This window comes from Lycium barbarum, chromosome 5 (genome assembly GCF_019175385.1).
Source record: "Lycium barbarum isolate Lr01 chromosome 5, ASM1917538v2, whole genome shotgun sequence".
NCBI classification, from domain to species: domain Eukaryota; kingdom Viridiplantae; phylum Streptophyta; class Magnoliopsida; order Solanales; family Solanaceae; genus Lycium; species Lycium barbarum.
In genome coordinates this window covers 130,975,441-131,085,569 of record NC_083341.1, presented here as the reverse complement: position 1 = coordinate 131,085,569, position 110,129 = coordinate 130,975,441, and the positions used below count along the sequence as shown (strand labels likewise).

The 110,129-nt window shown below is 35.6% G+C and overlaps 1 protein-coding gene and 1 pseudogene across 2 annotated transcripts; both read left to right on the top strand.

The window, feature by feature from the left end:
* Positions 1-23,482: 23,482 nt before the first annotated feature.
* LOC132641584 (F-box protein CPR1-like) lies at positions 23,483-96,430 on the top strand (annotated as a pseudogene).
* On the top strand, positions 30,749-34,266 carry LOC132641586 (uncharacterized). Of its 2 annotated transcripts, XM_060358624.1 has the most exons (4): positions 30,749-31,052; positions 31,123-31,224; positions 31,612-31,965; positions 34,037-34,266. In XM_060358624.1, the coding sequence occupies exons 1-4, from the start codon at positions 31,050-31,052 to the stop codon at positions 34,118-34,120; spliced, it is 543 nt and encodes a 180-aa protein (XP_060214607.1). In that variant the 5' UTR covers positions 30,749-31,049; the 3' UTR covers positions 34,121-34,266. The 2 variants fall into 2 exon arrangements, with proteins under 2 accessions (XP_060214607.1, XP_060214608.1); XM_060358625.1 differs by having other exon boundaries at positions 31,007-31,224.
* Positions 96,431-110,129: the final 13,699 nt, after the last annotated feature.

Genomic DNA, 110,129 nt, shown 5'->3' with positions numbered 1-110,129 from the left:
TTTAATTAATCTCATTTTGAATGATTCTTAAGGGAGTAGCTAACCCTAAAACTTGCCCATTTATTTCGGTTTAAACTTGGAAGAGGCAAACTCGGAATTGGGAAAGATTAATTAACAAGAATTTGGGGCGTTAACCCTCATCTAATGGAAATCGACCTAGGGATAGGCGACACCACTTGTAGCCATATTCGGGGTGTTCTTAATGCTCCTAATTGCTTTAGGGATATTCAATTAGGTAGTCTAGTTAGTCTTCGGAAGAAGCTAATTTAGAGTCATTATCCGAGGCTAAGTAATATAAATTCACCATTATTTGTAAATCATGAAATACATTGGATCGTTACTTGAGCTTAGTTTCCCTTGTATCCATGCTTGTGGCCATTGATCATTTTACTTGTTTTCTAGGTTAGTTTACATTTTTGCATTAGTTATAATTGTCTCTCAAACAAAACCAAAATATTATCCATCGTTTGGCTTTAGCTATTATTGGTGAAAATTCCTACTTTTCCTAATCGCCTACATATTGTTCTCTGTGGGATTCGACCCCGACTCATAGTTGGGTAAATTATATTTGCATACGACCGTGCCCATTCTAATTAATAGGGTGGATTTGGACGTTATCAAAATGATAACGTCCAAATCCACCCTATTAATTAGAATGGGCACGGTCGTATGCAAATATAATTTACCCAACTATGAGTCGGGGTCGAATCCCACAGAGAACAATATGTAGGTGATTTAAGCAGATTAGGAATTATCACTAACAATAGCTATGCCCGAACGCATCAATGGTTGTTTTTGATAAGGTTTTTATAAAATATGGAAATATAAATTCTAATCTACAAAGCAAGTAAATTGATCAATGGCAACAAGAATGGAAGAAGGGAAACTACTTCTCAAGTAACGATCCAATCTATTTCACGAATTGTAAATAATAGCAAGTTTATGTTATTTAGCCTCGGATAATGACTCTAAATTAACTTCTTCCGAAGATTAACTAGACTACCCAATCGAAGATCCCTCAAGCAATTAGGAGCATTAAGAACACCCGAATATGGCTAAAAGTGGTATTGCCTATTCCTAGGTCAACTTCCATTAGATGAGGGTTAACGCCCCAAATTCATGTTAATTATTCTATCCCAACTCCGTTCTTCCTCTTCCGAGTTTCAAACAAAGTAAATGGGCGAGTTCAAAGGTTAGCTAATCCAATGAAAACATTCAAGAACAAGAATAATTAAAATAGCAAAAACTTACTTGATTAAGAACAATGCAAATGAATAAATAAGCACAACAAGAGTATCAATCTTAATTGTCACCAAGAGATTTCCATCAACAAGGATAAAAAAGAAGAGAGAACATTTTTGTAGGAACCCTAGCCTCCAACTTGTGGGAGCTGCCAAAGATGTCTCATGTTTTTCCCTAATTTTCTATTTATATGTACTGGAATGGAAGAAATCGTCAAAATCCGAGTTCTGGTCGAAATTGCCGAAAATCCTTCATCGCGATCGCGCCATGTGTCTGCGCGATCGCGTGGATGACGTCAGCTTCCACTGCTCCCTTCATCGCGATCGCGTGTCGATACTGTGCGATCGCGTGGAATTAACAACGCGCGTAGGCGCGATCGCGTTAAATTCCAGCGCGATCGCGTGGAGTACATTTCCCGCGTGGGCGCGATCGCGCAGAGTATTTTTCCACGATATTTTCCAGAACCTCCAGTAAATTCCAGTTTTGCAACTTTTTTGCTTGTTTTCCACACTTAGGCTCTAGGGACCTCGTATTACCTGAAAGATGACAAAAACTACGTAAAATGACATAGACTTGCTTAAAAACAAGTAAAACTTATAGTTAAAAAGCATCGATTGTGGCGTAAAATCACGCCACATCACCCGGTCCAATTCCCACCCCTTAAACCTAATCCCTCTTTTCTTTCTCTTTCTTTTTCTTTTCTTTCCGCCTCACCTCTCTCTCTCTCTCTACCCTCACCTCTCCCTCTGTCTCTTCCTCCTCTTTCCGCCACTACCCTCCATCCCACGCTCCTCGTCCCCACCTCGCCGACGACCCCACTCTCCACCCACAGCCGACACACGCTCCTCTCTTTCCCTTTTTCATCATCATCGCCTCCACTTCAGCCGCCTCCCTCCTTTCTACCCTACTCTTTCTCCCTTTCATCATCACCATCACCATCACCCGCTCCTCCACTCATCCTCTTCGACCGCTCCCTTTTCTCCTCAATTTTTCCCCATAAAAGGGGGGATTTTGGGGGAACAAAAAAAAAAGAAAAAATCGAAAAGGAAAAAGGCCAATCAACTTAGAAAATCAACAAGAAAAACAAATCGAAGGGGGGGATTTTTGGGGAATATCTTTAGAGATTTGAGGGAGATAACACTCAACACTTCCTATTTTTTTACTCTAATCTAAGTCTGTTTCAAATTCTTTTGTTAGAGTTCGTGGAGTTAAAAACGAAATCAATCCTACAAAAGTGGAACAAGAAGCCGTAACCGCAAAAATCCCTACCAAAAATACCGATTTTTGATCATAAAAGAGCCTTTACTCGAAAAAAAACAGCCAACACATCATTCTATTTTTTTATTTTTTATTTTTTTGGGTTTGAAGTTAAGTTATTTCAATCAATTTCGAGTTCGTTCGTGTTCGAGCGTAGATTCGCGACGTCGACACCCACTTCACTGCACCCACAAAAGGTCGGTATATCTTTATCTCGTTATTTTCCTCGTGTGTGTTGGTTCGCATCATAGTTACTGTTAGGTTGGTTTAGTATGTTCTGGTATTTGCTATTATCATCACTGATGTTTGGTTAACTGAAATCTACTTTAATTGACAATGCTATAGCTGCCTGTTTAAACGGATATGATTGATGTCGACTGATTAGCTTAAGATTTGTGTTGATCTACGATGTCACGGCTGTTCGTTTAAGTTGATAGGATTGATGTCTAAGGGCTAGTTCGAGACTAAGTTAGTTTACCATGTCAATGATGCATGAGTTAAGTCGAATTTGGTTAATCCTGGATGATAATTACTCGCCTGGTTAGGGGTATTATCTTCTAGTTTATATTGTCATGACTGTTTGTCAAAGTGAAATCTGATCAATATTAAAGGGTTGGTTTGTGGTTCACACTAGTTCATATTGTCATAGTTGACTCTCTTGGGTTGAACATGACTAGCATTGAACCAAAATCTTACAATTTTGCTAGCTTATATTGATAGAGTTGTCTGTTTAAGCCTGGATATGATTGATGCCATACGAACATATTAGATGCATACTTTCCCTCAGATATCTTGTTCGAGCTTAAGGCTTTGGTATTGGTTAGTATGCTAGTCGAAATCATTTCTCTTTGTTTATGATCTCTAAAATATGCTCTGTGTTCTAAATGAGACAATGTGGTCCAATCTTTTCCCTTTCATTTATTTCTCTTGCTTCAGTCATTGTCTGATTTTGTGATTGTGTATTGGTTTTGGACAGATCAATTCAGAACACGTAGTTTAATATCAAATGGTTTGGTCATTTTCAGAAAATGTTGACACTCTAAATTTCAGATTAATAAGGGACTAATTCAGACACTGTTGGGTAATTAATAATCCCATTACACTAAGCTGACATTCTCAGTTGAGTTTAAATGAGATGCAAACTGATCTGATCCTGACCCACTTTAACTGTTAACCAATGTGAAACTGCATAATTTGAATTATTCCTAATGTGTCATGGGAAACAACTCCAACCAGCATAGATGGTGAGCTAGTAAACCATGTCTGGATGTACTTCTTTTTCTTTATAAAAGTATGGCTCCTCTTCACATACATGTTTGTTCAAATGCCATGTTGTCTCAATGGAATCATTGCATACCTTATAAAACATGGCTCCCCTGTACTGTTGACTTCTTCTGTGCGATCACATGGTTTCCAAAGCATCTCTTCTTGCTTTAAGTCACCCCTGCATCTTTTTTCTTTTCCTGGGTGTGCTAAATCATGCCTGCAAAATATTGAATTACTCTCATGTGTGTACAGCATACTACATGTTTTGCAGTCAAATAAAACTGAGATTGTCGATTTGGTTTTACTGGTATAAAAGAAAGATCTCGCTGCCATGTCCAGTTTCGCTGTTGTTGATTTCTTTTCGTAATAATCCCATGCTTAGGGATATTTTTTCAGACCATGTATTTGGCTATTGGTTGCGTATCTGTGATGCCTACTTATATTTAAGATCATTCAGACCCTGTCACAGCATGTATTATAGAGTTTTAAAGTTTAAATATGTCGTCTAGTTTCGATCTACTGAAAGTACTCTGTAGATTAGTTGGTTGAGTCTCTTGAGGGATAACCTTTATGAGTCTGAGAGCCTAGTTTTATACTACTAAGTCTAGATATTGATTTGTCTGTCGAATGCTTTTCTTTTATCGCTGTTGGATTAAGGATCTGGTAATCTAAAACAGATGTGAAATATAACAGTGAATGTCCCTATCTTGCTCGTATATATTTTATCTATCTTCACAGTTAAATTGCTGGCACTCATTTTTTTTTTCTTTCTGTCTATTGTTACCTATCTTCCCCCCTCGATCATATCCCCCAAGTTTTACATTTTACATATCTGCTATAGTTATTTGTATTTGGTATCGAAATCTGTTTGAACATGTTGCTTAACCCTTGCTTGTATGCTTTGGGAAATTTTATTCTCCTTTCTCCCCTTCGCTATTATGCTTTTGCCACTCGAATATACACAGCATATACATCATATACACAGGCGATTGGTTTTGTTTTAGTTTACATCCTTTATATTCATCCTTGTTCATTGATAATACACTAATTATTTCCCTTTGTTCTTACGCATGAACATCGCATACGAGTCCAAGTGGCTCGTCGTCTTTTCTCCGCATTTGGCGTTGGGCTAAAAAGCCCAACAAAATCCCCTCCTGTGTCAGCCCAGCCTACAGCACCAATAGAAGAATGAAATTTGGGCTAAAGCCCACCAGCAAAACAGACTGTAGCAGCAGTCCATAAAAAATGGATTAATCCCATTTAATTTTATTTCGTGCTTTAGTTTTATTTTATGCTTAACTTGTATTGTTTTGACTAACACTTTATCTTACTCTTGTTTCTATTTAGCTTAGATGAATTATAAGAAAATTAGTATAGATAGTTTCGGGAATAACGGGTGGTTAATTCAAAGAATACCAATGGTTAATTCCTTAAGATTGCATCCTCTTTTTTGTTAGATTATTCATGATATCTACAATATCTACTTTATTAGAATAATAGATTTTTAAATAACATGACCACATATTTTAGTTAAGAAATTTAAAACATTACATATTTTGACACTAATGCTAACTCATTTGAGAAATAAAAAAGGCAAGCTAATTCAACAAAACAACCTTTTCATTTTTAAGTTCTTTTTTTTGCAACATTCAGAAATACATATTGAAATACATATTTATCTAGAACAACTTTTAAAATTTTACTAAATAACTCTTTAAATTTTAGTCATTTCCTCCACATATAAACATTACCTGTCCCGCTTTCTTTTAGTTTATTTTTAACTAAACTCTTTTACGCAATTGGTATTTTCTACAAATATTATTTTAAACAACGTTATTATACTTCTGTCTTAAAACTTTAACAACATTTATAAGTCGTATTTCAAAATAGCATTAAAAGCACTCTCTCATACGAATTATTATTACCTTTTATAAGTTTTATTTTAAATAGCATTCTTACATATTTATCTATAACTTTAGTCATACTTACAAAGTTATTTTCTTTTTTCTATAATACTATATTTACACTTAGCCTAATTAATTATAAGTCCGGTCGGTTAACCATTGTTAATGGGTCTTAAAGGGTGCCTAATACCTCCCTTTAGACTAATTGAACCCTTACCTAGAATCTTAAATTTCGCAGACCTTAAACAGAGCTAACTTTAAATATAACTTTAATAAACTTTAGGTGTCCTAGTTCACCATAAATAATTAGGTGGCGACTCCTTAACATAACACAAACAAAAAACAGGAATCTCCAATATGTCGTACTTCTAATTTTAACCTCCGGGTAAAAATGGGGTGTGACACTGAATGCTCTCAAGGGTACGATTGATGGACTTCAGCTGCAACTGAACTCCAGATTCAACCCTACAACATCGAATGCGACTGGTAGAGATCAGAATTTGCAGTCAGGACAAGATATATTGGGCCCTAATCCTTCTCATACTACCACTAACCGTAGTCATAACTTGTTGTTTCCTCTAATAGAGACAATTTGAAAACGTGGTTGTATCGAATCAAGCAGTATTTTTATGTTGATGAAACTCCTCTTAATCAGAGAGTGAGGCTTGTAGCTATGAACCTAGATGATGAGGCCTTGGTTTCACATCAATCATATTTGAAGTGTAGGGATTCGCATGTCTTTCTGGCATGCCGTGAATATTTAGCTTCTTTGACTGAGACATTTGGAGATAAATTGTCAGATCCAATGATGACATTGAAACAATTAAGGCAAACCGGTAGTGTGAAGGAATTTCAGTTTCTTTTGATAGACTCTTAGCTCAATGAAACTTGTCTACTCGTCAAGTTATGTCATGCTTCTTAGGTGGCCTTAAGGAGGAACTGTAAAATCCAATTATAATGCTTGATCCACAAACACTTTCTAAGGTTTACAGGTTGGCTAGATTAGTTGAAGCTACTTTAGCTGCTAATGCTAGAGCTTTATAGTAATCATCACAAGTCACAATGCTCCAGTTGTTTCTAATGTTAGGAGACCTGTTTCTGAACCAACACAGGTGAAGAATTCTGTGTATACTTCCGAACCTCCCCCTAGGTTGGCTTTACCCTTGACAGTTCTACTACTCAGAATACGAACATGAGAGTTATTTCGCCTGCAAATATTCAAGCAAGAAGGGCTCAAAGGTTGGATATTTTTGTGATGAAAAGTATAATTCTGGGCATAAGTGTGTGCTACCTAAGCAGCTGTCTGTAATCGAGTTAGAATTTCCTGTGGATGGACGACTAGAAGGAGAAACTACTTCTGAGCTAGCACGTGTGTTACCAGCTGTGACTGAAGAGTGGATCCAACTTGAGGACACTCTTGTAATATCCTTTTGTGCTCTCAGTGGGTTGGAGGGGGCTCAAACTATTCACGTCATTAGGTAGAATGGCAGGAAACCACTACACATATTGTTAGATAGAGGCAATACTCACAACTTCATAGATGTGGATTCTGTGACAAGGTTAGGGTTCAAGGTTCTCAGTATCAAGGTGGGGTATGTCAGCTTCGGTAATAATAGCTTGGAAGCTACTGCAGGAGTGGTTAAGGATTTCACATGGATGTTACAAGGTACCACTTACACTTCTGATATGATAGTATTTCCAGTGGGTAAATATGACTTGGTGTTGGGTGCTCTTTGGATGAAGACACTTGGTCCTATGACCATGGATTTTCCTGAACTAACCATGTCCTTCCAGTATCAAGGCAAACAACATTTGTTGAAGGGTGTTTATGAAGAATGTAAGTGGACTAGTCCTAAGGCTGTCAACAAATGATGATGAGTTTCACCTTTTCATGCTACATGTGTCTCAAGGCAACCAAGGAGAATAGTATAAAGGTCAGTTGGATAATTTTCACCTACCACAGGTTGAGCAAGTGCCCAAGGAGTTGGTGTTATACCCCATTTTAAACGGGTCAAAGCGGAGTACAACATATTGGTGATTCCCAAATTATTTAACTTAAGGAGTCGCCACCTAATTATTTTAATGGTGAATTAGGACACCTAAATACTAACTAAGGCAAAGCTAAACTAAACCTCCATTAATGGTCTGCTTAACTTAATGATTCTAGGTAAGAGTTCTAGATATCCTAATGGGAAGGTCTTAGGCATCCATTAAGATCCGTTAAACACGGTTACCATCCAAACTTAGGTTAATTAATTAAGGCTAAAGATGCAAATATAGCATTTTAAATATTTAAGAAAATAGCTTGTAAATGTTGCTAAGGTTATAAATGGAAATATAATAATGCTATTTAAAATAAGACATGTAGAAAAGATAATAATTTGCATAAAAGACTTTAGTTATAAGTAAACTAAAGAAAGCGCGGGATTGTGCAACGTTTTATAAATATTTGAAATAACTCAATGGTTAGGTATTAATTGATTTTAGCGGCTTAGGAGTATAGACAAGATAAATAAATAGCTAATGTAAATTTAAAAAAAGTAACTTTATAAGCAGGCTCTTTTCTTTGGTTAAATTAGGCACTTGGCGAAAATGAAGACTTCGAAACATTGAAAACTTATTTTTATTTAAAAAATATACTAAAATACTTTCATCGGAAATAACACCCATTTTTCTTTCGAAGATATACTAAAGTACTTCGTAAAATGAATTAAAAACATTTCCGTTATTATATCGGAATAGCATCCATCTTCCTTTCAAAGATATACTAAAATATTTCGTGAAATGAATTAAGATATTTCCAGTATTATACCGAAATAACATCCCAACTAGCCTATCCGATTAAAAGCTCTCCTAGAATCATAAAATGAGCCAAAAAACAGTTTGTTATTATACCGAAATAAAACCCAATTAACCCACTAAGTTAGATTTCTAAGTAGTCAAATAATCACACATAAGACACACAAAATTAACTAAGTAAAGCGTATGTTATGCTAAAAATGCAGCAGCCATTCTCGCCTTCTCCCCTCTTCTTATTGCTTCCGCCTGGGTTGTTTTTTTAGAGGGGAGAAGGAGAGACCCGAATAAGAAATTTCGTCTCAATCATCATTGGAATTTGTTTCGGCCAGGCTTAGTGAACTAGGAACACGGGTGGAGCAGAAATCATTTTGATCTAGCGGCGAAATTGAGTCTCATTTGAGACTCCACGCGACTCCGGATGTCATGCAAAAGAAGAAAAGAAAAAGAAGAATTAGAGCGGTGACATGATTCTATAATATACAAGATTTTACAATTGGCAACCTAGATAATAGAGCAGCTTCAAAATTCAAAACAAGCAAGTGACTTATGTATACGTTATGTATATTTGAGTATACTTCGTATATACACATTCATAAGGATAACTAGAAGGTTAATATTGGAAAGCTTTTTCCCCCGTCGTCCCGATGTTGCACAAGTTCCAAGGGATTTCCAGGAATCCCAGGCATGGCTAACACCGGGGACGGTTTAAGCTTAATCCATAATGACCCACTAATCTCCCCATAAATGTATTAGCTAAGGTATACTGGTCGTATACACACATATACATAATCAAACACAATATGCTTGCAATGCACAAACATATACGAATTTAAACAAGCACAAAATCATCACATCATTCATACAGATCTAAACTCTTTATTCATTCACTATTTTTTAATACGATTCAAGACACTAGCAGCAGCTAACAAATATACCAGCAGTGAATCAGCAAACTCAATAGCAAGATAATGACCTCTTTTTCTTATTTCAGCAGCTTATACACTTAAAGGAACATCACTATCACTGGGGAAAATTCCAGTTTTAAGAAAAAGCATCAGTTCAAATCAATTTCTAGTTTATTAGAAACCTATACTAAAGCTGACAGGACACAGAGTCATAGGCAGCGTACAAATGAGTAGAGTAGCGGACCTTGAAATCCCCTTTTGAACAAATGATACAGACATGCATTACACACAATTGATTAAAGACACTTTCCAGTAAAAGAACAGGCAGATTCACATAGGTGTCGCATGGTATATTTCTATCATATTTCAGCCAAAATAAGACCTCCAACATGTAAAGTTCAACAGGTTACCTAATGAGTTCATAGACACCATGTTTTGCATTTAAAAAAAAAAAACTCTAAAACCCTTTACATGCATTCTAAGACTTAGAATTCCAGACCAGTTAGCAGGATTCACAGTACATGTTGTACAGCTTAAACAGAGTCACATAGAAGTGTTAGTATCAAAATAGAAGTTATTCTATCTTCAAAGAAGCAATTCTTTTCTTTATACCTCAGAGATTCTATTTTTGTCACTTTGTATACTTAGCATCTGTGAGTACAATGCTGAATCTCAAATAAGTCATCGTAAAGGAAACAGTCATAGGCATTTTTCAGAGTTAAACTAGCATCAATAGGGTGCATGGATCAGACAGGGGCAAAGTTCAGAGAGCAGCTGAAGCTGATTCAAGTTACACTTAATCATGCAAAAGAGTAAGTCAATATGTAAGTAAGCTGCAGACCAACAAAGGGGGACCCCATGACCAAGGAACAAACATTCTAGGCAAGCATGAACAAAGTTTTGAAGTTTAAACAACTGTAGGCATACATTTACAGCTCATTCCATGCTCTAAGCAGAACAGAACAGGAGGAAGAAGGAAAAGGAACAACAACCAGAGGCAATGATGTACACATGATATGTAAATGATCAAATTCTCTCAAATTTCACACATATGTACAGTCAAGTCCCAGAGGAAATTAAAGCAGTCAGATTCTCTTGTTCAGGGGGTATACACTCAATCAACTAAGCATATTGGTAACCAACTTATAACTAAGCAAGAACCAAAACAGAATATGCAGGTTCAACTTCAAACAACAAATCAAATGTCATTTAACAGGACTAAGTGGCACATCAGACTCAAACATGGATGCTATGGACAAGATGACTAATAACATGAAACTACCACACTTACAGTTATATCTATCATACTTTCAGAATTAAACATCCATTTAAGCTTAGTATATAGTGATTCAATACAAACCAGGAGTGAACAACATTAATGCATAGGATCATGATCTCTAAACACCTGGGCTCATGACTAACTAACATATATGCAAGATTCATTAAACATGCCTGACTAGTTAAAACCAGAATTTAACAAAAATATGATGGATAGGATGTTAAGCCAAGGACAACACCAAAAAATGTAGCACACAAACACATACTTGCAGGATATCAACCAGAGATGGGCCCTTGGAATCTTTTTTCACTCAAACAGACTCATTTAAATCATAATGGGGCAAAACTAGAATCTAAACTACGTAAACACACTGAAGCTTAATGGCAAATCAGGATCTAGAAGTAGACAGTTGACGACTATATCCAAATATGGTCTAAACAAGCATGATAAAGGCTAACTACTAAGATATAGTTAACTCAGATTTTGAACTAATAGTATACTTAAACAAAGCTAGGATAGGCATAGTGTCATGTTAACTAACTACTTAACTCCTTAAATCAGGACTAGGCATGCTTTAGGCTAATAACAAACACATAGACAGGACAGAAATACTCTTCAAACATGATTAAGTTTATCCCAAGAAGGGGGCATGATGTAAAGAGGGTTAATGCATCCACTTAAATGATACTAACAACATCATGACTCTACTAATAACCTACTTAATCAAGCTAAAATAAAGTAATAAACCAATCATAAACTGAAACTTAATAACCTCTAATTATAAACTAAGCATATAATAAGAAGACAGACATAATCAACCAAAACTAAGCATGTAATTAGCAGATAACTAAAACTAAGCACATAATTAGCATATGAATGAATATTTAATACTAAAACAGGGAGGAAGATTACCTTTTTCGGGTGCAGTGAACAGGGGCTCGAATCTCAGGTCTACGCTTGAACGCGAATGATGCTCGGATCCTTTTCGAGTGCAACCCTCAACACTCAAACACAATGAAACAAAAGAGAATTTAAAACGAAGGGAAATCAAACCAGACTCGGTATCGATTCTACTGGAAACTGGATTTTAAAATAAAACAAGGCTAAATTTTAAAGCTTTTAATCGAAATTTCAGTATGCTCAACCCAAATTAAAAAAAAAAAAAAACCTCCTTTCGACATTGGGGGTGGGGTTCTTTATATAGAACCCCGTAAACCCTAGATCCATTTTTCGTTCTTGTTGAGAGGCGAACCGAAATGGAGGGAAAAATCCCTCCAATATTGACCGGCCAATCACGAGTAAGTATTCAAATTCACGTTTGGACAAATCCCATTAAGGGTTTTAGATCAGAAAGCAGAAAAGGGGAAGAGACTCACCTTTTCAACGGTTGAAGCCTGACGGGGGGAAGGACGAGCATTAATTTCCTTCCCCAAAATGACCATGCATGGTCTGTGAGAGGTGAAAGAAGCTCTGTGAATTTCCATTCGCGTCGAGGAGAGAGAGAGGGAAGGAAAAAAAAGGCGCGGCTGTATTCATTTAGGGTTTAGATGATGAACAAAATAAAAAAAATTGGGCCGGGTCGGGTAGGTTAAAACGGGTAGCGGACTAGTTATGATTTGGGCTGATAATTTTGGGCTGGGTATTATTTTAGGTGACAATGGGCTGGTCCGAAAAAAATTGTGGGTTGATTGGACTCGGATTTGGGCTAATATTGGCTGAATGAAAGAAAAAATTTGGGCTTCTAAATTTAAATAAAAGATCTTCTTCCATTAATTATATATCAACGTGTGCTAAAATATTACTTATTATAAAATATATTTATTACTAAATAAAATTATACGATGTTGTAATAGCCGTGCGATAATACTTTAAAGTTTAACAGTAAATAAATGCTATTGTTTAATTGCATAAAATAAATGCGATGCGTGCGTGCATAGACGGTAAATAAACATGTTAAAAGTGATCATAATGCAAATCATAATAATAATGGTAATAGTAATAATGATAATAATAATAATAATAATAATAATAATAATAATAATAATAATAATAATAATAATAATAATAATAATAATAATAATGATAATGGGCAATGACTATAATTGGATAATGAAAACGACGATATTAATAGAAAGCCAAAAATTGCAGTAAAGTATAAATGACTATTCTTAAGCTAACGAAATAAATATTTGGGGGCAAGGCGGAACAAAATTGGGTGTCAACAGTTGGAAAATTTACTAGTCCAGTACCAGCAGCTGTTTGAGGAACCAACTGCATTGCCCCCTTCCAGAGGAATTTTTGATTGTAGAATTCCCTTAGAACCAGGTTCTAGGCTTGTGAATATCATGCCTTACAGGTATCCAACCTTGAAAAAGGATAACATAGAAAAATTTGTGCAGGATATGCTACAGTATAGTAGCAGTCCATTTGCTTCACCAGTAGTATTAGTTGGTAAGATGGATGGCAATTGGAGACTTTGTGTAGACTATAGAGAACTGAACCAGTGCACTGTGAAGGAAAAATTTCCCATTCCTACCATTGATGATCTCCCTGAGGAACTAAGAGGTTCTATTATATTCTAAAAGGTGGATCTTAGGTCTGGTTATCACTAGATCATAATGGTATCCTCAGATATCCATAAGACTGCATTTAAAACTCATATGGGTCACTATGAGTATTTGGTTATGCATTGTGGCTTAACCAATGCTCTTTCCACATTCCAAGGTCTTATGAATCATTTTTTCCAGCCTCTTCTAAGGAAGTTTGTGTCGGTATTCTTTGATAACATTTTGATATACAACTTGAGTTTGTTGAAGCATATTGTGCATCTCCAATAGGTGTTTGAGATTATGTTGCAGGACCACCGGTTAGCCTAACAATCCAAGTGTGTATTTGTTGTCCCTAAGGTAGAATATTTGGGCCACTACATCTCTCCAGATGGTGTTTCCACTGATCCAAAGAAAATCTGTGTTGTGCAGCAGTGGCCTGTTCCAAGTACATTGAAGCAACTGAGGGGTTTTTAGGGCCTAGCTGGTTATTACAGAAAGTTCATAAGAGGGTATGGATATATCAGCAAGTCTTTGAATGACTTCTGCAAAAGGACAGTTATGAGTGGTCTGAAGTTACTGATCAAGCATTTGCTACTTTGAAAGAGGCTCTAACCTCAGCGTTTGTCCTGGCCTTACTTGATTATTCTCTACCTTTTGTGGTTGAGACTAATGCAAGTGGGAGTGGAAATTGTTGCAGTTCTCATGCAACAAGGTCATACCATTGTCTTCTTGAGGAAAGGGTTGGCACCAAGGCATGCTGCCTTGTCAGTTTATGAAAATGAGTTGTTGGTGTTCGTGTTTGTTGTCAGTAAGCTGTCTCATACTTGCTTGGAAATCATTTCATTGTGAAGACTGAACAAAAATCCTTGAAGTATCTCTTGGAGAAGAAGTTGTACACTGATTCACAAATCAGATGGTTGGCTAAATGACTTCCATTGATTTCGAAATCCAGTACAAAAAGGGCAAGCAAAATATGGCTGCAGATTCTTTATCTAGATTGGAAGGAGTTGAGTTGATGAGTTTCATGGTTTCCTTTGTTTAGTATGATTTATGGCAAGATATTGAAGCTAGTTGGGGTTCTGATCCTGAACTCCAAAACTTGATCACCTCACTGCAGACCAGCCTCACAAGCAGTTCACTTGGGTCAATAACCAATTGAGGAGAAAATGGAAGTTGGTGATTGGAAACAATGCATCTCTTAAACTTCAGATTATTACCTTATGGCACTCCACTCCTGCTGGTGGTCACTCTGGTGTCCACCACCACTAGGAAGATTTTAGCCTAGTGGAAGGGAATCAGGAAGGACATTCAGGGTTTCATTAAAAAATGTTCCACTTGCCAGAGGAACAAATATGATACTTCAGCTTCTCCTGGTTTATTACATCCCCTTCCCATACCTAGTGTGAGGACCCACAGCTGGGCGCTGACCATACTGTGAAACCCCTGGGTATCTGACCCCATGAACATGCGTACATGACATGACATACTCAGGTATTGTGCGTGAGAGGGTGCTTAGCCAGTTCGATATACGCTGCAGCGGTTGGGATCGAACCCGCGACCTTGCAGTCACCTTTACATTCCCCTGAGGGAATCGACTCTTACCAGTTGAGCTAAGCACCCCCTCACGCACAATACCTGAGTATGTCATGTCATGTCAGCATGCATGGGCCACAAGTGCCAGGGTCCCACCAGGGGTCCCCACACCTAGCACCCCTTGGATTGATATTAAATTGTATTTCATTGAGGGTTTACCAAAGTCTCAAAGGAAAACTGTCAAGAATACATAATCCAAACAAATAAACAACAAATTATTAAGTAATCTTTGAGATTTTGCGTTGTTGAAGATCCATTTTTTGAGACAAGAAGACCTCTTCCATTAACGTACAAATGCATGCCGATTAGTTGACCTCTTATCATCAACTAAAAATAGAACTAACTTAGGTTTATCAATCAGTACAAAACTTTCATTCCGGTGGACGAATCAATGTTCAAAATACTAGTCAAAGTAATTCTCCAAGTCGGGGAAAGGGTGCGACGGGAAATGTTCAGTTGTGCATCGATCCTAATTTAATTCTACCAACTCAAAATGTTTTTGAACCATTGTCCGATACTGATAAATTTCAGCTGGAGAATTGTGTCGAGAAAAATAATACTTTTGTGCAAGCTAATTTTACAAACAATTTGATTGTTTCAGAGGAAAAACCATGGAAACAAGCCCTCCTAGGTGGGTAGATCAATTGAGGAAGAGGAGCTTATCACTTCTCCTCCTAGGAGTAAGTTAAGTCTTCAAGCACCCGTATTTGTGCCTTCAAGTAAGGCAAATCCATCTATGAAAATGAGAGATACATTGAATGTAATTGATAACTCTAAAAAGAGCTTGTCCACTACCACCAAGGATATGGGAGTATTGGCAAAGGGCCCTGAGCTAGGAGCTGTAGTTTCAGGAATTAATCCAACTACAACTTATGATATTGACTTGGGCTATGACATGTTCGATGGGGATAATGAGGGTGATATGCTGGACATATGCTTTGATAAGGTGACTAAGGATGGGGATCTCTCACCTAGGCAACAAAGAAGTGGAAGCAACAAAAGCAAAAAAAAAGACACGTGGAAGGAGGCATAGTTGGGATGGTAAGGTGAACGAGGAATGTTCATGAGCTCTTGTCAGCTTCTTCCTTGCTTCCTCAAACTCTTCCATGTCTTTGTCCTGAAGTTTGATTAAATTTGCAACTTTCTCTGCCCTGACTCGATGAGGAAGCATTTGCAAAAGACTGTTTGAACATCTGACACTGTTACTGCTGTATCTTCTAAAATATTTCTTCCTCAACAGTCCTGGCATTGTAAATCATTTTGAAAAATTGCTCTTGATACTCCATTTCTTCCTTGTTCTGTTCATAGTGCACCTTTGTTCTCTTCAAGAGCTTTGGCTTGCTAGAACCATACGAGCTGTTGATTATCTCCGACATCTGATTCGCCGGATTCCAAACAATTTCATTATACGACTTCATCTCGAACTTCATTTCCCATGTGAATACGGTCTCTTTTCTCTACCATGTAACCATAAAGCTTACGTATCCCCACAGGATAATAGGGTGAAGATTTATTAATACTTTCTTCTTCTCCAGATGCCCATTATACATTTTTGCTGTTATATGTTATCCATCATAATTTTTTCTTATAGAAACAAATTTAAAACCTGATCTTTTTTAAATCAGATTCCGTTTATTCGGTCCCAAAAAGGGTGAAGATTCAGATTTATTACTGCCAATTTCTTCTTCTTCAGATGCCCATTATGCATTTTTTTGTTATCTGTTATTTTTTTATAGAAACAAATTTAACATCTGATCTTTTGTAACTCAAATTTCATTTTTGACATATGTTTCTTTTTCATTTGTGCCAACATGAAAGGATGTAACATTGAACTGAATATTTTACCTTTATAATGAAAGTATTAGTTTATAGTGACACAAATATTTATGATTTATTTTCGTCTCAGGTTTAAAAAATGTTTTTTGTTAGACTCTATACTGAGTCAAGCCCGTCTCATAGATAGGGACAGAGAAAGTAATATATCTGACCTATTACACAGTATAATTTGCCCGCAAAGAATTTTTAACCAACGGCCCTTGAGCCTATGTGGCTCTGCCACTACACTTACTAGTCATTACACAGTATAATTAATTAACTGATGGTGCTTGAGCCTATGCTGCTCTGCTGCTGCACTTGTTAGTCACGATATTTCTTACCTTGACAACTTCATCTATGTCAATTTCATAAAGCTATGCGAAATTCCGAAGCAGAGAAAGCGCACAAGATATACGTTTAATAGAAACCGTCAAGTAATAAAATTTCAGGCTTTGCAAGTTTAGTGCTTCATCAAGCCTATCTGGCACAGGAACCGTCCTAAGTTCTGAAAAAGCATTAAAAACATCTGGACTTTAGTTATTTATATTGCAAATTAAAATACTGCTAAATAAAAACAAACCAAGGTGTTGACATAATCTTCTTACTTTTAGGGAAAACCTATCCAAGCAGAGGTGTTATCCTTTCACATTAAAACACTCAAGTGTTACTGTATAGCTGCTAAGGATAGTCAACTTTCCAATCCATACATGGCGCGAATGTGTTGGTGTAGGTGGTCACTTTGCTGTGTTAAATTATTGGAACAGATATTTAGCATATGTACTGGTTTACTTTACCACCATGATGTAGACAGATAAGAAGAGATTGCCTAGCTTTTTTTCTTGACAATTTTGAACCTTGATTTCCCATAGTTTGTATCCCACTTAGTTAAATTTCCTCACTCCTTTGTTTGCATGTTGTAATTTGTAGTGCAGGTTTTAGTAGGGTTACTATATGTATCGGCTAAATTGTTGTTAATGGGTTATAGGATGTGCTTTCAGATGGGTGTGATGTGATGGGTCTACCTTGAAGTATTAAGAGTTCTGTTTTCAGTTTCTTTTTCTGATCTGGAAGACTTCTCTTTCTTTTATACTCTTTACAACGTCTTGGCAGAATTATTCATGATGTACTTCTTTTGTTTATCAAGCTAGCTTTTATCAAAAGGCATCCAGAGGATGATGATCTGTATTCATGATACACTTTTGACTTATACCACGAAAAAGAACAAATAAAAATGGAAATTGTGGTGAGTTAGTGTTGATACAACTAGAGTTGACTTGCCTTACTATGAAAATGCTCCAAATCTGATTACTACCAATGTGGAGCCTCATAGTTAATTGTGTGTGGTTTAGCTTTATAATTGCCTGCTGTTTAATTTTGTTGTTTATTTGCCTTTATTTTTTTCATAATAAATGCAGTGCTGCTTAGAATTAGAAGTGAGTTAAGGACTTGACTTATATCTGTTTGTTTTCATTGCTAACAAGTTTAGTAAAACATCCTTTGACATTTAGAAATGATTCGCTTGCATCTGTGCTAACATTGAGAAATGATCCGCTTGCGTCTGTGCTCTTGCTTTTGCTTAAATTAGGTGGCTATTTTTGTAGGTGGATAGAATGTGAAGAGAACCCGATAATGTTGAGTATTGGAATGAAACATGTCCAAATGAAGTAAATAGAAATCGAGAATTCATATTACCAATCTCGACTAACTTGTATATTCGATTCTTAGGAAATGAATAGAGGCGTCCTTGTGGTTTCTTCCCCTGATTTTCAGAGGGAAAGATTATTATTAGCTCTTTCAGAAAACTAAGCAATTCAGCATTGGGAAAAAACAAAAGATAATAAGTTCTTACATTCCGTACAAGCTCCAACTAGCATTTGTCCTAAACTACAGAAAATATAGTCAGATTCATCCGTGTATTCAGCAACTGCGAACAAGCTAATGAAGATGACTGAGAATTGTTAACCGGCTTTGTCCAGAGAATTAGGATGCCTCGGTCAAGAATTGCTTGTATTGTTCCAGAGATTAGTTAGTGAACTGATCTAACTATCTGCTTTTGTCTAGATAGTTGGGCTGAGTTGATTGTGACGGTGGTGAGTCATACCTTTGATGAATTATTCATGATATCCTTTTAACAAAATCATATTTGTATATATGGAAATTTCGGTGAGTTAAGAGTTGATACTGCTGGAGATGTAGGGATCTATTAGCTCAGTTGGTTGGCTACCTGAACTTCACCTTATTGATGAGGATTCAAATCCCCACGTTGTAATCTCCTCCCCATTTCCCCTTCTCCTACTCCCCTATGTAATAAAAAAACAATTTTTTTTTTTTAAAAAAAATACTGCTGGAGATTGCTTGCCTTACTATGAAAATGCTCCAGATCTAATAACTACCAGTGTGGAGCCTCATAATAAGTTTTGTGCCGTCTATTGCTGTATTTCATTTATTGGCTTTTAGTTTTTCCTTCATAATAACCCACTACAAGCACAACTGAAGTTTTGACCTCGTAATTTTTAGATGTCAGGACACGAGGTGAATGAATGTATTTGTTCATTTTCATTGCATCCAAGTTGACTGACATGCTGCTTCTATTTGCTCATTTTGCTTTTGCTTTCACTAGGTGGCTATTTTTGTAATGCTACACTGTTTTTGCTATTCATGTGAAAAATTGGTAAGATGCAATCTTAACTCGATCGTTTTGTGCTGTTGAATTTCGGGAAGTGGAAGCTAATATTAAACACCAACCCGTACTGGCTGACATCATGGATTTGAAACGATGAAGCCTTGGCATTTCTGTTTTTGATTTTTATTGTGAACGATACATCAATGATCTTTCATTTTATACTGAAGTTGAACAATGTTTTTCTCCATCATATCTGTATGTTTAGAGTCAGTCTCCATCATATCTGTATGTTTAGAATCAGACTGATATTTCCTTCTGCACACTAGATTTACAATCATCGTCTGCTATAAACCTGAATCCTCACTAGCATGTACCAACAGACGCGGAGCCAAGATTTGAAACTTGTGGTTTCGGGATGCTAATTCGTTTAAGTTACTGGGTTCGAAAGTAACAATTTATACCTATTCAATGAATTTTTTAAAACAAATACAAGATTTGAACCAAAGTTACTAGGTTCGGCCGAACCCGCAACCCGTATGCTGGCTCCGCCCTTGTGTACCAAATTTTCATCAGAGGCGGATCTAGCATGTTGTGTGCGGGTCACGAAACTCAGTAGCTTTTGCTAAAATCCAATATATGTACTAAAATATTAACTAAATATCTATAAATTTTTACTGTGAATTATCGTATATTATAGGATCCTATAAACTCCAACACCTGGACCCACCTCTGAAATTCATCTTTGTCCCAGTAGGGTCGAGTCATACTACTAGAATGGATAGTAACTTTCGATTGAGTATATTAGATTTGTAAGAAAATGTTCAAAGGTTTTCTTGTGGCTTCTTCCTCTGCTTTTACAATAAACTAAGATATCGAAAAAAATTAACTTGTCACGTTCAGTACAAGCTTCACCTAGCATTTGTCCTGAATTACACCTTTTCCTATCATTTTTATAATAATTATGTGTGGTACAAAATCCAGAAAATAATAAAAAAATGAAAAAGGTTGTTTTCGCTGAACATTTCCTTCCGAAAACATTGAATTCTTCGCCACATAGCTTGGAGAACTCAGCCACGGCTATCGGATATGACAAAACGAAAATCTATCAGCCGTTTCCCTTTGTCTATAAGTTATATTTTTTTCTATTACGAGAAACCATTTTCTCTGTAAGTTTCTATTTTCTGTTTACTTAATTTCAGTTTAACTGTGTTGATTGATAATTTAAGCTCTGTTTCAGCTACATTTTACTTGGTTTTATGATGTTGCAGTATTTCTTCTCTTCGATTTCTTTTTGTGGTGACGATTTTATTAAAAGAAACACTATGATATATGGCAATCCGAGGAAAGTTTGGTGTTTGGCCGTTTATATATATATATATATATATATATATATATATATATATATATATATAGATACATACATATATATCAATATCAATTCTTTAGAAGATCCATAGTGTATCATACTTGAATTTGTTGTGGCATGACATACATTTTTGTTACAAGCAAGTTTTATTTAAGGATAGTTTTCAGTTTGATATGCTCCCAACTACTCTTTAACGATTTAAGTTTTATGCTACGTGTGTGGAGCTAGGCACAACAGTGATTTTTTAGATATCAATACATATTCCGGATTGATTACTCTGTGAGAATTAGACATTGTGTTAAATAGCTAGATTAGTTCTGTCACGCCCCGAACCATGGCCTGGACGTAACACGACACTCGGTGCCTGACTGCATGTGACCGAGCGAACCACATGGCTTGCTGAATCATCATGATACATAACGTAAGCGGAATATAACATAAATGCATAATGAGCCTTTATAAAACATGGTAAGTCATAATACTTAATAAAATACTTGTTTAAACATGAGTGAGCCAAAATGGCTATGCGACTCCAAATGTCTGACATGACATAACTGACTTGTCTAGTCTATGAAACCTCTATCATGAGTCTGATTGGAAAACATACTTACTGGGACAAGGCCCCCAGCATACCTCAGATGCATAACTAATCATAAACAAAAGTTAACTAAACCCCGAATGAGATGAGGCTCACCAATAAGCTGGTACGTGCAGATTCTAATGAGCAGAGGCGTCGTCCCGTAAGTTCGTACCTGCATCGTGAAATGCAGGCCCCCGGGCAATAAAAGGGGACGTCAGCACATTGAATGTACTGGTATGTAAAGCAACTGAAAGAAATAATATGGGACATGGAATAACATGATAAGAACTGAAACTGAAAACCTGGACATGAACATGAGCATGAGTACATATGTATATATATAACCTCAGTAAAAACATGATAAGTAGGGAGAGCATTTCATAAACCGACACATGATATCACCACGTGGATACGTGGAGTCTGGTACCTCGCCGGACCAGCAGAGCCCCTATACCTTGCCAGGGTATAAGGTGGTAACGTACCTGATGGATCCATTCAGTGTAAAATTAAGGTATCGTCCTAACTGGACGGAGCGATCCTTGTCCTATGGTGGCTACATAGTTTCAGGCTATCTGAGCCTTCTCGGTAATTCGTGAAACTCCCAAAAACATGAACATAATATAGTTGGCTAAGAAGCCCATGACTTTCGTGAATTAACTTGTACTTGTCTTGTAATCATGATTTCACGAAATAACTTGTAAACATGATTTCATGAAATAGCTTGTAAACATGTTCTTGATTTATGAGTAATACAATAGTTCATAATCATATATTTGTAATTGATTTGAAAACATGCTTGTAACTTGCAAAGTAAAATCATACAGTTTCATATGAACGTAATGAGAACACATGAGAAAGAATTCATGATTCATGGATTAAGCTAGGATTCCTAATATCCGTAATGGAAGATTAGGAATACAATAACGAACATAGATACAAAATTCATGTACATACATACATAATTACGGGCTACCAATATGTTGGGTTCAACGCCCTAGGATTTGAACTTCATAGATTTTACGAAACGGATCATGGGGAAGAACGTAGAGATTCCCACATGTGGATGGAGGTTCTACATACCTTAACTTCCCGCTTTTGAGCGTATCACAATTTCCTTCAATCCCTTCAACTTCAATCTATAGCAATACATGTCATAGGGATTCTATATTAGCAACAATATTCATGCTTTGTTCATCTAAGCATTTTATCAAACACTTGGTGGGCATGAAGCTCCACAACCCTCATTAATGGTGTTTTCTTCACCAAATCCCCATGCTATTACTTCTAGATAATTCTACAATCTCAATTAGATGTAATTAACATCATTCTTCATCACCCATATGAATACAACAATCCCAAGTCAACAATCCAACAACTCTAGCATAGTTCATATAATTCTCTTCATCAAACCCTTTTATTTTTCTCCCAAGAATTCATCAATTCACAACTATAAATGATTAGGGAGTAGAAACATTACCTTTCATGAGTAGTCACCACGAAATCAACATCCCCAAGTTCGATTTTTAGCTTAGAATGACGGTAACAACTTGTACTACACTTTATCCTTCACGAGCCTCGGGATTCGGGGCCTTCAACTTGGTTGATTCTCTACTTTCTCTCTCTAATTCTCCTCTCTCTCCCTTTCTCTCTCTAAAATCTGAAAATATGGAGGAAATGGGGCTGCTAGGGTTAACATTTCCCTTAAATACCAAGGGGAAATGGGTTTGACCCAACTTGAAATCAGGTTGGGACCTTTCTGTCTTAAAACGACCATATCTCCCTATCCCGATGTCACCTGTGGGACCAAGACCTATGGTTGGAAAGGTATTTCAATTATCTACAACTTTCATTCTTTGAGTTTTCCCAAATTCCCAATTTATGATAGGGTTATGGCCTCCCGAAATCAGGTGACCTGAAACGTACTTACGGACCAAGTTACGGCCCGTAACACGAAGTACGGACCGTAACTTGGTACCGTACCTTAGTGAAAATTTCCAGTGAGGTTCTGGAAATGTTTGATGTGTTACGGACCACTGTTACGGCCCGTAACACGAAGTACGACCCGTAACGTCACCGTTACGCTGACAGAATTTCCAGCGAACGAGCTTCAGTAAAATGGGCATAACTCTTTGCACAGATGTCCGTTTGACCCCCATAATATACCGTTGGAAAGCTATTTCAAAGGGCTACAAATTTAATCAAGGAATTTTTCTCAAATTACCAACTGGTTTTCATGAAAATTGACTGGAAGACAGACGTATCGAAAACTTAGCCGATTCTATAGGATTTCAAGTGTCTTACTATTAGCCATATTGAGACGATCATATCTCCTTGCTCCAATTGGCTTGGTCCTTATATCGTTAGAAAGGTATTTCTACATACTACAACTTCATTGATAGTACCTTCCCAAATTCCAAACCGATCAAGGAGTTACCGCTGCCCGAAATAGGCTTATCAACCATTTTCGCAAAACGTTCAAACTTTCAATGTTTCCACTAGAACTCTAATAATATGAGCTTATACTCAGTTCCAAGATGCGGGGTGTTACAAGTTCCCTTTTGTTTAGCCGCGCTTTCTTCCTATGTTAGGTAAATTTCTCATTCCAACGAAATAGAATTTAAATATTCTTGCTTGTAAGCACCTAAAATAAGTCAATCCAAACAGGCACTAAGAAAATCTACCTTTTTAAAAAAAAAAAAAAAAGTTAGTAATACTTAAGACTTAACTTGATGCTTGGTCTTCCACGTGACCCTACTAGACTATTCATTCAGCGTCTGCTATCTTACAACATCTCAGAGACATCCCAATTGAACTCACTTCAGATATTCCTATGATGTTTTCGTTTGTTTGTTATGGAATTGGCTTCATCAGGCTATTAAGACCATCCTCTCCTACACACTCCTTTCACGGTATGAGAAGATTTTCAATCCAACTTCCTTTACTACAATGGGTGATTCGATAATCCCTGTTCTTCCCAGAGAAGTCATCATGGAGATCCTCTTAAAGCTGCCCCTGAAGTCCCTGTTGAAATTCATTTGTGTTTCAAAATTATGGCTTCAACTTATCTCCACTCCTGAGCTTGTAAAAATCCACTTGAAATTAACAGTTAATGACAAAGAATGCAGCCAATATAGGGTTATTTTTCAAGATAAATCCACAGGCAATTTCAAGTATGTAGTCTCCCTACCTTGTTTCACAAAGAAAAAACTGAGCTATTTAACATGGATTCTCCCATGGAAAACTCCACTATGTATACTTGGATTGCGGGTTCTGTCAATGGATTACTTTGTCTGTACAGTATGATAAAGGAGCCAGTTCCATGGAACCCCACAATTAGGAAGTCTAAAAAATTGCCTACGGTTGGAGCTAACTTGAGGAGGGATTGCTCTTACTATCTCAAATAGGGTTTTGGATATGATGAGTCACATGACGATTATAAAGTAGTAGTTGTTCAGTGTATTTCTGAGGATGGCGGTTCATATGATACTGTAGTCAACATTTACGGTTTGAGGACTGGTTCTTGGAGAACAATCAATAAGTTTCAGGGAAACTTTCTGATAAATTCTTCAGGTAAATTTGTTGATCGGAAACTTTATTCCTTCAAGCTTCAACAATTAGTTGAAGGCTAGAAAATAAAGAATCGCCCAAAAAATTAAGGCCAAACCCATTGACAGACACCTGTGGTCGTCCACTTCTTTCACTTGAGCACTTAAAGTGGCCCTTGTTCAATTTAGACACTTCAGGTGGGCCATTCCTATTCCACTTAGACACTTTTTGCACCGTTATCGGAGCAAAACCAACACCAGTCGTCTCCTACGTGGATTAAGTGGCAAATTAAATTGTGCTAGCTCATTTAAATTGTGCCAACTCAATTAAATTTTGCCAACTCATTTTAATTGTAAATTCACTAATTTGTAAATTCGTGGAGTTTTGACCATTAAAAATTGAGGCTTTTGGGCTGGTTGGATGTGCAATAAGGTGGCGCCCCCTTTGGTGTTGGTTTTGCTCCGATAACGGTGAAAAAAGTGTCTAAGTGGAATAGGAATGACCCACCTGAAGTGTCTAAATGGAACAAGGGTCACTTTAGGTGCTCAAGTGAAAGAAGTGGACGACCACAGGTGTCTGTCGATGGGTTTGGCCAAAAATTAATTAGGGGAGGAAAGAATACTTTCCTGAAAAAAGTAACAGTTATTACAGTAAAACCTGTGGAAGAACATACATTTAAAAGGAAGATAACGAAATAAAAGGAAAAACCATGAAAATCTTCCCTTGTCAGCATCAAAGTTCATGTTCGTTAGTATGAAACTCAAATGGTGATAACTTAAAATGAACGCATTGTTTCTGGACTAAAGCAAGTACCACGTTTTCCACCATGTCTCTATGAAGAGTTCAAGAAGTAATTAAGCTTAAAAGGAATTGAAAAGGTTGGAGCATTAAATCTATTTGGACTGTTATGTTTTATATAATAATCCATTCATTATATGTATTTAATAAAGCAAACAAAGAGTTCAAAACAGTTTTAACATTTATTTCCATCTGAACGTGTCTTCCACATTTTTATTCTTTTAGTGTTGTATGATTTTTATCTTTTTTTTTTTTAATGAGATTTTAATTTAATGTAGAGGCAAAATGATAATTCAACTTCGAATATAAGAGCTTCCCCTTTTAGTATTATAGGATAATAAACAAGGTGACATACCAAAAATGTCGCTAAACAATTTAATCATGAAATATTCAAAAAGCCTCGTCAAATATAAATATTTACTTTTAAAAAAAATATTCTAGAATTAATTAAGTGAAACAGATAGGAGTACCAAAAATTTGAGAAAAAGACCCAAATCCTTGTTGGACTTAAATTGAACTTGTCTTGATCAGTGTTTTAGGGAAACAAAGCCGCAATAATCACAAGAGAGAAACATACTTGGATTAGATCGTTGTTTGAAACAGTTCATCACTATAAATTAGAAAAACAATTATAAATTCCTATTATAATTTTGAACTAGATGCAGATACAGAGAAGGAAAATTTACCCTTTTACTATGCGAAAAGATTAATTTTACTTGCCGCTATACTTTTCACAAAAAATACCCATCAACGTTAGCCAAGCAGTTCAAATATACCCCTCATCCATTAGAAATATTCAATGTGGAACTTCAATCCTATCGGCATTTTGATGTGGTACACATCACATGACATGCCACCTCACCATTTCAACCCATTTTACCACTTTTCCTCCATTTCTTTGTCACGACCCAACTGGAGGGTCATGACGGGTACTCGGAGCTAACCTACCGAGCACCAAAAAACATATATGCATCTATTATCCATACCTGAGTGGGCCATAATGCTACCTCATAGATACCATAAGCTATATGGGACACAAGCCCAAAAGATAATATACATACGTCATCAAGCTAATCCCCAGTATACATGCCGACAAGGCTATCAAAACGAGAATATAATAAAACATAGACTGAGATGGTCATAGAACCTCTAACTATACATATCTGTCTACGAGCCTCTATCGGAGTGCATAACATAACAAGGAAGGGACAGGACCCCGCCATACCTATATGTATACAAAAGAGTCATAAAAACTGGACTGCAACTCCGGAATAAGTGGAGTGCTCTTGTACAATAGCTGAGAAGGCAGCCTATGAGTCTAAACCGTCTCCCTTTCTACCTGCGGGCATGAACGTATCGTCCACAAACAAAAGGACGTCAGTACGAATAATGTACCGAGTACGTAAGGCAGAAATATAACATAATGAACATATACTGTAAAGAAGATGGGTAAGAATAAACTTGGCACTTCTGACTTACCAATGAGAAACTAGCATGTATGTCTCTCTCTATTCTCATGTGCTTAACTACATTTATGTACAATACTGTGGCTCTGACCTACTTATCATCCTAGTGTTATCTGCCCAACTGATCAATGGTAACTGCCCGACTGGCCGTAGCATAGTGGTAACTGCCCATCTGATTATCGCCCGATGGTAGAGCGCTGCCCAACTGGTAGTAGCTTGGTGGTAATAATTGCCCAACCAGCCGTAGCATGATGGTAAATACATATCTTCCCGACCGGTCGTAGCTCGGTGGTATAACTGCCTAATCAGCCATATCATGGTGGTAAATAGTGATACATAATTTGCCTAACTGGTTGTAGACCAGTGGTAAATATAATCAACATCATAACCAGACCTCTATGGCTGATTTCTACGCACTTCTCATGATAATTACTTATCCGTTAATGACTACATGATTACATAAGTCTTATAAACATATTTCCAAGCCATTAAGGCTTCTCCCCGATTAACTAAACCTTAACCAAATCCCGAGATACATCATAAGCCTCTCTTCTAGCATTAAATACCTCATTAGGGATCTTCCACTAGAATACTATTCATGTCTTACAAAACATTCCTTAAGAACACATTTCTAAATTCATCGGAGTGACATAAGGTGGTTTTACCTCCGATTATCGTTATGGATCTTTCATCGTCGGTGTATCTCACCTTGAAGGAATCAATGACTATAAGATGAGATTAACAACAATAAACAAGATTAATTATGTCATAGGAACATCAAGATACATAAGCTCCTAACATTTCTAAGAGTGAAGTCATTATGGACATCATTTGTTAAAGTATGCGTCGATAAGATCATGCCATAAGAAAGAAAGGGACAACCTTACATACCTCAAGTCTCCCAAGCCATTCAACAATCGGGCTAATCACAACTAGCACGCCATTCCTATAACAAGGAATATATATATATATATATATATATATATATATAAACTTAGATGGTGTTAGTATATCACGTATCACTACAAAAAAATGCTTAAATTGCGGCGGTTTAATAGCGGGGGTCAGATACAACCCCCGCAAATTTCATTAAATAGCGGGGGTTTACATGTCTGATACAAATAAAAGAAACTAGCGGGGGTTTGGAACCTCCACCATCTGGAAAAAAAAAATAGCGCACAACTTTTCCCTCACTTTTTTTTTTGGCTCTTTTTTTTCTGAAAAATTTTACCCCTCTCAAAACCCTATGCCTCTCTCACTACTTTTTATTTCTGCAAATAAGATACAAAAGCAGTTTGGTTTTTATTTCGACTTTCTCAAGCAAATGCGTCCTAATCCGTTTGGTTGTATTCTTCCAACAATATGGTCTGTTGAGATCTCTTTTGTTTGAACAAAAAGGAAAACAAAGAAATTCTCAAAGTATCTTCTGATTTCTTGGGCATTCTTTCTAACTTTCTTTTTTTCTTTCAAAAATTAAGGAATTACTTTGAAATATCCTTTCTCAAACGTCAAATGAAATTGGTCCAAACATGGGTACGAAATTAGTTTAAAATAGAAGTTGGAGTTTTTGAACGAAATTGGTCCAAACATTGATCTCAAAGGTAAATTTTCTACTGCTACTACTTCTACTAATCTATCTATTATCTCAAGTATCTTTTGATTTTTGGTATTTCAGTATATGGGTTTTCCCTTTTCTTAATGTTTTCATGTGATTATATGTTCAAACACCTATGATTTTTTAAAGATTGACACTTCAATCGCTGATTAATGAATAATATGAGTTCACTAATTTTTTGGGTTTACCAGGTTCTTCTTCATATTTTGATTGTTTTGCTGCGTGTCTTCACTGCTCAGTTTAGGTGATCTACACAGTTATTAGGTGAGTTTTTTTTTCGATTTCCTCTTTATTTTTCCATCTTTTCTGATTATCAGTGCTGAGTTTTAAATTGAAGAATGTTTTTTTCTGTGTTTTGAGTCTTCCATGGAAGATTTAGCTTACTTTCACCTAAATTTTTTGGCTAATTGGTGATAAATCTCTACACCTCTGTTGTGCGTGTTCAGCTGCTTCGCTGTTTTCATGGTTTATTCTTTATTTTACTGTTTTAAGCTTTTCAAAGTGCAGTAAGAATGGAACCGCTATCAAACTTGCCTTGGAGGTGATTGACAAATTGCCTGAAAGAACTTACTTTTCGCTGTGTTAGGACCCTCTTAAATCCAGATTGTTTAACCAAAAATAGCTTTGAATAGGATGTTTCAGAAGAGAAAAAGGGACACGGAAAAGAGAAAACTTACATCTATAATCTTCATATTACTATATTCTCCCCCAAAAAACTGTGAGGACCCACAGCTGGGCGCTAACCATACTGTGAACCCCTGGGTACAGCTGGGCGCTAACCATACTGACCCCATGAACATGCGTACATACATACATACATGACATGCATACTCAGGTATTGTACGGGCAGGTGAGAGTCGTCTCCTTTGGGAGAACAAAAGGGGGGAGGTCACGGGTTCGATACCAGCCGCTGCAGCGTATATCGAATTGTCTGTTGGCACCTGCCCATACAATACCTGAGTATGCATGTCATGTATGTATGTATGTACGCATGTTCATGGGGTCAGTATGGTTAGCGCCCAGCTGTACCCAGGGGTTCACAGTATGGTTAGCGCCCAGCTGTGGGTCCTCACAAAAACCATGAATTGGAAGGGAAGAAAAAATATGCAAAAGAGGGAGGAAGGAAGAAAGAAATACAGAAAACATACCAAAAAACCATGTTAGATTATGTATGCTCTCTGTTAGAATTAATTATTTTTTCATTTTCTATTATGTTCACTTATGCTAATAGGAAACTCATTTTCTTTCTCATGAATTCTTATAGGTGATATTGTTGCACACTAATCTAATAAACTAATGGATAAATCTTGGATTGGAATGCCAAGGAACACACCAGAGTATGTGATTGGTTTGAATCAATTTCTTAATTTTGCATTTAACAATGCAGCTATAGGACCAACACATCCGACTCTTCAATCAACGCCATGCCTGCCAACACATCCGACCATGTCATTTCGGGCAACAACACATCTGGCCCCATCATTTCAGCCTACATCGCAGGCGACTCCAACATTTCAGCCGGCATCACAGCCGTCTCGATCAATTCACTCAATATCCCATCCAGCTCCGATGGATCAGGCCGCACCACAGCCGACTCCAGCAGTTCACCAAGCATCACAACCATCTCGATCAGTTCATTTGACATCAAATTTGGCTTCGACAGATCAGGACTCACCACAACCATCTCTGTCAGTTCACTCGACATCACATTTGGCTTCGACAGATCAGGACTCAACACAGCCAGCTCCAACAGTTCAGGCCGCATCCAAAAAGCGTTCTAGGTCGCATTGGATTGTAGACGCAATAGGTAAATACTTTTGACTATCAGTACATATTCAACAGTCCCTTCTAAGTTGCTGTTCATCTCTCTCGTGGCTTCAACTGATCTCTTTTCTTATTATAGATTCAGAAGAAAATATCAGGAAACTCAGAGTGAAAGTTAATGAAGTGATCAATTTAACGTGTGAAGAACGTATTGTGGTTGATTTTGATTACTTGGATGAACCATTTGGAGATGGACGCGGCCTTCTTTCACGCTTTTGTGGAATTTTGGCATGTGACTGCTCTTTATTTCCAATCAACTTTGAGAAATGGTTAAGTTTACCTATTTCATACTTCAACCGCGTCTTCGATCAAATTATAAAGGTATAAGCTCTATATTATTACAACTATATCACTGTCTCTTTTTTGGTGAGAAGCACAACTATATCAAATTATAAAGGTATAAGCTCTATATTATTACAACTATATCACTGTTTCTTTTTTGGTGAGAAGCACAACTATATCAAATTATAAAGGTATAAGCTAACCAATGTTTTATTCTTGAAGCCCAAGTTCTTCTTTAGGACAACCGAGTCAGTTGCAATGGGACATGTCTATAAATCTAAAGAAATAGACTATACCACACACAGGCGGCTCCAAAGCCAATGCTACGAGAAGGGCTGAAATGGTGAGTAAATTAACTTGCTATGTAATTATTTCTATGTAGTAAATAATTCTGATTTGATTTTTATTTATAGATGGCTCAGACTGGACAAAGGCCTGGACGAGCACAAATATACCTTGCTACTCATAAGAATCAAGATGGAGTATATGTTAATGAAGCAGCAAAAGAAATATGCGTAAGTTTCTGTGAATTCTCAGCTTATCTCAAGAAACAAATCATGAGGATTGGGGAGTAGGGCAGATAATTGAAGTGAGCTAATGCTGATTTTTGTATATGAAAAAATGATCGGTGGTCATCTGATTGACGTTTTTAATATAGCAATATGATCTGATTCTATGCTCTCTGTTTCATTGTTTGAAGTTATTTTTTTCAAATTTGTCCTTAGAATCCCATCTCTTTGCTTTGTATCCTAAGTTTAAGGAATCACGTTAAAGTTTTTCCATCTTATGGGTTAAAAATTAATGAAGCTTCATAGTTAAAAGCCATGTCTCTTAAGTTCTGTCTTCTTTAATTTCACGCGTTCCTATTGGTTTATTTGTGACAATGAGTTTTGTATGTGTAGGAAAAAATTGAGTTAGCTTTAAGCCAAAGCACCATAGACGAGTCTCAAATTTCGCGAAATGATGCCGTCGGCAAGGTGCTAGGAGAAGAGCACTCTGGGAGGGTGAGGTGCTTGGGATTAGGACCTGTCCCCAGTAAAGTTTTTAAACAAGCAAGACCTCGTTTCAGCGGTACAAGTGCTTCAAGAAGTGAAGGTTCATGTTCGTCCCAATGTCAACAGAACCATAAGAAAATGATAAATGCTCAGGAAAAAATGATGAATGCTTTCAAGGCATATATGATAATGAAAGAAGGGACGATTCCAGAACAGTTTGCGGGGTTCTTTGCTTCTTCTTCGGCAGTTTCTCCTACAACAGTAAGTAAAGTTCTTCATTTCTTTTTCATTTAATTGGTCTAAAATTTTTTGGATTTGATTTCTCTTTGACAAATGACGAGATTGCTGTGGCTGTTATTGTATGTTGGTTTATTTTGTGTCCGGAAAAACAGTATCGGCATTCAGATGATCCAATTGTAATATGATGGTCCTTTCCTAGGAAAAAAAACAGAGTAGAACAGAGAGTAATAAAGTCTGGTTTGTGTCAATGTGTCAATGAAGTCTGGTTTGTTGTGTAACAAATTGAAGCTGCATAAGAAACAAGCAAACAGAGAGTAAAAACAGAGTAGTACATTCTGGTTTGTTGTGTACTAAAATAATAGATAAGAGTTCCTAGTCCTGACTTAGCTAGGCATGAAAATTCTCAGCTCAAAGACGAATCTAGAGTATGAATGCATTGTGAATGAAGAACCTGCCTCATGACAGTGTCAATGTGAGTTAAAGCATCCAAAAGATCAGGATATCGAGAAGGACTCAAAGGCTATGTATCATAAATGTTGTTGCAATTCATATAGTAATAGGAATTTAATTAGGAGAAGAAAAACATTAGTTCTGAACTTGGGAGAGTTGCTAACCTCATAATGAGGTATAGTTTTCATAGGAAGGGACTAGTGTCTCGGCTACATTATATAGATACAGCTTGAATCGGTACAGTTGTTTTCATCTTTGATGTCTTCACACTATGCTACACAAATTTGGTCATTAGTCAGAAGAATACAATTTCGATTACCAGAGATCTCCAGAAGACCTCTCTGTTTTTCATAGTTACATGTAATCCTATAATCTTGCTGTAAATTCTCTGCCTATAAGCAAGTAATTTAATAACCTTATATAATCCCACCAAATCACTCTGTTAATTAATTTAAAGATCAAGCCTGAGAGCAAAATGATTAGTAGCCTCACAACTGTGTTTAACTGCATTCACATCATTAGTGCATTCAATTCCATATGAATGCAACATACTCAGTGGTATAGATTACGAATCTAAATTGAGTGACATGGATAGTGGGAATTCATACCATAACTAACTTGGAACTGAAGAGTACTCGTTGTTCTAGTAAAAAACAGGTAATATCTTCTGTTTTGTTATGATCTATTATAATATCTGAGAGCAGACTGTTTTAGTGCATAATAATGTAAGTGTACTCGTTGACCCTTTTTTTTTTTGGGTCAATAAGTGATTCCCATTGACTTGGGTTATGGCCTATGGGACAACTTGTCTGGACTGCTTGGACTTCCATTAACTTGGTTCTTCTGAAGCTTTACCTTTTTTTTTTTGTTTTTTGTTTTTTTGTGATTGTTATTTGAATACTTGAATAAACTAGAAATAAATCAAGAGATATGATGAACGTGTTTAGTCACACTATTTTGCTTTTTGTTTACAATCTTAATCTCCTCCACCTCTTTTAGTCACACCTTATTTTGAGACATTAATTTGCTTCTTCCTTTGTATTCAATAACTTAAAAATAAAAATAAAAAAATTGAAAGGGTTGGACCTACAATGTTTATACGACTCAACACAATCACTACTATTTTGGTAATTCGATATTCGGTAATAGTATTCGGTGCGGTATTCAGGTGTAAAATTTCAGAATTATGGTATTCGGTTTCGGGTTCGGTACGAGATATTAATACCGTTTGGTATTAATATCTTTGGTAAAAGAAATAGAAAACTTTGGAATTATGCGAAGTCTTATCTGGTCCATCATGCAGTAAACTTATCAAAATGGCTCCATAATTTCTTGAACGAATGAAATTTTGCATTCGTTCAAGCAAAATTTACATATTAATATAGACACCAAGTGGTCAAAGACCTGTTTGAATTTAATGCGTCATTTTGGCCAGCCTGGGTCCTATATGTGGCTGTATATGAAAGTCACCCATTTTATTAAGGTTTTCAGCTACCACTATTTGAGCGACAGATTCATAATTATCTACTATGTTTTATTTTCTACTGTATGAGCAGTTGGATTTCCAAATTAAACTTGAATAAAGAGTTGTGGTGTTATCAGGATAGTAGCTAACTCTATTTCTATGCTTTTGATTATGCAGCCAAGTGATGCGGCGAGTGGATCCCTTTCGCCCATGGATGCAAGAAGATCATGCGGTGATAGTAATCCTAGTGACAACCGTTGATTTCGTTGTATTGTTTGGTAGGAACGGATGTTAGAATGCTGGAGTGAATGTATTGTGTTTAAATTTAGTTTTTGACTGATCTGATAATGCTACTTAAATTTTTAGTTTCAAAAACTAATGGTACTTTATGATAACATTTGTGATTTTACGATATGCTATCGATGTCTCTTAAAGTTTTAATGTTTTTTTGCTTTGATTATGATTTCTAGCTTAATTAGTGATTTTGTAATCGATAATATATAAAAAAAAATCAATGAATTGTTGGGGGATATGAGACTGCCAGAACCTTTAAATATAAGTTAATTTAAAAAAAATATATATATATATATGTATTGCGGAGGTTTTAAACCGCCGCAATCTGTCATTGAGAATTATTTTTAAAAGATTAAATTTTAAAATTACGGGGGTCAACTGCCGTAAAATAACCGCCGCAAATTAGTTCTGGCGGTCAGAAAAAAACCGCCGCTAATTGATTGCGACAGCTGTTATTGTGGGGGTTTTGACAACTGCCGCAACAACACATTGCGGGGGTTTCAAACCGCCGCAAACCTTAAAAATAACCCCCGCAATTTAAGCGTTTTTTTGTAGTGTATATTAATGAGAACTTGATTCTAGAATAAAAACGGGCAGCATTTCCCCTTATTCTCCAATCATCTCAACATATATAACAACCTACAATAACAACAAGAAGCTTACAAAAGTCCTTAAAACTCCTTTCACTGCCCTTACAAAGAATATACATCAAACAACCCAAAGTATACCAATATACAATAACAATATACACTTCATTTCTTCCCAATCAAGGAGCATAATCTTATCAACACACCAATAATATTAGATACTATCCATATACATGGAAGTTAGCTCAACAACACAACCACACCATGCTCAAAACAGTCCATGAACTCAAAAACTATAACACAACATGCTCAAAACAGTCCGTGAACTCAACAACTACAACACAACACTATGATGTTTCCTCCACAACTATTTTCACTTTTAAGACTTGCTAAACCATCAAATCAACTCAACATAAGAGATAAGATGAAGAACATACCTTATATTTGAAGAATTTTAATCCACACAACTTGCTCCAAGACTTAATCACCACAACTCCAAGTGAAAGCAAGAACATCCACCGTCCATAAATTGGCTTAGGTTTTCAAGGTTTGATCTTCTCTTGAAAAGATTTAGGATGATTAGAGATGATTAGAAATGGTTGGAAGAGCTTAAGGGGCCTAGAAGAATCTGTTTTTATGAAATAAAGTGACCTCAAGTCGTGGGAAATCAATATATAGGCCAAGTCCACCGACCTAAATTTTCTGGAATTTTCGGGCAAAGTACAGCCAAAAAGTGCGGGCCGTACTTCAAAGTACGTGCCGTACTTTGATCCTGTACTTCATAATTGGGATCTGTCAGTTGTATTGGAAAGAAGACTCGCTGAACTTGAATTTACATATGTTATACATTCCATAACTCCTCATATTCTAGGAGATATACCTCTCTCAAGTTGGATCAAAATTCCTGTCCAAATTTCTGCCAAGTTTTTCCAAAATTTCGATAAACTTAATTTCTTCGATTTGCTTGATCCCGGAACCTTTAGACACTTGATTAGCACTTGTTAGAAGTCTTCCTTAACCTTATAAGAGTTCTATAACCTCTCCGGGCTTACGTTAGTTTACTTACAATGCAACGACACGAAAATTTTTGAGGTGTAACATTCTTCTTCCACTACTAGCATCCCCTCCCCCCCCCCCCCCCCCAACTGTTTAGTGATGGATTTTGGTTCTTCCATCTAATGTATCTGAATATTGTGTTATATGATTTAAAATCTTTCGGATAAAACATCAATTTTTTTATTTTACAGAACTCATTTCATTCTTCATCTTATAAAAGAAATTTGAAAGTATACAAAGAAAAGTAAAACTCCTAACTTGAAAATATTTTTGTGCAATCTCCAAACATTCAGCCACGAGTGCACGTGTTTGGAAGTGACTGTGAAACCTTGGGGTGCGACCAGCTAAAACGATTTGCATCCCTATCGGGCCGAAATTGTTTTCAAGGCAATGGCTTGCCATGACACGATTTTGTGATAATTTATTTACTGTTTTAACTTTTCTGCTTTGAATCAATATTGTACTATGTTTTACTAACAGTACTATGATTTTCGGGTAAAACATCAATTTTTGTATTTTTGCAGAACTCATTTCATTCTCCATCTTAAAAAAGAAATTTTGAAAATATAAAAAGAATGACCAAGTCCAACTTTCTTGAAATTAAAGGAAAAGGACGAAATGTTAAGAATACACTCCCTCTGGTTCAAAATAAGTGTTCACTTAACCTTTTTTTCACACCCCCTTAAGAAAATAATATTCTCCTAGAAAAAATAGGTATTTTGACTAAATTAACCTTAATTAATAAGACTCCTGTTTATTTATTGTCTTGAGTAAATTGGGGCAAATCCGGAAAATTAAAGTTAATTCCTTCTTGATTTTGTGAGTGGACACTTATTTTGAACCAAAATAAAAAGGGTAAGTGATTATTGTGGATGGAGGGAGTATCTTTGTCACGACCCAACTAGAGGGCCATGACGGGTACCCTGTACTAGCCTACCGAGCACCTCTGATCCAACATCTCATAAGCGTTTCTAGGTGGGCCACATAGGCAGCTCGTGAATATCATGCTTAAAACTGTCACCAACCGCTATGCTCATAAGTGTAGGCCAACAAGGCTACCAAAATATTATACAACAATAAGAACTGATGACGTTTAAGAAACATCTAGCCACATACATCTGTCTACGAGCCCCTAAATAGAATACATATGATCATAAGGACCAATACCAAATAGATTGCAGCTCCGATGTAAGTGGAGTGCTCCTGCGAATTCGCTCATAAGACACCTACGGGTCTGATCCGTCTCCCTGCCTACCTGCGGGCATGAGCGCAGCGTCCACAAGAAAAGACGTCAGTACGAATAATGTAGTAAGTATGTAAGGCATGAATTGCAACATAATAAGAAAGATGAAACATAACATGAGATAAAAATAACCTGTACATCTAAATGCTTTTTAGGCGGCTACCATGCATGCTTAACTTTTTCACAAGAACATTTTCCATACATATATAAATGATAGTGCTGCGGAACGTGCAGCCCGATCCATAAATATATTACATTGCTGCGGAATGTGCAACCCGATCCATAAATCATATCATCATTTTACATATATATATTTTGCCGCGGAACGAACGACCCGATCCATTTGTCCCATATATCCTGCGTCCGGGACGATACCAGCTGATCAGGTGGCTATGAGTATATAACTGTGAGGACCCACAGCTGGGCCTTGGCCATACTGTGAACCCTTGTGCCAGCCCCTTACAACTGGACACCATGACTTGTCATGACATACTCAGGTATTGTAGCAGTGAAATCACAACAGTTCGCTGCGCCCTGCAGAGCTTCGAACCCGTGACCCCAGGCCTTTTGTTCTCCCAAAGGAGACGACTCTCACCATCTGCAGCTCAGTTGGTGAGAGTCGTCTCCTTTGGGAGAACAAAAGGCCTGAGGTCACGGGTTCGAAGCTCTGCAGGGCGCAGCGAACTGTTGTGATTTCACTGCTACAATATCTGAGTATGTCATGACAAGTCATGGTGTCCAGTTGTAAGGGGCTGGCACAAGGGTTCACAGTATGGCCAAGGCCCAGCTGTGGGTCCTCACAATAACACCTCACCTTTCCCCATACCCCATATATACATATAAAAATATATGTACCATATACATATATAACATAAGTAGCATGCATGAGAGCCCAAGTAAAAGTTATCACTTTATCGGAGTGACGTAAGGTCGGTAACCTCCGATTTATATTATGGAACAGTCATCCTCGCTATATCTCACCTTGAAGAAACAATGATTATAAGGTGAGATCATAAAAAATGAATAGAATCAAGGAAATCATGGAATAAGCCCAATAATTTCATCATAGCATTAAATCATAAACTTTGAAACTTCTAGAAACGAAATCATCATGAAACATAATCATCCTTGGCGTCGTAAGAAACTGTAAGAATCATGAATCTTTAGCTCTTGGAAATGAGGACATTACAGAAGACATGTATGGATTCACAAGAAAGAAGTCATCATTGTCCTCATAGAAAACATCTCATCTTTAGTATCATAAGAAGCTTTTAAGAATCATGAACTTCTAACTTTTGGAAGTAAGAAGGTTATGGAAACATATATGGAATCATAACATAGCAATCATGCCGTTTGAAAGAAAGGGACTAGCCTTAACATACCTTTCGGTCTTCTTTGCGATTCAACATTTATCCTTCCAAGCTTGTAAATCTACATATAAATCATTCGTACTATTGTTAGGCTCAAAGTCATACGCCCATCTCAAGTCCTTAGTTTAATTCCATTTAGAATCTGTTGAAATTCGAGCAACATCTCCCCTATTTATATGCCTAGCCCGAAATCACAATTTCAGCAACCAACACAACAACAACCATAACAACATCAACAACAACATTATCAATACCAAAGTATTCCCTAAAACATCCCACATGATGTTTATCCAATTTTTCCACCAACAAAATTATTATACGACCATTTAATAGTTCTATCTCCATAATTAAACTTAAATCAATACCAATAAGGAAGATTTCATACCTTACTCCTGCTAGAACCACAATATCTTTAATATCCACCTTGGATTCAAGCCAAATCTACTGCAAAACGATACTATAATCACAACTAGTCGCTATCCGGGCCTAAATCCTGAGATTTCACTTAATTTGCGGTAAAATTTAGTGGATGGAAGTTGGGGAACATTCCAGAGGAGTTGGGATGGTTGGAGGGGGTGTTTGGAGTGAAAATGAGGGGTTAAACCCCCTTTTATAGCGTTTTGGAATCAGTTTGCACTGACTCAATTTTTGCTCTCCTCGTTCGCGCACTGTAGCTGCACGTTCGCGCACTGTAGTTGCGCGTTCGCGCACTGTAGCAGCATGCGACACTGCGCGTTCGGGCAGGGCAGTCCCCTGCTCTGCCCGCCTAAATTATAACGTCCATAACTCTCTACTCCGATATCCGATCAATGATCAGTTTGTTGCGTTGGAAACTAGACCTCCTGAACTTCAATTTAGGCTTTTGGTTTGCTTCAAAACTCCTCATCTACTAAAAGATATTCTTCCTCCAAGTTGGGCCAAAATTGCCTCTCATATTTTCTCCAAAGTCCAACAAACTTAATTTCCTTGATTCACTTGCTCTCCAATCCTTCCATAGCTTATTATATGAATTTAAACTCTCATAATCATAAGATAGGCGCATGTAATCTCATATATCCTTGGAGGTAACTCCAATGTCCATAATTAAAACATCTAATACTTATAAATCTCAACGTGCAGAATTGCGGGGTGTAACATTCTCCCCCCTTTAAAAGCATTCGTCCTCGAATGTTGAAGTAGAGTTCGTTCTGAGGTAGACGTCAATATTCTTACCTGCATTTACCGTATTTACTTTACTTACTTGCAGTCTTACTGGCTCATTTAAAACTGAACTCATTCGAATTACGTAGTTCATCCTTTTCTTATTATCTGTCTGTCTACTAACTCTTCATACTTTGTCGTTCTCGTTGTCTCTTCAACCTCCGTCGTTTACATTCTTATATGCTCTTTTGTCCAGTCCTTACCACATACTTTTATCTAATTTTGATCCCATCTTCTTTTATTCAGAAATTCTTATTCTCTTCGATCTCCACATATCTTTCTTACGTTTCACAGATATCCCAGGTCTTTGTCTTCTTGGAGTTTACCTATTCTTATTCTTCCTCCCTTAAATATAACCTCAAGACTGGTCATATTTTAGCATCCTTTGCTTTCTATAGCAGTCGAATTAATCTTTGCAGTACTTTATCTTGCAACTAGTTTAACACCGAAATTTCTCGCTTAATTCTGTTATACCCCGTTTCAATCAGGGTCAAAATGATTTACAACATTTCGGTAATTCCGAGGTTAATTAAAGTTAAGGAGTCGCCACCTAATTATTGTGGTAAATTAGGACACCTAAAGTTAAAGTTATTATCTAAAGTTAACTCCGTTTATGGTCTACTTAACTTAAAGATTTTAGGTAAGGGTTCAATTAATCTAAAGGGAAGGTATTAAGCATACTTTAAGATCCATTAACAATGATTAACCGGCCGGACTTAGAGTTAATTTAAAAGGTAGGTAACTAAGTTAATTTTGAAAAAAAAAAGAATTAATTTGTATTCCTTAGATTGATTAAAGTAACAAACACTTCAACAAAATGACTCATGATTAAGAGTTAAAAAAGTTTTTTTTAAAAAAAGCTTCAGATTAGTTAAGACTAAAAAATGGGCTAAAGCCAAGACGTCATTTTTAGATAAAAAATAGGTCTACTAATCATTCTGGTTGTTTTTAAAGAAAATGTTATCCTCGAGTTTGAAGTCAAAGTTGGTAGAGTGAAACTGCTGATTTTCTAAAGTAAACAAATTACTAAAAGCCAAAAACCATTTGGCTTAATTCATTTAAAACATATGACGTTTTGAGTAGAAAAAGCAATTAAGACTTAGAGGAGAAATCACATTCTTGACTAAAGGCAACACATAACTGATCAAATAACTGTTAATTAAAAGAAAGACTCTACATGATTAAGCAAAGTAAAGCTATTAGCAACTAACTCCCAAACACAAATAAAATTGCAATCACACCAGCAAATAAGCAACATTAGGGAATAAAATGAGACGAATCAAAGCCCTATTTGGCTCCTGCAGAAGGACAACGTGTTTTAGCGATTCGCTGTTTGGCTCGCCACTCTCTTCGGTTTCAGTTTGACTATGTTTCAAGGGAGCAAGAGACACAAACGAAGATGTAGATGCAGGTTCCTGATTTGGCGACATTAGGGGGTCTTGTATTAAGACTCCTTGCGATATCGGCGTCATTGAGTCTCAAGCGAAACTTTTCGGCTCCGGTATTCATGCAAACAAAGAAAACGAAGGGAAGGAGGTTAAAGTTGGAATCTATTCCTTTAACATTATATATTCAAAAATAAATGAAGCAAAATTAACAATCATTTAATTCTCAACACTCTGCGTATTCAAAGAGGCATTGTGATCTTTACATATATTACTAAAGAACTGTTTTCCACCGCTAGCATTTGGTAATGGTAAAATATCATTTGATGTTGATATAAATGTACAAGATATTTAGTAGAATCATAAGAATCTCTAGTCTATGATTTTGTTTAAAACCACAAAGACTTAAGAGCCCCTTTTTTTACAAAACACTTGAAAGTAGGAATGTGAATCGCCATTTAATCAAGGAAAGTAAACTAATCACCTATGGACAAAACAAATTCTAAGTCAGGATTTTTGAATACATACATATACATCTTCACATGATTAGTAATACTTAAAGACGTCATTACTAGTACAATACCTATACTTAAAACTCTGATTAGGGACATAGCTGCTATTATATTCAACCACTATTAAAGTGCACTGTTAAAACTATAGAGGTTCAAAAACAGTGACTAATCACGTGTTTGAGTCACAAAATGAATCTAACTACAACAGGACCCCAACACATGATTTTAAAAGCGAAAACAGAATTTTAAAGAAGAGAAAGAGTAGGATCGGATTTACCTCTTGCGGGTGCGGTGAACTAGGATGTTGGGGCCTCGAATCTAACTCTCCTTCTCAAAAACGAATTCGAATCTCGAGTAGTATGAACAGAGGTAGATATGTGAAAATAATGTTGAAAGCCTTTGAGTATGATAGCAGTTCCAACAGTGATAAGATAGTATTCTCGGATGTTCAAGGTGTTAAAAAAAAACGTTGTTTTGGCTGAGGAGTTAGAGTGATATTTAAAGGCAAACATTAGTTTTTTCGGATTTGAAATTTTGAACACACCAAAGAGGGTCACAGGTGTAGCTTTGGTTTTGAAAGATCCGTTTGAAAAGAGAGTCAAATCTCTGAAAATGTAGATTTTCAAAAGTTCTTTGGCATCTATTGTTGACCAGATCGATGAGAGAGAGGGGCGTCCACAAATGCTAAAGGGTTAGAGACAAAATCTTCACGAAAATAGTGTAACCAAACTCTGCAAATTGATGAGGAGAGATGAAACTTTATCCAAGAAGTGAAAGGTGTAGGGGTGGCTGCTTAGAATGAAGGGTGTGGCTGAAGCTTATTTGGAACTAGTTAATAAACCCGTGCTTCGCGCGGTCATAAGTAAATATCAATGAATTAAGTGACTATTTTATAAATTAGTCCATATAAAGATAGAAGAAATATGACAAATAGTAAAATAATTTCCATCTATAAAAGCATGTTTAAATTCTAAGCAAATCAAATCTCTTTCTGAGTAAAACTTGAAAGTATTGTTGCATAGTAATATATAACACTTGATCGATTATAAATTGTTAATTATAGTAAATCACAGCAAAATAGACAATTCTATAGTTCTTCCTCAATTACCAAAACTTTTCCAAAATAACTAAAAACAATAGCAATAAAATAAAGGAAAGAACAAATTCCTTATTTTTTTTTTGTTAAAATGAAATAGGAGAGGAAACTACTGACTCCTAATCAGAAAATTGAATAGCATATAAATCAATATTTCAATCACAATCGGAGTACTTTTGATAATATTATAAATACTTAAAATGAACATAAAAGATTCAAGGATATTTATGTAGTTTAGCCTTGAATAGTTACGTAACCTATGGGCTTCCTCCCTCTTTCCAAAAATCAGAAACTTTACTCCCTCTTGTGCCTACAAATCCACTCTAATTTTCTTCTTAGAATTCGCTGCAAATTTTTGAAAGTTTGTTTTTGGCTATTTCAGTATTCCATCACTGATAGTTTAATTAAATTAAATATATAAAAAAATCCTTCAAAACACACAAGGAGAAAAAAAGGGAATTAAGTATGGAGATGCAAAGAGCCCAAAAAGGAGAAGAAGAAAGTCATAAAATTCATTCTGGTACATGCCTGTGCAATATATACTTCTCTGAAATCCTTCTTGACTCTCAAATATTATACAAGTCCCTGAATAGAGGGGAAAAAAAAAGGTAGTAGGAAACATGAGTTTCTAAGAAGAAAACGTTTTAAAAAAGACTATCACATCTCTGAGTTGTTTGTTTTTTCTTTTGAATTCATTTTTTGCTACTTATTTTTCTTAGTCATTTTTCCATAACACTCTCGGATGCCCAAGGGGACTGGTTATCTTTCTCTTCTTTATACGATATACCTTGAAAGGTTAAAAAAAAAAAAAAAAAGATTCCCAGAATAATAAACAATATTGGCCTTAAAGTTGGAATCATTGGTTGGTTCAAAAGGGTTTCCTTGTGTTGTCTATTACGGTTAAGTAACGGTTATGGAGTAATTAATACTCCCTCTATTTCAATTTGTGTGAACCTATTTCCTTTTTAGTCCGTGCCAAAATGAATGACCTCTTTCCTAATTTGGAAACAAATTCACTTTATGAATGATTTACAGCCACACAAATTTTTAAGGCTTATTTTGAACCACAAGTTTCAAAAGTCTTCCCTCTTTCTTAAATGTCGTGTCCAGTCAAATGAGTTCATATAAATTGAAACGGAGGGAGTATGAATTAATTTGTTGATCACAAAGCAATATGACTTCTGGACTTCTCAAAATAAAATGTAAGGAAAATCAAGAGAAAAAAGACAAACCTGTATTACAATTGCATTCTCTAACTGTGATTAATGAAAGTGATGACAAATAAAATGTCGAGTTGAGAAAGATAATAGATGAACTTAGGAATAAATACAAACTCAAGACAAAAGTGAGTTTTGAGTGGATCTTAGACTTCTCTTTCCGACATAACGCAACACTGTTTCTGAAACTTTTTTCTCAGACTTTTACCTTTTTCCCTCTATTTATTTATATTTTAAAGAAGGAAAATAATTTGAAGCAACCTTTCAAAAAGGTGTGTCGTTCTAATTTATTAGTAAAAATATCCTGTGAATGTGAATAATAAGATTTATTATATTTCATGAATCAGATGTATAAAAGAATTAAACAACAAAACAAATCTTAGAAAAAGCAAAAATTAAATGAAAATATATAATGTGAAACATGGAGTACAATAGTAAAGAATTAGATGTATAGAAAAATAAACAGTCAACGAAATCTTAGAAAAAGCATTACATACCTATTCATACTATAATGATAGAGCTTTAAACTTACCCTGTAGAGAGGAGTGTCAAAAGAATGTTGTTGGTCTTCTCTCCCACCTTTTATTGAAAGACAAGAGGATCAGGGAGCGGCGCAACATAATTTGCAGCCATTATTTTGTAGCTTTTCCAAACCCGTCTATTAGAGGAGTAACGTTTTAGGAGAGGTAATAAACAAAACTGTATTCATTTCCAAGTGCAGGTGACTGTTGGGATTGTAATGGAGAGTAACGTCTGCTAGTTTAATATTAATTGATTCATTTCCTTAATAGTGTCGTTTCGGTTTCCAATTTTTTAAAATAGCAAAGAGTAACTACTAAAGAGAGAATTAGGCTGAAAATCCAAAAAAAAAAAAAAAAAAAAAAAACCAAGAAAAAAAAAATACTAATTCTGAGTTTTTAGAGCGCCACGTCATCGGGCTATGTCCTACTTATATATATATATATCTTTTCCTTTTATATGTTCGAATGTTAAATTATAAATTGAAATAGTATCCATAAAGTTTAACCATCTTCGTCTATTGCTACTTTTATCATTAATTTTTTGATAGAATTTGACTATAGCTTCATAGTCTGTTCTTACCAATATTTCTGGTTTATTTAGTATATATAGTCTAAAACTATTTAAGTCATATATTACAGCTAAAATTTCGGCGTCTATACTACTCATATTTCCTTTTTCTCTATACTTACCACTTTGATAAGCACATATTTGTTCACGTGACGATGGGGCCCAGAGAGCACCCGGCTGAACTCAAAAGATTCTTCAGCATTTTGAAATCCGGAGTTAAAGTCCGCCAGACGCCTATAAATAACAGCATTTGTGGAGAAGCAAAGACATCACCAACAAGAGCACCTCTCTCTAGAAAACTTCCATATTCCCTTTCTCTTTCATCAAATGCTCCAATCCCTTGCCCAGTCAAAAACCTGTGTACTATAAACTCCTATTGTAAATTAGTATTAAGTTTTTAATAACTACCCCCTTTGGTGAAGTAGTTTTTTGGGTTTCCCTGAAAGGGAAACCTCTCTCCTTCTTCAAACCATGTAAGTTTATTTATTATGTTTTCTATACTAATCTCCCTATTATGTAAATTATTTTGTGATTATTATGTTTAAGTAATTACTTCCTTATCATCATGAATTTGTTATTCTTAGTATATGGTTATTCCCTTAACTTCTTAATAACCTCGATGGATTAACCTGTAAATTCCTAGGTTTTAAAGAGGCCGTTTTAATGTCCAAATGATAAAGGACGATGTTGGCCGTGGTTACCGGGGTGTGGTTAAAGAAGACTGTTATTAAGAATAAAGGTTAAGAGAAAGAGATGAATAGTATAACAAGATTACCGAGTAGGATTGTTAAAAATTTATTTGAAAACAACATTAATTTCCTGCTTTGTCCTTTGAACTTTTCTTATTGAAATATTGAAAAATTTACTACCCATACCAAAAGAACTTATTGAAAAATTCACTACCCCTTTAATATTGGTATCAGAGCAAGAAGATTTTTGGACCTAAACCTATATATTAAACTTATATTTTAGACAACATTTTATAAACCATTTTCTGCTAGACTTAAAAGACTAACTACTATACCTGTTTAAAGACAAGATTATATGAGACAATATAGTTTTACTCAATATATAAGTTATAATTATCGTATGATATATTTAATTTCACCCAAAGAAGACTTGCAAATCTTAGACAAACAAGAAAGTTTTTAACTGACTACAGTAGATACATAGACATAGTTCATCGCCGAAACTTACATAATAATATAACAATACTAAGTTTAAGAAATAATCTTAATTGGGAATTATTTTTCATCAACGACGAGATAGTTAGAGCTGAAGATCGTATTAGACATCTAGAGCAAAAAGTAAGATTTATCCCCTTAGGGTAATGAAAGATAATTATTTAGAGGTAAAACAAGAGCTAGAAAAACTATATCAGGAATATATCAGACTAAGTAATACTAAAGAAAACCAGTTAAGACTACAAGAATTAATAGATATAATATCAGGATTAGAATATAAGTTACTAGGATATATAAAATCTAGAAAAACCTTAAAGAATCAAAAGCGATTTAGACCATATTAATTGTATGAGAACACTACCCTTTGTTAGACAAATAGCTATTAATCATTGGTATTTATATAGAGATATAGAGAAAAGACGAGAATATAGACAAGTAGAAAAAGCCTTAAGTGCATATTTAGAGATAATAAATTCAGAAACATTATCATCACTAATAAACAATAGACTCTTACAAAGTCAGATTAACGAAGAGACAATCTCTGCTATAACGTGGGAATTACACGATATAAGAGAAGATATAGAAAGACTTACAACTAGTATAGAGCACCAGAAGAAAGTTTGTAAAATAAAAATTCTGATAGGGTAATAAATAAGCCTAGAAAAATAGATACATTAAAAAATCTAGAATACTTAGACTTAAGAATATACCCAGAAAAGAAATATATAGCATTAAAAGACCATAGTATTATAAAGTGCAATTTCAGTAACGGAGAACATATACTACATAGTGAAGACAAATAGTTGAATACATTAGTTGATTTAGACATAAATTTTAGTGAAAAAATACAAGAAAATAATAAAGATATCACTAGAATATTAGAGGTGGTAGAAGCATCCCAGACTAAGCAAAAGAAAGCTTTCGAAAAATTAGAACAAAATCTTGATTACTTAAAAACACAAGAATTAGAATTAGAAAAGAAAGTTCAGACTCTAGTTAACAAATTTAATTTTAAATTTTGTATTACTATTATTAGTCATTTTTCCTAGAAATCCTACGCATATTAATAAATTATTACCGTTACACATCTCTTCATATCCCTTGGTCTGTATTCCTATTTTTATGTGCTTTCCAAATTCTGCTAAATTCATTATAAAGTCTGGGCTAATATAAAAGATTCCTCCATTATTTGTCATGTTCTGTTAGTCCTATTATTGATTTTTTCATGTTTGACCATCTATCATCATAAATCACTATTAGAACTTTAGTTCCTAAGTTCTTTCTAGTTAATCCTTTTAATCCTACTACTATTAATCCCATATGCATTAAACTTCTTCCAGTATTTTTTATTTGTCTTACAGCCGCTGGGTCTATTAAACTTATTGTAGTAACTTTAGTTCCTATGGCTGATAATTGTTCTTCTCTATAATGTCTATATAATTGTGTTGTACTTGAGAACTTTCCTATATTGTATAAAGTTTTCGGATTTAATAGTTTTAATTGGTTTTGTTGAAAAATTTGTATATCTCTATCTACGTCTATTATCTCACTTAGTTGTTGATTGTCTTCTTCTGGTCTTCTCCTATTTAGAATTCTTGATAAAAGATTATTACCTATTCTATTGTCTGAAAAACTTGCTCTGGGTCTCTCTTGTCCTTGCCTTTCTGGTCCTCCTTCGTTTCTTGGTCTAGCTGAAAGAAAGTCCATTTTTGTGGTTTCCTAATTACTTTAACTTTTTCTTTCTGAGGTGTTATTTCAACCTTCTTCAATTGTTCTATTAATTCTTCAACTTCTTTATTTTTAGGGATCTCTTTATTTTTCTCCTTTTGTAGTTCACTCAACAACCGAACGCGCTCACTTATTAATTCTAACCTTGGTACTATTATTTCTATTTTATTTATTATTTCTAATATTAATGAAATTATAGTAATATTTTGTTGTAGTGTTATTTGATCCGATTTGGCGTTAGGTATATAATCTTTATAGTCTACTGGTAAAGGTATAGACTTTTCTATTAATTTTGAGGCTTCTTCTTGAACTAATGTTGGTCTACTCATAAAAGAGTGATTTCTTTTAGTTCTGCTACTGTCTTTTTTAATTCTTTAATGTCACTAGTTAAAACTTCTACATGTTGCGTTATTTTAAAGACTATTTGGGTTGTTTTTAGTTCTCACGAATCTTGTTATACTGTTCATCTCTTTCTCTTAACCTTTGTTCTTAATAACAGTCTTCTTTAACCACACCCCGGTAACCACGGCCAACATCGTCCTTTATCATTTGGACATTAAAACAACCTCTTTAAAACCTAGGAATTTACAGGTTAATCCATCGAGGTTATTAAGAAGTTAAGAGAATAACCATATACTAAGAATAACAAATTCATGATGATAAGGAAGTAATTACTTAAACATAATAATCACAAAATAATTTACATAATAGGGAGATTAGTACAGAAAACATAATAAATAAACTTACATGGTTTGAAGAAGGAGAGAGGTTTCCCTTTCGGGGAAACCCAAAAACTACTTCACCAAAGGGGGTAGTTATTAAAAACTTAATACTAATTTACAATAGGAGTTTATATTACACAGGACTTTGACTGGGCAAGGGATTGGAGCATTTGATGAAAGAGAAGGGGAATATGGAAGTTTTCTAGAGAGAGGTGCTCTTGTTGGTGATGTCTTTGCTTCTCCACAAATGCTGCTATTTATAGGCGTCTGGCGGACTTTAACTCTGGATTTCAAAATGCTAAAGAATCTTTTGAGTTCAGTCGGGTGCTCTCTGGGCCCCATCGTCACGTGAACTTTTTCAAAAGAAAACTTCATTCACTTGTCTGTTAGCTGATCTGTCCATTTACTGTGGCTGCTTTATTAAATTTACTTTTAATAAAGCTCTCTTTTTCTGCAATTGTCTTCTAGCCGTTGCTTTTGTTCAATGAATCTTTTAGCCTTTTGTCTTATCATAACTATTTCCTCCACTACTTCTGTCTGATTATTTCCTTTACACACACATATACATACATACATACATACATACATACATACATATATAATTTTTTTTATGTGTCTAAATTGTGTAGTGCAATAGAATCAAAACTCATTCCCGAATCGTCGTCGTTTGGGTCTTGTGAATCTTGAAATGCACTATTCTGGAAATTTACCGTATCTCCTTCTTCTGAACTATGGACTGGAGACATCCTTGGACTTGGAGATAATTCTGGACTAGGGTTCTTGATTATATGCTTGTCTTGTTCTGCTTTTGTTTAGAAAAATCTATCAAAAGTCTCTTTAACTATACTTTCAATGTTGTCATTTTTTCTTTCTTTTATGCAAGTATGCTTTTCTTGGTAGAAGTAGCTCCTTGCGTCAGTGTTTTTGGTAGTCTTCGTCTTGTCTGGAGAGATGGACATCCCTCATCTTCACTTTTTGGCAAAGTGACAGCCATCAACGGATTTGATGAGTCTTTACCGGCTACCGTTTGAACCGGACTAGCTGTATCTTTATCCGATACAATGGATGTATTTGCATTCATTGGGGAATGCACACCCGTCTCATCCATTTTTGTCTGAGATGGAGAACTCTGGGATTGCACTAATTCGAACTTGACTACTTGTAGTCTTTGTTCCAACAGTCTTGCTTGTTCCAAGAGTTTCATTTTTTCTTGGATGAGTGTCTCTTTCTGCTGGTTTAGTCTTCTGACGATCTCAGTCATAGTAGAGTAGTGCTCGCAAAAAAATCACCTTGTCTGTGTCTTTTTGTATATTGTACTGAGGGGTTCTATCTGGATTTTGTCTGAGAGCTGGAGAAATATAATAGTTTGGTCCCAACACTCCTCTAGCATAGTCTAATGCCTCAGTGAAATCATTAAAGCCTTTAAAAAGAGGTCTTCTTATATCTTTGATAGAATCTAAAACTTCTATCCAGGTTTGAAAAATACCATTAGTTCTACCATGGATTACAACATAAAATTTAAATTTCTTATCTAGATTTTTGTCTGTAAAATACTGACACAGTGCATTTAGAGTGGCTACAAAATGACTAGCGTCTTTTTTGCTTTGCGATATCCATAAATTGTCTACTAAACATGTCGTTGTTTGTCTATTACATATTCTGGTAATACCTTAAAAGTTAAATTAGATGGCGGGAAAATACTAAATTATTGGTTCCAAAATGTATTCTTTCTATGGCGTTTTTGTCTAATGCAGATGTAGGTCTAAAATGAAGTTTACCTAGTACCTTTTGTCTGTAAGTGTCTTGGGTTGAGGCTATGCCTTTTTCCTTGTCTGCTGTCTGAGAACTTGATGGTCTCATGCTGTTCAAATAGAAAATCAGTTAGATGTGATTTTTAATCTACTTAATTGGTCTGCTAGATTATTATCTTTTCCTTTTATATGTTCGAATGTTAAATTATAAATTGAAATAGTATCCATAAAGTTTAACCATCTTCGTCTACTGCTACTTTTATCATTAATTTTTTGATAGAATTTGACTATAGCTTCACAGTCTGTTCTTACCAATATTTTTGGTTTATTTAGTATATATAGTCTAAAACTATTTAAGCCATATATTACAGCTAAAATTTCGGCGTCTATACTACTCATATTTCCTTTTTCTCTATACTTACCACTTTGATAAGCACATATCTTGTCTTCACTTTTATTACTGTATTTATTGGGTTTTGCTTTTAGTACTGCTCCCCATCCTTCAAAACTACCGTCTGTTTCTATAATTAAATAGTCTGTTTCTAGAGGCATGTTTAAATCGAGAATGTTTTTTATTTTTTCTTTAATTTTTTGTACTAATTTAATGTCTTGAGTATTAAAGTGTTTTTGACCATCAGATCCAGTCTTTGAATACAATGGTCCTGCTATTTTTCCTAAATCTTTTATAAAATTTCTAGCATAATTGACTATTCCTAAATTTTTTTGTAATTCCTTAACATTGTCTAACTTATCTGACATTTCTAAAGCTTTTTTGGCTATATGAGGTTGTAACTTTATTTTACCCTCTCCTAGTATTACTCCTAAAAAGTTTATATAATTTTTACATAATTCCATTTTTTTCTTACTAATTATTATTCCATTTTCTACAAATAGTCTAAATACCGTTTGTAAGTGTCCTAAGTGTTCTTTACTATCTCTACTAAATACTAGTATATCATCTACATAAACTAATACAAACCTTTTGTATTCTCCAAATATACTATCCATTTTTCTTTGAAAAATTGGTGGAGCTGTCTTTAATCCAAATGGGATTAATAGTAGTAGGATTAAAAGGATTAACTAGAAAGAACTTAGGAACTAAAGTTCTAATAGTGATTTATGATGATAGATGGTCAGACATGAAAAATCAATAATAGGACTAACAGAACATGACAAATAATGGAAGAATCTTTTATATTAGCCCAGACTTTATAATGAATTTAGCAGAATTTGGAAAGCACATAAAAATAGGAATACAGACCAAGGGATATGAAGAGATGTGTAACGGTAATAATTTATTAATATGCGTAGGATTTCTAGGAAAAATGACTAATAATAGTAATACAAAATTTAAAATTAAATTTGTTAACTAGAGTCTGAACTTTCTTTTCTAATTCTAATTCTTGTGTTTTTAAGTAATCAAGATTTTGTTCTAATTTTTCGAAAGCTTTCTTTTGCTTAGTTTGGGATGCTTCTACCACCTCTAATATTCTAGTGATATCTTTATTATTTTCTTGTATTTTTTCACTAAAATTTATGACTAAATCTACTAATGTATTCAACTGTTTGTCTTCACTATGTAGTATATGTTCTCCGTTACTGAAATTGCACTTTATAATACTATGGTCTTTTAATGCTCTATATTTCTTTTCTGGGTATATTCTTATGTCTAAGTATTCTAGATTTTTTAATGTATCTATTTTTCTAGGCTTATTTATTACCCTATCGGAATTTTTATTTTACAAACTTTCTTCTGGTGCTCTATACTAGTTGTAAGTCTTTCTATATCTTCTCTTATACCGTGTAATTCCCACATTATAGCAGAGATTGTCTCTTCGTTAATCTGACTTTATAAGAGTCTATTGTTTATTAGTGATGATAATGTTTCTGAATTTATTATCTCTAAATACACACTTAAGGCTTTTTCTACTTGTCTATATTCTCGTCTTTTCTCCATATCTCTATATAAATACCAATGATTAATAGCTATTTGTCTAACAAAGGGTAGTGTTCTCATACAATTAATATGGTCTAAATCGCTTTTGGTTCTTTAAGGTTTTTCTAGATTTTATATATCCTAGTAACTTATATTCTAATCCTGATATTATATCTATTAATTCTTGTAGTCTTAACTGGTTTTCTTTAGTATTACTTAGTCTGATATATTCCTGATATAATTTTACTAGCTCTTGTTTTACCTCTAAATAATTATCTTTCATTACCCTAAGGGGATGAATTTTACTTTTTGCTCTAGATGTCTAATACGATCTTCAGCTCTAACTATCTCGTCGTTGATGAAAAATAATTCCCAATTAAGATTATTTCTTAAATTTAGTATTGTTATATTATTATGTAAGTCTCGCGATGAACTATGTCTATGTATCTACTGTAGTCAGTTAAAAACTTTCTTGTTTGTCGAAGATTTGCAAGTCTTGTTTGGGTGAAATATATCATACGATAATTATAACTTATATATTGAGTAAAACTATGTTGTCTCATATAATCTTGTCTTTAAACAGGTATAGTAGTTAGTCTTTTAAGTCTAGCAGAAAATGATTTATAAAATGTTGTCTAAAATATAGGTTTAGGTTCAAAAATCTTCTTGCTCTGATACCAATATTAAAGGGGTAGTGAATTTTTCAATAAGTTCTTTTGGTATGGGTAGTAAATTTTTCAATATTTCAACAAGAAAAGTTCAAAGGACAAAGCAGGAAATTAATGTTGTTTTCAAATAAATTTTTTAACAATCCTACTCGGTACTTCCTCACTCCTATATTTCTTCTTATCATGTAGTTATAATTAATTTTCATTCTATCTCCCAAAATTTTCGTGTTTTTTTTTATGAACAGTAAAATATGTTATGGGCTGGGTTGATGACTTATGGGTTGGGTTGATGACTTATGGGTTACAACTAATTGGGCGGATCTGGGATAATTCGGACAGAATTTTGAGTTAGAATGTAAGCTATTATGGGTCTTGTAATGGTTGAAACTCCCTCTTCCTTATAAATTCCTCTAGGCTTCTAACTTAATAAACGGTAATACAATATATTATGTGATGGCAATTAGTAATTAATATGTAGAAAATAAAGTACTAATATTACAAACTTATCGTTAATGATTTAGCATATAAAGTATCGACTTATAGCTAATTTAATAAGTACGAAAATAAAGTGATGATGATCAATTATTTAAAAGAGGTGTAAAAGAAAAAAAATGTAATTATAAGTTAGTAATTCTAAAAATGGTGACAATGATAAAAAAAGGTAATTATTATAATAGTAGAGAATAGTAGCAAAAATAAGGTAATTATTAATTTAGAAGCTGAGAAAGTGAATTGGAAGAAAGGATGGTCAAAATTGGGTGTCAACAAATTCCTCTTTCCTTTAATTGGACTTCTCATGCCCGGCTAGCTAACAGAGATATAGCCGTATCAAGAATATATTGAATCTCTTCTTTAATGGTTCCTTTCCTTCAATTTACTCTTAAAGTTCCTGATCCTTAGTTCAGCTAATCAATTAGGGTGAATTCAGACGTTTGCCGAAAAATACCCAAGGTTCCTTGTCATGCAGTGACTTCAAATCGTTTCATTCTTTCCTGTGTCTGTAGCCTTCATTTATCCCTTTCCAATAAGAGCCATTATGTTGCTTTTTTCCACGAGGTTCCACTGTCACAAGCTAGTCCTAATCGATAACCTTTGATCGTTTCCTTAGGGTTCTCTCTTTTACTTTTGGACATCCGCCCGATTCTTATCTAATAAGTCTCTCCTCTAGTCAGACGCACTTATTGGTCGTTTCGGCTTATCGGTCAAGCGGATCGCTCAATTCCTCTGTTTATATCCTTGGACCCTTTTCTTGCGATCTTATCTCCAACTACTTCCATGACTTCCCCTTCTGTTGACTTAGCCCAACCTATTTCATAGCTCTTTATTCCTCTGCTAGTGGACAACTTTCTTATTCGACTGTAGCACTTCTCCTTGCTTGCTTCTCTGGTGCTATTTCAGATTTTCCTTCTTAGTACTAATCGACCTTATATATATATCATCTCCTTTTTAATTTTGGTCGGATTCCTAATTCCTTACAATGCCATCATAGCTCCACCTGTGGTAGCGTCCATATGATTTACAATAGCATTTTGTTGCTAATGTCTTATTATCCTCATTGATTATCTTACTTCAGATTGCTTACCCCACATGTCCAAAATACCATAGCCAAGAGATTTATATTCAAATGGGACTTCAATCAATCAATACAACGACCTCAGCACAACCCCTCCTAACAAGATTATACTTACAACATACTAATGATCATATCTCAAGCTAATCTACTACTCAAAATATCTTCAAAGTCATGTTTGAATTTCTCCTCCAATTTACTCTCCTCCATTCTTAATATAATGACGAAATAACTCATAAGCATGAAGCTAAGATAAAATCTTACTTAATCACGACTTCCTTCCAATACGAGTGTGCTTCCCTCCTCAAGTCCTTGGCTCTCTTATACCAGCTGCTAATTGAAACTTAACTTAGCTTCCATTCATCATTAAATGTCGTCCCCACACCATTTTACTAACTATTTCATCAGGACGATTATTTATATGGTTATGCGACATAATCTCTCACAATTGACATACCCAGCGACTTGTGACCTCACAATTTGGTATAACCGGTGATTCATGATTTCATGTCTTGCGAGGCATTTTCTAGTCTCAGGCAATACTATTGTTGTACTATCAATAGGCATGCTGTTTTCCTTTCTTTTGACGATCATTGAAATTCCTATAAATATTCCTCCTCTAAAACTCTCATCTCTTCCAGCTTCTACTTAGTATACTCCTAATTCAATTACTTGTTTGCGTCATCTTCAGCCCCTTTGGGTGTTAGCCCATCATTCTATATTAACATCCCATTAGTTTTTCTTTTTCTTGCGAGTACATACTTTCAGCGAATCCACAACTAATCTTGGTTATGACTATTCATTGTCTGCATTTACCTGGTCAGTTGCACATATTTGTAGCGAATCACATATTCTCGTAGACGTACTGGCCCTGGATGGCCTAATATTTCATCAAAAGGATCTTCATCGTTTCTTTACTGTTCTCCCAAAATCTCCCTTCTCATGCTACCGAGTGCAAATTTTATTCTCAAAATCTGCCCTAGTTGATAATATTCCTCCTTTTCGCTACATAAGCACTCGGTCTTTAGAAAAGCCTCCTTGCAAATTTTCCTCATTAAGAAGAGCACATTGCATATCAACTCGCGACTTCTAGCTCATTCATCTACCCTTATACAATTATTCCTTTCAAAGCATCTTTCACATTCTTCATTAGCTATTCAGCCTTGTATTGGTAACTCAATAATCTTGTGACAAGAGAACTTTTGGAAGAGAATTTTTCTGTACCATAGTTCTACATTTGTCTTATATTTGTGTGTCCTTATACTCGTACCTCTGTATAACTTCCTTGCCCATACACTTTATATGAATAAAAGGCCCTTATCGATATCTAGCTCTTTTAGCATGCACATCGTTCTCTTACCTCTTCTACCCTTTTGTGCTCATAAATTATTAGCTTATTTATACTCAAGGGTCATGCATAAATATATACTTATCCCTTCCACCTCTTACTTCAAGAAGAAGTTACAACGCCCATCTAATCATATTGACATCTCACTAATGAAACACTTTGAAAGGTTTAATCAACTTAAATTTCACCCCAATCTAACCAACAATAAAAGGAGTAGCATATAACAATGTAGAACTCGGGTCAATCAATGCATATACATCACGAGAGAATATTGACAATATACTTGTAACAACACCGGGGGAAGACTCAAGATCCTGTTGTCCAGCTAATGCACAAATACGGTTTTGAGCTACTGGCGCCCACGGACCTTGCCCCATCGGGCGTACGAACAATGAAGAACCAACCGCTGATCCTGTGGGCTGAGCCTTATCTCTGCTATTCTGTGGGCTGAGCCTTATCTCTGCCATTCCATAATGGGCAATCGCACATCATATGACCAACTCGACCACAGGCGTAACAAGCACCTGAACCTAAGCGGCACTGTCCAGAGTGTGGCCTACCACACTGAGCACACCGGGGTAAAGGTGGTCTCACCCAGCCTAAATCATCCCTATACTGGAAACCCAAAATTCTGGAGCTCTCGCTTGATCCAGAATAAATAGAACGAGCAAATCTCTTGCCCATAAATCAAGGAGGTGCACTGGCCACTGATTGGCCTGGATGTCTGGAATACTGCAGCCTTTGACTCCCCTGAACTCACTAGGAGCACTGGAAGATCTGGGGCTCTTACTGTTCCTTCTATCAGAATCACGCTTGCCCCTATGTGGCTGCTGCTATTCCTCTAAATTCTTAGCATGGGTCTGAATACGAGCAATATCTATCCCGTCCTGGAGCGAGGCTGTCAAGCACTCCTTAATCAAATGTGGCCCCAACCCACACACGAATCGGTGTACACGATCTCCCATATCAGCTACCATGACTGGGGCATACCTAGCCAAAGAATTAAAGCGAAGACTATACCCTCGGGCACTCATACTACCCTGTTGGAGATTCAAAAACTTGTCGGCTGGGGCCTGTCGAACCTCCGGTGGCAAGTAATGTCGGAGGAAAGCTTCCTCAAACTCCTTCCATACTGGGGGAGGTGCATTCGCCCCTCTCAAAAACATCCAAGTGTTATACCAGTAAACGGCTACGTCCCACAATCTATAGGAAGCTAGTTCCACTGATTCAGTATCAGAAGCAAGCATTGTTGACACCCAATTTTGTCCCACCTTTCCTCCGAAATATCTATTTACGCTTCTAGTATTTTTGGCAACTTAAAAAAAATAATTAGTTATACTACAATTATTAGCCTTTATTAATACCGGTGTTTCATTATCCTATTGTAGTCACTGCTGTTATTATTTTTACTTTATTACCGTTACTACTACCACTACTATTATTATTATTATCATTATTACTATTATCATTGTTATTATTATTTTTATTATTATTATTATTATTATTATTATTATTATTTGTCATTTTTATCATTACCAGTATTATCTTAATTTGCATTATAATCATTTCAGCGTTTTTACCACCTTATGGATATGCGTCGCATTTATTTTGCGCAGTTAAACAATAGTGTTTATTTACTGATATTATCGCACGACTATTATGACGTCATATAATTTTATCTGTATTTTATATTAGATAATATTTGGGGCACCCGTTAATATATAATTAATTAAATAGGTCTTTTATTTAAATTTAGAAGCCCAATTTATTTCTTTCATTCAGCCCATATTTTTAATTAATCAACCCAAATATGTTTTCGGACCAGTCCATTGGCACCCAAATAATGAGCAACCCAAAATATTAATTCAGTCCATATTTAAGTCCTAAAACCATTTGGGCTAAAAGCCAATTCGTTGAAACCATCCCAATTCAATACCCAGCCTATCCATTTACCCGACCAGCCCAACGTTACGACCCGACCCGACCCAATTCTCGTTCAAACAAATGAAGCCTAGGGTTTCTATTCTTTTCCAGATCCGCCTCCCTCCCTTTCTCTCTCTTCCCCCGCTCCTCTCTCTCCTCACTCCCTCTCTCTTCGTCGACCAAAATGGCAAAATCGCAGTCGCCTTTCACTTCTATCAGACCGTGCATGGTCATTTTGGGGAAGGAAATTAATGGTTCATCCTTCCCCCATCCGGATTCAACCATTGAAAGGGGGTAAGGTTTTGTTTTCTTCTTCCTTCTCCTCTGCTTCAATCTGCATCCCTTAATGAGCTTTGTCTACTTGCGACTTCAAATCAGTTTTTATCAGTTCTCTTTTTTATTTTCGGGTACGAGAATTTTAATTATATTTGTCCACTTCTTTCTATTTCTGACCAAGGATTTGAAATACGAACGTTGATTTGGGGTGGAGCGTTTTGACCTAAAGATCCCGCCCAAATCTTTGAACTCCAAAAAACCCTAATCTAAGCCCTATAAATATTGGCTTCTTAACCAGTTGAAAACGGGAGTCTTTTGGGGAGCCGCCTGGAAAATCCCTGAAATTAAAGTACTGGAGCCGCAAAATTCCCCTACAAAAACATAAGTTTTAGCCACCTAAAATCCCCTAAAATATTAGTCCTTTTAGCAGTCATAATATCGAGTGAAAAATACCAAATCAACTTTTGTTTTCGTTTGCCTTGGTGCTGCTTCGAATCCGAGCATCGTAAACTTGGATTTGATAGTGTTCGAGTGAATCGGAGACCCCGTACCCATTTCGCTGCACCCGAAGAAGGTAAATTTCCTTCCTATAAGTTATTTTAGTATTTGTTTGAGCGTTTGAAACTGTTTATGCGATTTGTTTGCTTAGTTGTATTTCAGTTTTGTTTGTAGTTATTCTAGTTGTATTAAGCATGTTTAGTCCTGTTTAGTTTAGTTTTTGTGATTGCTTTAGCTTCATATGCAAGTTTAGATTAACCTTGCGCTTTAAGTTTACCTTTGTTTGCTTGTATGTCATTAGATTAATCATATGTTAGTTTAGATTAGGTGACCTGTTAATCGTGTGCATTAGCCTTTTTTTTTTTTCTATGGTTAGTTAGTCTGAATCTCGTCTGATTAGGATCTAATAAAGACCATTATCATGCCTATTCTATTTGCTTCTATGAACTATTTGGAAAAATGATGTTAAGTCCTTGATTGTTCTCTAAAACCTGGGTTTGTTGGTTCACTGTTATGACAGTTAATGAGTTTTATGTTCAGTTATGATCTAGAAGTCTACTAATTATGCTAATGTGGTTAAACATTTGTTATGATTGATCATCCTATTAATTGTTTATGTCAAATCTGGATTAATGGGTGTTGGATTTGATCAATCTAGTTGAATATACGTTAGATAATGCATAAACTTTCCTACTTGGCACCATGATTAATGTACTCAACTCTTTGTCTGTTTTCTTTTAACTAGTGCGTAAATTGATTTTGAATGTCTGAGCCATGTCCGTATCTGTTCAAGTTAAGTTTAAAATCATTTGTGACCTATGTGTTTGATATACTAGAATGGTTTTTCTCTGTGATGTGTTGCTTGGGCCGAGTATTATTCTCGAATTATGTTACTGGTGGTAAAATGGAACCCCTATGCCTACTGGATTTGAAATTATATCCATTGAAACTGAAAATGACATTTACTTGACTTAATCAGACCATTCACATGCTCCCTTAAGGAAATCTATTTCAAATATGAGGCCTATGCCAATTGGTTTGTTGTAGATAGTATCACAAATCTCAGAATGTGTTCTAAAGGGATTAAAAGGATTTTGAATTTAACTTCAGTAGCTGCAAACTTGTACCAATGCTCTATTGAATCTCGTAATACTGTTTGAAGTTCCTTTGTTGAGAAAATTGCTAGTTGTGGACTATGTGATCATTTCTATTTAAATTTGAACCAGATTAGGCTCACTTAAGAAGATTGTGGAATTAGAAGGGTATATGTCTTCGTAGGATGTTTGTTTGGACTTGTAAGAATGTTGAGATTGCTATGCCCAGTTAACACGTTAAAAAGAAAATGCCAAAGGCCTGTTTGCATGATCAAATTATATGCCTGCTGTCTGTTTGGTTTACCATTAAGCTCCAAATGCTCGTCTGTTAGCTAGGACACTGCACATTTGATTTCTTTATGACATATAGGAGGATATACCTAGATATACAAAGTATACCCAATTCCATATACATCCAAGGGTATAGAAGTTGATATATTTAGTATACATGGGGTACATCACTTGTATAAATTTATTAGTCTAAACATGGTGTTGGGTCTGTTAATATTTTGGCCGGTGTCTCCCCTTTTAGCTGCCGGGCTTCTGCTATATGCTCAGTGTGAATTATTGGGCCTGTTTTGAATATCGCCTGGTTTGGATCTTTATTTCCTCACTGTTGTCAAATTTTGGGCCTTCCCTTCCTCTTCCTGTGTTGGGCCTTTATGTGTACAATAGACTTAATTCACAGTCCTGCCCATTTTGCCTATTCTTGTACAGTCATTTGTTTGGGCCGTGAGTTGCTTGTCTTAGCCGAATTCAATTTAATTTTCTCATTGTCATGAGACAGTATTTGAAGTTTCTCTCTTTGAGTTATGAATCTTGCATTATTAATTATCTAGACCCATACTAATCCTTTTTCTTTCGTTTTTATGCATGACCATCGCATACGAGTCCGAGGGACTCGTCTTCTTCCGCATTCGGTGTTGGGCCAAAGCCCAACATGACCTCTTCTCGTATCCAGCCCCCTGTCCGCAGCGAAATAGAAAGACATAAAACTTTCTGGGCCAAAGCCCAATAGCAGCAGTGATCGCAACAGTCTTAAAATGGGTTGAGTCCATTCCCGATTGCAGCAGTCTTTTAAAATGGGCTGAGCCCATTTAAATTATATCTACTCCTTTATTTTATTTTGTGCATTTAATTTGTATTATGCGACTAACTTTTTATTTTGTTTTATTTTCTTAATTTAGATGAACTTTAGCAAATTTAGTGGGTTAGCTTTAGTATAATGGGTAGTAAATTTAAGAGAGAAACTCACAATTAATTCCATAAGTTTCATTTTCTTCTTTTTATATTAAATTTATTTATAGTATCTATAATATTTAATTTTAGAATAATTAATTTTCAATAGCGTAAATTCATATTTTTGAGTTAAAGGAATCATATTTTATTCTTATTATCATAGAAATTTTAAAAACGCGAATTAATCATACTTATGCCAGCAAGTAACGAAAGGCAGTAGATTCAATTACTAAAGAAAGAACCTATTTTCAAATGCATTAATTCTTTGGCCAAATAACCATGAGAATTAGCAACTGCACACTGCAAAATTTTTATCTTCTGCAGTAGTACTTCAAAAAATACTGCCAAACAAAAACAAGTCCTACTTATATATTTTATGCAAATATTATTTTAAATAGCATTATTATGTAAAGCCTCGGCAACATTTATAAGTTTTATTTTAAAGGACATTTGAAGTTTCCTTTTATGCAAATTATCATATTTTCTACAACTCTCATTCTAAATAGCATTTTATTTAAAGCCTTAGCAACATTTGTAAGTTTTATTTTAAAATAGCATTTGAAATCTCCTTTTATTGCCAATTATTATATTTTTACAAGTCTTGTTTTAAATAGCTTTTTTTAAAGCCTTAGCAACATTTATAAGTATTATTTTAAATAGCATTATTTTCCTTAAAAACTTTAGCAATATTTGCAAGCCATTTTCTTAAAATTTAAATGCTATATTTGCATCTTTAGTCCTAATTAATTAACCTAAGTTTGACCGGTAAACCATAGTTAACGGATTCTAAAGGATGCCTAACCCCTTCCCCTTAGGATAATCTAGAACCCTTACCTAGAATCACGCTAATTAAGCAGACCATTAACGGAGGTTTAGTTAGGCTTTACCTTAGTTAATAAATTAGGTGTCCTAATTCACCATTAAATTAATTAGGTGGCGACTCCTTAAAATAAAACAAATAGGGATCACCAATATGTTGTACTCCTACTTTAACCCATTTAAATGGGGTATAAAATGCATTAGTCTCAACGTCCTCATCATCTCATCTCTAAAGCCCTGCGGGTCTTCATCTGGCTTTGACCCATAAATTTCTACAGGATTCAGACTAATAAAATTGCGGGCTCTTGCATTAATCGCTTTATCACCTTGGCCTGCACTTTGTTGCTGGGCCTGAGCGGCAACCAACTAGGTCAGCAATTGAATAGCCTCGGTTATCTGCTAGCCGGAGCACCAGATGGAGGAACTGGGGGTACTGGAGCTGGAGGTGGAGCCCTTTACTACCCCTCTTACAAGGGTGGGGTCGGGGAGGTTCGAGATGGAACCTCATTATGGGAATCGCCCTCTTCTATCTCTGCCGGTAGCTCCCGTTTAGTCCTTCTTCCGACCACCGCCTTGCCTTTTGGGGCCGCTATAGCCTTCCTCTTCGTAGGCATTACTGAAATCATAACACGCGATTAGGAAAAAGGAAGTCTTGATAAATGATAACATGGCTCTATCGCACGATCTAAGATTTGAAGGAAAGGTCAATCATTTCTAAATGCCCTACAGCCTCCTATTTATAAGTGTGGCACGCTTCACACCCATAAATAGGACTCTACCGGACACGGCTCGTAGACACATCCTAGGACGAACTAGGTGGGCCACATAGGCAGCTCGTGAATATCATACTTAAAACAGTTACCAACCGCTATGCCCATAAGTGTAGGCCAACAAGGCTACCAAAATATTATACAACAACAAGAACTGATGATGTTTAAGAAGCATCTAGCCACATACATCTGTCTACGAGCCCCTAATTAGAATACATATTATCATAAGGACCAATACCAAATATACTGTAGCTCCGAAGTAAGTGGATTTCTCCTGCGAATTCGCTGATAAAACACCTACGGGTCTGATCCGTCTCCCTACCTACCTGCGGGCATGAGCTCTGCATCCACAAGAAAGGACGTCAGTACGAATAATGTACTGAGTATGTAAGACATGAATTGCAACATAATAAGAAAGATAAAACATAACATGAGATAAAAATAACCTGTACATCTGAATGCTTTTTAGGCGGATACCATGCATGCTTAGCTTTTTCACAAGAACATTTTTCATACATATATAAATGATAGTGCTGCGGAAGGTGCAGCCCGATCCATAAATATATTACGTTGCTGCGGAATGTGCAGCCCAATCCATAAATCATGTCATCATTTTACATATATATTAAAATATATTTTGCCACGGAATGAACGGCCCAATCCATTTGTCCCATATATCCCGCGTCCGGGCATCCTGCGTACGGGACGATATCCAACTGATCAAGTGGCTATGCGTATATAATGCCTCACCTTTCCCTATACCCCATATATACATATAAAAATATATATATACCATATACATATATAACATAAGTAGCATGCATGAGAGCCCAAGTAAAAGTTATAACTTTATCGGAGTGACGTAAGGTCGATAACCTCCGATTTATATTATGGAATAGTCATCCTCGCTATATCTCACCTTGAAGGAACAATGATTATAAGGTGAGATCATCAACAATGAATATAATTAAGGAAATCATGGAATAAGATCAATAAACTCATGATAGCATTAAAATCATAAACTTTGAAACTTCTAGAAACGGAATCATCATCATCATCATCATCATCATCATCTTCAAGTCTCATTCTAAATAGCATTTTATTTAAAGCCTTAGCAACATTTGTAAGTTTTATTTTAAAATAGCATTTGAAGTCTCCTTTTATTTCCAATTATTATATTTTTACAAGTCTTGTTTTAAATAGCATTGTTTAAAGCCTTAGCAACATTTATAAGTATTATTTTAAATAGCATTATTTTCCTTAAAAACTTTAGCAATATTTACAAGCCATTTTCTTAAAATTTAAATGCTATATTTGCATCTTTAGCCCTAATTAATTAACCTAAGTTTGACCGGTAAACCATAGTTAACGGATTCTAAAGGATGCGTAACCCCTTTCCTTTAGGATAATCTAGAACCCTTACCTAGAATCACGCTAATTAAGCAGACCATTAATGGAGGTTTAGTTAGGCTTTACCTTAGTTAATAAATTAGGGGTCCTAATTCACCATTAAATTAATTAGGTGGCGACTCCTTAAAATAAAACAAATAGGGATCACCAATATGTTGTACTCCTACTTTAACCCGTTTAAATGGGTTATAACAGCTTGGCGACTCCGCTGGAGATCTTAGGTTCTTAACCATAACAACTTAGGTTAATTAATTTTGTTGGATGTTTTTTTATTTTTTTTTATTTTGCCTTATATGCTTTTAAATGTTTTATTATTGTTTTATTCCTTATTTGCCTTTTTCTATGTAATATGTATATTTTGCTTTATTAAATTGGCATTCCGCTCATACTTCCTCCATTCCTGGAAAATTTCACACAAATTCACACACTTAAAGCGGTTTCGCGGTTCGCGGCCGTACACTACTAAATTACCCTTTTAGTTGGATCGATCTTGTGGATTTAGTCGATCGGCGGTGCAGTCGACAGCCACGGACTTTCCACTCCCAAGTTGTCCACTTGGGGGAGCCTTGCGTCATAGGAAACCAACTCCTAGTCAGCCTAAGATAGAGCTCTTTAAGGGCATGCATATTAAACTTAAGAGGCTTAATATCCTTGGCATATTAAGTCCATTAGTCAACCTTACCCAAAATGTCCAAGTGGGTTCACGACCCCAAGCGGCGCTTGTCATATTGTGTGTGCATTATTTGAAGGTTGATTGTGCCAACAATATGGACCATTGTTCTAAATCAATTAAACTTTAGGAGGGCGGGTTTGACTAACCTTTTGTGATGCAGATAGCCATGAAGATCGCAAGTTTTGGTGAAAATACCTTGGCGTACATTATTAATGAAGAAAGAGGCTTGGACACAATGAAGAATTGAGCTTAGCTTATTTTAATTAGGAATATTTTTTCTTTTTCTTATTTGGCATGTAATAAAGCTTAAAAATATTTATGTACTTCATTTTGGGAATAGACTCGTTTAATTAATTAAAGAGAAAATGGGATGACATATAATGGCACCTTCATCTTTCAAATACACGCTAGGCCTACCTCGGGCATAAGGAGGTCCCCTGCATATTAACACGCGTGGCTGTTATTTAATATACTTGTGTTATAAGCTTTTAAGTTGCGTGCTTGCTTGCTAAGTGGTTTACTTGAATTTATTTGCAATATGCTTGCTTTTGACTTTATTTGCGATTATCACTTGATGCTAAGCATATTACTTAAATTTATTTGCAATAGGCTCCTATTTGAATTTATTTGTGAAATGTTATTACTTGATATTTACTAACGTCTTCTTCGTTTCTCTTGACAACAGAAGATAAAATTGAATCCATATTTGCTTGTCTCTTTATTTTAACATATAATTGCAACATTATCTTTTAATGCATCCCCTTCATGATTTTTAAAATAATAATAATCAAATTATTCCGCGATTAGCGCACTTTAGCGACTCTAGAGCACCTTTAAGATCATTCACATTCCCATCATGATTCCCGTTTTTCTTATAAAATAGGACGTTTTATTCGAAAAGTTTTAATCGTCGAGGGAAATTTCCTAATTTTTGCCTCCATGAACTAGCCTTGAAAAAAAAAATCTTTTGGCCAACACTTGAAGTTAATTCCTGTCATTCCAACTTTGTTATTCGCTTAGTTACTCAAATCTATTAGTGTCAAATAATTTGTCTCGCATCAAACTGCAAATTCTAGAGCTTTTCCGTGTCCTTCCTTTACGGGTATGATCTTCTGTCTCAAACGACGGAACATTGTCCCGTTTGCTCCATGCCTCGTAGAATCCGTTTTGCACTCGATCTACGTCATGAAACTTTTACTTTCAAACTCTGTCATTTTCACCATTTATCGCCTCTTAAATTGGTAGATGTCCAAATTTATTTGTGCAATCTATCAAATGGCACTTATCGATATTTGTTCGATTTTTCCATCAAGTTGTTCAGGAACGACTTTTCAAGTGCCTTACTTCTACGGAGTCTTCACTCATTCAATCGCGTCATTCTTATTTTTCGGGTCGCCAAGATTTATCTTCGCGCACCCATTAATTTCAATTTTTGGCATGCAAGTCGAGGGACAGTCTCATAGGTTTTTCATCCTTGACATTTTGCAACCCGCCAATGTAAACACCTAATTTTTGACCGAACATAAGTTTTACACCCTATTTAGCTTTTAAATCTTTCTTTTATGTCTAGATTAGATATTTGATTTTTATGTCAATTTTAGTTAGTTTTATTTTAAAAATTGAAAACTTTAAAAATAGAGTCACATTTTAGAATAAATCTTGTTTTCATTTTTATTTTTAAGAAAAAAAAAAAATTTGCAAAATACATATATATATATATATATATATATATATATATATATATATATATATATCTTCTAATTTGGGTTTAATAAATAAGCTAGTGATTTTATTATTCTTTTACTGTGAACTAGCTATTTAATTTTTGCTATATTTCATTGGTCTATAAATAATTAGCTAATTTCTTATTTTGTATACTTTCGTCTTTGTTTAACTAAAAACAAAAACACTAAAACAGTAAATTCTAAACTACCACAACCTAAACCCCTCACGTCCTCATCCTAACTAATCCCTTTAAACCTCCTCCCTTAAAATTCTCAACAAAAATTATCCCTCACTCTCCCACTCCCTCACGTCCCATTTTCATGCAACAAACACACACCCTCTCACGTAACACACACACACACACACGACACAGCCCACACAAAATATAAATACACACACAACACAGATACGCAGGGGGTGGTAAAAAAAAAAAGGAAGAACAACAGAGAGTAGAAAACATCAGAAACAGTAGAATCAAAAAACAGCAGAGAGCAAGGAAAAAAAAACACAGATCAAAAAGCAGTAGAAAAAAAAAAAGGTAAAACAGTAAAAGAAAAAACAGTGAGCAAAAAAGATATAGAGAGGAAAAATTCGTAGAGCAATTTAGGTGTTTCGAGGTTTTTCGTTTGAGGTTTCCGCCGAGTTCAAAAGTTTTCCGGTCGAGCTTCGTTCAGTCATCTAAGATCGCTGTTTTGATTTGCAAAGACATTTGAGGTTCAATTTCAATCTCATTCTCATTTGTTCAACAACTCCTTTATTAAACATATACATATGAAGTTATTTCTTTGTATGTGAATATGCATGTTTTAAAATTTTCTATCTTTTTGCAACGAACTATTTAGTGATTATTACGCTTGTATGAGTTTTTTTTTATTAAACTAATTCCGGTGACATTGTGCATGGTATCATTAATGAAGTATTTCATTAGAATACACCTGAATGTTAAATGATTACTATTGAAAAGATGGTTCAGGATTTAAATAAAGAGTATGTAGCTTTTACGTAAATTAATGCTCAAATAATATGATTATCGCAACGAGTTTAAAGGTTCGTACCCATTATTACTTTTATATTCACTATTTTTTTTATGGATCAAAATTTTGTTTGAAATACCCGTTAGGATTGGTTAAATATTTTTGTATATAATGGTTTATTATAAAAAAAAAAACTCGTCCAAGTATTCTTTTATGGCTGTTTAGTTCATGTTTTTTTTTTTTCGTTTTGTTAAGAACACGTAGTTACTGCTAAGAATTGTTAGTTCCTTCTTGAGACTTATTACTTGTGAAGTTTTGTATAAATTTATCCATGAATATCGACAAATTATGTTGAAGCCTCTTCATTCTGCAGTTATTTTTTTTATATGTTTTGAACGTCCAACTCTTGAGTTCAATTAATCCTAATCATGTATTTACTTTCATATAAATGAAAATTCTATGGATAGCTCCCAGATAATTATGATTTTGCCTATAACATGTTAATTTTCGTTGTATTTTTAATATTCCTTCATGTGATAGTTTACGTCTATATGAGGCTATGATTCACTTGATGTTATAATATGAAGTTGTTTAGATATAACATGCGTCTAGTTTATTATAATCTAGAGAAAATTAATATTACCGTCACTGTTCGTTGCTTGCTAAATCACCGTCCTAAAGCAAACAAAGAAATTGATCATTTTGATAGAATGAGTACAACAATATAAGCTTAAAACGGTGAGAGAATCCATTAGTTTTATGAAAAGAATAACTTTTGTTCTTGATAAAATTTTAATCCTTGTTGACGTTGCCATTTTTTTTTTGTTTAAATTCTCACTTTTTTTTTTTTTGCATATTAACTCTTCAGTTTATAAAAAATGACCGGAACTTTTAGCTAAATTAGTTTGGGCCGTGAACGGATTTAAATGTTTAGCACGTTTGTTTTGATTTTTGACTAATAATTTTAAAAAAAGTATGCTTATGAAGTCTTCTTTGATAAGTTAAAGTGTTCTATATTTATCCGAGATCTTTAATTTCTACGTTGTTTGTTGTGGGTGATATATGTGAGGACCCCACGCCAGGTTGACCCTGGAACGCGAGTAGACCCCAGGATGACCCTGGACAGCCCCCCCCCCCCCCCCATGACATGCATGCTTGACATACTCAGGTATTGTATGACTTAGGTCGCAGATGGATCGCACAACTATGCCATCTTCACTCTGCAGAGCTACGGGTATCGAACCCGCGACCTCAAGCCTTTTGTTTCCACGAAGGGAACGTCTCTTACCAATTGAGCTGGCTAAGCACCCTTTCACATACAATATCCAAGTATGCCAAGCATGCATGTCATGGAGGGCAACCCCAGTGCAGATACTGTGGATCCTCGCAAAAAAAAAGATGCCTTTTTTGTGGGGACCCCTGGTGGGACCCGACCCCTGATGGGCCCATGATCTGACATGCACTGGTATTGTCTGTGCCAGGGTACAGCCAGTTCGCACATACTCCCTCTTCATGCTACAGCGCTACGGGGTATCGAACCCGGAACCTCAGGCTCCTTTACATTCCCCTGAGGGAATCGCCTCTTACCAGTTGAGCTGCAGCTCAACTGGTAAGAGGCGATTCCCTCAGGGGAGTGTAAAAGTGACTGCAAGGTCGCGGGTTCGAAGCGCTGCAGCGTGTGCGAACTGGCTAAGCACCCTTTCACATACAATATCCAAGTATGCCAAGCATGCATGTCATGGGGGGCAACCCACAGTCGCCTGGTCTCATCCATACTGTGGATCCTCGCAAAAAAAATGCCTTTTTTGTGAGGACCCCACGCCAGGTTGACCCTAGACCGCGAGTAGACCCCAGGATGACCCTGGACAGCCCCCCCCCCCCCCCCCATGACATGCATGTTTGACATACTGAGGTATTGTATGACTTAGGTCGCAGACGGATCGCACAACTATGCCATCTTCACTCTGCAGAGCTACGGGTATCGAACCCGCGACCTCAAGCCTTTTGTTTCCACGAAGGGAACGTCTCTTACCAATTGAGCTGGCTGTCCAGGGTCATCCTGAGGTCTACTCGCGGTTCAGGGTCAACCTGGCATGGGGTCCACACAATATATATATTCTATTTAGTCCGTATCATGATTTAGATAGCATTTTGAATATTTTTTGCCCCTCCCCATTGTGTTAAATCATTCATTTGACACATGAATTTGATTTGGTATTTAAGGTCTCCGTGTGTTTGTTTTAGTCATTCTTTACTTATAATTTTACTCTCATTACAATATTTAAATGCAAGATTTATTTGTTTACTTGAGATGTTTTGAAAAAAATGATTTTTTTTTTAATTAAAGTTGCAGTATTCAATTTGTTGGGTATTAGTTCACTACTGATAATTAAAAGTAGAGTTAATGTTAATTGTTCATCCGTGCTTGTTCTGGAGGTCTTATTTTTATTATTAAAGTGTTAAAAGAGATGAAGATCTTACATTAAATGCTTCGTTGTGGTGGTTTGTATCAATACTGGAAAAATCTAGTTTTTCATGTACTTAATCCATATTATATGGACATACCCTTTATTGTTTGGGAGTTAATATTCTACTCAAAGCTTTAGTTGTATGAAATCTTTTTAATATCTTTGGTACCTATGGAGGTTGGCAAAATTTATTACTTGATACCATGTTTCAGTAATTACACGAAAACTAATAAAGGTGATTTCGTAGGCCTATAATTAAGGTCCGATTAATTAATTGATTGATTAGTGGAGAAATACTTTAGCTATAAATTTTCTATTTATCGAGATTGAGGTCGCAACTATGCGTCTTAGTAAAGACTAGTAAAATGTAAACAATATTAAGCAAATCACAGGCATAGCTAATAAATATATTTTATCCAAGGATTAATTTTAGCCAGCTATAAGTCGATAAAGCGACCGTGCTAGAACCACGGGACTTGGGGAATGCCTAATACCTTCTCCCCGGTCAACAGAATTCCTTACCCGATCTTTTGTTTCGCAGACCTAATAGAGTCATTTCCTTTTGATTAGGGATTCAATAAGGTGGCTTGGAACACCAAAACTCAATTCCAAGTGGCCACTCTGTAATAAATAGATAGTCCCTTTTCAAAACGTCACTTTAATTGGAAAAACCCTTTTAAATAGAAACAAATTAATTTATTTTTATTAAGAAAAAAAAAGGGGTGTGACAGCCAATGCTTCGCAACTCTCGGGTATATTAAATTCAACCGTCAAGCGCTCGATCAATCATGATCTTTTGCAAGCTTAAATGACCAATCTTTTGCACTATTAAGAAGTCCCTTGTTATGCAAGGTGAACTACGTTTGACTTGATTTCCTGTCGGATACAGGATACGTAGGCAGCCTATATAAGGCCCGGTTTTATTTATTACAAAATCCTAATATTCCCCAAAGAAGGAGCACGAAACTGGGGCAAATTTTTGTCATGCAACCAAAATATCTTCTTCTTCTTCAAAAAAAAAAAAGTCCTAGGACTGGGGCAATTTTTTTTTGAATATGTCGGAGTTAGTAAAGGATAAGAATCAAGTCAGGGCCAAGCTTTGGTGTTCAGCATAAGTCAGTTTTTCTTCAAACTTCAAATTTTCAGATTTTCTTCAAGCTTCAAATCTTACTCCAATGTAGTTTGCTTTCTCTTTCATTAATGCTCAAGCGTTAGAGCTTACTAGCCAATAAGTCGTTCTCCTCCGCTCGTGCTACGACTTAGGTCATCTATTCTTGCTTAATCAAATCAGGAACTAATTTATCACATATTTTATTATTTTGTGCATTTAATTCCTATGCATATTCTCACGCACTAATATTTTATTTTGGGTTTGTTTAGTTTTATTGCATTCTTTAGAGGTTGCCTAGCATTGAACATTATTTTGGTTGCGCATCTGCATTAAGGACGAGACTAAAATGGAAAAGAGATTTGAATCATTCAACACTGGCATGGGGTTGGTGCGAGAACAAAATGATGATAGCAAAAAAAATGTGGTTCAAAGAAGCATTTTGGTCAATTTAGGAAATATCTTCAACCTTCTTCTTAACACAACTTCAGCTTCCAGCTCAACCCAAAACATTTCCTTCACTATTTCTCTTCACCCAGCTTCTACATATATACCGCCAAGATACTCTATTAAACCAGAAGCTTAGCAAGTCACGTTGATGCCTAATGTCCAACAGCCCGCACTTGCAGCACCCTTGTATGAACTACTTTTGACCTGATTCCTTCGGGATAAGTCGGCAGTCCATTCTTGGACACGGTCTTAATATAGTGAAAAATTCCATTTTCCCCACAAAACAACACTGGGGCAGCTTTGCAAATGGCCTATCATTATTCGACAAAAGCATGAATCGAAATCCCGAGCAATATATTAGCGTCACCACGAGAAATGCAAATTCAACGCCAAAGCTTCAGTGTTCAATGCAAGGCAACCATTTTATTTTACACTAACAAATTTCCTTTGAGTAACGCAGGGGCATATTTTAGCTATTCTTGAAGGATATCGCACAATATCAAGTCGGCAATTGCAAGATTCAGATAAAGCAGAGGGCAAAGCCAACTTAATACTGATTAAATTTGAAACTCACAAATTTCTTTGAGTGCAGGAACCTTTTAGATGTAAATTTTGGCAGGGTAAAGATCCCCAGATCATTGGCACTGCAAATTATGCACTGCGTCAAGCTCGTCTCACCGCATATGAATGTTCGCTACTACAAATCAAGCATCGCATCAGGCTCTTCGCTCCGCACCAATTTTTTTAGTAATCATAAATCAAGCACCGCATTTAGGCTAGTCTGCCTTTAATAGGACATTTTAGGCTCGTCTGCCTTTAATAGGACATTTTAGACTCGTCCGTCTTTAATTGGACATTGTAGGCTTGTCCGCCCTTAATTGAACATTGTAGGCTCGTTCGCCTTTAATAATAGGATCAAACTAGGCAATGCATAAGCTCTCCTCACTGCATCATGGATATTCACTACTGCAAATCAAGCATCGCATCAAACTCTTCACTCCGCACCAGGTTTTTTAATAATTATAGATCAAGCACCGCATATAGGCTTGTCCGCCTTTAATTGGACATTATAGGCTTGTCCGCCTTTAATTGGACATTTTAGGCTTGTCCGCCTTCAATTGGACATTTTAGGCTTGTCCGCCTTCAATTCGACATTTTAGGCTTGTCCGCCTTCAATTGGACATTTTAGGCTTGTTCGCCTTTTATTGAACATCTTAGGTCTGTCCGCCTTTAATAGGACTTGATTATTTGGGTTTGTCCACCTTAAAATAGGACTAGATTATTTGGGTTTGTCCACCTTAAAATAGGACTTGATTATTTGGGTTTGTCCACCTTAAAATAGGACTTGATTATTTGGGTTTGTCCACCTTATAATAGGACTTCATTATTTATTTAGGTTTTTCCACCTTATAATAGGACTTCATTATTTATTTGGATTCCCCCCCCCCCCTTAAAATGGGACGCGATGTTATTAGGTCTGTCCGCCTTACAATAGGACTTAATCATTTTATTTGGGTTCGTCCGCCTTATAATAGGACTTGATTAATTTATTTGGGACATGTCCGCCTTAAAATTGGACATATTAAGTTTTACAAAAGCGCACTGATGTTGCACTTGCATTCGCACTACTTTGACCTTGAATAATTTTCGTACTAATCTCGCACTAGCACTACTCTTATCTCAAATATTTTGTACCGATCTCGCACTTGCACAACTTTTATCTCAAATATTTTGCACTAATCTCGCATCTACACAACTTTTATCTCAAATATTTTGTACGAATCTCGCACATGCACTATTGCTTTCAAATGCCCTGCATAAATGCTTTCAAACGTACTGCACATGCATTGCACTACTGCTTTCAAATGCCCTGCAACCGCACTGCATAAATGCTCTCCGACGCACCACACATGGATTGCATTATTACTTTCAAATGCCCCGCAAACGCACTGCGAATGCTCGCAAACGCACCGCACATGCATTGATTTATTTCTTTCAAACGCCCTGCGAATGCTCGAAAACGCACCGCACATGCATTGCATTATTACTTTCAAATGCCCTGCGAATGCTCGCAAACGCACCGCACATGCATTGCTTTATTACTTTCAAATGCCCTGCGAATGCTCGCAGGCGCACCGCACATGCATTGCTTTATTACTTTCAAATGCCTTGCGAATGCTCGAAAACGCACCGCACATCTATTTCATTATTACTTTCAAATGCCTTGCGAATGCTCGCAGGCGTACCGCACATCTATTGCATTATTACTTTCAAATGCCCTGCGAATGCTCGCAGGCGCACCGCACATGCATTGCTTTATTACTTTCAAATTCCTTGTGAATGCTCGCAAACGCACCGCACATGCATTGCATTATTACTTTCAAATGCCTTGCGAATGCTCGCAAACGCACCGCACATGCATTGCATTATTACTTTCAAATGCCCTGCGAATGCTCGCAGGCGCACCACACATGCATTGCTTTATTACTTTTAAATGCCTTGCGAATGCTCGCAAATGCACCACACATGCATTGCATTATTACTTTCAAATGCCTTGCGAATGCTTGCAAATGCACCGCACATGCATTGCATTATTACTTTCAAATGCCCTGCAAACGCACTGCATGATTGCTCGTAAACGCACCGCACATGTATTGCATCATTACTTTCAAATGCCCTGCAAACGCACCGCATTATGCCGGCTTAGAAAGCCTCATTTCTCATAAATCATTCGGCTTAAATATCCCATATTCATATCCGGTTTAAGGCCTCATTAATCATCGCCAAAGGCATCATTCTTATGAATCATCGGCCTAGAACCTCATTTGCATTAGCCTCAGCAAAGTCTATCATTTATTTAAATCATTACAGCTTTTTATGGGCTTATTTTACATCGCTTTACTTTCGATATTTATTTTTACTGACTATTTTATCTAGTTAAAGTGTCGCAAGAGCTTTAGCGCAACGTGGAACTATTTCTTCGGCAACGAACTGGGGTAATTTGTTGGGAAGGATGAGCAGACTTCCCGACAAGGGTCAAGGATCTACCTCGAACACTCGTCTCCAACCCCAAATATTCCGCTTGCATTCCAGCACATTCAGTTTTCAGAATTCTGGAATTCTATCATAACACCCAGTGTCATCATAACTCGACACTGGGACAATGTTTTGCAAAGATTCACGCCAATCGGGATACGTTATTCATAGGAGTCGTAGTTATCCCAGAACTACACACGGCCTGATTCTCATGCAACCCGAGATATGTAGGCAACTCGGAGACCGGAGTTCGGCCGTAATCCTCTCAAATTTTCTTTACCCTTAGCCCTCCAAAATCCTTTAATCGGGACAAAATAGGCTACTGAGTCAACGTCTTTTCCCGAAAATTCTTTCATCATTACCGGTATCAGAAGCATGCATTGTTGACACCCAATTTTGTCCCACCTTTCCTCCGAAATATCTATTTACGCTTCTAGTATTTTTGGCAACTTAAAAATAATAATTAGTTATACTACAATTATTAGCCTTTATTAATACCGGGGTTTCATTATCCTATTGTAGTCACTGCTGTTATTATTTTTACTTTATTACCGTTACTACTACCACTATTATTATTATTATTATTATTATTATTATCATTATTAATAATATCATTGTTATTATTATTATTTTTCATTTTTATCATTACCAGTATTATCTTAATTTGCATTATAATCATTTTAGCATTTTTACCACCTTATGCATACGCGTCGCATTTATTTTGCGCAGTTAAATAATAGTGTTTATTTACTGATATTATCGCATAACTATTATGACGTCATATAATTTGATCTGTATTTTATATTAGATAATATTTGGGGCACCCGTTAATATATAACTAATTAAAATAGGTCCTTTATTTAAATTTAGAAACCCAATTTATTTCTTTCATTGAGCCCATATTTTTAATTAATCAACCCAAATATTTTTTCGGACCAGTCCATTGGCACCCAAATAATGAGCAACCCAAAATATTAATTCAGTCCATATTTAAGTCCTAAAACCATTTGGGCTAAAAGCCAATTCGTTGAAACCAGCCCAATTCAATACCCGGCCTATCCATTTACCCGACCAGCCCAACGTTACGACCCGACCCGACCCAATTCTCGTTCAAACAAATGAAGCCTAGGGTTTCTATTCTTTTCCAAATCCGCCTCCCTCCCTTTCTCTCTCTTCCCCCGCTCCTCTCTCTCCTCACTCCCTCTCTCTTCGTCGACCAAAATGGCGAAATCGCAGTCTCCTTTCACTTCTATCAGACCGTGCATGGTCATTTTGGGGAACGACATTAATGGTTCATCCTTCCCCCATCCGGATTCAACCATTGAAAGAGGGTAAGGTTTTGTTTTCTCCTTCCTTCTCCTCTGCTTCAATCTGAATCCCTTAATGAGCTTTGTCTACTTGCGACTTCAAATCATTTTTTATCAGTTCTCTTTTTTATTTTCGGGTACGGGAATTTTAATTATATTTGTCCACTTCTTTCTTTTTCTGACCAAGGATTTGAAATACGAACGTTGATTTGGGGTGGAGCGTTTTGACCTAAAGATCCCACCCAAATCTTTGAACTCCAAAAAACCCTAATCTAAGCCCTATAAATATTGGCTTCTTAACCAGTTGAAAAGGAGAGTCTTTTGGGGAGCCGCCTGGAAAATCCCTGAAATTAAAGTTCTGGAGCCGCAAAATTCCCCTACAAAAATATAAGTTTTATCCACCTATAATCCCCTAAAATATTAGTCCTTTTAGCAGTCATAATATCGTTTTAATATCGAGTCAAAAATACCAAATCAACTTTTGTTTTCGTTTGCCTTGGTGCTGCTTCGAATCCGAGCATCGCAAGCTTTGATTTGATAGTGTTCGAGTGAATCGGAGACCCCGTACCCACTTCGCTGCACCCGAAGAAGGTAAATTTCCTTCCTATAAGTTATTTTACTATTTGTTTGAGCGTTTGAAACTGTTTTTGCGATTTGTTTGCTTAGTTGTATTTCAGTTTTGTTTGTAGTTATTCTAGTTGTATTAAGCATGTTTAGTCCTGTTTAGTTTAGTTTTTGTGACTGCTTTAGCTTCATATGCAAGTTTAGATTAACCTTGCGCTTTAAGTTTACCTTTGTTTGCTTGTATGTCATTAGATGAATCATATGTTAGTTTAGATTAGGTGACCTGTTAATCGTGTGCATTAGCCTTTTTTTTTCTATGGTTAGTTAGTCTGAATCTCGTCTGATTAGGATCTAATAAAGACCATTATCATGCCTATTCTGTTTGCTTCTATGAACTGTTTGGAAGAATGATGTTAAGTCCTTGCTTGTTCTCTAAAACCTGGGTTTGTTGGTTCACTGTTATGATAGTTAATGAGTTTTATGTTCAGTTATGATCTAGAAGTCTACTAATCATGCTAATGTGGTTAAAAATTTGTTATGATTGATCATCCTATTAATTGTTTATGTCAAATCTGGATTAATGGGTGTTGGATTTGATCAATCCAGTTAAATATATGTTAGATAATGCATAAACTTTCCTGCTTGGCACCATGATTAATGTACTCAACTCTTTGTCTGTTTTCTTTTAACTAGTGCGTAAATTGATTTTGAATGTCTGAGCCATGTCCGTATCTGTTCAAGTTAAGTTTAAAATCATTTGTGACCTATGTGTTTGATATACTAGAATGGTTTTCTCTGTGATGTGTTGCTTGGGTCGAGTATTATTCTCGAATTATGTTATTGGTGGTAAAATGGAACCCCTATGCCTACAGGATTTGAAATTATATCCATTGAAACTGAAAATGACATTTACTTGACTTAATCAGACCATTCGCATGCTCCCTTAAGGAAATCTATTTCAAATATGAGGCCTATGCCAATTGGTTTGTTGTAGGTAGTATCACAAATCTCAGAATGTGTTCTAAAGGGATTAAAAGGATTTTGAATTTAACTTCAGTATCTGCAAACCTGTACCAATGCTCTATTGAATCTCGTAATACTGTTTGAAGTTCCTTTGTTGACAAAATTGCTAGTTGTGGACTATGTGATCATTTCTATTTAAATTTGAACCAGATTAGGCTCACTTAAGAAGATTGTGGAATTAGAAGGGTATATGTCTTCGTAGGATGTTTGTTTGGACTTGTAAGAATGTTGAGATTGCTATGCCCAGTTAACACGTTAAAAAGAAAATGCCAAAGGCCTGTTTGCATGATCAAATTCTATGCCTGCTGCCTGTTTGGTTTACCATTATGCTCTTAATGCTCGTCTGTTAGCTATGACACTGCACATTTGATTTCTTTATGACATATAGGAGGATATACCTAGATATACAAAGCATACCCAATCCCATATACATCCAAGGGTATAGAAGTTGATATATTTAGTATACATGGGGTACATCACTCGTATAAATTTATTAGTCTAAACATGTTGTTGGGTCTATTAATATTTGGGCCGGTGTCTCCCCTTTTAGCTGCTAGGCTTCTGCTATATGCTCAGTGTGAATTATTGGGCCTGTTTCTAATATCGCCTGGTTTGGATCTTTATTTCCTCACTGTTGTCAAATTTTGGGCCTTCCCTTCCTCTTCCTGTGTTGGGCCTTTAAGTGTACAATAGACTTAATTCACAGTCCTGCCCATTTTGCCTATTCTTGTACTGTCATTTGTTTGGGCCGTGAGTTGTTTGTCTTAGCCGAATTAAATTTAATTTTCTCATTGTCATGAGACGGTATTTGAAGTTTCTCTCTTTGAGTTATGAATTTTGCATTATTAATTATCTAGACCCATACTAATCCTTTTTCTTTCGTTTTTATGCATGACCATCGCATACGAGTCCGAGGGACTCGTCTTCTTCCGCATTCGGTGTTGGGCCAAAGCCCAACATGACCTCTTCTCGTATCCAGCCCCCTGTCCGCAGCGAAATAGAAAGACATAAAACTTTCTGGGCCAAAGCCCAATAGCAGCAGTGATCGCAACAGTCTTAAAATGGGCTGAGTCCATTCCCGATTGCAGCAGTCTTTTAAAATGGGCTGAGCCCATTTAAATTATATCTACTCCTTTATTTTATTTTGTGCATTTAATTTGTATTATGCGACTAACTTTTTATTTTGTTTTATTTTCTTAATTTAGATGAACTTTAGCAAATTTAGTGGGTTAGCTTTAGTATAATGGGTAGTAAATTTAAGAGAGAAACTCACAATTAATACCATAAGTTTCATTTTCTTCTTTTTATATTAAATTTATTTATAGTATCTATAATATTTACTTTTAGAATAATTGATTTTCAATAGCGTAAATTCATATTTTTGAGTTAAAGGAATAATATTTTATTCTTATTATCTTAGAAATTTTAAAAACGCGAATCAATCATACTTATGCCAGCAAGTAACGAAAGGCAGTAGATTCAATTACTAAAGAAAGAACCTATTTTCAAATGCATTAATTCTTTGGCCAAATAACCATGAGAATTAGCAACTGCACACTGCAAAATTTTTATCTTCTGCAATAGTACTTCAAAAAATACTGCCAAACAAAAACAAGTCCTACTTATATATTTTATGCAAATATTATTTTAAATAGCATTATTATGTAAAGCCTCGGCAACATTTATAAGTTTTATTTTAAAGGACATTTGAAGTTTCCTTTTATGCAAATTATCATATTTTCTACAACTCTCATTCTAAATAGCATTTTATTTAAAGCCTTAGCAACATTTGTAAGTTTTATTTTAAAATAGCATTTGAAATCTCCTTTTATTGCCAATTATTATATTTTTACAAGTCTTGTTTTAAATAGCATTTTTTAAAGCCTTAGCAACATTTATAAGTATTATTTTAAATAGCATTATTTTCCTTAAAAACTTTAGCAATATTTGCAAGCCATTTTCTTAAAATTTAAATGCTATATTTGCATCTTTAGCCCTAATTAATTAACCTAAGTTTGACCGGTAAACCATAGTTAACGGATTCTAAAGGATGCCTAACCCCTTCCCCTTAGGATAATCTAGAACCCTTACCTAGAATCACGCTAATTAAGCAGACCATTAACGGAGGTTTAGTTAGGCTTTACCTTAGTTAATAAATTAGGTGTCCTAATTCACCATTAAATTAATTAGGTGGCGACTCCTTAAAATAAAACAAATAGGGATCACCAATATGTTGTACTCCTACTTTAACCCATTTAAATGGGGTATAAAATGCATTAGTCTCAACGTCCTCATCATCTCATCTCTAAAGCCCTGCGGGTCTTCATCTGGCTTTGACCCATAAATTTCTGGAGGATTCAGACTAATAAAATCGCGGGCTCTTGCACTAATCGCTCTATCACCTTGGCCCGCACTTTGTTGCTGGGCCTGAGCGGCAACCAACTAGGTCAGCAATTGAATAGCCTCGGTTATCTGCTAGCCGGAGCACTTGATGGAGGAACTGGGGGTACTGGAGCTGGAGGTGGAGCCCTTTACTGCCCCTCTGACAAGGGTGGGGTCGGGGAGGTTCGAGATGGAACCTCATTATGGAAATCGCCCTCTTCTATCTCTGCCGGTGGCTCCCGTTTAGTCCTTCTTCCGACCACCGCCTTGCCTTTCGGGGCCGCTATAGCCTTCCTCTTCGTAGGCATTACTGAAACCATAACACGCGATTAGGAAAAAGGAAGACTTGATAAATGATAACATGGCTCTATCGCACGATCTAAGATTTGAAGGAAAGGTCAATCATTTCTAAATGACCTACAACCTCCTAGGAGAACTGCACTGATACCACTTTTTTCACGACCCAACTAGAGGGCCATGAAGGGTACCTGGTACTGGCCTACCAAGCACCTCTGACCCAACATCTCATAAGCGTTTCTAAGTGGGCCACATGGGCAGCTCGTGAATATCATACTTAAAACAGTTACCAACCGCTATGCCCATAAGTGTAGGTCAACAAGGCTACCAAAATATTATACAACAACAAGAACGGATGACGTTTAAGAAGCATCTAGCCACGTACATCTGTCTACGAGCCCCTAATTAGAATACATATTATCATAAGGACCAATACCAAATAGACTGTAGCTCCGAAGTAAGCGGAGTTCTCCTGTGAATTCGCTGATAAGACACCTACGGGTCTGATCCGTCTCCCTACCTACCTGCGGGCATGAGCTCAGCATCCACAAGAAAGGACGTCAGTACGAATAATGTACTGAGTATGTAAGACATGAATTGCAACATAATAAGAAAGATAAAACATAACATGAGATAAAAATAACCTGTACATCTGAATGCTTTTTAGGCGGATACCATGCATGCTTAGCTTTTTCACAAGAACATTTTTCATACATATATAAATGATAGTGCTGCGGAAGGTGCAGCCCGATCCATAAATATATTACGTTGCTGCGGAACGTGCAACCCAATCCATAAATCATGTCATCATTTTACATATATATTTTGCCACGGAATGAACGGCCCAATCCATTTGTCCCATATATCCCGCGTCCGGTGTTGACATCCAATTTTGTCCCTCTTTTATTTAAATTTATTTACTCGGGCTTTCTAATATATTGACGAGCGAAACACTTTATTTTCACTATTATTAATTTTTACTATTTTACTATCAACGCTACTAGCACTACTTTATCACAACTTTCAAAATGGTTCGTCGTCATTTCATTTTAGGATTTGTACTCGTTAAATTAATTTTACTTTATTAAATCCTTTATTTTCTGCATACTAATTATTATTTGTCTTCACATAATATATATTGTACTAGTCACTAAATTAGAAGCCCAATGGAATTTATATGGAGGAAGAATTTCAGCCAAATAAATGGCCCAAATAATCAGCCCACGTTTTTAATTTCATCAGTCCAGCCCACACCACAATACCCGGTCCAGCCCACTATTTTACCCGACCCGGCCCAATATCCTTATTTTTTTTTACCCTAACCCCTACCTCTCCTCTCTCTCTCCTTTCTTTTCATGACCGCCGCACACCCCTTCCCCTCTCTCTTTCCCGCTTCTCTCTCCTCCTTCGTCTCCCTCATCACGCTCCTCTCCACTCACCGCTGTCCCCCGCTCCTTCGTCTCTCTCTCTCATACACTCCTCTCTCTCCTCATATATTTCTATAAAAAAACGGAATTACTCAACATTTTGGGGGAGGTTTTTGCTTAGCATTCTTCAGGAAACGATTATTCAGTGTTTCCCAGAGATTACCCTCATATTTCGTACACTTTTGATCAATCATCATCTGTTCTTGAACATTTACTTGACATAAACTTTCGGGTCTGTTTTAATCTGAGGTTCGAATCGTTCGTCGTGTTCGGGTCTATTCATAACGAGAGAGTAGATTCGACGACCTCGACACCCTAGTTCATTGCGCACAAAAAAGGTAAACCTCGACACATTTATCGCTTGTAATCTTTAGTTTCTGTTTTAGTTAAAAATTTAATTTATTCTGCCATATTTAGTAGTTATATACTTTCTTTGTTGTCGTATTATTTGTTTGATGTTTGGGAGCTGTTAGGATAGGATGATAATCGTTAATTGAATTTGAAAGATGTCTATTGTAGTTAGGATGCTTAAGACTAAATTTCCAGGACTTAGAACCTATTTAAAGTCGAATATACGTAAGATATACAGTGGGCTATCAAGGTAAGAAGAAGGTATACATTCAATATACATCTGATATACACACCGCGGTGTGTATATCTTAGGTATATTGTGTATGTGATTAAAATAGATCGGCACTGTCCCTCTTTGCTCTATTTGTTCTAAATAACGTATTTGGTTATGAATATATATTCGGGTTTAGGTATGATGAGATGATTATACGACATGTCGATATTGGTTGTTGATTTTATTTGGTATACAAAGTCATGGCTGTTTGTTTAAGTTGATAGGATTAACGTCGAAATGGTTAGTTTGAGACTTAGGTTAATTTACCATATCATTTCTGCAACGCTTGCTTCAAAGACTTGTATTTTCTACATTCTCTTAGAATTCGTTTAAGTTGGTAGGATTCATGTTGGCTATACTTGTTTCAAAAACTTGTATCATCATTTGTAAAAGGATCAAAATCCGGTTTACTTGATCACTTGAATTTGATTTCTTTTGTAACGACATTTATTAATCAGCTGTAAGGATTTATATGACAGGGTAATAGATGTTGCTGTTGAGTTCACTTTAGCTTTCCCATTAGTACAATTAACTGAACTCGCTTGGTATATCACAACTGTTTAAACTCAGCCACATCATGTGTGCTTTTCCTTTTTCTGCTTCAGTTTAGCTCTGCCATACAATTTATAGTATTTGATCTCGCGTTCCTTTGTTTGAATAGTTTGTCCTATTTCAGTAAAAGGTCTGACTTTGCTGCTGTAGCGAGCGTAATGTTTTTTTTTTAGTTTCCTTATTTCGTGAAACATCAGCTTTATGTAGTGCTTATTTCTCCAAAATCTGCAACGGTGATGTCTCTTTAATCATGGTTCATAGATTTTGCTTTCTGTTCTTGCCTAGGAACTAAAGAAGTAGTTGGCCTTTCCTTTTAATTTGAATGAGAAGTTTGTTGTAGTATTTGTTACTTGACAGAACGTCAACATATGTTTCCTCTAAGTCTTAGTTAAGTCCTTATCCTTAATTCAGCTAGTCTTAAGATTTTCTAATGCTAAAAGTAGTTTTTTTTTAGTCTAAAAAGTTCAATCCTTATTCCATTTTCGCGCATGTCTAAACTCCTTGGAAGAATTGGTTTCTAATAATATTGAACATGAAACAACTTAGCCTCCTTTTTCTTCAGTTCCTTTCTTTAACATGACAGTATGAAGAATTCTCCTCACTTGCTAATTAAATGTTGCATTGGTAGTGGTTCACTTTTATTCTTTCCAGTTAAGATGCTCTTCTTAAAGTGTCTATATGCTAGGTTCAAGCTTGTGTCTTCCTTTACTTTTGGTAGAATTCATTTGTTGTGGCAATCTCAAGACAAACTAACTTAAGGGATCGATAATTCATTTCTGTCACCATCCTGCCATCTTCAGTTTTCTGTTTCTATGTCTTTTTGATGTCTTAAGTGTTCGGCTTTGTGTTCTGTTTTGGTCGGATTTCCGTTCAGTTAGCTTTGATTGAATTTTTGAAGGTTTACTGTTGCTTAGATTCTGGAAATTTTTAGTTTGGTTGTGCCACATTCTCATTGAAGAATTAAGTTTTAAGTCCAAATTGCGCTATGTGTTTTAAAGTTGGAATGTTGTTATATGACCCGCCATTAGCAGTGAGACTGATCGGGTGAAGCGATTCGATTAAGGAAAATGCGCACTAATTTAAAAGGGACTAAGATCTTATGAATGTACATACACTGAATATACTCAAATATACATAGCATACATAATCCACTGGTCTGTTTTAAATCTACATTTCATATCTTTAAACCTTATCTATTGGTCACATACTAATCATTTTCTTTCGTTTTTTATGCATGACTATCGCATACGAGTCCCTCGGACTCGTCTTCTTCCGCATTTGGCGTTGGGCTAAAAGCCCAACATGACTCCTCTCGTGTCCAGCCCCTGTCTGCATCAATACATAAAAAATCTAGGCCGAAGCCCAATAGCATGAACAGTTCGCAGTAGTTGGGCCTTAATAAATGGGCCGAACCTGTCACGCCCCGAACCATGGCCTGGACGTAACACGGCACTCGGTGCCTGACTGCGTGTGACCGAGCGAACCACATGGCTTGCTGAATCATCATGATACATACATGAGCGGAAATATAACGTGAATGCATGATGAGCCTTTATAAAACGTAATAAGTCATAATACTGAATAAAAAAACTTGTTTAAACATGAGTGCGGAAATAACATGAATGAGCCAAAAATGGCTATACGACTCCGAATGTCTGACATAACATAACTGACTTGTCTAGTCTATGAAACCTCTATCATGATCCGACTGGAAAACATACTTACTGGGACAAGGCCCCCAGCATACCTTAGATGCATAATTAATCATAAAACAAAAGTTGACTAAACCCCGAATGAGATGGGGCTCACCAATAAGCTGATACGAATGTTTTCCTACTGAGCAGATATGTCGTCCTGTGTATCAGTACCTGCATCGTGAAATGCAGGCCCCCGGGCAATAAAAAGGGGACGTCAGCACATTGAATGTACTGGTATGTAAAACAACTGAAAGAAATAACATGGGACATGGAATAACATGATAAGAACTGAAACTGAAAACCTGGACATGAACATGAGTGCATACATATACATATAAAACATGGTAAAAATATCATAAGTAGGGAGAGTGTTGACACCCAATTTTGTCCCTCCTTTATTTAATTTTATTCACTCGGACGTCTAAATTTATTGACGAGCTAGATACTTTATTTTCACTGCTATTTATATTCGCTACTTTTATTTTAACATTACAAGTATTAATTTATCACAAATTTTAAATGTTCATCGTCATTTCACTTTCGGGTTTGGAATCGTTAAATTAATTACAAGACAACACTTTGTAAATCCTTACTTTCTATATACTAATTACTATTTATCTTTACATAATATATATTATACCAGTTATTAAATTAGAAGCCCGAAAATAATTAAAATAGCGGAGGAAGGACCAATATTTTTTAGCCAAATTAATGGCCCAAAAATACAAATACAATATCATTTTCATACCCAAATAATTAGGCCACATCTTTAATACTTAACCCACATTTTCAACCCACATTTAAAATTAATAGGCCAGCCCAAACGGACTAGCCCATTCTTTTGACCCGACCCGGCCCAACATACTAATACCCTAACCTCTCATCTCTTTCTTTCTCCCTCATTTTCCGCCTCCTTCATCATCATCATCTTCTCCTTTTTCTCTCCCTTCCCTTTCTCACTCATCTCTCTCTCTCCACGCTCTCTTCCACTTCCCCTGTCACCCACGTTATCCGCTCCTCTCCACTTCCCCTTGTCCCCCACGCCGCTGACTCCTACGCTCCTCTCTCTTTTCCTCAAACCCGAATCGAAAACCCTATAAAACTAGGACGAATTGTTCTGTCAAAATGGGGGGAGAAAACCTGAAAATAGCTTGAATTTTCGGAGCAAAAACCAAATCAACTCAAACAAAACAAAAACAAGATCGAAAAGAGATCGAAAAAAAATCCCTTCAACACAGATCGAAAACCCAGGTTTTGGAACCCAAAAATCCCCTATAAAAAAATCAATTTTAATCAACAACAAGGGCGAACAATCACTCTATTTGCCTTTCCTTTTTCTGTTTTAAAACTCTAGTCACTTTAATCGGGTTCAGATTCGGATTCTTCGAGTTCGAGTGTAGATTCGGGGCCCGTCGATCCCCACTTCGCTGTACCCACAAAAGGTCGGTAAATCTCTCTTCGTTATCGGTTTATTAGCAGCTTAAGTATTTTTCTGTTTGTTTCATATGTTGAAGTGTTTCATTGGTTCGATAGTTAGCTGTTAGGTTGGTTTGATATTTGTTAATATTAATAGATGACTGTGTCAGTTTTCATGAAACCAATTAGTAAAGCATTGGTGTGTTTGCAAATTTGTTTAGTTTGAGTATCGTTTAATTATGTGTTTGTAGATGTTGTCCATCACCTTATTTGAATGATATTCATGTTTTAATATGGTTTAGTTTCCAGCTTAGCGGTTAGCAGAATCTGTCTATTCATTCCTTAATTCAATGCGGCTAATTTTAAATTTTATTAGCATGTTGGTGTCCGTATGTAGTGCAGGTGAGTATATTGAATATTCCCGCCTCAGTATAATTGAACCTTTATGTGGTGTGGTTCTATGCTTAATTTGCTATTTAGTTCAACACGTCATTAGGATGCGCTTAAATGCTTATATGATGTAGTTTCACTGTCTTACATAGCTGTTTGTTGTTAGTTTGCCTTCATCATGTTTTAGTTTAGGTTGAGTCACGATTGAATGATCTAGATCAATATGCTTACTTCGCTGTTTACTTTTCCCCCTTTGTCGTGTGATCAAATGAGAAATGCTTTACTTGGGTTTACCTTGCTGTTTACAAATGAACAAATGAGCACATTTTCAAAACATTCTCTTTAATCTCTACTCTGCTGTTTTCAGTTGAGTCTTTCCAGCCTTTATTTTTAGTCAAGTGACTGCAATATGCTCATTTGTTATTTTCTCTTTACCCTCCTGTTGAAAGAAATAAATAATATTTCGTGTAATCTCTTAAAGACATTTGATGTTTCCTTTTTTGACATTTGTGATTGATTAGTTTAGAATAGAACAGGACCCTTTCTTCCTATTTTTAGCCTAAAAAATGTATTCCCAGATGTGCTCAATGGTGAATTGTGTTCAAGCCTGCCTTGTTTCCTACTTATAGTTTGTTTCATAATCTTATTCTTTTTTGTTCTGTTGTGAAGCTAACGCGATACAATGGCATGCCTAAAAGACCATTTGAGTTAGCTTCCATAGGGATCAGTAGGAGCTATCTGTACTCTTGTTGCTTGATTGTTACAGTTGTACTCTCAAATCTCTGTTCTATACTCAGTCCTATTAGCAATCACATTGTACTAACTAATGTACCTTGGGACGAATGTAATATTATTAGGTTTAGATACGACGAAATGATTATACCACATGTCCAGCATTGGTTGTTGATTTGATTTGATTTCAAGTCTATTTCTGTGTTCAGTTTTGTTAGCAATCGTATTAGACCTGCTTCTATTTTCAATTTATTAGTATGCTTATGTTGAAGGTAGATATGTCTTAAACCCTGATGTCGGTTACATCCGAGTTGTTTTGTCTGTGAAAATTTATGAAATGAATCATGTCGAGGTTGTTTCTGATGGTCTGTTCTGTTGTGTCAAGGGGTTCAACTGCTAGTTACTTTTCCGCTTCAGAATCTCGTCCTGCTAATTCGTTTACCTTTCGTGCAAATTAGTCTTTGTTTCAATCCCGTTTGAAATGAAAAAGAATTATTTTTCCTTTGAATTCATTTGTACAATGTGCCAAGATATTGGTCGAGATCTGTTTAGTCCCATTGGAATCGAGTTTGAAATCTTTGAGTGATTGTCTTCAAGTAAATCAGTCTCCAGTTTGAACATTTCTTTTTCTGGAAATGGTTAGTTTTATTGGGATATGCAATACCTGAAAAAATGAATCTGAGGCAATTAAGAAACCATTGTTGCATTTAAACATTTTGCTGCCTCATTTTTTGGGCCATGAACCACTGAATTAGACTATGATTTTACCAATTATGTCATGTATACCCTGTATATACTTGAACAAATTGATAGCCATATGTGCATGCCTTGAGCAGTTCTTGAGTGCGCAACATTTCTTATTTCTTCGCCAACATGGTTGTTGTCATACTATGTCAAAAAGAACACTGTTAGAATTTACTTCCTTTGATTTCTATAGCATATTTCGCCTCTAAGCTCTTTCCATCTAAGTGGTTAGGCATAGTCATGTAGGTAGGAATGTATACACATAAGATATACCAAAATATCCACAGTATATATGTAATCTACTGATTTGTTTTGAGCTATAATTTACATGTTTAATCTTATTCATCGATTATATACTAATCTTTTTCTTTCCATTTTTATGCATGACATCTCGCATACGAGTCCAAGCGACTCGTCGTCTCCTTCCGCATTTGGCGTTGGGCTAAAAGCCCAATGTAACTCCTCCTATGTCAGTCCAATCCGCAGCCAAACAAGAAAAAAACAAAATCTGGGCCAAAGCCTAATAGACTGGAACAGCCCATCAGCAACAGTCCGCATTGCTGGACCGAAACCCGACAGCAGTGAACAGTAGCAATTCTGCCCATTCAAATCATTTTGTTTCTTTATTATATTTTCTTTGTGCATTTAATTTGTAATTACATGACTAACATTTTACTTGTTTTATTTGCTCGGATTAGATGAACCTTAGCGGAATTAATGGGGTTGATTTTAGTAAAACGGATAGGAAGAACCAATAATTAATTTCATAGTTTCATTTTCTTCTTTCATATTAAATTAGTCATAGTACCTAATAATATTTATCTATATTGAAGTAATTGACTTTCAAGGATGTGAAGTCATAAACACATATTTTGAATTAAGATCACATTTTCATTCTTACTGTATTTGAAATTTGAAAACATCACTAATACGCAAATATAAATTTAAGTATATTCAATAAATATTCTCTCAAGGTTCATTCAGTTGTACGTATTTTTATTAGCTAAATAATGCTAAATAAAAGTGATAAAAAAGAGAGAAAATTTATGTCCTTTTCATCATATTTAAGAACATAAGTGTAGCATTTCTATACCACCATATTCATATAACATTATTTTTATCTAAAGATAACATTTGACAAATCATCTTTTAAAAGGCTATTAATCATAAGCAAATTACCTTATTTTTTATGAATCTTATTTTTTGAATAATATTACCATATTTTCATTTTAGGCTTTAGCAATATTTTATGTCTCACTTAACATTTAGAATCTTCTATTATACAAATTAGTATGTTTTCTACAAATATTATTTTAAACAACATTATTATACTTTCGTTTAAAGCCTTAACAACATTTATAAGTCGTATTTTAAAAAATAGCATTAGAAGTACATTTTTTTTATATAAATCATTATTTTTCTACAAGTTCTATTTTAAATAGCATTCTTACTTGTCTATTTATAACTTTAGCAATATTTACAAAGCTACTTTCTTTTCTATAACACTATATTTACACTTAGCCTATCTAATCGTAAGTCCGGTCGGTTAACCATTGTTAATGGGTCTTAAAGGGTGCCTAATACCTTCCCTTTAGACTAATTGAACCCTTACCTAGAATCTTTTGGTTTCGTAGACTTTAAAATAAAATCAACTTTAGATAATTACTTTAATTAACTTTAGGTGTCCTAATTCACCGTAAATAATTAGGTGGCGACTCCTTAACATAAACAAAAAACAGGAATCTCCAATACGTCATACTTCTTTAATTTAACTCTCCGGGGTTAAAATGGGGTGTGACAGAGAGCAATAACTTATAACCGATCCATGGTCTGGTGCTTGGGTCCCGCCAGCAGAACACTCAGTCCTTGCCAGGGAACATGAGATTTAATAAAATATGAAAGGATCCAGTCATTATGAGAGATCGTCCGGGACATGGGTGGAGCGATCCTCATCCTACGGTGGCTACGTAGTTTCAGGCTATCTGAAGCCCTCCTCGGTAATTAATGCAACTCCCAAAACATGAACATGTAAAATAGTGGCACTTGCTGCCCATGGTATATCATGAATCGTAACTTGCTTGTACATAGTATTCATGATCATAACTTGCTTGTACATGGTTTTCATGAATCATAACTTGCTTGTACATGGTTTTCATAAATCATAACTTGCTTGTACATGGTTTTCATAAATCATAACTTGTAAATATAGTTTCATAAGACAACTTGTCATAGTCTTGCAAAACATGTTTTTGATGCATGAGTAACAACAATAGTTCATAATCATATATATATACTTGACTTGAAAACATGCTTGTAACTTGCTGGATGAAATCATAAAGTTTTATATAAACATAATGAGAACACATGAGGAAGAATTCATGATTCATGGATTAAGCTAGGATTCCTAATAACCGTAATAGAAGATTAGGAATACAATAACGAATATAGATACAAAATTCATGTACATAAATACATAATTACGGGCTACCAATATTTAGGTTTAATGCCCTAGGATTTGAACTTCATGGATTTTACGAAACGGATCATGGGGAAGAATGTAAAGATTCCCACATGTGGATGGAAGTTCTACATACCTTAACCTCCGCCTTTGAGCGTATCACAATGTACTTCAACCCCTTCAACTTCAATCTATAGCAATACAAGTCATAGGGATTCTATATTAGCAATCATATCCATATTTTGTTCATCTAAGCATTTTATCAAACACTTGGTGGGCATGAAGCTCCACAACCTTCATTAATGGTGATTTCTTCACCCAATTCCCATTCTATTACTTCTAGGTGATTCTACAATCTTAATTAGATGTAACTAACATCATCCTTCATCACCCATATGAATACAACAATCCCAAGTCAACAATCCAAAACTCTAGCATTGTTCATATAATCCTCTTTATCAAACCCATTTACTATTCTCCCAAGAACTCATCAATTCACAACTATAAATGTTCAGAGAGTAGAAACATTACCTTTTCGAAGTCCAATCCTCTTGAGTTCGGGTTCTAGGGTTTTCACCTCCAACTATAATGTTCCAATCATAACTCTATAGATTAGAAGGGTTTACTCAAGTTAGAACGGGATTAGGGACTTGGATTCAATCTAGAATCATGATAGAAACTTACCTTGGAAGATCTTGAGATTTGGGACTTGTTCTCTATGAGTTTAGAGAGTATTTTCGTGAATGGGGAGGCTGGGGAAATAACCCCAAGTCCTAAATATAGCTTAAAACGCGTAAACCCGACTTTTGACCCGAAAACGTACTTAACGGACCAAACGACGGTTCAAACGACGAACCGTCGATCAGATCGACGGAGCGTCGATCTGCTCCGTCGAATTGGTCAAATTTCCAGTGAACAATACACATTCGACGGTTCAAAGGACGAACCGTCGATCAGATCGACGAAACGTCGATCTGCTCCGTCGAATTGATCAAATTTCCAGTGAACAATGCACAATCGACGGTTCAAAGGACGAACCGTCGATCAGATCAACGAACCGTCGATCAGATCGACGAAACGTCGATCTTCCCGTCGAAGTCACCCATTTTCCAGCGAAGACAGGCTTCAGTAAAATGGGCATAACTCTTTGCACAGATGTCCGTTTGACCTCCATAATATACCGTTGGAAAGCTATTTCAAAGGGCTACAACTTTCATCAAGGATGTTTTCCCAAATTCCAAATTAATAATGGGGTTATAATCGTTGGAAGTATGACCTTCTATAAACTCTCTTGCAAACATGCTCCGTAGAGTGGTTTTCAACTTTGCTTTGCCCAAAGACATTTCTTATGACTTAATTGGTTTTCAAAACACTTCCTATAACCCTCATATTGGTTCCATTATATTATCATCTTATGAGTCAAACTTTCGTCCGAAGTTACGAGGTGTTACAGAACCCATTTACTCTTTTACTCTCTTCCTTATTTTTATTGTTGTGTATTTTTATTTGCTTTGTATGACTAACATCTTATCTTATTTTATTTTCCTAACTTAGATGAACTTTAGCAAATTAGTGGGGTTTAGTTTAATAATGAGTAGTTAATTTAAGGAAAATCAATCAATTCCATAAGATTCATTTGTTTTCTTGCTATTGATTTTCAAGAGCACTTCTTTATAACATTTCAAGAAAAAATTAAAATGTATGTTCCATGTCCGTTCTTGCTCTACAGTTCACGTTACAAACAATTTTCTAGAACTCACATTGTAATGCAATATATTTTTCAGATATATGTAAATATAAATCCAAATATATTTTATGAATACATTTTCAAGAATTATGCATATTTTAGTTAAATAAAGCTAATAAAAGAGAAAGAAAACTCACTTCCTTTTGCGTCCTATTTACAAAAACAAGTCTAGATTTTTCTACATTGCAATATTCATACAATCTAATTTTTATCTAAAGTTCACGTTTATTGAATCTCCTCTACAAGTATTATTTCAAACAACACTATTATACTTTCATTTAAAGTCTTAACAACACTTATAAGTCGTGTTTTCAAAATAGCATTAGAAATACTCTTTTACACAAATTATTAATAGAATTTTTACATGTCTATCTACAATTTTAGCCAAATTTATACAGCTACATTCTTTTCTATAACAATATATTTACACTTAGCCTAACTAATCATAAGTCCGGTCGGTTAATCATTATTAATGGAATTTAGAGGATGCCTAATACCTTCCCTCTAGATTAGTTGAACCCGTACCTAGAATCATTTGGTTTTGCAGACTTTAATAAAATCAACTCTAGATAATTACTTTAAACTTTAGGTGTCCTAATTCACCATAAATAATTAGGTGGCGACTCCTTAAAATAAACAAAAAAACAGGAATCACCAATATGTTGTACTTCTAATTTAACCCGGTTAAAAAGGGGTACGACATCCGGGCATCCTGCGTGCGGGACGATATCCAACTGATCAAGTGGCTATGCGTATATAACGCCTCACCTTTCCCCATACCCCATATATACATATAAAAATATATATACCATATACATATATAACATAAGTAGCATGCATGAGAGCCTAAGTAAAAGTTATCACTTTATCGGAGTGACGTAAGGTCGGTAACCTCCGATTTATATTATGGAATAGTCATCCTCGCTGTATCTCACCTTGAAGGAACAATGATTATAAGGTGAGATCATCAACAATGAATAGAATTAAGGAAATCATGGAATAAGATCAATAAACTCATCATAGCATTAAAATCATAAACTTTGAAACTTCTAGAAACGGAATCATCATCATCATCATCATCATCTTCATCATGAAACATAATCATCCTTGGCATTGTAAGAAACTTTAAGAATCATGAATCTTTAGCTCTTGGAAATGAGGACATTACGGAAGACATGTCTGGATTCACAAGAAAGAAGTCATCGTTGTCCTCATAGAAAACATCTCATCTTTAGTATCATAAGAAGCTTTTAAGAATCATAAACTTATAACTTTTGGAAGTAAGAAGGTTACGGAAACATATATGGAATCATAACATAGGAATTATGCCTTTTGAAAGAAAGGGACTAGCCTTAACATACCTTTCGGTCTTCTTGGCGATTCAACGTTTATCCTTCCAAGCTCGTAAATCTACATATAAACCGTTCGTACTATTTTTAGGCTCAAAGTCACACGCCCATCTCAAGTCCTTAATTTAATTCTATTTAGAATCTGCTGAAATTCGGGCAGCATCTCCCCTATTTATATGCCTAGCCCGAATCACAATTTCAGCAACCAACACAACAACAACCATACCAACATCAACAACAACACTATCAATACCAAAGTATTCCCTAAAACATCCCACACGATGTTTATCCAATTTTTCCACCAACAAAATTATTATACAACCATTTAATAGTTCTATCTCCATAATTAAACTTAAATCAATACCAATAAGGAAGATTTCATACCTTTCTCCCGCTAGAACCGCGATATCTTTAATATCCATCTTGAATTCAAGCCAAAATTAGTGGATGGAAGTTGGGGAACATTCCAGAGGAGTTGGGATGGTTGGAGTGGTGTTTGGAGTGAAAATGAGGGGTTAAACCCCTTTTATAGCATTTTAGAGTCGGTTTGCAACGACTCAATTTTTGCTCTGCGCGTTCGCGCACTGTAGTTGCGCGTTCGTGCAGGGCAGTCCCGTACTCTGCCTGCCTAATTTGTAACGTCCATAACTCTCTACTTCGATGTCCGATCGACGAACGGTTTATTGCGTTGGAAACTAGACCTCCTGAACTTCAATTTAGGTTTTTGCTTCAAAACTCCTCATGTACTAAAAGATATTCTTTCTCCAAGTTGGGCCAAAATTGTCTCTCATATTTTCTCCAAAGTCCAACAAACTTACTTCCATAGCTTATTATATGAACTTAAACCCTCATAATCATAAGATAGGCGCATATAATCTCATATATCCTTGGTGGTAACTCCAATGTCGATACTTAAAACATCAAACACTTATAAATCTCAACGTACAAAATTGCGGGGTGTAATAATCTTCTCAATCAACGTTATTTTGACAGCCCAATTTTCACTTTAAGCAACAAATATATCTTCTTGATCGACTTTATTCTTTCCCCAGAAATCATCCTATTGAAATTCATGTGGGTATCAAAACCATGGCGTTAACATAATCTCTTAGCCTTGAATTTGTGAAAATTCATCTAAAATTGATACTCACTCTGTCCACTATACTAAAAATATATGTCCACGTTTACTTGTCGAGTTTGGGAATCAAGAGATAATTTACTATATTATACCCTAATTATTAATTATTTACCAATATTAGACGACTTATAATAATTAGGGCTGATATAGTAAACTTACCATTTTTTTTATTGCGTCTGAAGGGGTGCGCCAAGTCAAATATGGACGAGTAAACACGGATGGAGGGAATAATTAATAACAAAGAATGCAACCACCCTAGAGTTATATTTCGAGGCCCTCAATTTGCTGAAATTAATTTCTTAGTGCATACTCAATTTGCTAAAATTTTGAAAGTACTGGGAGACTAAATAGAAAAATATATGCGATGAAAAAGAACAGGTATATTTGGTTAATCAAACTTAATGGCGAAACTTTAATAAGAAAATTCAAAATGTAAAGAAGCTAAGAAAACTTAATATTTATTAAATATACGTTAAAAATGTTATGATTGAAGTATTTATTTATAAATTTTAAAAAAAATTATTTCTTTACTAAATTTTGTATCAAGTCAAACTATAAACTAAAAAGGGTGCTAGCTTGAAAATTGCCACAAAACGAAGTTTAATTCTCAATTGAAGCCTCACCACGCTTTCATAAATTCTCTCTTAAATATCAACCATGAAAAAACAATATTTCCATTGTAAGGTCCCTGACTCTCAAAATTAAATAGAATTGAAAATACCGTTTATATAGTTATAAACAAAGTGGCAAACCAAAAATGCCGCTAATCAATTTAATCATGAAACATTCAAAAAGTCTCGTCAAATAAAATATTATAATTATTGCTTAAAAAAAATCCTACAATTAAGTGAAACAGGTAGGAGTATCAAAAAATTGAGAAAAAGACCCAAATACTTGTTGGAGACATTACTCGACTTAAAGTTTGATGCTTTGTCTTGAGACCCTACTATTCATTCATTGTGTCTGCTTTCTTACAACATGTCAGACATCAGAACTGAACTTGGGAGATTCCTAAGATGTTTTCCTTTCGTTCATTTTCGCTCCAATTTCATACGTTGCAACTACAACGAGTGATTCCATAATCCCTCTTCTTTCCAATGAAATCACAACAGAAATCCTCTTAAAGCTGCCCCTGAATTCGTAGTTGAAATTCACGTGTGTTTCAAAATCATGGCTTCAACTAATCTCTAGTCCTGATTTTGTGAAAACCCATCTGAAATTAAACAAAGGATGCAGCTATCATAGACTTCTATTTTGAGGCCTCGAAACAAATTTGAAGTTTTGTAGTCTCTCTTCCTTATTTAACAAAAAACAAACCACTGAGCTACTTGACATGGATTCTTCCGTGGAAAACCCCTATTTTTCTATTTGTGTGGGCTCTGCGAATGGACTGATTTGTCTGTTCAATCAGACAAGAGAAGCATTTTTGTGGAATCCCACAACTAGGAAGTGTAAGGAATTACCTAAGTTACAAGTTAAGTTGACATGGGGTACCTCTTCCTTCTATACTTATTATGGTTTTGGATATGACGAGTCTCGTGACGATTATAAAGTACTAGTTATCGATTATATAGGTAAAATTTCCACTCCGAGGACTGTGGTCAACATTCACAGTTCGAGGACTGATTCTTGGAGAACAGTAGATGAGCTTCAGGGCATCTTTCTAGCAAATTCTTTGGGTAAATTTGTCAATGGGAAGCTTTTTGGGTTTCGTCTACTGGGATTGCTAATCATGAAGTGGGCAACATCATTTCTTTTGATTTAGCAGACGATACAAGGGGAAAGTTGGAGCTTCCCAGTTGTGGAGAGGTTGATTCTCATTTCAAACTGGGAGTTGTGGGAAGTGATCTTTCTCTGCTACTACTTCTGATGTGTGGATTCTGAAGGATTGTGGAGTTAATTTATCTTGGACAAAATTGTTCACCATCAAATATCCTCAAAAGACTGCGTTTTATGTGTGTTCTCCACCCAATTACGCATTTTCTATACATTTTGGTCAGTCAAATAAGGGTGAAATTTTACTTTTGCTTCCGAAAGTTATCATGATATATGATAGTTCAACCAGACAACTAAAGGTTGTGGATAAATTTGAGGAATGCACTGCTGTTGAAATCTATGTGGAAAGCCTAGTTGATCCTCTATTGATAGCTGACCAGGAATGTCGTAAGCATGGAACTTCACAATCACTTAGCTGATAACTTGTAAGAGTTTTGCTTATTTTAGCTCGTATACTCTCTTTACACTTCTTTTTTAGTCAAATATAGGACAAGACATTGAATATATTTTTTCCTGATAAGATGTCAAAATATTGAATATATATGAATCCATTCATCATAGTTGCTTGCATAGCTTGTAGTTCTTGTAAGCGTTTCTCCTTTTTATTATATCACAGTTCATGAAACAAAAGGAATTAGAATATAAAAGTTTGTGGAGCATCGCAACTTCAGCAGAAATTTAAAGCTGTGATGGTGCTGAAATGGTACTCTACACCTGCTCAGATTGTTTTGGGAGTACTTCTCCATCAGCTTAGTCAGTTCGAGGTCAAATCTCTTCTTGAGTGCAATCGCCTCTTCGCAGAGTTTGCGTCTCCTATCTTCAGAGTACTTGTCCTGAAGTTTGATAAGACTTGCAACTTTCTCTGCATGAGTAAGCATTTGCAAAAGACTTTAAACATCTCACGTTGTTCCTGTTGTATCTTCTCAAATTTGTCCTCATCAACCGTCCTGGCATTGTAAATCATTTTGAACTGTCCTTGAAAAATTGCTCTTGATACTCCATCTCTTCCTTGTTCTGTTCGTAGTGCATATTTGTTCTCTTCCACTGTCCGACTGTGCTTTTTACTCACCAGACTCAGAGTCTCTTCAAGAGCTTTGGCTTTCTTTTGGTTCTTAGCTGCTTGGTTCTTGAACCATACGAGCTGTTGATTATCTCCGACATCTGATTTGCTGGATTCCAAACAGTTTCATTATACGACTTCATCTCGAATTTCATTTCCATGTATATACAGTCTCTTTTCTCTGCCATGTAAACATAAAGCTTATGTATCCCCACAGGCTAATACGGTGAAGATTTATTACTACTCTCTTCTTCTGAAGATACTAATTGTGCATTTTTTGTTGTCATCTGTCATCTGTTATCCATAGAAACAAATTTAACACCTGATTTTCTTGTAAATCAAATTCCATTTTCCACTGCCAAAAAGCGTGAAGATTTATTACTACTTTCTTCTTCTTCAGATACCCATTATGCATTTTTGCCATTATATGTTATCCATCATTATTTTCTTTATATAGAAACAAATTTAACACATGATCTTTTGCAAATCAATTTCCATTTTTTCAGTGCCAAAAAGGTTGAGGATGTGGATTTATTACTGCCAATTTCTTATTCTTCAGGTACCCATTATGCATTTTTGTTGTTAATATGTTATTCTTTTGTAGAAACAAATTTAACATCTGATCTTTTGTAAATCAAGTTTCATTTTTAACATACATTTCTTTTTTATTTGTCCCAAAATGAAAAAAGGATGTAACTTTGAACTGAATATTTTACCTTTATAATGAGAGTATTAGTATATAGTGAAACAAATATTTATGATTTGTTTTCGACTAAGGTTTAAAAAATATTTTTTCTTAGACTTTGTGCCGAGTCAAGCCCTGTCTCATAGATTGGGATGGAAAAAGTAATATATTTGACCTATTACACAGTATAACTTGCCTGCAAAGAGTTTTTAACTAACGAACTTGAGCCTATGTGGCTCTGCCACTACACTTATTAGTCATTACACAGTACAATTAATTAACTGACGGTGTTTTAGCCTATGCTGCTCCGCCACTGCACTTGTTAGTCATGATATTTCTTACCTTGACAACTTCATCTATGTCAATTTCATAAAGCTTTGGAGATTTCTGAAGCAAGAAATACGTTTAACAGAAACCTTCAAGTTATAAAATTTCAGGCTTTGCAAGTTTAGTGCTACATCAAGCCTATCTGGCACAGGAACCGTCCTAAGTTCTGAAAAAGCATTAAAAACATCTGGACTTTAGTTATTTGTATTGCAAATTAAAATACTGCAAAATAAAAACAAACCAAGGTGTTGATATAATCTTCTCACCTTTAGGGAAAACCTATACAAGCATAGGTGTTTAATCCTTTTAAATATTGGGTTCACATTTATACTCTCAAATGGTACTGTATAGCTTCAAAGGATAGTCAAGTTCTCAATCTCAGGAGAAATCTTATCAACATAGTCAACACCAAAACAACATCTTAACTCCAGAGTCTCAAGCATTGGCAGAATAAGACCCATACTTGGATTGGATCATTGTTTGAAAGGGTTCATCACAATAAATCATATAAACAATAACAAACTCTATTTATAATTTCGAACAAAATGCAAGCCTACTTCTATAGGTATTTTATACTTCTTTCTAAATAGAACTTGCAATTGATGAAAATTTCTATAGTGAGATTTGTTAAATTGAGAGTATGATAGAAAGATAAAAAGGCCAAATTACTTAATTGTACATGTGATGTAACGATGGACACAAGAAACAAGAAGAGAGTTTGTTTGGATGGAGATCTTTCAGAGCACTAGTTTGCTTAAGTAAGTGCATTTGGGAGACATTTTAGAAAAGGGATTGTGAAGGAAACAAGTCACACGGACTTGATTGTTTCACCAGTAGGAAATTATGAGTGAAGGGGTGATGAAATGCCTAATTCATTTTATTTCACATTGGCTTCTTCATGAAGAGTTTTACCTTTTGCTTTATTAGCCTAGAATCAAGTAGTTTAAGGTATGTGTTTTATTGGTTGGTTGGATTATGTTTAACTTTGTCTGTGGACTTTTCAAGGAAGGAGAGTAATAACATTTATTTCTGTTCCCTCACATAAATTGAACATGAAACATCGTAACGAGGCATTGGAGGATTCTTTAGTAGTAATTTTCTGTTTAAAGAGAAAGAGATGAACTAGGCAATTTAAAAAATTAACAGACATCAAAAGTTTTTACTGAAAACAAAAGAAGGAAATCAAAATGCTTATTGCACATCATACTTAAATAGTAATTATTAAAAATATTCGTACATCTTATGACAAAATAAATAAGAACTTATCTATTTATTTCCTTTTAATTTCAAAGAGATGTTGTTATTTGGTGCATTACATTGAGAAACAAAATGTTATTTGAAATATTATTAAAATGATCAAATAAGCCAAATCATATATCATGATTAATAAAATAATTTAATAGATACAATGTATAATATATTGATAAATATCAACACTTGATGAATCGTGAGCAATAGAATAAAAGCTAAGAAAAATTATATCACGAATATTGTCCATGCATCGCGCGGGTTCTAAAACTAATAGATCAAGAAAGAAAAGAGTATGAAGCATATTGTTGGAAGCAATTGTCAACTTTAGTCTTGAATTCCTAAAGTGACAATTAGTTTGGGACAATGTTTTTGAGCTAAAGCGAAAATTAAAATGGAACGCATGAAGTAGTAATAAGCTTGTAAGGAGATTGTTTGACATAATATATGTGGTTGTGGGATGGCGACATAATATATGGGGTTGTGGGATGAAGATATATCCTTATGAGGCTATCGTCAAGGGCGGATCTAGGATCATGTTATGTTGTTCACCCGAACCCCCTAGGCAAAAAAATACCTTGTGGAATTTTATTTTTTATTTTTTATGTACATATATAGATTTTGTATCTACTAACATAGAGGTTGGCTCAGTAGTTAAGGGATTCAAAATTCACCTTGAGCTTTCAAGTTCAAATCGCAGAAACTACGTTTTTATTTTTTGAACCGCCTAAGTGAAAATCCTGGATCCTCCACTGGCTGTGATAGCCGCTAAGAAATCTACAGGGAAATTGTCATGCAAACTGGATATTGAGATTTGGAGATTTATGGAGGTTATGTATAAAATCTTGTATTCCACAGTGAAAATTTTCATCCAAATGGCCCTCCACAGGGGATAAAGCAAAAGGACCCTGTATCCTTGCTCCCTTTTCCTATTGGAACAGAGACTGTCAATAGACTCCTAGAATATGGTCATTTTCCATCCATTGTTCACTAATGATACTACCATAGTTTAGACAACTTTAATACATTTTGAACAATGGTTTGGCTTGAAACTATGTCAGTGTTATGCACAAATATACACAACTTAGACTTTGAGAGGTGCAGCACATCCATACATGGCGGAATGTGTTGGTTTAGGTGGTTACGACTGAAAACATATTTGCAATTGATGGGCTAAATGGTAGGAAGAGATATTTAGATAGATGAGAAGAGATTGTCTAGTTTTTTAAAAGATAGAATTGAACCTTGATCCCACTTCTAGACATGGCAATAGGGCGGGGCAAGACTTGAATTGCTAAGATTTCGATCCGACCTGTCCTGCCCCATTTAGCATTTTTGTAAATTTTTGCCCCGCCCCGTTTATGTTATCTTTCATATCTCCTCTTTATTTTTCACTTTGCAGATTTCTTTTAAACTTTTGATATATTATGTAACCCTAGTACTGAAATTGCTTTTCTTCTATGCAGATGTCTTTACGTTATTTATATGTAGAAAACATAATATTATGCAGATTGTTATGTTGTTTGCTAGGATCGTGGTAACCTCTCCGATGGAATATTATCATTTAAAGAAGTTTATCTTTTCTATAAAGTCATATCTCTGACCACGTACCCCTAGCCCTAACTGTTGGCTTTGAGATGAAGTTGGTATAAACAAATGAATGCCAAAAATGCCTTTTCTGGAACTGTACAAAAAGGAACAAATAGCATGGGCTGGTCATTTTTTGAACGGAAAAGGCTCAAATATGCCATCGAACTATCAGAAATGGCTCATTTATGCCACTCGTTGAAAGTTTGGCTCAAATATGCCACTGCCGTTACCTTTTTGGCTCATCCATGCCATTATTCACTAACGGTGGTTTTAAAATACCAGATATGCCACGTGGCAAAAATTTATTGGTCCACGTCACTTAAATGAAAACCAGCCAAAATAAATCCTAATTAAACCAACGGAAAAGGCTCAAATATGCCATCGAACTATCAGAAATGGCTCATTTATGCCACTCGTTGAAAGTTTGACTCAAATATGCCACTGCCGTTACCTTTTTGACACTCCGCTTGGATCTCCAGTGAATTGAATCCTTTTACCACTAGTTGGTGGCCTCATTCTTTATTATATTAGTGTTTGCTACGAATACAAAGTTGGCAAAAATTTATTAATGCTTTTTAAAAGAGAAGACTTATTTAAAAGGAAACTATTTTCCTCTCTTTGAGATAAAACAATAGCAATATTTAAGCATCAGTTGATACTTTGAATTTTAATTCGATTAATTTAAAGGTGTAAAATATTCTATTGTTAATGTATGTAGATTGGGCCTAAACAATACCTATTATTTTTTATCAAATTTTGATTTGGATAATTCTAATTCAAATTATTATATTAATTTTACATGTTTAAAATGAAACAAAGTAGAAATTTGATTTTCTATTTAAATGAAGAACTAATATTTTTTAATTTTTGGTAAATATTTTTGGTTTAACTCATTTTACTTGTCACGTTGTCTTTTGCACGATTTTTTAAGGAAATGTCAATTAGAATTATAATTTCACTAATTTACCTTATTAATTATTTGATCTCCATTTAATAATATTTTTCTTTTATGACATTAATCTCTTTTCACATTTATTAGAGTAAGGGAAAAATAAAAAAGTAATTAAATTCTACCTTATTTTAATATATAAGTATTTTAAGTATGTTGCTGTATAATAATTTCATTTGCTCCCACTAATGGATTGATACGCATTTGACAATGAATCCATCATTATTTGAGCAGGTAACGGCAGTGGCAGTGGCATATTTGAGCCAAACTTTCAACGAGTGGCATAAATGAGTCATTTCTGATAGTTCGATGGCATATTTGAGCCTTTTCCGTTGGTTTAATTAGGATTTATTTTGGCTGGTTTTCATTTAAGTGACGTGGACCAATAAATTTTTGCCACGTGGCATATCTGGTATTTTAAAACCACCGTTAGTGAATAATGGCATGGATGAGCCAAAAAGGTAACGGCAGTGGCATATTTGAGCCAAATTTTCAACGAGTGGCATAAATGAGTCATTTCTGATAGTTCGATAGCATATTTGAGCCTTTTCCGTTTTTTGAACCTGTAACCGAAAAATAGCTATGGTATGAAATGTAGTTGAAATAATCATTATTTGAATTGTTCGACAAAAATACCCATAGCTCAAGCATGTAGAAACGTGCTTCTTTGCTTCGACTTCTTTGCTTTTTTCGAACTCCAAACCATGTGTCCTGGAGTTTGGTAAAAGCAGAAATAGATCAAGAGAACTCTGATTTTTTAAAGTTTCGGTAGTTTTGTTCAAATATTAGTTTCACATAAAAAGTGGGTAAATATTATGAAATTAATTTTAGAACTACGATTAGAAATAGCAATAGTAAAAATGTTGTAATTCGTAGATCAGCCATAGAACTGAGTTGGTAGCCCAACAGTAGGAATTGCAAGGAGTTCATATACGAATCCTCCTGTGTAAGTGATGAGAGGCCGAGCTAGTGCTGTGAGTATAAAATAAACGAGTCAATCCTTGCCCCAGTTGCCATCCCTACCCACCTTGCCCTGTTAAAAATTTTCAAAAATTAAATTTGCCCTGCCCTGCCCTGCCCAAATTGCCATCCCTACCCACTTCATTAAATTCGTCACTCCTTTGTTTGTATGCTGTAATTTCTGTGACCAGGTTTTAGCAGGATGTGGTGTGATGGGTCTACCTTGAAGTTTTAAGAGTTCTGTTTTCATTAATACATGAACAGGCCCATCAAACTTGACCTCAATTGGCAAGTATGCTCTCCAACTCTGAGTGTCCACAAGTAGGCACTTCAACTTGTCTCTACTTTGTCAGTTGAACACTCTAACTTACAAAATGATCATCTAGACACCTCGAAAATTTATGTGACACGTCAGAATTTGTGTTTATGTGTTCAACTTTATATAAGTTGAGGTCCTACTTGTGTACACCTAAAATTGGAGGGCATACTTGCTAGCTGAGGCCAAGTTTGAGTGCATGTTTATGTATTATGCCGTTTCTTTTTCTTATCTAGAAGACTTTTCTTTCTTTTATACCTTTGATATAAAGGAGAATCTTCTTTTCTATAGATAGTTGGGCTAATTTAATAGTGACATAAACCGAACTATGCATAATGTTGCAACATCTTGGTGAATTATTCATGAGATACTCCTTTTTCTTTGTCAAGTAAGTTTTCATCAAAGGGCATCCAGAGGATGAAAATCTGAACATTATTCATGATATACTTTTGACTTATACCCAGAAAAAGAAAAAAGAAAAACAGAAATGATGTGTATATATGGAAATTGTGGCGAGTTAAGAGTTGTAGTAGGTCTGAAGTTGCAGCACAGTGCTGTTTATACGTCAGTTAAGGACTTTAGCTGAATGTATCTGTTTATTTTCATGGATAACCAGTTGATTGAAATATCTTTTTACATTGAGAAATGATTTGCTTAAACTAGGTGGCTATTTTTGTAATGTTATCCACTGTTTTTACTAGTAATGTGAAAATTTTGTCAGATGCAACCTTAACTTGTTTTGTACTACTGTATTTCAGGAAGTGGAAGAAAATGTTGAACTCATCCATAGTTGCTGACTGCATGGATTGAAAGAATGAAGCCTTGATATTTCTGTTTTTGATGTTTGTTATGATACATTACTGATCTTTCTTGTTTGCCGAAGTAGAACAATTATCTGTTTTGCTGTCTCCATCGTATCTGTTATATTTAGTATCAGACTTGTATTTCTATCGGGTTACTAGATTTACAATCATCTGCTATAAACCCGAATATTGATAACAATCGCTTTAAGAACAATAACATACATTACTGATCTTTGTTGTTTGCCGAAGTAGAACAATTATCTGTTTTGTTGTCTCCATCGTATCTGTTATATTTAGTATCAGACTTGTATTTCTATCGGGTTACTAGATTTACAATCATCTGCTATAAACCCGAATATTGATAACAATCGCTTTAAGAACTTGGTTTTCTATAAGCTTTTTTTTTTCTTTCATATCGGTAGATATTTGAATGGCTCTAGAATGTGAAGAGAACCCGATATGTTGATTATCGGAATGCAACATGTCCAAATGAAGCAAAATGGATATCAACGTGTCCAAATGAAGCAAAATGGGCATCGAGGATTTATATAACTGATTCCAATTTGTACACAAAGAATGTTAGAGGAAACATGTGCACTCAAGACCAACAAATAGTATGTCTGATTCTTAAGAAATGAACAGCGGCTTCCTTGTGGATTCTTCGGAGGGAAAGAATATTAGTAGCTCTTCCATTAAACTAAGCAATTTGGCATTGGAAAAGACGATAATAACTTCTCACATTCCATACAAGCTCCAACTAGCATTTGGCCTAAATTACACAAAATATAATCAGATTTGTCCATATGTTCAGCAACTGTGAACAAGCTAATGAAGACAGTGACAAATGTTAACTCCAGTGATTTCTTTCAAGATGCTCCCTACTTAATGCCTTGATGAGGATGCGTGCAAAATGGTATATCTTGCAGACCTTCATGTAAAAAGACACTTTCTTCACATTATTCCATTCCATAAGTGCTCTTCATATTCACCACGAATCCAGTTCAAATATCTTTAACATATCCAACCAAGCTAAATTTATCTCCAGAGGAAGAGTATGGACCAGGTCCTTCCACTTCTCAAGATACTTATGTACCCTCTTAGCTATCTTCAAAAGAGACTCTTTTCAGCTTGGTCGATTTTTAGCATACAACCCAGCACTTAGCACACAGTAGTGTTTTCTCAGCATTATGTGCAACAGAGATCCGCTTGACACCTCAGTGGTCTCAACATCCTTCATCCTGAACCTTTGAGCGACGATACACTTCAGTTGACTGACCAAAGTGCCTTTTGACAGATGTTATTTGCAGTCGTAAGAAGAGATTGGCCTCATTTGCCATTCTCACTTCAGAGTTATTGTCCACGAGCTAGGCACACTCTTTACCTCTTTCCTCCTGTCAAGCCAATTTTCAGGAGAAAATTTTGATAAATCTTCCATTTCATGCCCAAAGTGCTTGCTTTGAGAACTGAGGAACCTTATCAAGCTAGAGTGATAACTCAAGAGCCTCGAGACCTTTAACAACTTACAAGATTGCTTTGACACAGCCCTCACTCTTCAAGTATGCATTTGAGAGAAACACTTTGACATCCATTTGGAACCATTTGACTTCATATGGGATACATGAGCAATTTATACCCTGATTGCTTTTAACTTTCTACTAGCACAAAAATCTCATTATGGTTGCTTCCTTCTTTTTGTTTGTCTCCTTGAGTCACAAATTCTAACCATAGTTGTCTGAGTACTTAAGGACGAGGTTCCATACTTTGTACTTCTTAAAGAGATGAAGCTCTACCTTAGACCTGGTTTGGATCCCAGAGCATAGAGGAGTGATTTCAGCATCAAGAGGATGAGATCTTTTGAGCTTTTAGTTGGAAACTGAAATTCGGCATTTGAGGTACCATGTATCTCTACATTTGATCCATCATTAACATCTACAAGCCTTGATGACCATTTCTTTGCTCACCCTCAGATGTGTTTGACACAACGTCAGAAACTCCATCTTCAGCCTTAGGTGGAGTAATAAAGGGACAAGGTTCTTCTACATCCTCTGGACACTTTGCTATACCTTCTTCATTTGCTAGCCTCAACTTGAGTTATCATTTCAGCTTTATACTCTGTGCTCCTCTACTTTTGTGATCAGATTTCTCGTAGTGTCGAACCCTTTTCAAGTCCTTCTCACGATCATTTAGACTGAAGCATTTGCACATAAATCTCTTTAGTAAAATAAGCTTGGGCTTGTTTTCCATTAAGCGGCAAAAAGAAGGTCTTCTAAAGAAGGAGCCAGATCAAACATCCATTCAACACATAACATAACAGAAATGCCACCCTTTATCAGCATTAACTTGACCATATCTTCAAGAGTCCTGCCTTTCTTTTCCTAAACACAATATGGGGTATTCTAGGATCAGAAGAACATGTTTGAATCATCTCATTTTCAGCACACAATTTGTTGTCATTTGCTATTGGTTTCATAAGACCGGGTCCTTCATCAGAGGGAGACTTGCATATCTTAGTTCTAGTGACATTACTTCCAGCACCAGTAACATTCTCATTCACATCACTGAGAGAGATCAAGTATCCACTTAGCGCTTAGCAGTAGATACCACTTAGTGCACTTGTAGTTCAAATCTTCAACTTTGGTACACACATTAAAATTCCTGGGAGAGTGTCTTGCTAATTTTGCTCACACAAAGAGTTTATCATCTCTTCATGTTACTACTTGACATACTCCCACATTTTAAGGCTTTGAGTGAGAGAGAGTTGTCCATTCTTCCAACCTACGCTCAGAACAGTCTCTATGTACCAACCACTGTTGACTGCACCTCTCTCGCTTTAGCCTTTACACCCTATCACTTGTTGGACTTAGGAATCTAAACCAGCTTGGGTCTCAAGTAATGATAGAATGGGTGAACTAGATATATGTTCGCCTATGTAGGTAACATACTCTTCTTCTTACAGGGATCAATCCTTGTTTTCTCAATTTATTTTTAGCATCTTCTCTCTTTCTCTATACAGACTGAGCTTTTACTTTACTCAAGTCCTCATAATGACCAGCATGATCATAATGAGTGCAACGCCAGTTTTCAGTCACAGAGACACATTTGATATGCATATCGTAGGGATTTTTTACCTTTTTTGCAGCAACACTCTGTTCTTCATCATTATCATTACACCTAGCAACAACTTTATTAGAAGGCAGAGTCCAATAAAATGACTTCTCAAGTTCAGTTCTGACTCTTTTCAGCTCTTCTTGAAGTAGTCTATTCTTTTCTACTTCAGCAGTGAGATTCACTTTGGCCTTTCAAGTTCACTTGCAATCTCAAGATGAATCTTACTGCCTTTTGTTTTCTTTTTGAAGGAGTGTTCATTCATTTTTTCATTTGGCTATTTAACGGAGCATTATCTCTAGATATTTCCTCAACTTGTTCCCTTAGATCAACTATAGTGACTGCCATATCATCTCTATCTTGTTCAAAAACGTCAACTTCCTCATTTAGAGAGTTTTCCTCATTTACAATACTATGATAGGCATCAATCATCATATTTGCAAGAGATATTAACTTCTTTTGAGAGTAGTTTTTCATATTTCTCTGAACATCAAGAAGATTTACCTCTTTGTCATCCTTATATTCAGATTTTGCCACAAGTGCAAGGATGAAGTAATATCCTGAATCTTCATTATCAGTATCTATCAAGGATATCTCCCCTGCATCCTCACCATTTTCAAATTCATCTGAGGAGTCTTCCCAAACAAGCAAAGCCTGCTCTACCAAAGTGTCAATATTAGTTTGGAATTGAGTTTGTCGTCAGGGACCTGGTTCTTCTCTTCTACCTTTTCAGCATCCTCATGATATTCCTGATAGTGAAAGGAATATGTTTTCACGACTCGTCTAGGTTTCCCACAATCGTGACAACATATATTTTCTTTAACACTTCTACTACTGCTTTCTATCTTTGACAACCTTTTAGTGATGGTCGCTATTACAGACTCATAACCGTCTGAGTCACTTATATCATCTTTATTGGGTACTTTCTTCTTCTTCTCTTTTCCTTGCTTTTTCTTTTCCACATCTTTTATTTTGAGCTCTTAGATCTTGAGGTCATTGACTAGCTCATCAAGGGTCAGGTCTGCTAAATCCTTAGATTCAGAGATGATGATTACTTTCATTTCCCAGGATGTTGGCAGTGCCCACAATAGTTTATGGATTAGAAACTTTTATTCGAAGTCCTCACCAAGAGAGTGAAGCTCATCAATAATTAAGGTGAATCTAGTATACATATCATGAATAGACTCACCATTCTTCATCTTGAAGAAGTCATACTTTGTAGTAAGCATTTGTCGAGCGTTCCAAATCTCTCTTGGTAACTTGTAGAGAGAGTTGAGGTTATAGTCTTCAAAGTCATTTTCAGTATGGAGGCTCTATTTTCTTGACTTGACTTTACCTTCTTCTTCGTTTGGTAGAGTAGCCATGAGAGATCCTTTCTAGGTATTACCCTTTTACAAAGCACTTGCTGTGATACCAATTGATAGAACCTATGGGTCCATCAAAACAGTCTAAGGGACTTGGTCCTTGAACTGTTTTCACAGATAAAGACAGAAAGTAAATAAGCTAAGATATTTACGTGGAAAACTCCTTGCTCAAGGATTAAAAACTACGACCTACCCTAGTAGGATTTACAACTTCACTAAACTGAGCAATGTTTCAGATTACAAACTTTTGTAACCTAGGGATTAGACCACTAATCTCTCCCCTTACAATAACTCTATTGCAAGCCCAATCTTGACTAACTCTAGTTAAGCACCAAACTGATTCAACTAACTCTAGCTAAACCTTAATGCTACTATGACTAACTCTAGACAAGTGTTTACAACAAAAGCTTGATAAAAACAAAATACCTACAAAACCCTCTTTGAACAAGTGTAGGTTTACAATGTAGAGACCACAAAGACAAAAACTAGACAACTCTAGGACTCAAAGCATCTTTCGTTGTTGAGATCAGGTGAACTTGTCTTAGCTTTGTTCTTGAAAGCACCAAGAAAACTGTGGCGGCTGCACTTGTATAGATCTGGATTTTTAGGTTTTCAAGTGATAGGTTAAACAATGCCAACATGTTGTTTAAACAGAAACTAAAATGAGAGTTGTCATACCCCATTTTAACCGGGTTAAAATAGAGTACAACATATTGGTGATTCCTGTTTTTTGTTTATTTTAAGGAGTCGCCACCTAATTATTTATGGTGAATTAGGACACCTAAAGTTTATTAAAGTTATTTTCTAAAGTTAGCTCTGTTTAAGGTCTGTAAAACTTAAGATTCTAGGTAAGGGTTCAATTAGTCTAAAGGGAAGGTATTAGGCATCCTTTAAGACCCATTAACAATGGTTGACCGACCTGACTTACGTTAATTAATTAAGGCTAAAATGTAGATGTAATATTTAAATATTTAAGAAAATATCTTGTAAGTATTGCTAAAGTTATTTAAAGTAAAACTTGTAGAAAAGAATAGTTGCATAAAAGAGTTTAGTTAAAAAAAAATAAGCTAAAAGAAGTGGGACATGTAATGTTTATATGTATTTGGAGAAAATGACTAAAATTAAAAAGAATTATTTAATAAAAGTTTTAAAGGTTGTTTTAGACAAATATGTATTTCAAGTGTTGGAAAGGAACTAAAGTGGAAAAGTTATCCGTCGAAACTAGTTTGCCTTTTATTTCTCAAAATAAGCTAACATTAGTGTAAAATTTGTGATGTTTTGAAAATCCTAAGATGGTAAGAATGAAAAATGATTCTTTTAAACCAAGGATGTGTAGGCGTGCTATTTGAAAATCAATTCCTCCAAACAAATGTTATAGATATTATAAACAGTTTAGAATATAAATAGAAGAGAATGTAATTTGTGGAATTAACTACCCATTATTAAACTAACCCCTAAATGTCACTAAGGTTTATCTAAATTAACAAACAAAAAATGTTAGTCACACAATACAAGTTAAATGTACGAAAGAAATAAGATGGAGAAGTAAGATGATTTAAATGGGCTCAACCCATTTAGGAGTGTTGCTGTCCGAATAATGCGAGACCAGGAAGAATAATGATGAGCGGACTCGGTATGATAACAACGTCGTTGAGTTTCAAAATTGGACTCTTCGGCTCCGGTGTTCATGCAACAAAGAAAGAACAAAATGAAGGGATTAGTAGAGAGACCAAATCATTAATAGGCATGGGAATGAAACAAAACAAAGCTGAAAACTGCTTGCTACTTTTGATATTCGGCCATAGCTGTGGAAGAAAGAT

What these genes read in the sequence shown, in the direction of transcription:
- LOC132641586 (XM_060358624.1), top strand. An exon ending in AAGCAGCAAAAGAAATATGC is followed by an intron (nt 31,225 to 31,611) that starts GTAAGTTTCTGT and finishes TTGTATGTGTAG; the next exon opens with GAAAAAATTGAGTTAGCTTT. An exon ending in CGGCAGTTTCTCCTACAACA is followed by an intron (nt 31,966 to 34,036) that starts GTAAGTAAAGTT and finishes TTGATTATGCAG; the next exon opens with CCAAGTGATGCGGCGAGTGG.